At 28.1% G+C, this 144179-nt stretch overlaps 3 protein-coding genes across 10 annotated transcripts in view; 2 read left to right on the top strand and 1 right to left on the bottom strand.

The window, feature by feature from the left end:
- The first annotated feature begins 33481 nt into the window (after positions 1–33481).
- On the top strand, positions 33482–90565 carry LOC107449056 (salivary peroxidase/catechol oxidase). Of its 5 annotated transcripts, none has more exons than XM_016064464.4 (15): positions 33482–33754; positions 59538–59650; positions 65197–65308; positions 66942–67141; positions 69150–69326; positions 71432–71593; positions 72503–72604; positions 77403–77510; positions 79336–79471; positions 80390–80742; positions 82925–83141; positions 84861–85030; positions 85998–86100; positions 90265–90343; positions 90428–90565. In XM_016064464.4, exons 1-14 carry the CDS (start codon positions 33732–33734, stop codon positions 90323–90325), a joined length of 2037 nt encoding a protein of 678 aa, XP_015919950.1. In that variant the 5' UTR covers positions 33482–33731; the 3' UTR covers positions 90326–90343; positions 90428–90565. The 5 variants fall into 5 exon arrangements, with proteins under 5 accessions (XP_015919950.1, XP_015919951.1, XP_015919955.1 ...); XM_016064465.3 differs by lacking the exon at positions 33482–33754 and adding an exon at positions 58344–58485; XM_016064469.4 differs by lacking the exon at positions 33482–33754 and adding an exon at positions 58512–58691.
- A 7901-nt stretch (positions 90566–98466) lies between these two features.
- LOC107449057 (putative sarcosine oxidase) lies at positions 98467–130252 on the top strand. Of its 4 annotated transcripts, none has more exons than XM_071184534.1 (9): positions 98467–98646; positions 107550–107684; positions 110402–110543; positions 112215–112353; positions 114879–115056; positions 119997–120163; positions 122347–122441; positions 122635–122781; positions 127295–130252. In XM_071184534.1, exons 2-9 carry the CDS (start codon positions 107550–107552, stop codon positions 127519–127521), a joined length of 1230 nt encoding a protein of 409 aa, XP_071040635.1. In that variant the 5' UTR covers positions 98467–98646; the 3' UTR covers positions 127522–130252. The 4 variants fall into 4 exon arrangements, with proteins under 4 accessions (XP_071040635.1, XP_071040634.1, XP_071040636.1 ...); XM_071184533.1 differs by lacking the exon at positions 98467–98646 and adding an exon at positions 98650–98789; XM_071184535.1 differs by lacking the exon at positions 98467–98646 and adding an exon at positions 102591–102693.
- Positions 130253–131132: 880 nt separating this feature from the next.
- LOC107449048 (caspase-7-like) overlaps positions 131133–144179 on the bottom strand; it is a gene marked incomplete in the record, with an annotated part of 17103 nt that continues 4056 nt past the window's right edge. The window contains 6 exon segments of the mRNA XM_043040716.2: positions 131133–131591; positions 132844–133066; positions 136756–136897; positions 139998–140161; positions 141491–141638; positions 142429–142546. Coding sequence (XP_042896650.2) covers positions 132861–133066; positions 136756–136897; positions 139998–140161; positions 141491–141638; positions 142429–142546 — 778 coding nt within the window.

Genomic DNA, 144179 nt, shown 5'->3' with positions numbered 1-144179 from the left:
AAGAATTTTCACATTTTGTCCAAGAAAATAGAAAAATAAATTTAATAGAATATATTTAAGGAATTTAAAAACACGTAAGCAACATGGGTGAGTTTTCTTTTCGAATCAGTATTTTTAGTTTTTAGGATTTAAAATAGCAATTGTTAGTTGAAAAGTACAGATTGTTATTTAAAACATGAATTTTCACATAGTTTATTCAAAACGCATTTTTAAATATAAAACTTAGAAAAGGATTACAGAAATATATACTTGCAAAGGAATTATTTCATTTTCTCTACGTAAAAGGCAAATAAGTTTCGAACAAATTGAAATTTCGAAGGAAAAAACAATAACTTTATTCTTATAAACAGTCAAAGTAAGTCAAGTTTCTAATATGTAGCTGCCTTTTTCGGCGCAGTACTGAGCGTCCCCATGATTTTTTTGTTAATAATTCTCGTAGTTCAGATAAAATTGTAATAATAATTATCTATTTAAGTTTTTTTTTCTTATTTCATTGCGTCGTTCACATTTCTAGGAATCTTCGCATTTTCACTCTTCTAACTGTGATAGCGCCTATGCAGCAAAGCAAAAGAAAATATAAGGCTAACTTATGTCCACAAAACCACTGCAGTATAGTTTTTTAATAATTAATTTATTTTTAATACAGCTAAACTATCGCCTAAATTTGCAGTTTAACATATCCCATGTGATTCCCTCTAATCTTAAATATGTCATATATGTAAATCATATACGTTTGCTCTAATAATTCTATTATGAAGATAGAATTATTAGAGCAAACGTTATTTATTCAAAGTGCAACATTAGACTAAAAGCTCCTACAAAAAATCTGATAATTCATAATTTTTGCAGTAATAATTATCATAAAATCGCTCTAATGAAATTAATATTACAGTATAAGTTAACGTATTATATTTTACGGTAAAAATGGATTTTACGAATGGCGTACTCAAAGTGCCGGTACTTCCGATCCGGAATTTTTTATTGTGTAATTATATTACAAATGAAGTCATAAAAATTCAAAATTATTAAATGGCTAAGCTAATATTATCAATAAATTTATTTCTGAATTTATTAATCAGTAAATTCATTTATTTTTTCAGTAATTTTAATTTTATTTAAAATTTCTCATCAAATATAGAAAAATGCTTCAAAATTTACTTCAAAAATAGAAATGAGATTATATAATGCTTCCCAACAGTGAGGAATTACTGCGTAATTATATCACAAATGAAATAAAACGAATCCAAAATTATTAAATAGATAATGATTAATAATTTTGAATTTTGAATTTATTTCTGATCATATCAATAAATTTATTTCTCAATGCCCAATCAATGAATTTAATTATCAATAAATTTATTTCTAAATTTATTAATCAGTAAATTCATTAATATTATCAGTAACTTTAATTTTGCTTAAAATTTCTCATCAAATGTTGAAAAATGCTTCAATATTTACTTCAAAAATAGAAATGAGATTGTATAATGTTTCCCGACAGCGAGGATTGAGTAGGTACTTTTTTTCTGAATCTATTTAAAACAACTATTTCTTCTACTTTCGATGAAAGCATTAAAGGCTAAAAAATACAATTTTCCTGTGAAGATCTGTGAAAGTTTTCAAAAATAGAACACTTTCTATTTCTTGGTTCAGCTTTTCTTTTCCTTTTATGAAACATTCCGCCCGAGGGATGAAAGATCAAGAAAACTTCCCAGCATATTTCTTCGAAAAGTTAAAATGTATTCAGAATGGATCAAAGCACTCATTAAATGAATTTTACGTATCATTATTCCTCTGTGAATTCAAGATATACAAACTCAGATTCTCTAACTCTATCCGTAACTCCAAATGGCCCATATCTTGCGTGCTGTTGTTATTATGAAACTTAGTAGGTCATCGTGCGAAAAAAAATAATTCCTTGATTACGCTGACAGTAATGTTCTAACTTTATTTCGGTTCTGCTATACGCAAATATAAAAGAACACTAAATCATTTTTTTCCAGAAATCTGCAGATAAGAAAATACGTTGTTATTTTACGAGGTAACGTGACCAATTATATTTACTCGTAACTTTTCGAATAATAAGTTAGATTCTTATTTTGTAAGATGAACTTTATTTGTAAAAAGTCGTTTTTTTTTGTTGTTGTTTGAATTAGCACGTTATGAGTTTTATTGCATGATGGTGTGTATTGTTTTTATCACTCATTTCATGATAACAAAAAGTTTGTAGTTCTATTTTACGAATATTTGCACTCAATATTTTTTATGCTACCATCATTATTGTTTTCTATTATAATAAAATACGAAGAAAGATTGCTTCTCCGTGTATGTTTGTTGTACAAATAAGTAAATTCATTGCTATTGAGGCAGTATCACATGTTGTTGCACTAAAATTGACCCTATTTCTGCATTGTTAATTTAAAATATCGACTTGTTTAAATGTGTGCTTAAAATAATAAAAAAATTGAACCAAAATTTTATTAAGTGTAGGTTTATTACCGCCTTGAGGTGTTAAGCATTGGCTTAAGTAGATAAAGTACTTTGTTTTTAACACTAATCTGTTACTTATAAAAAAGTGCTTTTTATGTGTTCTTTGTAGTTTTGGGCTTTTATATATTCATTTGTTTAATGTGTAATAAGTTCGCTAATAATAATTAAAATAGATTTCCGTCAATTTTATAACTGCATCTAAAAACTAATTAACAATACAACGTAAACATTTAACAATTGCAAGCTTTAAATTTAACAGTCAAGGAAATCAGGAACTATTTTTCTTCAAATGTATAGCTTGTCTAAAATAAGAACTCCTCCAGACATTCGTCTGGACCTGTGGCGGTGACCATGGTAACGAGGTATGACTATTTCAAGTAGGGGTGCGCGGGGTCACTGTTTTGGAGTGGTTTCGGTTCGGGTCGGCGAGAGAAAGGGAATCTCTTTCTTCAGTTTATTGTGTTAGTCCTAAAGTGAAGAAACCCTCTTTAAAATGAGCCATTCTTGTTTCCATAGCACAAGACGGCCTCAGACTTTGTAGGGGGAGAAGTTCTTAGCTTAGACAGACTATACATTTTTTCTTTCCATCGTACTCCTTGCAGTCCGTTATTTAGAAATTAAAATTAATTAAAAGTAAGCGTAATGTTTTACCTCAATAGATCATGAAACATTTATACTGCGGCTAATCTAGCTACAACCCGTTTTGAATACGTGTTCGAATCTACATGCGTGGTGTAGACTCAACGTACACCTTAATAAAATGCATGTATCTTAACACCTAAAGTGGCGTTTCGCCAAATTTTCGTATATCTTAACACCAAAAATGGTGTTCCAGTACACCAAGAATGTTTATTTTACACTACATGGAGTAAAAATCTTTTTTTTGTTTTCAGTAGCGCTATAGTAATAATTACAGTAAAATATACACATAATAATTAGTAAAGCTATTTTTACAATACAATATGAAGCAAAAATCAAGAATTTATGATGCATATGCACACTAATTGTTAAAATAAAATTAGTCCGTAAATCAAAAATCCACGCGTAGCATTGAGAGATGAAGCCGGAATAAGCTTAATAGAATGGAAGAATATAGAAATTACACAGGATAAAAACGCTTTATATAGTTCACGGAGATTTAAAAATATAATTATTTTTAATACACAACTAAAATCACTCATACATATTTTAACAGAAAAGTTTGTTTTGTTTGGTATATAGAAGCGTCACGCCCACTCGTTCTTGATTGTAAACAGTTTGCTGTCAACATTCAAATCTTGCCAATATTGATGAAAAAAGAGATGAAAAAAATTCTCATTTGACGAGAATGACCCAAAGTGTGTTATAAGCTTACTCTGTTATATGAGTTTAGATTTAAATTTTTTAATTAAATTTTTTTTTTTAAAATTAAACATTTATATCGCATATGAAAGTTCAATTTTGCTGTTTATCTGAAATAAAGTGTTTATTTAAGCAATATTTTGGGTTAGTAAGCAATATATTCGGAGAGATATTACACCATAGTTTTTACATCGTATGAAAGAAATTATTTAAAAAATATAATTTTCATATCCTATCTGAAATTTCTGCTGAAGTTTCAGTACTTAAAGAGTGCAAAGGAAAATCATTTCTAAATATTCATTGTTATGAAGAAAATGTGACTCTGACTAACTAACTCCCATTCAAAAACAAGCAAAACACTTTGCTATAATAAGATCGAGAAAGCATTCTGATGCAGTTGAGCTAGTTACAGCGCATTATGAGCTCGTGTTCGAACTGTACATGAGTTGTGCAGACTCGCCATATGAAACAAATCATTAAGCATACCTATTCCATCTGAAATTTCCAGCGCAATACCAGTATTAAAAGAGTATAAAGGAAAGTTATTCCTAATTGCTCATTGTGTTGCAGGATAGGTCAATCAGATTTATTAATTCTCATTCAAAAATGCGCATAACACCTCGTTGTAATAGACCGAGAAAATTTAATGCTGCAACTGAACTGGCTGCACCGCGTTTTCAACACGCGATCCAACTCTACATGCGTGGTGTAAACTTGCCGAAGAAACAAATCATTGAATATGCCTATCCTATCTGAAATTTCCTGCTCAGTTCCAGTATTTAAAGAGTGTAAAGGAAAGTTATTCCTAATTACTCATTGTGTTGCAGGAAAGGTCAATCTGATTTACTAACCCCCATTTTGTTTGTTGAAAGAAACAAATATCAAGATCCCACACATCTCTCTGCCATTGTTCTCACTTTCAACATATCCAACGTGATGATTTTTATTACTTAGTCACTTGTGGAAGAACTCCTAGCTCAATGAAATAGATCACGTCAGATTTTTTGACATACATGGCGACTTGAAGAACAATAAAAACTGAGAAATTTCTCAGAGACCAAAATCTTATTGACAATTGAATGCTCCATATAAAGCTCATCAATTTAAGGAGATCAAAAATGTAACCCATTTTTTTTCTCCACACATAACAAATATTTAACAAAAATTAACTGTTTTTCTGAAGGAACATTTAACTACGGAAGTGGAAATTTTAATTAACTAGGTATATTTATTTTTGTTCTCAAAAATACATGATTTGACAAAAGATAACACAGAAAATGACTAAGCAAAGTTGGTGTAAAAGGTAAAAAAAAAATACCGATGAGTTTGCAAAATATTTATATTTTAAAATTTCGATTCTTATTTTTTTTAAATTACTTTTTAAATATAAATTCAGCTTGACACTGGCTAAAATTATTCTAAGTCCTAATAAACAGGCTGTTCTGTAATGAACACCTCTAACATATATTTTTAGAATCAGGGTCAAAAGTGCAGTAAAAATGATTCACACATTAGGGATTTCAAATTTATATCTATATTATTAAATATCTATATTAATATCTATCTTTATTAATATCTATATTATTTATATCTACATTATTTATTTGGTATCTATATTATTTAAAATAAAATGTTATCAAAATTTTTGAATCACTAGTCGGGAAACCGGGATCGATAACAATATCAGTTACATAGTCAAAATAAATTTTGATATTTGTCTAAAAATCATATTTTCTAGTGGAACTAAACTTTTTTTGCCGTTTCAGTCCTGCTTTCATCGATAGTGATTTGTCAGATTTCTTATTGTTATTCCGATATTTTTTATTAACTAATAATTTGTGTTCTCTAAATGTGTTCTCTAATTTGTGTACTTTTTCATTTTGGATTTGATAAGGATTATTAAATTCATAAGCGTGGTCGTCCCAGTAGCAAAATTTCAGCAGTGATCTGTAATACCATAGAAAAAGTCGAAAATTTATCTACAGAACGCATGGTAAAATATTTGTGTTCAAATATTGCACTTGGTACGATTAGAAAGAAAGTATGGTCCAAATTTAACAGAATACGGTAAAATTCTGGCAGTTCTCTAAGGGAACGCCAAAAATATAATTTTTACCGAATCGCAGTGGTTATAACTTTGATAAATTTAACAACAAAATACGGTTTTATAACATGTGATAAAATTTGGAAAATGTAGAATTTCGTAATTTTATCATGATACCTTTAACCGAATGGATGATAGAACAAGACAGAAAAACCATTTATTCGGTTAAATTGACTTTTCACTTTTGTATTTTTTACTAAATGTGTGGTAATCGGAATTGTAACTTTGAAAACCAAACTTTTCGATAAATCGTAACCATATGAACGAAAAAATTACCAAATGTTTTATTTGAATGCCGTGTATTTTGGTTTTATTAACCGAAATCATGTTGGTTTCTTTTATCAGAAATGTTATTACCATACAGTACGGTAATTTTACCTGAATATTTAAGAGAGATTCATTCATCTGGTAATTTTACCAGACGCATATATCTAGATATTTGCACCAAAACTTTTAATTTGCAAACAATTATTTACACAAATTGCACCAAAATCACCGAATGCCCTTTTTTAAGGAGGGGGGCAGTAAACAAGTTCTTGCACTAAAGTTTGAGATAACGAAACATTTTCTAAACAATTTTCCTTATTAAAAACTAATTTTAAAAAGATCTAAATAATTCGTTTCATTAAAATATGAAGTTTTAATATGGATAATTGCTTTGATCAAAAAGATGCAAATTGTTTTTACTTCGTTTAGTTTACAAAATTTTTGAAGGCAAAAAAGGAAATAAATTGGACATGACTTAGTTTATTACATCAATACACTAGTATCACTAGTTCCTAGTGTTTTCAGATACTGTATATAATGTTTATTATGTAACTTCAGTTCTACAGGGACAAGCTAATCATTAAACATCATTGAACAAAATCTAATCAGCTTCAAGAAAGACCATTTATTTGATTCTATAAAATGAATAAATTTCTTTTTTATCTGTTGTCATTGGAAATAAAACTATAAACTTATATGTTGCTGAAGTGTAATTTATTGCTACTTAATTGGGTTTATCAATAAAAAATAATGATTTTGTATCTAGTTATGTAACTTTATTGATAGTTCTCACTAATTAGAATATCTCAGGTCTTGACCTTAATTAGGTTCTTTATAACCAGAGGCAAAGTCTGATATCTGCAAACTAATCCATGTCATATAGAAGAGAATTGTGACAAACGTGATGTGATTATTTTTTCTAATTATTAATAAACTACACTTTTTAATCAAACTTCACTTTTTAATCGTAATTCCCGTCCTCCTTTTTTATTTAAGTGAAATGGTAAAACAATATTTTCAAAGATTAATGTATATTTCTTTTCTTCTTTCTTTAAATACCAGAAATAATTGTCAAATCTATTCTCTATAAAATCCTGATGTAACATTCTGTTCTTTCATATTTCCTTCTATAACGCAAGTTATTTATTCATCTAATTAAAAAAAATATTATTCGCTATTTGGAAATATTATTTTCATTTTTCAAATTAAAAAAGAGAATTGTTTGAAAATTGATTGCCATTCCAATGTATTTTTTTGTAAATGCTTTAATATAAATTATTTAATTCAATGTAAGTTTTCGAACATTGTATTTTTTTGTATTAGTTTAGGTATTATACTTTTGTTTTTGCTTTTTTTTTAAAATTTGTATTATATTTTCTCTCTACCTGGACTTTGAGAAAACCTTTTGGGGTACAGAGAGAGCAACTTAGACATTTGTCATGCTCTCTCGATAGAAAAGGTTTTGCATTTATGACTTTCGGGGCTGGTACCCCTGACGACGTCAGTCTCGGTTGTCATATTTTTCAGCTTTTCATTGTTTTTCTTTACTTATTCCTTTGGTTAAATAATATGATTGTTTTTGTTGTTAGGTTATTCTATAACTACGGACAGACTGTAAGCAAACGCGCATCGTAGTTGCACAAGGTCTTCTAAACAACAACTGAAGTAGTCATGCGCACATTAGTCTAGTTGTACAAATTAAAAAAAATTACTTATTTTACGTTTAAGTATTTTTTTCTTAAAACATTTAATTTTTGCCATAAAATTACTACAGAAAAACATAGTGCTTAATAATGAACATCCTTGATGTATAGTTTTATAATGGTTGATAAAAATAGAATAAGAGTATACACATTATTAAATTTTTAAAGGAGGTCATAAGACATAAATACTATGTGTTCAGTGTGCAAAAAAAACGGACCATCCTGAATAACTTTAAATTTAATAATCAAATCTTCACGTTCTATGACTCAATCTTAATGGTCAAGGGAGTGTCCTCAAATATACTAATCAATAAAACCAGAGAAAAATTTATATTACGAAATCAGACACAAAAACATGCTTTCCTTACATAAACATACATTTTCTTTGAGAGAATTGGATTTTTGATCCCCAAAATATAGGAGATCACCACAATCTGGGAAAATAATGTCACCCTGGTTTGGTCAGAAGAGCGATCCAAAGTTTGGAGCCCTTAATTTCAATTTTAATTTTTGCATATTTTGCCATATATCGAGAACTTTTTTAAACTAATTGAAAAAATTTTGCACACAATTATATAATTCGTTAGTTCAAAGGTAACTCCATTCAGAAAAATAAATTTTAATGAATATTTAATATTTTTTTATTTTAATTCATCATAGTCGAAAAAATTTTGAGTTGTAATGTATACAATTTTTTACATAATTTTAAAGTGGGTAATTCTGCATGTTAAAATACGAAATTTGAATGAAATCGATTGTATAAATCCTGAAAAACAAACAGTAAACGGCACTTCGTTTCTCTCGAATAATATTTTTATTACTAACTATTGCAAAATGAGCCAGTCATTCAGTAGGCGTCATCCGTAAAAAAGATATTTTGAGCCAAGTATCTTAAAAAAATCTCGCACCAGGAGACCATTGCCGTCTGTTAACCAGTTACTCAGCGGCTGCATATTTCAATAGAAGCTGCTGACTCCCATTTTAATGTAATAGATAGTGTTTCTTTTATCTTTTCTTTTACATATTTTTTTCTTTTTAGTCCTCTCTAAGCTATATTAACTCCGCCTTTGATGCAGAAGTAGAGTCTATTTGTACAACTACACTGGTGAACAAAATTAAGAGATGGAAAGCATTTTCACACATTCATTCGCACATGCAAGATACCCGCACACCGCTCCATGTGTTTGACAATGGTTCCGTGAATGCCCAGAGGTACAGGCAGGAGGTCCTAGAGCCCCATGTGCGTCTTTTCAGCGTCGATGTTGGCCCTGAGTTCATTTTCATGGACGAAAATGCGCGACCACATAGGTCTCTCATGGTTGATGAGTATCTGGAAAGTGAGGATATTCAACGAATGGTTTGGCCAGCCAAATCCCTTGACCTGAATCCTATTGTACATGCCTGGGATGCTCTTGGGAGAGCTATTGCGATGCGCCAACCTCCCCCCAGAACCATTCTGTAGTTAAAAATTGCTCTGATGGAAGAATGGGAGGGTCTTCCACAAGTCCTCCTTAACTCCCTTATTAACAGCATGCATACTAGTTGTGCATGCTGTCTGTCTGTCAGGGATGACCATACACCATACTAGAGGCAAGACACACTGTACAAGCCTCACTTTTATTGTCCGCTTTTATCCTTAAGTTCAGACTACATTGGATTTATTGGCAATAGGTCTTGCCAGTGAATGGCACTTTCATTTTTGTTTTGCATACTTTATTATCATGGAATAAGCTATATCCATACCAAATTTCATTTATTTATATTCAGTATTTTTTGTGATATTTGGGAAAACGTCTTCCATGTCTTAATTTTGTCCACCAGTGTACTTTAAAGTAGTTACAAGCTATCCATCACAAATTTAAAAACATACACTTTAGTTTAACGATTCCCAAGCAGCCATCCAAACAATTTGTTCTGCTGAACTCCCATTCACATCTGAGATTCTCCGGTGGCAAGAAATCTGGAGAAATCTCAATTTAAAGGGAATGGATGTCCTTTGGAAGATAAAGCTGTTTCCAAAAAACTTATTTACATCTAATTCTTCGCGGGATATTTAGACTCGTGCAACCATATTGAGAAGGAAAGGCTCTTCCCTTATACTTGATAAATCAAATTACGATGCAGCTGCAAACCTCAGCCTGTTTACAAGACATAAGTGACTCACCCATCTCATCTTCAATACATAAACGCTATATTCTAACTTCCCAACCTTTTACACTTTGGAGAACCCTTTTTGCATGTAATTTTCTTGAAAGAAATTTTTGATCATAGAGCAGAAAAAATGGGAAAAAAAATCTATAAAATTATTAATGCATCTTTATCACAATTCGCCATCTTAATGAGATAATGAATGTTAATGTAAAAAGTACGTTTTTTTCTAAAATATATTCTGTGAATAATAAGCAAATGCAACAATATGTTAATTATAACAAACTAATAAGAAAGTTTTGAATGATTTGGCTGTGATTGTTTTTTATCCTCTATTTTTACGTCTTAAATTGTGGTTGAAATATGCTACCTAATATCATCTTCACCACATCAATTGTTTTTATACTTAGTTTTTATTGCAGCATCCAAAGTGAAGATTTGTTTTAGCATAAATTGGTTGAAACAAATAACATTAGATGTTTACAGCTCTTTTGACAATTTTAGGATATTCTTTTTCGACTTTCAATCCGTAAATGGATTATATCTATTGAACTAAATTTTAGCTTCAACTGAATGTTGTTCGATATATGCTTGAATAATATTTTTTATAGTTTAATTAAAAATAACTAAATCTACGTTTTCTTCAGATTTTAAATTTTGAAAAATGTCGAAAGAAAAAAAAATCAAATGAAAAAAAAATTCTTCTTACACTTTGATTGAGCTCTGATTAAGCAAATAGTGATTACTTGCAGTTACAATGTTTCAGAGAAACCTATGGTTCCACGGAACCCAGGTTGAAGACCTGTGCTTTGCATTATTATCATATTTGGTCATTATTATCATTTCATTGCTATACACATTATTATTTGCTCATTATTTTTTACATTATTATCATTTCAAATAAAGAAATTGTTCTTCTTCAATATTGTATTTTTACACTTTTAGTATAGGTATGCTAAATCTGCTGAACAATTGCTGAATTTCAAAGTGCTTCACAATTAAATAAATAATTAAAAATATGATCAGTGATTAAAAATGGAGTTTACTATTTTTAAATAGGAAAAAATATTCTTATATGAAATCAAAGGACCGAAATAAATTTGAAATCGGTTAAGAAGTTCCAGGCAGCAAAAATAATATTTTTTCGGGACTGTGAAAGTAAAATAGTTCATATTTTAATAATGCTGAATCTAAATCTATATAAGCATAGTTGTAAAGGAATCTGTTTCGTTTTTACATTTAACCTTAATAAAGTTTTTATCAATTGATCGGATCTAGCAATCTTAATACTTAGAAAAATTCAACAAAAATGTTTTAATTAATTTCCCCTAGCGCAGAACAAGTCATCAGTGTTTCATGCTGTTATGAAATACAGCATGAAACACTGATGACTTGTTCTGCGTTAAAGGTAAAATTTTCCAAAACACGGCTTAATTACGAAGAATAATTTTTCAAATTTGCACTAAGTTAGATCGAATAAAAAATTATTTATGATTAAAATTTCTTGAATTTACAAACTCATTTTGTAATTAATTATTGATACATTTTTGAAAATGAATGAAAACAATTTTTTCCCAAACTACTTTTTTTTCTGTATTTTATATTTTGATACAAATATAATTCCGATAATCTAACAGATTATTTTCAGCAATTATTAGATTGTTTTTTTCGTAATTAAAAAAATATCAAAATATACATTTTTGCTCAATTAGAGCGTCAGGAAAAAATATATATAAAAGGGACATAGATGTCCCATCTTCGTCAAATGGTTAACCTACATGGCGCTACATTTTATGAATAATCTGACACTGATAGCCATTTTGAATTAATTATATATGTATGAGTATATTTTTTCATTAACATTTAAAATATATCTCACGTATTTATTCATAAAATTTTCATTTTAATATTTTTGCAGAGCTACATAAATTATTTACATATGCAATGGGAAGAAACTTAAAAAAACCCATTCATTGCGACTGGAATATTTAGTAATGTCATTGAGAGCATATTAAGAAATCACAGAATTAAATAGTATTCATGGTATAAATTTATTTTATCTTTTATATACAGGTTTTGCATAAGAAGTAAAATGGTTTTAAAAATATTGCGGAATTCGAAGCGTATGCTAGTGAACATAATCACTGATTATTCATTAACTTAACTATTCACGTCTTAATCAACGTACATAGAATATAAAAAAGTTCGCTGATAACAAATATAGATCACGTTCAAGACAATATATACTTAGTAACTTTTTACGACTTTGAGCTTTAATAGTGGCAATGTCAACCCACTCGAATAAAAACTTAAATTTATGCACCCCAATCTCCGCAACAAGAAATAATTCGACCCAATTTACATTTAATATCTTCATTTGCATCTAAATTACATTATTAAATTAATGTTTATTTTTTGTGAAACCAATAACAAACTAATAAATTGACGTTTGTGAGAATTTTTTTTCCCTCTAAACATTTTTCTGGTTACTTTACATTTCTGAGGGTTATGTAACGCCAGGAAAGTTTTTTTGTCGCGGACTGTTTACATTCCAGATCAATGACGCGATTGTTAGTCTTTCGATCCATTAGTAAAATGTCGTGCATCAGAATAATCATCACTGCCCCAGATTGTGTCAATCGCTTCCTTTTCTCTGTCACCAAATCTTCGGAGAAACGCATATGGACTGACCACTAAGGTGAATCACGGAAAATCTTTTCTCGAAATTTAAGATTTAACGATAAGGAGTTGTAACTGTAGTCGCATTTTCGCCAAATAAATTGTGGTCAAATTATGAAATATTTAGGCCTAAAGTTTATATTTGAGGGATTAAAAATGTAGTTTTAAATTTTTTTGAAGCATAAATTAAAAAAACTAAACCCAATATTAAAGTTAAGTTATTATTGTGTAGATTCGGAGTTAGATTTAGATTCTGAAGAAAACGAATGTTCAGATAAAAGCTTTTTACTGTTACTTTATGTTCCAAATTTTTGATTTCCGAACTTGAAAACTACTTTTTTATAATATGCGTTTTCAAAAAAAAAATAAATAAATAAATAAAGATTAGTTTTTTAATGAAATTAAAATTTCATTGTATACATACCGATTTTTTGACTGCTATTTTGCATTCAGAATTTGCATTTTTGAACTTAAATACAAAACCTTGTTTATGTTTATTAGCAAATATGCAGATTTTACATTTTCAACCCAATATACAATTAAGTTATTATTTTTGTAGATTCAGAATTTGATTGAGCTTTTCATAAAGATTATGAAGAAACTAAATGTTCAGATATGATTTTTTCGTTGTTGCCTTATGTTCCAAATTTTTTTTTTAATATTACACGTTTTCAAAAGAAAGCTTAAATTTTATTTTTTTGATCAACTTCAAATGTTATTGTTTACATACATATTTGTCTGATACTTCACATTCTCTATTTTGCATTACGGAACTTAAATACTAAAAATTGTTTTATACTTTTTTTGTAAAAGAAAAAAGGTTGAAATTTATTGCAATACTGTATTACTATTTTTAGATTCGTTTCTAGTCACTAAATTAAGCACATCAAAATTTCTAAGATATTTGCATACACGATATAAGTCTGTTTTAATGTACTAACGAATTTTATTATTTTGTTATTTTGCAAAATTGTTTGAAGATATATCTTAGGCATTGCGGGATTTGTTAGATTCGATTGACTTTTGGTACATTTCCTTTTTCGATAAATCGCCAAGAATGGATCTCTTTCACTGTTCAAAAGCGTACAATGTTTCTCGAAGCTCTTTTGCAAAGAAAATCATTCGCCAAAGAAAATAGTTATTCACCAAAAATAAAAAAAAACAAAAAAATCCGAACTTCCAGTGCCTTACACTTGAGACAAAGCTATAATTTTAAGCAATATGTTTTTTTTTCGAATGGCAGGCACTGAACTTTATTCGTTTTGCCTTAGAAGATGCCAGAGGTGTTACTCATTTCGCGTTACCCAGTGGGCACCTGCAAACCAAAGTCACGGAGGTGAGTAACATTGCCCACACCACACTGCCACAAACCCGTTCGCAAGCCACATTCACACATTCATGGGCCACATTCGCACATCACACACTACAGAGGACAACACAAGAGAGAGAAACATCCATGCCCAGAGCGGGATTCGAACCATTGACTTCGCGGTCAGGCGCGCTCACCGCTCGGCCACCTGGCCGGCTTAAGAATATGTATCACCCTGCAATAAAACACTATCTGGGATTTAGAACGGAGAAAAATTTTAAATAATTTAAAATTTATTTAAAGAAAAAAAAACTTTTTTTAATCGCTGATTCGTCAAGAATTTTTCACCTGGTCTGAAATGATCAAAATCGATAAATAATTCTCAATGTTTGCCAGTTTTTATATACTCAGATAATGAAGAGTTGAAGTAATTTTTAAAGGGTTAAAAAATTAGACCACAAATGCTAGTCATTTTAACAAAACTGTAGTTTTTTTTTTTTCATTTTGAAGTTCCGCACCATTTTTATAAATAGCCTTGAATTCGCTGGCTAAAGATACGGTAACTTGACAGTCGTGCAAAACTGTTGCAAAAACAGTTATAAAATAATCATATTATTCGCAAAAAAAACTTATTTTATGTGGCTACAAAATCTTTGGAAAGCAGCCGGGTTTTGGCTTTGCTTTTTTCCTCAACTTGACTGTCAAGTTCTTTCAAAAATGTAAAAATTATATATCTATATGCTTGGTTTTCTTTTGATAACCATTACTACACTATAAAAGATTCCGGGTCAAATTACTGTAAAAAGTATCGATACTCAGGGTGCCAATACTTTTTATCGTTTAATTTTACCGGACAAAAAATCTGATACACTTTCGCTTTTACGGTAATATTTATTGCAAAGTCAGTCACTGAATTCCTGTACTGAAATAAATATTACTGTAAAAATTACGTCATAAAATATTACGGACAAATAACTTTTACGTAAGCTGCACTCAAAGTAATAGCATTTTTTGAAGTAATTTAATCCAAATATTTTTTACAGTGGAGACTATTATTGCTAATAATTAGATAATTATTAATTATTGCTAATAATTTAATAATTATTGCTATAATTGCTAAAGAAATTAGCATACTGGTGAAAATACTAGGTACCATTATTTTTACCGTAAAACCACTGAATCCCTGTGATTAATTAAATATTACTGTAAAAATTACGGCAAAAAATGTTACGATAAAAATGAATTTTAAGTAAGCTGCACTCAAGGTAATAGTATTTTTTACTGTAATTTGATCCAATTTTTTTTACAGTGTAGTCACTTATTGCTAAAGAAACTAGCATAAAGACTGGAATAGAAAAAGAGTCATTGCTTTGGATTCTGTGTCTATACATTAAATAAAGTATTCTGAATTAAAACGCTTTCTAGATGTAAAAAACATTACTCACGACTTACATTAAAATCATAAAAACTATCACAGTTGCTGAAAATAGAGTAGTTCAGTTACAAACTAATAGTGTCGAGTTCAAAAGCACGCTATCTCAAATTCAGTTCTTCAACACCTTATATAATCATTCTTCAAAAAAATAATAATTTGTTTCAACTCAAACAGAATACTCCATTAATTAAATCGATTTTGTGCGTGTGCGTATTTCCTACCGTAATGTGAATACATAATGCTCAAATCAACTCATTCGCCCTTCACATGCAGTTTTGCAATATCGATCAATCGATATTTTTGATCTAGTTTCTCGTTCGAAAATGTCTAGGTGATAATTGCGTAGAAATAATGTCATTTTCTATCCTGTATCCGATTTGAAAGAGGTTTTGTTTTTCATCCAAAAGGAAATAACTTTCACTTCAGCACAAACCTTTAGATCTAAAAGCATGAATATAAAGATTAAAATCGTCAGTTTTAGAGGCTACAATTATCATAATCGGTTCGTATCTGTTGTCTATACAAAGATGAAGAAAAAAACGAAATAAAGGGACAATTTATCAAACGCTCTATGAGGAAGATCTTTTTTATGTGTACCGGAAGTAAATGCTATATAATTTGTACCATACCTTAGGTTGTTTACTTTTTTTTATTATGTATTCTTTTGAGTGTGATATTATCTTTAGGAGTGCGTGTTAAAGGTAATAAAAAATGTGAGTTAAGAGCTGTCATAAAGTATAAACATTGTGTTTAACTTTACAGGATTGTAATAGAAATGGGCTGTAAATTTTTAAAGTGAGATTGTTAAATTCTGATGAAATAAACAAAAGAATGAACCTAGTTCCTCATCCTTTAATTTTCTTGTACTCTTTTATTTATCCTTGAAAGGGGTTAGAAGAGATAGTAGTCATATTTTGGGAATTCTTACTGTTAAGGAATTGAGTAAATCAGAATTCTGAAGAAAAACTTTATTATATAGTTAGTCAATTGCATAAATTTTGTCTGAGGGATGAAAAATAAAATAGCAGCTGAACACTTCCAGATATAAATTGGTACAATTTTGCTACAACCTTAATAAGAACCTTAATGAACAATTACAAGTTTTCCGTTTAAGTTAAACCATAGTAATGTGCAATCAAAATAAAGAATTACGATAATATGGTTAAACCGCTTAAGGTCGTAGCAAATTAGTCGTTATTATGATTCAACAAACCCCAAAATTTCTGCACAGTTTTTTTCGTAGATTCCGTTCTTCTTAGGGGGTCAATGGGAACCAAAAAATCTATAAATTTGAAACAAGGATGAAAAACTTTTTTTAATAACTAAACAGTTAAAGAAAATTTAAAGAATTATGACGTGTTTTTTAAGGAAAGGTCAGAATTTCAGAAAATTGATTCGTACAGGATTTGATTCATTTTCAAAAAATAAAATAATTATGCTCGGAAATAAAGTTTTTTGAAGGTCATGGTGGATTGTAAAAGACTGCGCACAAAATTAAAATTTCCGCTTGTTAGATATTTTTTTTGGCTCTTAAATCTTTGTATATATACTTTAAAATAATAATACAAATAGTTCTTCAGCACATTTAGTTTTTTGCACATTTCATCCAAAATAAATGTATGCGGCTTAACATATTTAAAAATCAAAGAAAACATGGATAAAATTTTTAAATATTTTAAATATATCCTAAAATATATTAAATATTTTAAATAGAAATGCAACTCGTTAAAAGATTCAAATATATTTCAAAAACTTAACTTTTCTTAAGGCCTAAATATTTCTTAGTTATGCGAAGGACATGCAAGCAATGTTATAAGGCTCATATGTGTTATCCAGAAAGCTCACAAAAGGGTCATCAGACTTTACTTAACCTCCCCGGAAAATTCAATGAATTAAAAATTATATTTTAGTTTTAAGTATTGTATTAAATTATTAAAAAATACGTGTTTCTCAGCATATTAAATCACCTTTGATTTATAAACTGGGCATATAAATTATATTTTTAAATTTAATGCTAAAATTAGTTTTTTTAAATGATTTGTTAATTCACAAGTATAACAAAGAAAAAACTTAAATAGAAAACTAAGAAATGATAGAATATTAGAACTCATCGTTTTTTTCTTGCCCTCGAAACATATTTAATTTTAAAAGAGATCAATAAAAACATAATTTTAAAATTTAAAAGCTCTCTAAAATGTAAATTGGCTGTTAATAAACAATTAAATAAGGGAAATTGTTAGTAAAAACTTATAATGGCCGCATGAAAAATAGTTTTCAGCAAAAAACAGTATTCATGCAGGATTTTTGAAATATTTTAATTCATATTTTCCCTGATTTCATGCCTTGGAGAAATCGTTTGCAGTCACTCATTTGTATTATATGTATAAAGAGGGAATAAAAAGAACATAATTTAAGAAAAAATTATTGTAAACCTTTGATAGCGAAAGCTTTATAGTTAGTTATTCACCTTAGAGTCTCAGTTTTTTTTTGTTGTTGTATTCTTTTAAGTGAGGTATTTCTTTAGGCTGCTCACAAAGAGTAACAAAATCTACGAGCTAATAACAGTTATCAAGCTTAAACATTATGTTTTACTTTAAAGTATCATAATAAAATCAGTAATAACTTTTTGAATCGAGATTAATGCATATGGTGGAAGTCAAACAAAGGAACAAGCTTTATGTTTTATCTTTAATCTTATAATGCTCATCTTTGTTTTCGTAGTTTCCTCTTTGTCTTCAAGATAAATGTATAAGTATTCATTATATATACATAAAATTTTGTTTATTGTTAAAATAGTTTGTTTTGTCATAGAATATTGTTCTTTTTTTAATTATTTGCATAGCGTTTTCAAACATATACTCTAAAAAATTCCGGATCAAATTACCTTACAAAGTACCAACACTTTGGGTGCATCGTTTGTAAAATCTATTTTCACCGTAAATTATTATACAATAATTTATACAGTATTTAATTAGAGTGAATCAGGGATTTCACGGTAATTATTACTGTAAAAATTACAGTATGTCAGATTTTATGTTCCGTAACATGTCAGATGTAAAATAGATTTTTTGGTAAATTGTTCCAACTCCTTGAGTTTCGGTACTTTCTACCGGAATTTGATCCGGAATTTTTTACAGTGTACTTAGTGATTATTATTTAGGTCATTCTGCTTAGACCGTTCTGGTGTTACACTGATTATGCTATTTGTTCGATCAATGTTGGTATAGTAAAATTTATATAAGCTTATTACTAGCAGTGCGTTGCTTTCAAGCCAACTTATACAAGTGATCAAACTATCGGAGGATTAGGAATCATTGTTTACATCGCTGATTTCAAAGAAAACGTAACCTGTGATGTTATTGAAAAAAATCAGGAAAACTTTAATGCTGCAGTTGAATTTTCTTCAACGTGTTTTGAACACGTTTTTGATTAAATTGGAATGCACATTCAACATATACTCAAACTAAATCAAATTTTGTGTCTCTAATTTTTGCTGCCTTCTTTCTCAACTGGTGGTCGAAATTTGAACCCAGTTTTATTGAACCAGATTTATTTTTCCAATGTGACGTATACATCAAGTTTCCATATTCGTTCGATAGAAGGGACTTTATGTTAGTCTGAATAAGATAACTTCAATTACAATCACTTTACATAACGATAACTTAGTAAAAATGTTTGTACATCGATTTGTAGACCAGCAGAGGCATTTGGCTAAGAAATTCAACGTATGGATAGATGTTGTTCTTGCTCCTGATGTGCATAAACAGAATTTCAAATCAATCATTTCCAAGAGTAAGATTTGATTTTATAATTCAACGTAAAAGTTCTCAAAAGGCAATGTCATAACTGCAGAGCTTCTAGATAAAACGTATAACACTTTTTAAATATAAAATCGAATGCAAATTCTGTAGATTTGAAATATACATCAAAGTAGAGAAAAAGTAATTCAATTTAACACATTCTGTTTCTACCAAAAAATTTAAAAACTGGTTTGAATTGTGATAAAAGTTGAAAAATATTTTTTAATTGTTACTGGGGAAATGAGGTACTCTCAACTCGAGAAGAAGACCACTAATACACACCAACGTCAGCGCCAGCTGGTTGCTTATAAATAAGATGGCATGTTAATATTTTGGATATTGCTGGCGAAGGTTGAGCTAAATTTTCTCAGCATAAGTTAGAAAGTTAATTAAATACTACGCCGTATAAAGATAAAATATAATGTAGAATAGATAAATATAATTAGTACTTGTCCATGAATCTAGATTTATTATTTGCTTATGTATTTTATTATAATGATTAATTTTGTTTTGCATACCTGGCAACTTTGTTGCATAATTGTTTTGTGTACATTCTACATGGATTCGTGACCGTCTTTGTGTCAAGTAAGAAATAAACCGAACATTTTTTGGAGGAAGAATATAGAAAGCATCACTTAAGAGAATTCATATTTGAGGGGTAGGCTTACTCGATGGAATGAAAAGAACAGTTGCTAGCATAAATAAATACCACAAATGTCATTTTCCAACAGACAATCAGGATCCATACCTACAATAACGTCTCTTGCAGGTATTCTATTGCAATTACTAACAGTTTCACAACAGAAAAATGACATTAGCTTTGAAAAAAATTTAGATTGTACTAACATTGCTCATTAAATTCGCTAATTTTCATAGCAAGACACACACACACAAATATAAAAATAAACGAATAACAAGGAAAAGTAGTTCTGAAGGTGACCGAAGTTATTGCCTTAAGAGTTTTCCAGAGCACTAATTAAGCGCTGTTTCGGAGACGCCGAAATGTTAGGCGGTTGTGTTCGATTCATTGCATCTGCCGAGTTTTAAAAAGTTCACCAAAAATAAGAGACCCAATATTCTTTCATCTCCCATGTATAATAATAATAGATAAATTTTAAATCTTATCTATCAATATTTAAAAAATATCGAAAGTCATTCAATAGTTAAGTTAAAATCGCACAAGTACAGAGTAAAAACTGCCTTTTTGCTAACATTTATTTTAAATCCCGAGTGACCACCCCGACTGCTTTCCTTGTGGGAGGGCATTCTCGTAAATGTGTTCGATTCATTTTTTCTTCAACTTTTTCTTATTATATTAAGAGTGTATGGCACCTGTTTCATTTTACTGTAGGGGTGAATCAGCTATGATTTGAAACCAGAATATTTTTAGAATTTTTTCAAACACTATTTTTGCCAACTGTTTAGTTAGACTGAGAAATAAAGTACGGTCAAAACTACCAGAAAACGTTAAAATGTATAGTGCTTCTGGCTCTATGGGATCACGAAAAATATCGATAATTTCTTCCGAAGCACTTGATTTTGGTTAAATTGACTGTAAAATATGGCTTTATAATATGCAGTTGGTAAAATTTGGTATATGATACCTTAAAGCATGGCACACAAACCATTTATTCGATTCAATTTGCTTTTCAGTTTTGTATTTTTTACTAACTGTGTGGTGATAAGAACTGTACTTTTGAAAACTAGAATTTACGGTAAACACTATGAACGGAAAATTCACAAACTGAATGATTTAAATACATCATATTTTGGCTTTATTAATCAAAATTATGCTTTTTTTTCCCCAGAAGTGTCGTTATCACACAACACGGTAATTTTACTAGAAATTTTTTTGTGTAGTTTCCATCTTTCCGACCTAATTAACTGCACACTCCTTACCATGGAGTTAAAAATATTAATTTTAGTCTTTATCATTAAATTATTTGAGAGCCAAACATTTGTCAACTTTTAAAGCAATATTGTGCTTTTGAAATTATTACTTCTATTTGTGCATCTGTTCCTCCCTTCCTATCAACTATGCACCAAGATATGTAAATTTTTATTAAACACCTCTTTATTCGATACATTCAGTTTTAATTCCACTCTGAATCTTGTCATTTATTCTCATGGTTTTGGTTTTTTTAAAATATATTTTCAATCCAACCTTTCAAACATATTTTTCAAAGATTTTTGCCATGAATTACAGATCTTCAATTTCGCTGGCTAATACAAACAATTGCTTGCGTTTGCTTAAAGGACGGTGATTAAAAATAAGGTGACATATCGTTTTGTTTTAAAGAAGGCTGCATTTAAAGAGATACAATCTTCAACTGTTTCTTCGAATGACTTTGCTTCCTAATGATATATAATATTCTCCTGGTTAATTGCTTACTTTTGATAAGAAAAAAAATTCTTTTTTTTGCAAGTTTATCTACCGCTGTATGTGGTTTTTTATACTATACAAAATACCATTTAGAATTTTGGTTCATTCGTATTTCAAAAATTGGAACAATTACAGAGAGGTCACGCTTTTTCGAAATAAGAGGAAACACAATATATCCTTGCTGAGAAAAATTTTTTTTGAAGATCACAAAGAAATTCCTAAATGTCTGGCAGCAGTTATCAGAATATTTCTACTTCGAAATGAACTTGTAATTCTTCTGAAATTTCACTGGCATTAAATTTTAAATTTTTAAAAATTTTAGTCTTAAGATTATTGTCTTATATCCGAATAAAATCATTTTTTACTATTTCAGACGAAGTGATGCACTGAAAAAAGAGATTGAAATTAATTTTACTTATTATTTTTTCCTATTTTTAAGTTTATATTTAAATTTATCTTATTTTTAAGTTATTTTAATGCGTAAAATAGTACGTAATTTTTTGTCACTATTTGCATGCTTTACCATAGTTACTACACTGTAAAAAATTCCGGATTCAATTACGGTAAAAATGGATGTTATGGGAAATTAGTGGACGTTACAGCACATGTTGCGGAAGAAATAATCTTATATTCCTAATTTTTACAGTAATAATTACTGTGTAAAAGCATTGAATTACTCTAATTAAATAAATATAAGTGTGAAAATTACGGTAAAATATTTTACGATAAAAATGGATTTTATTGTAAAAGGGATTTTACGGATGATGCATCCAAAGTGCCGATAATTTATACCGTAATTTGATTCAAATTTTTTACAGCATCCAAAAAATATTAAAAACAAGAGGAAATTAAAACTTATTTCTTAAAAAGCATCTCGCAAGGTGAATGATTTGAAGTTTTAGGCTAACAAAAGAATAAAACCAAACGTCTTCTTCAAGGCGTTTTAGTCCACAGTGGACCTCGGCTTGTTGGGCAATGTTGTAACGATTTTTTCTGTTCTCAGACATAATGTATCAGATTAAAATTTTCATTTTGGTTAGATCTTTTGTAGCATCTTCAAACCACATCTCTTGTAGATCTTTCTTTGCCTCTTAAATTGATTTGCTTCAAATTTTGGAATTTCTAAGTCCCTTCGTTTAGTGCGTCTGTATGGCTCAGCCCATACCAAGTGCGTATGATTATCACATAAACAGGATTAAAATTGCATAGAAACCTATATCCGTAAATGTCTTCATACGTCGCTAGGGGCAATTCCCTATTTTGAGCTGTTTCTTCACGAGCTTCTGAACAGATCACAATAAAGAAGCGCCCCATGTCGTGTACCACGCATGGGATCCTTTGGCATGGGCTCTAGGCATTAACTACCCTAACTTTCATGAAAGTTAGTTGCAACACTTATGTGATCCCCTGTTATGTATGTTTTCAAACTTGTACAGAGTGCCAAAAAGAAACGGATACTATGAATAATTTTTGACCTTATTGGATCGTCACGCTCTAAGATTCATTCTTAATAGTTCGAGAGGTGTCCTCAAATATGCTAATTAATCAGTACAGACGATATTTTAAGTAGCGAACTACCCTAACTTTCATGGAAGTTAGTTGCAACACTTATGTGATCCCCTGTTATGTATGTTTTTAAACTTGTACAGAGTGCCAAAAAGAAACGGATACTATGAATAATTTTTGATCTTATTGGATCGTCACGCTCTAAGATTCATTCTTAATAGTTCGAGAGGTGTCCTCAAATATGCTAATTAATCAGTACAGACGATATTTTAAGTAGCGAATCAGTCACAAAAACGTACTTTCTCTGAATAAACGTGCCTTTTTTTCCACGGATTCTGATTTCTGACCCCCCAAAATATAGGGGATATCTGCAGTCTGGGAAATATGGTTCCTACAGTTTGGTCAGGAGAACGAGCTAAAGTTCAGGACCCTTAATGTTCTAAGCAAATATTAAAAATTTTACACGCAATTATAAAATTTGTTTTTCCAAACATAATTTCACGCAAAAAATAAATTTAAGTAAATAATTATTAAGAATCTGAAATCGTTGAGAAAAAAGGTATGTTTATTCAGAGAAAGCACGCTTTTGTTTCTGATTCCGTAACTTAAAATATCTTTTGCGCTAATTGATTAGCATGTTTGAGGTCACCCCCTCAAATCATTGAAAATGAGTCCAAGAACGTGAAGATCCGATCATTAGAGCAAAAGTTATTCAGGGTGGTCCGTTTTTTGGGGGGAGGGGCGCATTGACATAAATTTTGACAAAAATTGACCAAATTGTCCTTTAAAAAAATCTAGCTTTAGGAGCAAAGCTAACTCCAGATTTGAAATTCCCATACTCGGATTAGACAATGTCAAGTATTTACCTAAAATTTGTTCCACAGTGTTAAAAATCTTACTATAAGAGATACTACCTAAGGAGATTCGAATTTTTTTTTAAAACTTACTTAAGTTACTTTTATATTCCAAATTAAAATTATTTCAGAACCTAGGTTTTACCCCAAAAATATAAAATATAACTCGTTAGGCCAAATTTTTAATCAAAACGAAGTTTAAGTAACGCTGCTTTAATTAAAAGCAAACCAAGTTTCTTGTTTTAGAAAATATGTAGATTAGAGATAAAAATTGAGAAATGAAGCTAAACTCAAATTTAATGTTTTTTTAAAATAAAAATTATGTGATATTTTATTACTCTAAACTAAAATAACAATGTTAAATTGTCTCTATTAATTTTTTATACTAACTGTTAAATCTTTACTTATATTTGAAAAGCTACAGTTTAAGGTAATGTCCTTTTTTCCAAGTTCTATTCCAAAAAAATAGTTTAATGAATAAAAATAATTGTATTTTTTTTACTTCATTCGGGTCACCATTAAGCAACAAAAAAAAGAACAAAATGTATAAAAATATTTCTCTTCAGAAATTTGCTAAATATTTAGCCTTAATGATTTTATGTGTCTATGCTCAATCATTTTATAGCTTGAGGCGAATTTAAGGCAAGAACTTAATGATTCATAAAAGTCAATCATCAAAAAAGTGGAAAAAAATTCGGTCGTAAAGTCATTTCAGTTGCACTCGCCCATTCTCTTACACTATTGTTTTTTATTTATTTAATTTATTTCGAGGTTCAAAAACAACTTTTTAGCTATTTCGCATTCCCCGGAAAGAATAAGCTTCTTAATAATGAATTATTGTTTCTTAATTTATTTTAAAATAGATAAGGAAGTTATTAAATTTTGAAATTCGATCTCTGTAAGTAAGAACAAATAAAACAACGGATTATATCCGTTCAAATTTAATCCATTGTTTACAGGATATTCTAAAGTATAATTAAAATCCAGATTTTTTTTTTAAACATGGGTTTTACTAAAAAATGATAAATAATTATAAATATTTAAAATAGTTATTTCATTGCTTAGTAAGATTAAATCTTTGCAGAGGTCCTCAGAAACTAGTTTAGAAGAGAAATAATAAATCATCTCCTTGCGCAACATACGTTACATGTTTCGTAAAGACTGAAAGTTGGTCTATTAACTAGTTATTCGAATCATGATTCATAAGCAAGATGATTATAGATACTTAACAAAGAAATTTCTGATGGTACTGAATTCCCTGAAAACTGTTACAAAAGTCAAAAATGCTTCTTTCAACAAAATGATCAACATTTTAAATAAGACAAAAAACGTTGAATGATGTGCTTTGATAATTTTTTCTTTAGTTTCAAAATGACCTGAGTCTATTTTTATTCAAACATATAGTACATTTCAAGTATCAATTTAAGTTTTCTTAAGGTTACACGGTGAAAAAAATCATTCTTGTAAAATCACCGCACTGGATAGTAATAACAGCAAGCACTCCCGCAACAGCCCGTTGTGAGCCAAGGGGGTCATGGAGATTAAGGCTCCACAATTTCGTGACCAGCAGCAGGAGTGTGGCAATGTGGTCAACGTTTCGCACAGGTCGCCTTAATAAAAAATACGTAATTTTAAAACAGATGGCCTTAGTTGGATAGTAATAACATTTCTATTAAGAAAACATAATGTTGGTTAACAGAACCGAAATATACCATTTATAAACCATCCATTTGGTAATATTTTTGTTCATATTATAAAGCTTTGCCGATTTTTAAAATTATAGTTTTATTACCTCGTATTTAGTATAAAATACTAAACCGAATGGTAAATTTATCCGAATAAATGGATTTTATGCCCATGCTTTCAAGTCCCACGATAAAATTATCAAATTTTACCGTATTTACCAAATTTTAACTCATAACATAAAACAATATTTTATTGTACATTTTAGCAAAATCGTTACCAGAGTGAGCCAATAAAAATTAGCAAGCGTTCTTGTGTTCCCATAGAACCGGGAAAATGGTAAATTTTATCATATTCTGAAAGTTTTTGTTATACTTTTTTTCTCAAAGCAGATTATAAACTCAAGAAAACGAATCACGATTTTAAGGTTAAATATTTTATATTTTTAAAGTACGCTAAAGTTTAAAAGATAAGGAACAAAAATATTTTTGCCGACTGCTCAAGAAATAATGAAGCAAATAAAATGAAATTTTAAGTAAAATTAAATCAAAATATAACAAAAACAAGTAATAGCAAAAAGGTAGTGGCTCGAACTGAAAGTTATGAATTAGTGGGAATCTGAGTAATATAGTTTAAAAAAATGTGGAAAAAAAGGCATTTGTTTGGAGTTCTATATGGAACAAAACCACTTGAAGGCAATACAAGGTTTGAAATATACAGCCATGCAGTTTACAAAATAGTTTATATGATGTTGAGGTAATAAATCTATCCCAGTAAGAAGTTTTCTAAGAAAGTGACGAGCTGCAAACGCTCCGAAAAACGCTCTTCCGTAATGATATATAGAATTCAAGTCTAGATATCTGGCAAGACATTCCATCCTCGGACTAGTTTCGTTTTCAATGTATTTCCAAGCATGGAAAAGTAAATTTTTCAAAGTAACGTGTAAAAGTACTTAAAGAAATAAGTTCAGTAATATTTTAAAAAGTACGTTTATTTGTTTATTTTTCAATTTTTAAAAATAGGGAGTAAAAAATACAAGTACTAAGCAAAAAAGTAACAATTTTTAAATACACTAGGAGGAAATCGAAAATTAAAATTAATCTAAATATTTATTAAAAAAGAAAGAACAAAATATAAAATTCTTACTGAAAATGTAAAATTTTTATATTTTGTTACGAATTTTCTTTATTTAATTTGCAAAATAATAAAATGATTGCATTTCCATAAAAGAAACCCTTAGTTGCATTTTAAATGCTAATGATCTAACGAACTATCATGTGATTATATGTTATAAATCGAAAAATAAAAAAAAATTATCTTCACATGCCATGTCAAAATCAAAATAATAATAATAATAATAATAATAGAACTCTCGACCTTATTTGACGACCTTATTTTACATTTATCTTTATCTCGACCTTGTATTAAATTTTATTTAAAGAAAGCATGATCATATGATATTTCATTTTTTTAAATTTGAATGCTAAAAATGCAAAAATAAATTTTGTGATGAAAACTCTTGGGTTTGTAGCATTACATAAATTACTGAAATTTTTCGGAAAGCTTTCGATACGAACATGTAAAGAAAAAAAAGTATTCTAAAAAACAAAAAAATCGAACACATATTTTGCAATGTTTAAACGAATATTTTTTCTTGTACCCCCGCTCCTTGCCACGTAATAGTTTCTGAGGACGACTTCGGTACGATTGACAAAAAAAATTGCTTCACAAGCTTAAACAAAGCATAAAACAAAAGTATTAAAACATTTAAATCTAAATTCGTTTTTTTAATTGTTATTTTAATAACAATTTTGCAAAGAATTATTTATTCTACTTATAAAATAATGCCAGAGTAGTTGCACTGATCAAAAATGTCATTTAGATTTAGGCCTCATAAAAATGTCATTTAGTCACATATGGAGTTACTTTGTATTCAGTTTAAGATAAGGAAAATTCTTTAAATTGTGAATTGTTAGTTTTGTAATATTGCTTATCTTTTTTTAAAAAAAAGATAAAGTGTTTAAAAAACTTCTGTTTTTACTGTTTATAACAGTTTTAATCGAAAAAACAAACTGAACTTATGGACTTACATTTTCTACTAATCTACTACATGATCTACTATATTAATTAACAATCAATCACTTAATCAACTACATTAATCTACTTCAACAATCATGATTATTTCGTAATAATGAAAGAGAAAAATAGCTGAAAAATTTCATTCTAAAAATGTTTAAAATATAAAACTATTTTCTACTAAGTTATTTTAACATCAAATTTTTTTCAAGAAGTTAGAAATAAAAACAATTATAAATTTGCATGGTGTATAGCATCCATACTGAATTTTCTATCAATGTTTTTCGAAATTGTACTAATTCTTACTCCAGTTTTCATAAAATATTAAATAAAATAATAATAACAATAATCGGAAAATATGCCTCATGTTTAGTGACATTTTACGTGCATTAACGTAACCCAAAAAGTTAATGTTATCTTAGCTACTTATGTAATCATAAGAATGACAACGTGTCACAAAACTAACAAAAAATGGCCGCATTGTCGCAAATATTTTGAAATTGTGACGGAAGTATTATTTTAATTGGAAAAGAATAGATAGATTGCTCACAATTTACTCTCTATTGCTCACTATTTACTTTCAGGACGCAGTTGTAAGGACCACAATCTTCAAAATTCATTGAAGTAATTTTATTTTTGAATTTTAAAGAAGTAAGTTATGTTACACTTATATAAATTTTATGAGTCCAATTCCTAAAGCTCAAAATATAGGTACACAAAATATAGGTATAACACTTCCGGCATCTTCCGAGATGAAGAACCTGTTCAGTGCCTGCTGTGAAAAAAATTAGTCGTAGCTGATTTTTTTTACATTAATCATACCCTTTTTAAAAAAAAAAAGAAAAAGTTCAAACTTTGCAAGAATATTTTTCTTTTAATTTCTTGATGTATTTTTCTTTAAGTAAACTATACAACCAAGGTTATGATACTAATAAAACTCAAATATTACTCGAACTTTCAGAGAAATATAGCTGACGAAAGTAATGTAAGCCTGCTATAATTGCAAAAATATTTCGCTTGTCACATTAGTAATTGTGGAGAATTAATTAATAACTTCTAAAAAATTCATCTTTTTGCTTTAAATGGATACACAATCGCTGTTTAGATCATAAATACTCAAGAATGGGGCAATATTATTTTTATTTATGTACATTTTAATACATAATTTCAGAGAAATATAGCTGACAAAAGTAATGTAAGCCTGCTATAATTGCAAAAATATTTCGTTTGTCATATTATTAATTGCGGAGAATTAATTAATAACTACTAAAAAATGCACCTTTTTGCTTTAATTGGATACACAATCACTGTTTAGATCATAAATACTCAAGAATGGGGCAATATTGTTTTTATTTATGTATATTTTAATACATAATTTCAGAGAAATATAGCTGACAAAAGTAATGTAAACCTGCTATAATTGCAAAAATATTTCGTTTGTCACATTATTAATTATGTAAAATTAATTAATAACTGCTAAGTAATTGCACCTTTCTGTTTAAGTTGGATACACAATCACTGTTTAGATCGTAAGTACTCAAGAATGGGGCAATATTTATGTACATTTTAATAGATAACCATACTAAAAATCTACGAATGTTACGTTAGTCACTATTATTGTGTGAGCCTAGACAAGATTCTCTTACCCATGCCTCTTTGATCTTACAACAGTCTTTAACGATAACTATTAAAACACTTTATTTATATATTATTTTCATAAAATGATACTATATTGAAAGACTTCAGAAAAGTCAATAATATTAATGAATAAGTTAATTTTGGAAAACAGGTTTTGTTTTTATTAGTGAAATTGTAAAAACTTACTGTTCTTTAATATTCATTTGTTTCTTGTATTGTTAAATGAGTGACAATATCTAGCAATGACAGAGTTGTGGAACAAATGAATAGTTTAATAATGGTAAAAAATAATTACTCTGCTAAAAAGAACTTTTACTGAATCTTCATTTTTATAAAGGGTATCATTATTTTTAATGCCTCTTTAAATAATCTAAACCAAGGACGGACAAAAATGGCTTTAAATTTTATAAGGTACAATTATTTTTCTTTTTGTTTGAAAAATCTAAATGTTTTTGCTTCAAATAGGATATTTTTCTTTTATAAGATTCAAAATAGGAGATTCATAACAGTTCATTGTTGAAATAAGCAATTTTCTCTGCCGTAAACTTTTTTTTACTTGTCGAGTTGAAGTTGATTGATTTTGAGCACATTGTTTGCTCTGATTCAAAATATGACTCCGAGTTTTTCCATCTACTATATTTTTTAAGATAAATTTTTTTTAATTCTATATTTTTTTAAGAAAAGTAATTTTGTTTGTTGTTTCAGATTGCTTAAGTTGATTCTGAAACTGCTAATTTCTGAAGACAAAAATATTTTTCCATCAGCAAATTCATTAGAGAATCGGCTGAAATTCTGAGTTAAAATATTTACCGTGAAAGCTTGATCTCAATCACCATTATTTACCAAACTCTCTCGAAATATGCTTTTCAGTTTTGTGTATAATTGCGCAGCGTTGTTTATTAACGCTTGATTGGTTACATATATTTTTTATTCCGAAATAAGTATAGGTATTTTACTTGTAAATAAATGAGATCCATAATACTTACAGTAAAGGAAAAAAGAATAAAAATAGTTAATTATAAAAATAAATAGTGTGAGACACAATCTATTATTTTAATGCTTCGTGAATAAAATGGGAGAATAAATGTAAAGGGAATAATTTTGAGTCTGGACCTCATGGGGATACTTATAGAATCTTTAGAGAATTTTATGGGAAATCCATGTTGACACACACGATTTACAAGTTTATGCCTATTTGGGAATAGGCTCGTGAATTCAACCCATACCTATCTACATCGCAAAGCATTGGCGATTCATGTAGGCAATTCATACAGGCCTTGAAAATGAGACAAATTCTTTTTAAAAAATCTGACATACCGCAATTATACAGTAATGAAATAAATATTACTGTAAAAATTATGGTTTAAAATTTTTCAATAAAAATAGATTTCACGAATGCTGTATTCAGGGTGCGATAACTTTATAACCAAATTTTTTCAGGAAATAATTACATTGTACAACACATTCAAAACAAAATTAATGTATAATAATCCCATAAAATAATATATTTATAAAAAAATGGAAATTAAATAGTTGCATTTAGAGAGCTTTGGAATGCGTACGATTAAAACTTAGACCTGTGAAACGTTGTATAAGAAATGAACTCGCTCATTTCTTCGTAAAATTTTTAAAAAAAAATAATAATATTTATAATAATAATAAAAAGTTCAAAAATTGTTTTTATGATTTCTTTTAAGTAATAAGGAAACATATACGTGAATATAAAAACGTGGCTGTTTTTATATTCACGTATTTGTTTCCGTGGATGTTTTTATATTCACGTATTTGTTTCCTGTTGGCACGTATTTGTTACCGTGGATGTTTTTATATTCACGTATTTTTTTCCTGTTGGCACGTATTTGTTTCCGTGGATGTTTTTAGATTCACGTATTCTGTGGAATGTGTACGATGAAATCTTAGACCTGTGAAACGTTGTATAAGAAATGAACTCGCTCATTTCTTCGTAAAATTTTAAAAAAAAATAATAAAAAATAATAATATTTATAAAAAAATGAAAATTAAATAGTTGCATTTAGAGAGCTTTGGAATGCGTACGATTAAAACTTAGACCTGTGAAACGTTGTATAAGAAATGAACTCGCTCATTTCTTCGCAAAATTTTTAAAAAAAATAATAATATTTATAATAATAATAAAAAGTTCAAAAATTATTTTTATGATTTCTTTTAAGTAATAAGGAAACAAATACGTGAATATAAAAACGTGGCGGCTTTTATATTCACGTATTTGTTTCCAGTTGGCACGTATTTGTTTCCGTGGAAGTTTTTATATTCACGTATTCTGAGGAATGTGTACGATGAAATCTTAGACCTGTGAAACGTTGTATAAGAAATGAACTCGCTCATTTCCTCGTAAAGTTTTAAAAAAAAAATAATAAAAAATAATGATAATTAGAATAATAATAAAATGTTCAAGAATTATTTTTATGATTTCTTTTAAGTAATAAGGAAACAAATAAGTGAATATAGAAACGTGGCTGCTTTTGTTCCAATGTATTTTGGTTCCTAAACTAATAACACGAAAAAAAGTACGCTAAGTGTAATACCTACATTGTAAAAATTTCCGGATCAAATCTTTTTGCCGAAATCTTTTTTCTGTAAAATAAGTTTTTTCGGAACATAGTAAAAAACAAAAAAATCAGACATACCGTAGTTTTTACAATAATAATTACAATAAAGTCACTGAATCACTCTAATTAAATAAATATTACTGTGAAACTTACAGTATAATATTTTTCGGCATAAATGGATTTAACGGTAAAATAGATTTTATAATGATGCATCCAAAGTGCAGGTACTTTATACCGTAATTTGATCCTGGATTTTTTAAAGAATATTGTTTAGTCTCCTAACATATAACAAGAGTGAAAGTTTTATGATACATAATATTCACAAGTGAGTATGTGTGACGATGTGCATAAATATTTTATCATATTTAAATCCCGCAACAATCTAAAGTGGGATATGTACAGTGTATAAAAAAACAGTCCTCCCTGAATAACTTTTGATCTAATGATCGGATTTTCACGTTTCAAGACTCAATCTTAATGGTTCGAGGGGGGGAGGGACCTCAAAGGTACTAATTAAGTGCAGACGATAATTAACTTACAAAATTTGAAACAAAAGCGCAATTTCTCTGAATAAATATAACTTTTTTTCGACGAACTCAGTTTTCTAACGCCCGAAATATAAGAGGAAGCTACAATCTGGCAAATATAGTCCCAATAATTTGGCTATTAGAGCACTCCAAAGTTTGGATGTCTTACTGCTAATTTTACCTTTTGCGTATTTCGCTATATCTTGAGAATTTTTTAAACGAGCACACAATTATTTTTATTATTTGCACACAATTATAAAATTCGTTTATCCAACGATAACTTCATGCAAAAAATAACATTTAGTGAATATTTATTTTAATTTTATTTAATAATGATCGAAAAAATTTTGAATTGTAAGGTATACAATTTCTTTTTCGAATTTTTTTCCTGCGAATTTGAATTTCAAAAAAATTACATTTAAAATTCGATTTCTCAAAAACTATTCGACCGATATTGCTCAAATTTTGTATTCTGGCATGTACAAATATTTTCTCTTAAACAAGGGAAAATATTATAACTTATGATTCAACATATTTTTTCGACCATTATTAAGTAAAATAATAAATAATAATAATAAATAATAATAAATATTTACTAAAAATTATTTTTCTAATAGGAACAGTCTTAATTTAGGAACAGTCTTTGGATAGACGAATTTTATAATTAATTGCATTTTCTTTTAATTATTAATATTACATAATAAAATAAAGTTTAAAAATTAATGTTTTTTCTCAAAGTTTCTTTGTATTCTGAAGTACTAAAAAAAAACTTAAACTAATTTGACAAATTTTTACTAAAAGATAGCTGAAATAAATTAAAAATATTCCGCTTTAGAAATATTCACTAAATTTAATTAAAAAAAACTGTAAAGAATAAGAAAGATGAAAGTGAAAGCAAAACTTTCTTTTGTTTACATTCAATCAATCTTTTGTTAGAGGAGAAAACGAACAGAGTTATTGAAAGGTGATGAAAATAGGTAAAGTCGTGGTGCATGACGGTGACGAACTAGTTTCGGAATAAAATGGCTATACTTTCTCCCCAACTCTCTCAAAAACTTTTTTGACACCCGAGTGAGAAGACTTCAATAATTTGTGTGCCAATGTCTTGATAATAACTAGGATACGTGAACTTGTCATATTTGTGTTATTTTACTGTGTGTGTTTGTTTTATTGCCAATTTCAAGGACTATTTTAAAATAAACAATGAATGAATATTTAAGAAAAAAGTAAGTGATATTTTATTTTAATTTTTAAAACATTTATTTTCGCGTATAATTTGACTTTGAACTGAATTTTATGTGTACTCCTCGAATGTAATTTGAAAAAAAAAATTATAAACTAAAATTTAGCTTTTCTGCAAACAATTGTGTAAAAGATACATTTTAAAAATAAATTAATGTAATTATTTGTAATTGAATCATTTTAAAATTTATTCACATTTTAATTTTGATTAAACACTAACTGAGCATTATAAATTTTGTGGATGATATGTATGCTTAACCTTTGTATTAATGTTAAGATTTTAACACAACATGTCATAGTCTTTAAGCGTCTGCATGTTCATTTCATAAATGTCATGAAATGTTCTACAAAATAATTTGCAAACTGTGGAATAGATAAGCATAATCCTCTAAAATATTTTATATTATTGAGTTAAAAATATCATGCATGACATTGGAAATTAATTTTTTTATCTAGTTCTTTATAGAAACTATTATTCGTTTTTCTTAATTTAAAAAATGTTATCATCGTTCATCTTTATATCAAGTTTTTCAAAAAAAATTTATTATAAAAAATGCGCGTATTATAAGAAAAATGCATCGAAACATGGATAAAAAATTCTAGTAAAATTACCATTTCGTAAGGTAATTACATTTCTGGTAAAAAAAATTCATGATTCTGGTGTTAAAAACCTTAATATGCGGTATTTAAATGATTAATTTGGTAATTTTTCCGTTGATATGGTAACGGTTTACCGGAAGAAATTTTGGTTTTCAAATTTATAGTTCCTATTGCCACACATCTAACAAAAAATACAAAACTGAAATATAAATTGAACCAAATAAATAGTTTTTATTGTTATACCGAGCTCTGAAAAATTGCCAAATTTTATCATCTCTACAAATTTTATCACACATTATACAACCATGTTTTATTGTAAATTTTACCAAAATCATTGCCTAAGAGAATCGGTAAAAACTACCAAGATTTTGGTTGTACCTATAGAACTAAAAACACAAAACATTTTACCATATTCTGGAAATTTTTCTTTTTTTTCCTCAGTTCAGCTACAACATAAAAAATATAATCTTTCCTTACAAATGTATTGAAAGTATTGCAAATTTTATACTTATTACGTTTTTGGAAATCATTTCATTTGCAATAGTTTCCCATTACTTTAGATCTTCTTGAAAAAGCACATTTTGTCATCTGACATCTAAAACAGAAATTTGATGTAATGTTATAAAATTTCATTTTTGAAGCTTGATTTGCTTAAACTTTAATCGTTAAATTATTGTTCTCAAAAACATATAATATATTAAGATTTTGAAAAATTCAAATTGACACATTGCTGTAAATATTAATTTTTAAAATTTGTCATTCACTTCATTTAGAATTTGATATTGAAATACATTAAACATGTGAAGTCACCAAAATAAATGATCCCAATTATGTATTATACATAAAATTCATATTATAGCATTTGCATTAATCCATTTCTTAATATATTTCCTTAAGTTTTCTGTCATCCATTTTCTTAAATTCATATTTAATTGAGAGCATATTTTTTTATCAAAAGAGGGATTAAGTTAGAAAAAGGCAGATAAAATAAATAAGTAAGAAAAATTCTTAATTTTAAGTAATGCTTTGAAGAAAAATTCTTTAGGATAAGAGCATGTAATTATAATTAATAATGCATACTTATAATGATTAAATGCATGCAAAAAATAAAATATATTTTAATTAACTTCTTGTTAAAAAATAAATGAAAAAATGCAAACCAGGAGCATTATGTTTGGAGGATTTTACAGAAAAAAAACTAATGAAACAGCATCATATTTGTATCAAAGTTCGATTTACTTAAATTTTGTACCAATAAGTTCTCTAAAACTAAAGGTTAAACTTATTTAGGGCAAAAATACTTGATGTAAAAGCAAAATAAAAAAAGGTTATTTTTTTTGTTCTCTTGAATAAAAAACGTGTGAAAGATTTAGTTATTGAAAATTTTAACATAACATGCAAAAATAATTTTAAGGTGTTAAAATTAAAAAAAAAGACCAAAACAAAATTAAAATGACAACAAACATAAAATAGAAACTTTTCATCTCATGACATGCCTTTTTTATATTCATCACCAGATTAAAGGAGGCATTTAACAAAAGTTCTAGAATTCACAAATTTTGAGTCGGAACAACACTATAAAAATTTTTTTTTCCCTTTCTAACCTTTTCAAACACTCTAAAGTGTGCCGATTTGAGAAAACACACATGGAGAAATGAAATCTGGAATAATTACCGTACTGTTCGGTAATGACATTTCTGTCAAAAAAAAAAAAACATAATTCTGGTTAGCAAGACTAAAATATACGGTATTTAAACCATTCATTCACAAAAAATTCGAAAAAAATACAAACCAGAAAAATAAATTTAACCAAAGAATGTGTTTTGAATCCATGCTCTAAGATATCATGATTAAGTTACAAAATTTTACCACATGCAGCAAATTTTATCGCATATTATAAGACCTTATCGTATTATTAATTTTATCATAATCATTACCAAAGCTTTTCGGTAAAAATTACCAAGCTTTTTGGCGCTTCCATGGAGACAGAAACACGGTCAATTGTATGATATTGTGATAGTTTTCCCCACACTTTTTCCCCAGTTTAAAAAATTTTGACAATAATCAACGTTCATCAACTTTCAATCAACTTTCTTCAACGCTTTATCAAAACACTCTCTTTATACTCAGAGTTGTTAAAAAAGTTTTCTCCATTTTCTACCATTTCTTCGCTTAAAACCCAATGCCCAACATATTGGACAACATTAGGTACAATTTTTCCACTGATAAAATTTTTTTTTTTTGCTTGTATGTTATGCGTTTGACTACATAAAAATATAACTGTATTTACCCTCGCTTTTTGGAATTTTTAATCTTAGCAAAAAATTATAAGAATCTTAAGAAATTTGATCCAAGTAACATTTCGGACAGTTTTGTGGCACATAAATATCTAATTATTTGAGTTTGACGGATTTCGTTTCATGATTCAAATGTGAAGAAAAGTATTATAAAAAAAACCCACAATCTTTTAAAAATGATACAACTTATTTTCCGTGAAAAAATTAAAAATGTTTAAAAAAAATTAACTAAGCTAAATTAATTAAATTTTTTAAATAAAATATTTTATCGCATTTATGAGTTTTCCTTCTTTTTAGCTACATTTTTCTGTGTAAAAATCGTTTTTTCTGCCATTATTTAAAGCCATTATTTCAGGTGGTTTTACACATAAAATGCTTGATTAAGATTTTCTTTTTCAAATATGGCTGAAATACTTGTAAAGAATGTTATAAATATTTTTGACAGTGCTTTTGAATTGCTTCGTAATTTATAAGCATAATTTTCAACGATGCAACGATGCATCGTAATAAACTTTAAATAAAGCTATTTTGAAGAGTAAAAAAAAACAATTTGTCTAATTTCAAATAGCCGTAAAATCCATAAAAATTCATACAAATTGCTCTAAACTATTTAGTTTGAAATATTTAGTTTTCAAATTGAGATATAAATATTTCTATATGCAATGAACAAAAATGACGAAAAAGCAAAACCTAAATAACTTTCATTAGCATGAATGAATTTCTTGATACTAAATTGTTGGAAACTAAAATGCAAGGTGTTCTGTAATGCGTGCTCTCAATGTTTATTATAATTTTTGTCAAAATTGAAATAAATAAAGTGCACATTGAAGTTAGCAAATTGATAATTTTGAGAGACATAAGAAACTGCCTAATACCTAAGACATGCTATTGTGAATGACGGGACAGAAGCATCAAATTCATGTGTTAAAATCATCTGTCTAATTGTATGGAAAAACTTCGAGGAGTTTTAAAAAAAACTTTTTTAAATTTTCTCGTTTTCTGGCAATAAAACTGGTTTTGGTGTATTCAGTCCCTTGTTTCTTCACTTAAATATCAATAACGACACCTAATGTGTCTACTTTTTATTACATTTTTAATAAAAACTAACAAAAATTTATAATGGCTGAAACTAGGGAGCACATTTTACCAATAAAGAATGTTTGTGAACTGATAAAAAAAAGCATGGTCAAAACTGTTAGAATATGATAAAATTTACCACATTTTTGGCTCCATGTGTACACCAAAAAATTCAGTATTTTTCAGCGAATCGCTTTGGTAATGGTTTTGGTAAAATTAACAATAAAATATGGTTTTACAATCTGTGATAAAATTTGGTAATTTTATCATGAAACCATGATATCAAGAACATGACATAAAAACCATTTAGTTGGTTAAATTTACTTTTTAATTTTGCATTTTTTACTAAAAGTTGGGTTATAAGAACTTAATATTGAAAACAAGAATTTACGAATTAACTGTTACCATATAAGCAGAAAAGTTACCAAGTGAATGGTATAAACGTATATTTTTCTATCATAAAACCAGAATTGTGTTGTTTTTTTTATCAGAAATGTCTTTACCAAACAATACGGTAATTTTACCAGAAATTTTTTTCTTAATGCAGGAATATAAGGATATAAGTTTTCTTTCTGTTCTTTAATGCTTTTGTTTAAATCTCGATAACATATTGTTAGTTAATTATTATTAAATTCAATCAAATTCTAAATTAAAAAGAAGTATTAAATTTTCTCACTTGGTTTATGCTTGAAGTTTAATGACGAAATTGTTATAATGATGTACAATTTTATGAACGTGCTATTGCTTTTTACACCTGGTAAAATATAACACGAGAAAGTGTGAGACCTACTTACACTCATAAATTCACCTCACGTAAAAGGTTCGTCTCAAATCAACCAATAAAAAACTATACATGACACTTTTACGGAACTCTTACACAAAACTTATAATTTGAAAAATGCATTAAAATTACAGAACTTTTGTAATATTCACAATTCACAAAAAATTTTCAATATCTAGAAGAAGTTTTTTGTATTATGAGAAAATGTATGTATTAGACGACATAGCTTAAAAGCAATGTATCGTCAGCCCTCATTTAACAAATTATGATTTTTAAAACCTGCAATTATACTTATTTACCGTAAAAAGTTCATCATTTCTTTAATATTTTTGTTATGTTTATGAAGTAATTTGTGTATAAAATGTTAGGGAAGATTATGCTAAGAAAAAAAGCTATAAAAAAATTAATGAAAAGGAGATGCAATTATAAATAACAAATATCACTAGCCTTTCTGGTCGAACTTTTAATATTCTAAATTATTAAAAGCTAAATTCAGGAGCTGAAATGTATATTTGTCTGAAAACTATTCTCAACTTTAGAAGCTCTTTTTCGTTTTCATTTCTACATAATCCATAATTCAGTTTATATCATTCGTTTTTAGAACGAAGAAAAAAAGTGGTAAAATTACCATTCTGTATGGTAATGAAATTTCTGGTAAATAGTAATAATTGTGGTATTAAAAACCAAAATAAAAGATATTTAAGTCATTCATTTAGTAATTTTTTAGTACATAAGGTAACGGTCTACTGGAAATTCTGGCGTTTAAAATTATATTTCTTATTACCACACATTCAATAAAAAGTACAAAACTTAAAAATAAATTTAACTGCATAATTGGTTTTCATACCATACTTTATGATATCATGATAAAATTACCAAATTTTACCACATTCACCAAATTTTATCTCGGGTTATAAAACTGCATTCTATTGTTAATTTTACCAAAATCACAAAAGTGCTTCTTTAAAAATTATCGAGCATTTTGACGTTCCCCCAAAACGGTAAATTTTACCATACTCAGGCAGTTTTAACCATATTTTTTTCTCAGTGAGTTTATGCATATGTTGCCCACAAAGTTTGAATTCCCGCATTATATAGAATGTCTAAGCATTATATAGAATGCCTGAAACTTGTCAGCAATGTATGAATTGATTCTTGCTTCACACATTTCCAAGCTTTCTATAAAATGTCAAATGAGAAAACGGTAATGTATTAAATATGTCTCCGAATCATTTCGAATGTAAAGAAATGTAATTCAAAATGTCATTCAAGCCTATCACGTTGCAACAAATAGGTTGTTTTTAATTTCTTGATTTTTATATGAAAATTTTGTTTTCCTTAATAAGAAAGCAAAATTTTTACGTTTGTTTGTCATTAATTTTTTCAATGACACATTCATTTTTTCAGAATAACATTTGCATTTTTGAAGAATGCACGTCATTCTGTAATAATCTTTTCTTATACTTTGCCTAAATAGCATTTGTCATTCTATAGAACGCCTAGGCATTATGTGCAATGCCTACAGAAAGTAAGTAATAATTTTCATCTTTCATACTTTATCTGAAAACGTCCGGCCTTCTATAGAATAGCGGCTTTTCTTACTTCGCCTGTAACACATGCACCAAAAACCTAATTTTAAACCTAATTAAAACCTGGCTTAAAACCTAATTTTGAGAGTAACTTTGAAAAAGTAATAAAAAGATTTTGATTCCTAAAAGATGGTCTTTATTTGGTTAATGTGCTGACAATTATTAATGAACTTGATTTAAAGTTGGGGTTACGTCAAATGGAGATCAATCATTTTGGTTCCCCAGCCGAAGAAAATGGTAACTGCTGATCTTGAATGTTATTCGCTTATAATTAGCAGTAAAAGTTAAATTTAATAGTGGAGACTGCATTTTACAGTAATACTTTCAGAAAACGGGTGAGGGAAAGTAGTTGTAAAACAACATTAACTCCCAGAATGCTCAGAGATGACACACGAGTGAAAAGATTGCTTCATCAAATATTTGAGAGTTTGCGTTTCATCAAAACTCGCGTCAATTCAATACGAAATGATTGTCAGTAGTAAAAAAATGCGTCTCAATAACTAATGACTCTTTAAAAGTGAGAGTTTTATTTCTAACTGGCTGAATACCGTAGAATACTAATTGAAAACTCCTCCCTACGGAGTAAAAAGAATTTAAATTATCAATAAATCAGTACTAAACAACACTATGAAATCAAGCACAAAGCTGAAAAACATATGCCAGCACAGTTGAAAAAGTTAAAACAATTCCAATTTTTTACCTTTTAAAGGTTACTATCTTTACGTTTTAAAAGCATAATTATGTAAAAAAAGATGAACACGTGTTTTCATATTACTTAAGGAATACTAGTTTAGTGACGTAGTCTGCTTATGCTACCTTGCTCACATTGATCGTTGAATTTATCAAACATAGCAAATAAAAAGTAATTAAATATCTAAGAACGTGCAACGCTTTTGATTAATGAGAGCTATAAACACGAAGCACCATTGTCGCTACCTTTAAAATTATTTACAGTTTCATTTATATCAATGGCGCTAGATCTAACCAATGAAAAAGCTGCATTTTTTAAAATTTTCTCTCCTGAAGGATTTAATTGACGATTTTAGGGTTTAGGATTTTTAGCATCTCTTGGGATTGGAGGGTTCTGGGCGGTTCACAATCGTTCTGGAGTCATAAGAGGGACATGCGCTAGAACTCTTTATTTTATTATAGATATTACAAAAATTCAACAAAACATTATTTTCATTTTATCGACCATTCAAAGAATATTATCCTCTTTCAGAAGAGTAAATCAGCTAATAAAAAATTTACAGACAGGTTTTTTCGCTTCAAATTTATCAAGATTTTTTTTTACGTTTGAGCAGAAAAATATAAGCCTAATTATTCTAACGTACAACATCACTCAAAAAAATGTAATTTTAAAAACTATTAGCAACTTTAAAACTAAACAATTGCAGCAGTAACCCAAATACAAAGAGCATTCACCACCAGTCTATTACGCTTTATTGAGAAGTTTTTTCCATTATTACTTTAGTATCTGAAATATGCAATCATTAGATAAAATGTTGCGTATCAACAATTCAATCTAATGATTTCATTTGAATAATAAACTTAAATGGTATTCAGACTTGTTAGTTCCTACAGTGATATACTCAACCAAGAAGCAGTACCCTTGAGGCATTAATTTACGATTGATTCGGTTCAGTACGATCATTTTTGTTTGATAGAAAGAATTGCAATTATTTTATAATTTGATTGTATTGTTCATAAATGTTTTGAAATTGAGTTAAACGAATGCGTCAAACATTTAGTGCAATTTTTTTGTCATCACTTATTTGAATATAAGTAAAACAATAAGTAATTGTCTGTTATTTTTCGCATGATATAGTTTTTGAGTAATGAATACACTAAGAAAATTTTCAACTAATGAAATATTCGTGATTGATTTCGATATTAAAGCTTTGCTATCTAGAGCTAGGAATCTAATTATCAAATAAATGGTTCAAATACCGTATATTTCGATTTCAGTAACAAAAAATACGTCTTTTTTTAAAACTAGAAACGTCAATGCGGCAATTTAACGAGAATTCATTTCTCCGTCCAAATACGCATAAATTTTTATGGTAATTTGAATTCCACTTATCTGGACTTTTGAAACCATTAAGGAAATGTTAAATTCGATGACTTATTAGGTATTTTATTAGTGTCTTTCATTATTCGATTTTCTGCGTTCTGATAAAAAAAAGTATGAACAAAATTAGCAAAATATGGTAAAATTTACTGTGTTTCTGGCTTTATGAGAATATCAAAAAGCTCGGTTATTTTTACTGATGTGCTTTGATAGTGATTTTGGTAAAAATATCAACAAAATACAATTTCATAACGTGCGATAAGATTTGACAAATGCAGTAAAATTTGCTAATTGTATCATGATACAATAAAGCATGGCATAAAAACCTTTTATTTGATTAAATTTACTTTTCAGTTTTGTATTTTTTACTAAATGTGTGGTAATAAGAAGTATAATTCTGAAAAACTAGAATTTCTGGTATAGTTACTGTGTAAACAGAAAAATTCCCAAATGACAAATTTAAATACCACATATTTTTATTTTATTAAATTCAATTTAAAAGTAATTAACATACGGTATGGTAATTTTGCAAGAATTTCCTTTCACCGTTCTTAATTAAATTAAAACCTCAATCAATTCCTTTCAAACAAAATGTCAATTTGTTATGATTGACCTAATTTTATTCGATCAAATATTATAGATTTGAGTAAATATTTATTTTCCATAAAAGCTTTTCTCAAATATATAATTAAATCATTCTAGTTATAGATCTAAGCAATATCATAATTATAATTTGTGGAAAAATATAAAAGCTTGATACACAAACGTCACTCTCTTATCAAGCAAGTGTCAAAATCAAGGTTATTTCCGATCGCAAGCAGTATGACATGTTTGTAGACAGTTCGGTTTCAAAGTTTCCGGGAATAATTAAGTACCTTTCACTAAGTTGCACTAATTCTTGCTTCCTAGAATCATTAGTGATATACTGGGCGTAAAGCCGGTTAGTTTAAACTGTACTTCCCCAACTTTCATGTGATATATTTAAAAAGACCTTGAATAGTCCTTGTTAAAATCATTAAAATGTGTTTTGAATAATTATTCTCACGATTGTCGCGACGGTACTAAAATAATGTGTTTATTTTCTTGCTTAAATGACTTTGAAACTGGGCTAGCATTTTAATAAATTAAATTTGTTTTCAGAAAGTAAATTTTGCATTATAAACTATTCGAAATATATAAATGCATATTAATTTTGAACTGAATAGTGAATAAATATTATTTTTGCACAAGCAAAATTAATAAATCGAAATTTTGATCTTTATAAATCAATCTTTATTTTGTAATAAATAAACAACCAAAGAAATCTTTGGAACAAAAATTAAGTTTTGAAAATAATTCAATTCTTGAGGAAAAATTTTTTAAATTAAATATATTTCTGAGAAAGGATTAACAGTAAAAAATAGTTCAATTCTTGAAAACATTTTTTAAATAATTCTATTTCTGAAGAAAGAATTAAATATAAGAAATTATTGAATTCACGAGGAAAGTAAAATTTTGATGATAATTTAATTTTTGATTTAAGCTTAGAAAATAGCATAAAATCTCAACAAAAAAAATTTCAATTTCGTCAAAAAAAACTAGTTTGTTTTTTAATTTAAATTTTATTAGAACTAAAAAAATTGATATAAAATTAAATAAAGTTTAAGAAAAATTAAAAATAAGTTTCTCATAAACAATGCGTTTGGGAAAAAAACAGATAGTTTTTAATAAAAATGCAGAAAATTTTAATGGAATCGCTTCAAAACTGTATTTTTAATTTAAATCTATCCTAAAAAGTCAAATTAAGAGCTATCTGTTTTTTTAATAAATAAATTTCATAAATTTGTACCCTAATATTTTACTTAAGTTCAGGAACAAAGAAATCATAAAAATAATTATTATGTGGTTAATCTACGTAACTAAAAATATCTTTTAAAAATAATTTTAAGAACTCAATAATTCGTACTATTGTATAAATATGTTCGTCATTTTGAAATGTTCGTAAAATCATATTTGTAAGAATACAAATCCTTTTGAAAATTTAAAAATTTATGTATAAGTATACTTTATTAATAATTACAATTTATAGATTAAAATTGAAAAAAATCTGCTGGCTCAAAATTATGAATTCTGACGATAAATGATATTAAAATTGCGAGAGTAATGATTTCAGGAAATGTAATTATCCACAACTAAATCTAAGTAATCAATCACTAGAAAACCTTCAATCTGAGAATTATTATTGATGACAAACTAAAGTTTTTCAAAAGAAAGGATTAGTAAAAATAAAAGTGTTTAACGTGGAAAAAAGCTGCATTTGATTTCCATGTTGAAATTAATAAGTATAAAAAATAATCGCAAAAATTATTAGAATAATTAATGAACCGAAAATAAAATTAAGCCGAACTGAAAGCAGGATAAACTTTTGGCTACAATCTTTCAACAGAAAAATAAAAATTAATTTTTGAACGAAAATTTAATGAAAGTAGTTTTAAAATAAAATTAAAACGAAAGCAAATGAATTGAGCAGATCTAATTTAATGTTGAATAATATGTCAATAACTGAATAAAGAATGAAATTTCAAATAAGTCATAATTCAACATTAGTTAAATAAATTTACTTTCTTGATTAAGTAAGGAATAAAGCTAATTTAATTTTAAATGAATTCGAAAACCCCAAAAACTTAAAGGGTATAATTTCTTATTTCAAGCCCTAAATAACAATTTTAAAAATTAATTAAGTATACAAAAAAAGATTTTTTTATTAACTAAACATAATATGTTTTGGAGCATATTAATAATATCGCATCAGAAAGAACTTCAAATATTTAAAAAAAACTACATTTTTCAATAAAAATAATAGTTTTTTTTCTCTAAGTAAACAAAAATAATTTAATTTTGAACAAAATACACAATATCATAATTAGTGTCGAGCTTTATTTTAAACCGCAAATCACAATATAAAAAAAAACTAATTAATTTAAGTAAATAAGCAATTATTAATTAATTGACGAAATACCAATGTCTTAATCGGGGATAAACCTTATCTCAAACCATAAACCACAATTTATAACACTGATAAAATTCTGATAGACATTGATAAGAAAATCAGCTTATCTACTTATTTGTAAAAGTGACGAATTTGCTAAGGTATGCAAGTGCCTTAAAGCAACATTTACAATATGCTATGAACAGGGTGAAGTTTTTAGTACCACTGTGTGAACAGGAAGGATAAGAAAAAAGAGTTTTGTCTTTTATAATCCCTTCTAGTCTTCCGTCTTTGAATAATTTGCAAGTGCTTCCCTCTAAATGTTATTTTGATCAAGGAAAACATTCGGCTTTACATTAAATTAAATATCGATTTTCAGCTTTAGTTCCCACTGGATTAGAGTTAAATCTTTTTTTTTTCATTCTGTAAGACAGTTACTTACGTGTTTTATTTCAATTGTCATCCCATTCCACAAAAATACAATATTTTAAAATCGTTTTTGACCTGTTTTGTTCAACTCATCATTATCCAGGGTCTTCTAGCATAATGATGAATCAATATCTAAACGTGTGTTCTTATCAAACTGTTTAAATTGCTATGAATGAATTGTTTCAGGGCTAACCAATTAATTTTAATTACAATGGATCCTTAACAACTTTTTATGTAATAATCATTTTATCAGCTATTATTGCGCTGGGCCCATGTCCGAGAATTCGTGGATTCGAACCCAGCCGGCCGAAAACTCCCCGTGCAGTAACGTGACTAATGCACGTTAAATCTGCCGAGTCGCAAAAGTCCTCCATGTTCCCATAACAAATCAATACGGGTACTGGATTGGAGATCGATCGTTCTCTGATTCAGGTCAAAATTACGATCTGTGGATGAATGAATGGGTCCACCCTATAAACGGGTGTGATGTATGGTGTGACAGAAGTCGAATTCTTGTCCATAGATGGCGTCACTGGAAAACAAGAACAATCGCACCCCCTCTGCCTAAACACGCATACGTCAACATCAGCTATTATTTGAAGGCCGTATTTACTTTAGTTAGTTAACTTTAACATAAAAGTAACACACTGTTCATAAGTTAAAATTCAATCAGAAGTTAAGGGACCAGAAATGTTGAGTAAATCAGAGGCAGCAATTTTGATATCTACAAATCAAATATATAGATTAATAAATGGACTGATATTTCCGACCAAATTAGAGTATAACTTGCAAAAACTTGCAAATTGTCCTCCAATATGTTAACTATAAATATGATCTTAACATAGTATTGCTTAGAGCAAATAGATCCTTGATTAAAAATTTTAGTACTTATTTTTTGACACATTTCTTTTTTCAGATTAAAAAGTGAACGTCAACTTTTTCAAAAATACCCATTGATGTGAAGAAATATGTACCCAAGATTTTTAAGAGGCAATTTTCAATTCAAACAATGCCACGTTAACAGCATGTACAATTAACATATAGAGTATATTTTGTGAATTTTTTGTAACTTCTTCCAATGAGTAATTCATTTGAAACTTGTTTCATAGTACAAAGAAAGCGCCAAATTTTTTAAAAATACCCATATATGTGAAGAAATAAATACTAAAATTTTTTAAGAAGTTTAGTTTAAACCATACCACATTAAGAGCATATAAATGGTTAACGTAATGGAGGATTGGCTAATTTTTTGGATGGTTAAATTTTTTTTAAAATTTTTTGCGTCGAATAATTCATTTGAAACTTGCTTCAGATTTCAAAGTAGATTCTCAAAGTCGATTCAGATTTTTTTTAAAAATACCAACATGTTTCAAGAAATAAGTACTCAAAATTTTTATGAAGAAATTTTTATTTATTATTATTTATGAAATTTTTATGATTTTTTTACTAGCAATATGAGCATATTTATCGATAACAAAATAGAGGACACTTTGCGACTGTTTCATAATTTTTTTTAATGAGAAATTCATTTCAAACTAATTTCAGATAGAAAGCAATTTTCAAATTTTTCAAAAACACTCATAGTTGTGAAGAAGTAAACACTGAAAATTTTTTAGTCACATAGTTTTTTAGTTCAAACTATGCTATGGATTTTATTTTGAGTATTTTTTAAATTTTTTTTCGATGAGAAAATCATTTTAAACTATTTTCAGATTACAAAGTGAGCGTGAGATCTTTCAAAAATTCCTATACGTCTCAAAAAATAAGTACTTGAAATTAAGAAGCATTTATCTACTCCAATTAATGCAACGTTAAGAGCACATTTATAGTTAACATTATAAAGGATAAATTCATAATTTTTTTATAATTTTTGAAAGGAGAAATTCATTTCAGACTTATATCAGATTACAAGGTGAGCGTCAAATATTTCCAAAATCCTCATATATTACAAAAAATAAGTACTAAAGCATTTGTTTAGTTCAAACCATGCAACGTTTATAGCATATCGATGATTACCTTGCACTACATGCAAATGTATTTCAGTATTTTTCAATTAAAAGCTGAATTTTACTAATGAATACTTAATTTAAAATGTCTCAATGTAGTATTTTTCTGATAACTTTCAATTTCAAAACACTCTCTCATCAATAATTTTTCAATTGATATTGATATAATTAACAGCATTGGAGAAGCGTAATATAAAAACCAATTGATTATTTCTTAATTTATAGATTTTATATTATACTGATGAAAAAATAGAGTGAAAACTGAAAGAATATGGTAAAATTTACCATATTTCAGGCTGTTTAATAACACCTAAAAGCTCGGTAATTTTTACCGTAGCACTTTGTCTGTGATTTTAATAAAATTAACAACAAAATACGATTTTATAATAAAGGATAAAATTTTGGAAATGTTTCATAATTTAGTTAATTTCATTATGATACCTTAAAGTATGGCATAAAAACAATTTATTTGATTAAATTTAAATTTCAGTCTTTTTTTTTCATTTTTTACTAGATGTGTGATAATAAGAACTATAATTTTGAAAACCAGAATTTTCGGTAAGCCGTTACCATATGAACGGAAAAATTACGAAATGAACGGTTATCGTAAAATTTGAACTACTGTAAAATTTGGTTTTCATTACCTGAATTATGGCTTTTTTTTTTACCAGACATGTCATTACCATACAGTACTATAATTTCATCAGATTTTTTTTTTTTTGCATGGCATTATATTACACCGTTTAAAAAAGTAGGCGCAAAAAAGTATTATGCAGTGAAACCTGCCAAGCTGACCATCCTTGTAACAAAGAATATGCATAGTGGAAGAAGTCTAGCTTTCATTGACATAATGCAAACCAGTCCCCCAATATTAGGTGCTGTCCTTGTGCCTGAAGAAAAAACCAACATTTAGGGGCATAACCAGAGGTTATTTAAAAGGGTTCGCACCCTCTTTTCCTCCTAATACTGGGATAGGGAAAGCGTTGGGGTGAAGAAGGTTTTTTAACCTTGGTTTGTTCGGCATTTTTACAATATTGATGAACAGTACTGTACTATTAATTAAGATATTTCTTTGACAATACATTTATATCATCTATGGTAATTAAATCTGCTAATAATTTTTTACATAGAAAGAAATAATAAAATGGCTGTTAGAGAGAAGCAGCTTACCCACAACCATGCATGTAAAGTTGTGACGTACATGAGACAGGTGACGTAATTCCTGTATGTCACTTTTCTTCTTATGCGCCTGCGTTGGATCTTAGTTCAAATGACGCTCTGCTAAATCTGTGCATGTTGCACACCCTATAAGTTGTTTTTATGCTACAGTGTACCACACAGAACAGTTCTTGCGTTAATTACGTATTCGAAGAGCTGGACTTCTCCTTTATAATCTTTTCTTGTAAGTTGACCAACTGTTTAAATTTATCACTATTATCAAGATAATAAAAAGAAATAAAGCTAAAAATGTTGGAAGATAGAAAAGAGCAGCTTTATTCTTTCAGCTAATGAAATCAAGTTACTAATTTTCATCAAGTTTCAAAATTATTAGCAAAGCTCAGTAGCAGATGGCACTGCTGAGTTATAAAACCTGAAAACGATGTTTTCTGCTGTATTTCAAGCCACTCTAGCTTAATGTAATGGATACCAAGTAAACTGTGAATGCTTCTCTTTCGTAATTATTGTCAAGAATCAAGGAATGTTCAGGTAGCTCTAAATTTTTAGGAATCAGACCTCCGTTCTTGCAAATATAGACTTCAAGCAGGAATAATTTATTCAGCAATTGAAGTACCTAGTAGTGATCAGTGATATAGTGGACAATAAATTTGCTTCAATTTGTGTTATACTAAAGATACTAACTTTTTATTACAAACGTGATTCTAAAAATTATTTTAATCGATATCAAAAACCTGTTAGTTGCTTGTAAGAGTGTTCCAAAAATTAATTAACCTCATGGAAGTGATTTAACTGAAATTCTTAGAACATGATATCTAGCTAAATTTCAAGTTAAACTTAAGATGGTTGACAGAATGTCTCACAATTTAATTAATACTTTTGAAAAACATTTATCTACAATCTACCACAAAAAACAACGTTGCAATTTAAACTTCATACCTAAAATCAAGCCTAAATAATCTTAGATATCATGTTCTAAGAATTGCATCTAAATCACTTCAATGAGGTTAATTAATTCCAAAAATTAATTAACCTCATAGAAGTGATTTAACTGCAATTCTTAGAGCATGATATATAAGTTTCAAGAAAAATTTCAATTTAAACTCAAGTTGGTTGACAGAATGTCTCACAATTTGATTAATATCATTAAAAAAATTTACTTTCAATCTACCACAAAGAAAAACGTTGCAATTTAAACTTCATCCCTAAAATCAAGCCTAAAAAATCTTAGATATCATGTTCTAAGAATTGCAGTTAAATCACTTCAATGAGGTTAATTAATTCCAAAAATTAATTAACCTCATTAAAGTGATTTAACTGCAATTCTTAGAGCATGATATCTAAGTTTCAAGCAAAATTTCAAGCTAAACTCAAGATGGTTGACAGAATGTCTCACAATTTGATTAATATCATTAAAAAAATTTATTTACAATCTACCACAAAAAACAACGTTGCAATTTAAACTTCATCCCTAAAATCAAGCCTAAATAATTTAGTGGACGTGCAGAGTAAATGGGTTTTAATCTAGGTCAGTAAACATGGGCGACGAATGCGAAGAAATTGATTCCTATTTCACACGCAAGCCTCTTTTAAGCAGATATCGATATCACAGTAAGGTGCTTAACGCATCATCGACTTCTTAATTTCGCCGATATATGTTATGTTTTCACTTTTCAATCAGTTCTATCTGGACTCGGTCCAATGAACTTCATCTGGAGAATTAGAAAATGAGTTGTTTACTGTAGCAATAAAATAATTTCACTAGCAGTTGGAGTATAAATCAAAATTTACGGAAAAGCCCCTATTATCCACGCAATTGGGTGGCTCGGACGCCACAGATAACAAAGATAGTGGATAATTCGAATGGTAAAAAGTAAGAAAAGTAAGGTGGGAGCTGGAAAATAATTTCAAAATGTGGATTTATGTATTTGTGTATAATTTACAACAGAAGTCTTTGTTCTAAGTCGAAATCACTAAAATAACGAATGGTAAAGAAAATAATTGGTAAACACATATTTCATAAACGTGTTTATGCATAAAATAATTTCTTCGAAAAAATCAATGATAAATCACGTGTAATATAATTTTTGAACCCAATGTAGATAAACCGCACGGCGGATGATCCACACACGTATAATCGGGGCTCTACTGAAATTTGAATAAAATTTTATTTCCCAAAATTTTTTTTCGATTTTTTGTGTTTGGATTCCTTTTTTCTTAATTTCCGCTGCGAGATAATTATTGTTCGAGCAAAAAAAAATTTATTTTTATAGCTGCTTACTTAAAATTGATTAACAAACACAGAGCTTGCTTTGCAGCTCAGAATAATCCACTTTCATCTTTCCAGATATTTTTTTCAAAAACAGTACCAAACATTTAACTTTTATTTTTTTCTTCCTTTTTCGGAAAGTGAAATTTATAATTATTTTACAATAATTGTTATTACATGAATCAGAAACTGTGCATTTTAGCAGAAATATTTTGCTAACAAGTTGAGCAGTTAAACTAGTTTTGCAATAATAATAATAATAATAAAGTCCCCCAGTGGACAGATCGTTAAGACACGGTTCCCAGCAGATCACCGAAGTCAAGCATCACTGACTACGGTCAGTGTGCGGGTGGATGACCACTTGGATCAGTCTGCGTAGGAGAGGGTGTGCGGTATTGGTCCTCGTTAAACTGTGCTACCGTAAAATGCTCGACTTCGCGCGCAGGTCATCGGGCTACCGAAGCGGGGGTGCCATCCCCTCCTCAGAGGATTAAAATTGTGATGGCATGTCTTCGGATCATCCTCCGGGATATTTCCCAGACCGTCGCCAATAGCCCATTGTGCAGCTCTAGTGTGACGTAAATTAGCAACAACAACAACAATAATAATAATAAATTAGTTTAAGAAACGTATTTTTGAAATATTTACAGGAAAAAAAATCAGAATTCCTAATTATGTATTTTTGAAAATGTATATAGAAATGCACAGAAGCTAAATTTGTTACAACGTTTAAAAAATCACAAATCTTAAAATAAATATTGAAAAAATGTTTATCTAATTGCGTGTATATATAAAAAAACATACATCTAATAATAATAAAATGGCCCATCTTGTTTGATTAGTAATACCCTCAGTTTAGCAGCAGAAATAAGTTATAGGTACACTAGTTAGAAATTTTGGAGTGTTTTAAACCATATATGTGATATAGATAAACGAATCTTATAATTGTTTGCAAAATTTTTCAATTTGCTCAAAAAGTTCTCGTGCTATAGCGAAAAGCCCAAAAATTAAATTAACATTAAGGGACCCAAACGATGGAGTGCTCTCCTGACCAAACTATTGGGGCCATATTTCCCAGATTGAGGATACCCCCTATATTTTGGGGTCAGAAATACGAATCTATTAAAAAAAGGGTATGTTTATTCAGTGAAAGGTATGTTTAAATATCGTCTGCGCTTATAATTCAGCATATTTGAGGTTATGCCCACAAGCTATCGAGTCCTAGAACATGAAAATCATTCATTCGATCAAAAGTTATTCAAAATAGTCCGTTTTCTTTTTGGAACACTGTACATATACACCGAAGAGCCATTAAATTATGACCACCCTCCATCTATAACAATTGGCTCGCCCAGGTTTTCATGGTTTCTCGCCCAGGAACAATGCTTTCATGAGGCACATTAGGACCCATAATTCTCATAGGACAATCCCTGACGTCTGTAAGCTACTTGAACATAGTTGCAGACCAGATTCACCCAATCATGGCAACAGTTTTTCCTGCGGGGGATGGTGCTTACCAACAGGATAATGTATCATGTCATAAGGGTCGAATCGTTATGGATTGGTTCAAGGAACATTCTAGTGACTTTCAAATCATGTCTTGGCCCCCAAATTGACTTTAATCCAATAGAACATTTGCGGTCCTACTTCGTGCAGCCACGCTACCCCCTCGCAATGTTAGGGAATTGCAGGACCAGTTGGTGAGCGCTTGGTACCAGATATCTCAGACTACCTATCAGCACCTTGAGGAATCAATGCCATGGCGGGTGCTAGCATGTTATTAGCAGGGTAGTCATAATGTAATGTTGGCTCTTCGGTGTATAACGTTTCAACGTTTCAATGATTTTTCTAGGAATGTAAAGAAGAGGAAAAAAGCTGGAAATATTGTATTGACATGAAAGTGACAGAAGGCAAATTTTATTTTGTGAAGAAGAGGAGTTTCCGTCTATTCATATAAATCTCGATATTAAAATTACTTCTCATCAAGAAAATCTTCATGAACTTAATCTAAGTGCAATGAAATGTTTCAATTGTAGTAGCAGAGAATCATCTGCAATCAATTAACGGAAGCATAGAACGATGTAAACTATTGCAGATATTTAACTGTGATATCACGGGATTAAGTAGGATTAGACATGAATGAAAGAGTAAGAAATAATTCAAGTATATTTTGAAGAATAACTTATAAAAAAGTATCTCATTGAATAGTAGAGTCATTGAACTTTATCACATATTGCAACAGAATTGCGACTTAAAAGTTATCTTTCGAAGTTTAAGACTGAGATAAAAAGTTTATAATTATTGAGTTAAGAGTTTAAGGAAAAGTAAAAAAAGAGTGGTTTTAGATTTTTTTTTTTTTTTTTTGAATTTCTTCGTAAATTAGAAATTAGTTACATTGCAGAGTGATTCTTACATTTTATAAACTGTATTAGCTCTACTAATACTAGTCATATTTGCTCTAGTCGTATTTGTAAGCTGTATAAGCTCTATTTTTTAGATAAAATCCTCTTTTTTCACCTTTTTCTTATTATTTTTATTTCGCATTTTGAAATACCACTTTAAGACATTAATCATATTTGTAAACTTATTATCAACACTATTTATAAGATAAAAACCTCCTTTTTTCACTTTATCTCCTCCTCAACTCTTTTTCCGATAATCCACTTGAAAACTTAAGTCATATTTGCAAACTATACCAGCTCTATTTTTTGGATAAAATCCTCTTTTTTTTCTTCAAATCTGTAAATCAAATTTTTTTTGATTTAGTTACAGAATCTTTGGCAGCTGTTTTCAACAAATAATTATCTGTTGTTAAGAATATTTTAAGAACCAGTTTTGTCAAAGAAATGAGATTACCTCGAAGCTTAAATTTTACACTACTATGATTCTGAAAAATTTAAGGGGGATGCAAAAAGGCAAATATCTTAGGTGTTTGAAAAGTTTTTTTAAAAAAAATTGCGGACTTTTCCATACTTTTTATCCTGATTTTTCCATATATCAAATTCTTCAAAATTAACAAATAATCATCAGTTCTGGTACATTTTATGATCTTAAACAATGTAGGGGTGAAATAATTCTTCGAAAGCTTTTTATTTTTAAATAATGTGGTGGATCTTCCCTTAATATTTGGTAGTTTTTTAGAAGCAGGATATGAAGTCACTGGTTGGGAATAGATAAAATATAATCTAACACTTCTGCACAATGGTTAAAGCTTACTCACACGCTTTTACTTTCAAAAAAATTTAGAGAGAGATTGAGCGATTTCACTTGACATTCCTCACGTTCAAGTATGAATTTTCTGTGCATGCTCTTTGGAGAACCGAGATTGATTTGCAGTAACTGCGCCACGCAGAACATGCGAACATGAACGTGCGTGAGAGACCTCTTTAGAAAAATAAAAGCTTTTTAGATGATAAAATAAAAAAAATTATTGAAAAAAAAGGCTGCACTTCTATTTGTGAAAAACTTTGTTGAAAATTGAGAGTTATTTTTATTATAAACTAATTTTTATCCAAAAGCCTTATAGAAACTCCGAAGAATGATTTGAAAATATAACAAATATTTCAATATTTAATAACAGCCAGTATCTATTTAAGATAAAATTAAAAGTAATCAATTCATATAATAGGATTTTATGAATTGATATGAGTATTTAATTCTCATCCATAAACTAGTTTATGAATATAAACTAGTTTATATCTTATCTAGTTTATATCGTACTATACTTATACATAAATATAAGTATAGTACGTTACAAACAGTTTTGTAACGAAGTTTATACATCATAGATTTTTCTTCAACGCAAATAAATGTTATCAATATTCTTAAAAAAATAGGGATGTTATAAATAATCTTCATTAATTTAATGTAGTTAAATAAATAAGATAAATTTTCATTAATTAAATATAGCTACAATTAATCGATAGTTAATAAAGTTAATCTAAATCTAATAAAATTAATCTATAATTAATATAAAAATAATAAAATTATCCGAAAAATTGCTTAATTTTAATTTTCAAATAAATGTACGGAAATTAATATACTAATGGAATTGACATACTAGGCAGAAATTAGGCACATTTCTTTATTCGTGAAAAAACTTCATTAAAGAATTTATCAATATTTTCATGAAAAACTAACTTATTTTTTAAAAAAGTATTTAGGAATTCGAGGAATGCGTTGAAAACATAATAAATATTTCGATATTCAGTATCCACCAATATTTATTTAAAATAATTTTAAAAGTAGTCAATGAATATTTAATAATCATTGATAAACTAGTTTGTAACAGCTTCAGTACGTCACAAAATGCTTTTTAACATAATATATTCATAGAATTTCCTTGAAAATGAATAAATTTAATCCACATTCTAAAAAAAACTAGGATATTTTAATTAATCTTCATTATTTTAACAAAGATATAATTAGTAAAATCTTTGTTAATTTAATGTAATTTTAATTAAAAATTATCCGAAAAATTACTTAATTTTAATTTTCAATGAAAAGAACATAAAATTGATTTAATAACGGAGTGGCCATATTAAGCAGAAATACAATAAGAATTCATTTAAATAAATAAGGAAAATTACAGATATATTTGTTTTAATTATATAATAGATGCAAATTTTAGTTTTTTGTGCTTAATTCTATTTTTTATTGATTTCTTATGGAATAGGTTACTCTTTCTTTTATGCACTTGAATTTTTATTTTCAAATATACCGTTTTAGAAAACGAACAATACCGGTTGAAATAAACTTTCTTTTGTGGCTATTAACCCAAATGTTTTGACATTGACATAGAGAAAATATTCGAAATGGTGAAGGTTTGATGTAAAGAGTTTCGATAACTTCGTACCATTTTGATAAGAACACACAATAGCTCTTGCTACATTTTTTCTGCTGGTTTCTGAAGGACATTAATTCTTCGTAAATTAAAAACTTATTTTTACGAATAAATGGCCATTAAGAACCGTAAGTGACTCCTATAACTCCATTTAATTCAGGTCACTAGAAAAATTTAATAGCTTAATTTCACCTTTTCTCAGGTTTTTATGATTTCCCTCAGAAGAAAGACCATAGTTTCAAAGTTGTAATAAATTATGCTTAATGGGTAACTCTTATAGTCTATTTCCAAAAAAAAATTATTAAAAAAATTGATGCAATTAGAAAAAACTTTCGAAACAATAGTATATTAATAAATAAGACTGAAATAGGCTTAAAATCTAGTATTCTCAAATGAAGCTAGTAAGTTAACTACAGAGCTCCTTGTTCAGATTATATGTTTTTATTTTAATTTCCAGTACTTATTTCTATTCCTTTCATCAATTCTTTAAAATTATTAATTTTAATAATCAGAATTTTAACAACTATAATTTTATTAAAATTTTTAAGTTAACCATTACTTCAAAAAAATTATTAATCACGCTAAACTTAATTTACCTAAAACTATTGATTTTAATTAATATAATTTCAGTAAAAATATTTATTTTATATAATACGCTAATTAGTTTCTCTAAATTTTTCTCTTATTATTATTAGTATTAGTTTATTAGTATATAATAGTGTCAACTTTTTAAATATGTCATAATATAAACTCTCTTCTCGAATAATTTCTTGAAATTATTAATTTCAATAATCATAATTTCTTTATAGTTATAATTTTATAATTACTAAAATTATAAATTTTTAGGTTCATAACTTCACTAATATATTATTCTATATAATCTAGATGATTATTCTATGTAATCTATATTTAAAGAACAAACTGGTATTATAATAGAAATTTTTTTCGACAGGAATTAATTAAATAAACTCTACGATTAATTAATATAGGAAATCGCATTAGAATAGAATACGATTATTACCTTAATATTACTTAATAAAATAGGCACATTTAGAGCTAAATGTAGCAGTAAATTTAAATTTTTAAATTTTTTTTTATAAATGTTGAAATTTAATTGAATTGAGTTAAAAGATAAATATTGAGATACTTTTTTCATAAAACTACCGAAGCAAATTCTAAAAATAACTTTATTAAAATCACTTCCTGGTAACTTTAACTTTTGGACAATTTTTACTAACTTTTTAATTGAAAAGAATTTATTTTAACTAAGCTAATTATTAAATTTAATTTAAATTTCTAATTTAAAATGAGATTAAAATAAATTAATAAGAATTAAAATGAAAATGAATTTAATTAAAAAGCAAATTTCTTTCAAACTATGCTAATAAAAACTAAAAGTTAATTTTATTCAAGGCACTTTATGACCACTTTAACTTTATTTAAATAAATATTTAATAAATTTTAGCTTATTTTGAACTTAGCGAAATTTAGCATATTTCAAACTTAGCAATTTAATTTAAAATTTATAAAGAGCTAAATTGGAAATTGAAATTTAGCTTCCGATTTAAAATAAAATTGAAATAAATTAATACAAATTGAAATTTAATATAATTAAATTAAAAGCAAAAATAAACTGAATTTCCGTTTCATTAAAACTATGCAAACAAAGACCAAAAATAATTTTATCCAAGACACATTCTGTTCTATAAAATATATTTTCAACTAAATTTACTAAGTTTTAGCACATTTTAAATTAATGAAATTTTATACTAAGTTGGACTTTAAACTAAAATTAAATTCAAAATTTGAAGTTAAAATTACATCTAAATTTAAATTTACATTAGGAATTGAAATTAAGTTTAAAACTCAAAATTAAAATTAAGTTTTAGAGTGAAAATTAAAACTAAAATTAAATTTAAAACTTAAAGTAAATTTAAAATTGGAAAGACATTTAAATTTATAAAAAAAATTTAAATAAAGTAATAAATTTTTTTTTATTTAATTTATTTTAACTTAATTAAAAAGCAAAAGGAAACTAAATTTTTATTCAAGTAATTATCCAAGTAATGTTCTGCTCATGAAAATATATTTTCAACCAACTTCACTAAATTTTAGCATATTTTAAATTAAATACAATATAATTTAACTTTAAAAAAGGATGGGTTCAAAATTGAAATTAAAATCAAAATTTAAACTTAAAATTACATACAAATTTTAAATTAAAATTAAGTTTAAAACTCAAATTTAAAATCAAGTGTAAAACCCAAAATTAATATCAAAATTTAAATTTAAAATAAATTTAAAACTTCAAATAAAGTAAATTTGAAACTGGAATGAAATTTAAATTCAAAAATAAAATTGAAACGAAGTAATAAAAATTGAAATTATGTTTAATTTAATTAAAATCAAAAAGAAACCTAAGTTTCATTTAATTAAAACTACAGACACAAAGACTAACGAAAATTTTACTGCCGGCACGTGTCGCTCATTTTAATTTCATATTCATTTCCATAAATCCATCTGTTTGAATTTTTCCTCGTCTCACTTTCAACATTAAGAAACAACATGTGCTGTAAATAAGTTTGAATCATAATTTTCATTTCTATGTTGTAAGTACGCATTATTATTCAGATTTATTCTAGAAGTTTCGATTGCTCAATATGGATTGCTTTAACAAACTTTTAAGCCCGCATATAAATTCAGTTTGACTTATTTAATTAAATTCTTCGTGATCTTGCGCGTTTTAATTATTTTACGTTTAAATTTATACTTTAAATCTACAATTTGCATGCCTTCCAAATAGCTTGATTTTGTAGTATTTCATACCTTAAATTAATCTCCTTATAAGAACTCTTTGCTTTTAATAAGAACTTATTGCGCATTAAAGAAATTATTGATTATTAAGTTCATTTAAATGTGATTTTAATTTCAACTTTATAGTCATTTTTGTGGTTGATAATGTTGTTTTTAAAACATCATTTGATATTATTCTTATCTTGGAATTACTAAATTTTTTTGAGTACTTCAAATATAATGTATTATAGTTTTAACGTTTCCTAGAAAGAATATGCCTTTCGTAAAAAATTTTGAAGGCTGAAATATATATATATTTAAATTTTTTTTAAATATTTTAAACTTTCTTTATATTATAAATTTCAAATAAATGGTGAATTGAAGGCCAGAATAATGACTATCCTTTCTTCGGTGAAATGAAAATTTATTTAAAATAAGGGTCACCCTGGCCTTAATTAGTTAATAAAATACATTTTTGAAGTAAATGAGAAAAATCAAACTTACAGATTTAATCAACCGTTAAGTTTAGTCGTTGACTATTGTACCAAAATTTCTAACAAGTCACTTAAACTTTCACTTTAAATCTTTAAATCTTCGAATGTGTGACATACATTTGAAAACTGAGTATAAAATTTATTTAGTAGCTTTAAGCGAATATCAAATTAATTTTTACAGAATTAATTTTTGTTAACTATTTTATTTTGTTTCTTTATTTTACATTATTTTCTCTATTTTGGAATTTAATATATATTCTGAAAAAAATAAATTTCTAAATAATTCATATATTTATTTTAATTGCTTGCCAGACTCAAACAGTAAAAATGTTTTTTTAGCCTTTCATTTATTTCTTTATTTATATATTTTTCAGGATTCAAATTGTTATCTTATTTCTATGTTTTTTCTACAAAATTCACTGCCAAAGTACAATATGGAATGTAAGAGGAAAAACTATGTATCAACCACAAAGGCTGCATAGCTCAGGTATGAATTTATATATCATTTATTACAAATACTTAAACAGAGTATTTTTATACTATAGGTACAATGAACTTTGAGAGATGCGATTTCGGCATGTTTTTCAGACCTCTTTTTTTCTAAAACTGTATGAATTATTTTGAAATCCTCATACTGTTGCATGAGGATCAGAAAGCATAATTATATATATATATATATAGAGAGAGAGAGAGAGAGGNTATATATATATATATATATATATATATATATACATTACAAAATTTGAAGAAAATTTTTTAAATTAGCAAATTAAAGAAAAAGCTGCGTTTTTACATAGTTATAATTATAATTTGCTTTAAATTAGCTGGTGTTTAGCACGAAAAGGCTCTCGATATTATATTTCCATATTGTTCTTACTTTTTTATTGCATGTATTCTGTCTACTATCATTTACTTTTATTTAAATTTAATTTACTGACAGAAGGCTTTCAGCATTTTTAGCAGCTTTTGCGACCACACTCACCTAATGGGAAAAAAAGATATTTGTTTTGTTGTCAGCTTTTTGTGTCCCAAATAATTCATTTACTCACAAGTGCACTGTTAGAAATTTCTTGGAAAAATGGTTAAATGACTATTTATTTAATTGTTATTTTACTATATTCAAATAAAACAATCAAATAACCATAAATAAGACGGCAACTGTTAACTATAACAAAAGCCATTCATCAACTGCTTTCAGATAATACGGTTAAACAATCAGAATTTTATCGCACCAACTGAGCCAACCTAATGAAGCCACTTACTTTATTGCAACTACGTACATATTACAGACGAGAGGGCCATAGTTTGTCTAAGCTAAGAACTCCTCCCGCCACAAAGTCTGAGGCCGTCTAGGGCTATGTAAACAAGAATGGGGACATTTTAGGGAGGGTAGCTTCACTCTAGGCCTAACGCAAGAGACCGAAGAAAGAGGTTCATTTTCTCTCGCCGATCAGAGCCGAAACCTCTCCAAAACAGTGACCCCGCACCCCTACATGAAATAGTCATACCTCGTTACCATAGTCACCGCCACAGGTCCAGACGAATGTCTGGGGGAGTTCTTATTTTTGACAAACTATACTTTGTCAGTCAGTCTTATAACTGACAAAACAGGGAGAGGATCGAGTCCCAAAGTAGATACTACAATATTTCCTCCATTCCCTTCACCCCATGAAGAGTTTCCCGTGTCATATACATTCAGGCACATAACGTTCTAAATACCAAAAGATTATTTTTTCTTAAAATAAAGTTTTGAAAAGACAAATATCAGTGTGAAGATTTTAGTATCAATTATTTTCGTCACGTTGAGATTTCGTTATCTTTGTCCTCCATAACAAAATTTTAAACCCAATACTTTCGCTCTCAGTCTCAAAATTTCAAAAATAATGCTTCATCACCAATATCAAGGATTCATTGCAAAATCCTTTATCATCGACATCAAGATTAGATTCCAATATCATATTTTGCTCATCAACATCAGGATTTCAATAGCAATGTCGTAGTCTTCAGTATCAAGATTTCAATATCTTCTTCATCTCTATCTGCATCACGTGAAATCAGTATCAAAATCTCTGTTGTCGGTATCAAAATTGAGTAGAAAGTGAATTTATTTTGAACAAAAAATTAACTCTAGCTTTAAAGTTAATGTAAAACATTATAATCCTTTTGTGCAACAAACTTTTTTTTTTTTGCAGATTATGTTGGCCTATTTGTTCCTACTTTAAATTCAGTCGGACACATAATGTTCTGAATAAAAAAGGATTAATTTTTGTTAAGTTAGAGTTTTAAAAAATACAAATCCAGTACGAAGATTTCAGATTTGATTCTCGTCTTCTCTTTATCAGTATCTTCAAAATTTATTTGTCTTTGTCCTTTATATTAATATTCTAATACCAATTTATTCACCATCTGTATCAATATTTCAAAATCAATACTTCTTCACCAATATCAAGATATTTCAACATCAATATCTTCACCACCAACATCAAGATTTCAATATCAATATTTTAGTCATCATTATCAAGATTCCAATAGCAATGTCTCAGTCCTCAGTATCGAGATCTTGATATCTTTGTCATCACTAACTACATCACGCGAAATCATAATCAAGATCTCTGTAATCGGTATCAAAATTGATTTGAAAGTTAATACATTTTGAACAAACTAAATAACCGTAGATTTGAAGATAATAATTGCAAAGTTATAAAACCCTTTTGTATAACCAAATTTGCTTGCAAATAATGAAAAAAAATAAAGTTAGTTTCAAAGCCGATTATAAAAACTATCTATTTAGAATATTCTATTTCATAGTAATAGCTGCACATGTAGCAATATACGATTACTTCGTGGCCACTGTGCAAATGGAAAGTTAAAGGTTACACATGATTATTGAGATAAGGAGAAAATTGGCTAAAAAAATGAGATTGTTGCGTGTTTTAACAAATCTAAAAGAACAATAAGTTGTAATTCAAAATGGGTCAACCTAGAATTCTTAATTCGAAAACAAAAAACTCATGCTTAATCTTTAAATTCAAAATGATTCTTTAACATCTGCAAATTCATCTTACACTAACGACGATTGTATTCGTAAACAATATGATAACTTATTACATCACAGCAAATCTGAAATTTAGGTACATATTTAAATTTATATATTGCGAACGTGAATTGTTAAAAGGTTTAGGTTAAAACGTGATCACCACCACATTTTGAATATTTTAAATTATAAGAATGATTTTAAAAAACAGTTATAGAAGCTATTTATTATCGATATTATGGTTCATGGAAACTCATGGTCAGAACTTAAATTCAAAATTATTTCTTTTAATCTGAAAACTTATCTTACAATGAGGGTTGTATTCTGAAACAATATAAGTCATTAAATCAAAGCAAATGTGCAATTTACGTGCATATTTAATGCATATATAACAAGCGTGAGTTGTAAAATGCTTTATTTCAAACTTGCACAAAACTATTTTAATTTATATTTAAAAATATTTGATTATAAAACAATTCAGTAAACTATTTTTTAAATATTAGTATAATTTATAAATTCATGTAATATTTTAATAATAATATTAACATATAAATTAATGAACATTTTATAATTATAAGAATGTTTTAAAAAATATTTTAGAGGCAAACAATTATAAAGAATTTTTTTTAAAAAAAAGGAAATACAATTAATCTGCTTAAGGAGAGGATTCTTATGATTCTTGATAATCAATGAAATAAAAGATGGAAATGTTATAACTTTTCATTCTATTTATCAGATTTTAAAATATAAATACATAAGTTTCGAAATTGAAACTGTATCAGTTCATTTCAGAACTTGAACAGCTCTCAGAACCAAGATTGTCAGATTTTGTGATCTTCGTCCTAAGAATTTATTAAATATTCAATTTAATTTTGAAAAATAAATAAAGATTTCATAATGGCTGAAATAATACGGAAACCTTAAATTACAAACACAGACTCAGTTGATTCGTATCGAAACATATGTGTAGCATTTAGAGTTAGCAAAAATGTAACTAGAAACGCTATGATTAGAGTTGGGCAAAAATGCGTAAAGAATGCGTAATAGGATAGTAAATAATAAACAACTTGAATGTGAAAATCAGGTATTTTATCATAATTTTAATTGGGATCGTTTGGTTGGAATATGAAATCATGTTTAACTGCTACAAGCAGTCATGTACTATGTGCGAAATTCCAGATCAAATTACAATAAAAAGTACTGGCTTTCTTAGTGCCGGTACTTTTTGCCGATTATTACCGGAAAATGTCATAGAACAAAAAATTTGACATACCGCAATTCTCACAGAAATAATTGCAGTAAAATCATTGAATCACGGTAGATAAATGTTACCGTAAAAATTACGGTATAATATTTGACGGTGGAATTGATTTTATGGCTGATGCACCGAAAGTGCCGGTACTTTATACCGTAATTTGACCTGGAATTTTTTAAAGTGTAATAGTAATTGCATTGACTCGTCATTGAAATACATAAGTTGCATATTTGATGCCATGAATGCCCAATCTTCTCTGCCTCAGGAGAAATAAGTTACTTCGGAAAATATTCGAAATTCAGTTTTTATTCAGTCATTTATATCATTAGTTCGCTTTTATACTAGAAAAATGTTAACATCCAACAGTGAATGTATTGAAAGCAAACAAATAAAGTAAAAGATGTTCGTTTGCATTATTTTCCTATTATAATCAATGCCATAACTGAATGTCAACAATTATCTGTAAAAGTGAGAAATAATGATAGTTAAATTAAAATATTTTTATACCACGTCTTCACTCTGTAAAATATTCTGGATCAAATTACGGCATAAAGTACCGGCACTTTAAGACCATCATCCGTAAAATCCATTTCACCGTTAAATACTATACCGTAATTTTGCCATCAATATTTATTTATTTAGAATGATTCAGTGATTTTTCGATAATTTTTACTGCAAAAATTATAATACGTAAATCAGATTTTTTGTTCCGTAACATGTTCCAGTAAAAATTGATTTCACGGTAAAGATGTATCGGCACTCTGAGTACAGGTATTTTTAATCGTAGTTTGATTCGGAATTTTTACAGTGTTTCAGTGAATGCTGAATATCGACATTTGACGGAACATAAGGATTAATAAATAATTCATATCGCAAGTCTTAATTTAGACTAAACTTACATTTTGAAAGTACTTAGTGTAATTTCTATCACTGCTTATGTTTAAATTATCATCTCTAATCTCGATTGATTCCTTGTATAAGATTATCGTAATTGCTTACAATCATGACTGCTTGTAATCACGATTACAAGAGTTATTAGTAAAGGTAAATTATGATTACTTGAAATCACGAAAGCAAATTATTATTTAATATGCTGTAAGCAACTATAGCAAATTACAAAATAAGGTAGATTCAGAACGCTTCATATACAAAACCTAACAAAAATAGACTATTTTATTCCAAATTCGTCTCAGATTTTAAAAAAAATCTCTTTTTATAAACTTATATGAAAATTAAAATAACTTTTGTGACGTAAACTACCTATAATAAAGCAAACACCGATTGATTCAGTTGACGAAAATACCTATTTCAATTATTTAGATTTTGTTCTTGTTTAGAAAATTATAACTTAGCTAAAAAATAAGATTGTTACCTATGATTTATGTCTCCAAACTTACACAAACTCAAACTTACAAACTGTTACAAACTTACGATAACAATATGATTTTCATCAAAACCCAGCTCAATTTAAATTTTAACTTTTGTTTAAAAATTTATGTAAAAATAAATGAATTTACGATTAAAATTATAAGAAAATTCTATAATACGCTTTTTCTGAAAAAAATTCTTAAAAAACAATTACCCAAAGATAAAATACCGAAATGAAATGTGTGTTTAATGGATTCTTTTGAAAAATATCAGAAAACAAAATTAGCGGTCAGTTTCTGAAATTAAGCGTCTATTATTTCGTACATATAAAATACCATTATGTAATTGTATATTTTAATTTCTTTGAATATTGTAGAATATCCAAGAAGCCATATTTACCCTAGAGGTAGTGATGAGCTTGCAGAAAATTCATATTATTATCAGCCTGTATATGGGCCTCAGCGTCAGAATGATGCTTGCAGTATGAAGTAAGTATCTCTCTGTAGCCATATATATTTATTTTTTCACTGTTAATATGTTCCCAGCATAGAATTAACATCGAATAATTGCTTGGTATTTTTCAATTAAGAATATTAAATGTAAAAAGAACAACGTTTTATGAGCTGTTTTTAAGAGAACGGTCGTTTTAAGTTAATAAAGCAGAAAATTCATATCGTCTTCCATCAACTTTTAGCATCAGAATATTGCAATATGAAGTTAGTATCTCACTGTAACATTATACAAATATTTCCTTCAAATCACATGTGTGCAATGCATGGAATTTCCGAAACATATTTAAATATTTGCTTGGTTCCTATCGATTTAGAACATATTAAATGTTTAAAAAGAAGGTTTTATAGTTTATTTTTATGAAAACCGTTGTTTTACATGTGTGAAATTTAAATTTCTTATCATTATCAACCACTATCTATTTGCCTCAGCGTCAGAAGGAAGCATGCAGTATAAAGTGAACAGCCATATATTTATATTTTTTCAATTTTAATAAATGCAGAGCATAGAATTACCGAAACACATTCGAATACTTGATTGGTTTCCTTTGACAATAACTGTAAAAAAGGAGGGAAATGTTTTATACGTTATTCTTAAGAAAACCGCCATTTTAAGCTCATAAAACGGATGATTCATATCATTATTTACATGTGTGAAGGCCTCAGCGTCAGAAAGATTGCAGTATGAAATAAATAGCTAAGTGTAGCCATATGTTATTATTTTGTCAATTTCAATAGTTTCAGAACATAGAATTATCGAAACATACTCGAATACCTGTTTGGCTACTTTCGACAATAAATGTAAAATAAAAAGGGTAAATAGTTCTATAGGTTATTTTTAAGAAAACAGCCATTTTAAATTCGTAAAATGGATTATTTACCTGTATATGGGCCTCAGCGTCAGAATGATTGCAGTGTAAAGCATTTTCTGATTTAACCATTTGTTATTACTTTATAAACTTTAATAAGCTCAAAACATAGAACTACCGAAACATATTCGAATACTTGCAAGTTTTACTCGTTTTTTTTCTTTTTTTACTGATTAAAAACCGAAAGCCTCCATTTTAAGTTTATTAAACGAAAATTTTATATCATTATCCACCTTTATAAAAGCCTCAACGTCGGAAAGATAGTAATACATAGTAAATATCTCAGCGTAGCTATATGTAACTATTTTATTAATTTCAATAGGTTTAGAATATAAAATTAAAAAGGAGTTTCTTGTTATTAAAACAGTCGTTTTAGCTGTGAATAAAACTCATAAATAAAAATTAAAAGATAATAAAGTCATTTTTCTTTCTTAAATTAATACATTTTAAAAGACACTTTCAGCCCCCCTAAAAATATGGGCAAGACATAAAGCATACCTAAAGCAATCTCATGACTGTTTGTGAGTTAATGACTTTTTTATGAATCTTATGCTCGAAATTTTAGAATCATTCTAAAAAGTATTTTTCGCCCCCCAAAGATGATATTAAGATTTCGATATTGTTTTCGTATTAATCTAGATTAAATAATAATTTACGAACAATAAGTTAGTAACGCTAGTGATATGTTTTTCAAGATATATAAAATAATATAAAAATATTCTTTTCTTTATTTGATTTTTCAGAGCATCGATATTGGATGAGCGAGCGATCGATGCAACACGAGAATCCATAAGACAGTGTACACAAGACCACGATTCTTGCTATTATGCGAAACACAGTAAATATCGCGCCATCGATGGCAGCTGTAACAATATCAAAAATCCCGAATGGGGAAAATCAGAAGGATGTTTACAAAGAATTTTACCATTTGATTATGCCGATAGTAAGTACATATTTAAGATAATTTTTCCCCTAACAAGACTCTTAAATCCTAAGTACTTTTTAGTATTTCAAAAAGCAACAAATTCTCAAAAATGCAACAATTCGATCAAAACTTTGACTTTCCAAACTATTGCATGAACCTACAAAAATTCAATCTTCTATATGTTATGCTATCATTTCACTTACAAATATTTTGTTTTATTTAGTTAAAAAGCATTATGTTTTATTTAACTTACAACTCGGCGCTGAAATTATTATTTTGAACATAGTTCAAAATGATCGGGGTTTTTTTAATACTTTTTTTTATAACCGACGTTGAGCAGCCGACCCAATTTCCTGGGTTTACGGCTACTAATGTTCAACTCCGTAGCCATGTAGTCTTGAACCCAATCCAGAAGACAAGGGAACTCCTGGATCAAGTATAGGGAGAAATTTTGCCTTCGCGTAGGACTTTTTGATAGAACTAACCCGCATTTGCGTTAGATGGAGAAGAAGACAACGAGAACCTCCCACGGTTAGCCTGACGGCAAAGAGACTCTAACCTATGATCAGTCTGCCACTGAGGATATTTTACGTCAGCACTGTTGTCGGTGCAAGCCGGATGCGGAATTTGTATCGACCAGCCGTTGCTGAGATTCGAAGCCGGTTCACCTCATTGGAAGGAGAACGCTCTATCTCCTGAGCTACCACGGCTCAAAATGATCGTTTAAAAAAATCGAACGTTTAAATAAATGGATGTAGCTCAGAAGGTGTGCATAGGAAAATAAACAAAACTTGATACAACAGCATGTGAAAAAATCAAAACGCGTGTTAAAGAAATTTAATTTAACGGTGTATGAAAAAATAGACGTTTATGAAAATGCGAATTTAAGAAAATAAAGGAGACTTGAAGTAATCCTTGGAATAAATTGACCAATCGTTATTTGCGGGTTTGGCAAAACAATGGATCTAGCTATAAATGCAAGTAAAAGAAACTTGGCATATCAGAAAATGTTGCATACCAAATAAATATGAAAATGCACATAATTTTATTTCATTTTATTTTATATATTTAAACACTTCGGGCAATCATTACTTAAATCACTTACGGATCACCACTTACGGAAAATTATCTCATAAAATAGTTGTAACAATATTTGAAACTGAATCAAATGCTTTGTCTCTCATTTTAAAAAAAAAGAAAGAAACACGCATTTCTAACTATGGTTATTTTCTTTAATTTAAAGCACGAAAAACAACTACATTACCATTTACTACACTGAAGAAAATTCCGGATCAAATTATGGTATTGAATACCGAAACTTTGGGTGCATCATCATGTATAAACGTAAAATCCATTTTAACCATAATTTTAACTGTAACTTTAATTCTTATGTAATCAACCGTAATTTTAATTTTTATGCAATTTTATGTAATTAGGGGGATTTAGTGATTTTGAAGTAATTATTACTGGAAAAAAAATCAGATTTCTTTATTCCCGAAAAAATAGATTTTATAGTAAATACTACTGGCACCCTGAGTGCCGGTACTTTGTACCGTAATTTTTCTCAATTTAAGAGAAATATTTTAATGCATGATGCATGCTTTCTTACTTTTTTTGAAAAGTATTAATTTTATCACACAAAAGGTGTTATGACATGTCTAATGAACAATATAATTAAGTATAAAAGAAACAAAAAGAAAGCAAAAAATGATGAATAGAGGGTGATTTTTTTTATTTATTTTTTTATTTGTGTCCTTTCCGAATTTCGGAATTGGAATTTATGTGTTTTAGTTTATGTGCTTTGAAGCAGTAAGAGTTTTAAATAGCTTCATAAAAAAATTTACAAGTTGTTAAAAACTGGTAAGCTGACATATACCCATTTTTTCCCTACGTTATACCCACATGTAAAGCGTTTTACAGCAACTCAGCATTATGTGTATAGATTTTAATTACTTGTATGGACATGAAAATCTACTGTATGAATCTACTATATCCACTTTATTAATAAATACATTTTTTTCCACAGGAATTTCAAAGCCTAGGGTATCTTGTACTGGAAATCCACTGCCAAATCCTCGATTAGTATCAAATGTCTTTCATCAACAAAAACACTCCAAAAAGGATGATCTTACCACAGCCTTCATGGAGTGGGGACAGATGTTGGCACATGATTTATCTTTGAATGATGTTTTCAAGACTCCAGGTAATGTTTCATTGATTTTTTTTTATTTTTACTGTCATCGCTCACGTGAGCTAATTTCCCGATGTCTCAAAAAGTTACCAAAATTCTTACTAAGCCATTTTTCATATTATATCTTTTCTCATAACTCAAAAAGTTTTTCCAACAGGAGAAAAAGGAATTTCTTCTTATTTAGTTTTCAATAAAGAAAATTAATATTAAATTTTTTTTTAAATTTAATTTGTTTAATTAAAAAATTTTTTAGATATTTTTTACTGAGAAATAAAAAAAGTAATCTTAAGACTAGCAAATAAATCAAAGTTTTGAGGAAGAGAAATGTTTGAGATAAAATTTTTGAGCTGTAGAAAAAGGCAGGCTTAGCAAGTTTTGCGTTTCAACCATATTTTTATTTTTATTTTGTCAAAAAATTAAAAAAAATCTTCAAACTGCTTAATATTATTTTAGCTCAGTAGTTAATACCAGTCTTAAAATTAATACACATATGCATGTAGAAGTGGCATATTTATAAGGGCAAGCATTTAGGAGGATGGAGGCAATTGTAGCGAGTTCAAAAAAGTTTTAAAAAAAAAAGTTGTAATTGACGCAAATGTTAGGTATATGATCATTTTCAATGCAACAAACATACCTTTTTGAATCTAGGAGACAAAAAAAAAAAAAAAAAAAAAAAAAAAAAAAAAAAAAAAAAAAAAAAAAAAAAANAAAAAAAAAAAAAAAAAAGAATTTTTTTGAGAATTGGATATAAAAAAAAGTTTTTTTTCTAAACATTTCCATAAAGTATCTTTATAATATGAAAAAATAAACCTTAAAAAGCTTTTGTTCTTTTAATGTGAATTTATTCTAATTATTTATTATGTGTATTATTATTGTGTTTAACTATTGTGTTTTTTAAAATTTTTTCGTTCCTTTATTGTGAATTCTGTTTAGATTATTAAAATTTGAGAAAGAGTTATAGAACATTTGAATTATTTGCATTATTATTATTTTGCTCATTTAAAAAATGCATTTAATCCATTTTTAATTAAAATATAACACTGCGCACAAGTAAGCTGACCAGCGTCCACCCAAAAAAAAGAAGTAAAAAAAGAGGTAATAAATACTAAACGTATATTTCAAAACTCACTGATTTACATTCTCATTTTAATAACTGAAATCTTTCGCAGAGATTCTCTAACAGAAATATTCTTTTTAAATAATTGGAAATGTAAAGAGGTGAGATTTCAATTGTTCCTTTAGAAATTTGGCTGCAATTTTTTTAGTTTTTGGAGGAGACTGGTATAGTACAAAGCACTGAAATCCATCGTCTTAATAATGTTATTCAAAGGGACAGCTTCATCAAGTGATTAAAGAGATGGCGCTGCATGTTACAGAAATAAATATGGAATAAGACATTAAATACCTACATAGATAATTTTCCTTCCATTATTAAGCCAAAACTGTATTTTATGTACGAAACACTTTTTTTTTTCTAATGAAAGTAAGCAATTTCTTGAATTTCGATTCAATTGCAACGCATCCAAAACTCACTCTGAGATTAAAAACAAAAATATTTTAGTTACATTATGATTAAAAATGAAAATTAAATCAGTAAATTTAAAGTTGCAGAAAGCGACATCTATGTAAAAGTTTTGAAATAAAAACAAATCATGTAATTGGTTTGTGATATTCGAAATATAATAAAGCAAATAACTACGTGGTTTACTTTGGTATTTTACTTGTTAAGAAATTTAATATTTTTATATGAAGGAAGTTTAATTGCTTGTTAGAGCGTCTTTTTCGTAAGTTTTACAAATAAAAATAATTATTTATGTCTTATTCTAAAAATCCAAAACTGTAAAAAAATTAAAATAAATTCCATTTTTTCAATAAACTTAATTTATTGATTGGTAATTAATTTATTGATGTTGGTACATTTTGATATTCAATTGATATTTTTGATAAGCTTTTTTTTTCTTTGTTGATTTATTGAAATAAAATTACGACTGATAAATTTTTAGAGAATACAAGTAATTTTTTTTTTTAACATTAACATTTAATTATTGTGATGAAGTAAATTTTTTTTAAACCTTAATAATGGCAAATTTAACAATGTTTTTTTGTTTCTGCTTTAGAATCAGGGTACAATCTTCCAATCCAATGCTGCAATCCAGGACCAGTCATCAATGACAGGTGTTTTTCATTGCCAGTCCCACCAGGCGATCCCTTTTACCCAAAATATGGAGTGACTTGCATTAGTTTTGCTCGAACTGTACCTTGTCCTGTTTGCAGAGCCGGTAAAGTATTTCTATATTTTTACCATGCCTTTCCCCCCCCCCATATCTCCCAGCCTTTTCAAATTTCATGAAATATTTATTAATTCTCTAATTCTTTTCTCAGTGGGAAAAAAATTTTAATCTTATTATTTAAAGTAGTCGCAGATAAAGGGAAATCAAATTTTATTATTCTAATTTTCTTTCTCTAGCTGTAAACACATTTGCCTAAGAATTCCTATCCAGAATATGTTTGTCACTTGTTCCCACAAAGAGGGGTATACTATTAATTTTAATTAGGCTAGGAAATAATGTAACCACTTATCATGCTAAGAAGCGATACGCGCTATTACTGTCCAAAAATACGTAAAAATGCTGAAATCCCGAAATTTGTTGGATAATTTGGGCCATTGCCTAGGCTTCGCTCTATCCTCTGCATGTCACTGTTCATGTATTATTAAGTTACTGTTGCAGGTTAAAATATTTTTCATGAACATTTCGTTCTCTAGCTGTAAACACATTAGCCTAAGAATTCTTATCCAGAATATGTTTGTCACTTGTTCCCGCAAAGAGGGGTATACTATTAATTTTAATTAGGCTAGGAAATAATGTAACCACTTATCATGCTAAGAAGCGATACGCGCTATTACTGTCCAAAAATACGTAAAAATGCTGAAATCCCGAAATTTGTTGGATAATTTGGGCCATTGCCTGGGCTTTGCTCTATCCTTTGCATGTCACTGTTCATGTGTTATTAAGTTACTGTTGCAGGTTAAAATATTTTTCATGAACATATTCCTGAACGAAAGTTAGTTATCATATTCCCACAAAAGATTCTATTTTTTCATAAAATGCAGTTTTTTTTTAATTAACGGATTTTTATAATTTTTTATTTATTTATTTTAAAATGTAACGATAATTGTCTTTTGGTAGGCCAACGAGTACACTGGAATCAAAACACCGGATACCATGATCTTTCCTTAGTATACGGAAGTACTCCTGATGAAGCTCAAAAACTTCGAAGTGGCGATAGAGGTTAGTAATAATCACATTCTTCAATTATTTGAGCAATAGAAAATTTTTTTGTTGTTTCTAATCCCCAAGAGGTCTATCTTAATTAGACCAATTCCATAAGTCCAAAAATGTCCAGGAAGTCTAAAAACAGATGAGGTTTTGAAAAAACCTCGTCGATCTTAAAATCGATACAGTTTAGAATATGCTCGGGCGAAGCCTGAGCAGTCCTACATTTAGTGCAAAGTCCAAAAGTCTTTTGCCCCTGAACATACGAGAGACACCTCAAGTGACCACTTGAATCAAAGCAAAGCGAAGCAGCAAAGCGAGATAAACAGCAAGATTAAACAGCGAGATTATCAGCAAAGCGAGATAAACAAGTCTGCTGGCTTCTAGGTCCCTCAAAAAGCAAGGCACTTCCAGGTCGTTTTCTGAAATACCAACTATGCGGAGGAGGAACCCTCCAGAGGTCCATAAAAGAATTTTTGCACTCTGCAAAGACCTCGTTGAAAGTGGAAGGTAAATCTGGCTGTAAAGGTTCCAAAGAAGCATCTTTAGCCAGTGAGTCCGCCATCTCGTTACCTTTGATTCCAACGTGTGATTGAATCCATTGGAAGTGTACTCCAAAGTCCGCTGAGAGCCTGGAGAGCATCCCCAAAATTGAAGCCGCAGCCCTGTCTCCAACATTCATCCAGTTGCTAAGGTGTTGGATTGAAGATTTGCTATCCGTCAGTATCCATATATGCTTAAAGTCAGGCTCAGCAATATTCTCAACATGTCTTAGGCCATTTTCAATCGCAATAAGCTCAGATCTGAAAAGCGAGCGAAATTCAGAATTTCTAAATTTGAGACTCATTGTGTACGAAAAATTTTTTTAAGAACATAATACACCAGAATTGTCAAAATTAGTTTAGTTTTTCACTAGTAGAAAAATATATTTAAATAAATTTTCACATTATTTCGATTAGCATTGAAAAATCACAGCCTATCAAAGAGTTAAATGCTTTATTTTCAAACTGCATGTCATTAAATTATGCTTTTCTTATTATTGTTTTGCTCATTTTTAAACGTATGTATATAAGTTATTTTCTGAGAAACATTGCGCATGATTTATTAAAGTTTATAAGAATGTTTATAAAGTAGATTAATTTTGAAGTTAATTTTTTTGGAGAAAATAATTTTTCATGATTTCTGATTATTTATAATTATTATGATAACAATTAAAATGATAATGAATAGCTAATATTAACGAAACAGATGAATCTACTTTAAGAGAGAGAAATTTATCTAATCTTATTTAATATCCTACAACAAAATTAACTCAATATTAAAAATTATTTTCATTGAAGGCAAACATTTTGTAAGCAGATAAATTCTTTTAAACGAATGATAAATGCTCTTGCATAAAGTAAACAATGCTCTGCTTGAGAAAAAAAATGTAGAACCTCAATTATCAGAACCTCCTTTATCCAAATATTAATATTAATAAGACATGGGTAAGTACTAATTTTTTATGGCATTAATTACAAACTTATAGCTGTATAAGTGATTATCTTTTATTTAAAAAAACAAAACTTTTAATATCAAATACAATTCAATCTTAAGAGGGGATGAAAATAATTAAGTAAAGATTTCATTGCTTTTAACATAATTTTCAGTTGATGAGTTAAATCTAATACAAGTTCAGAAATATTTGTTAAAAATTACATATTTAACAAGTTCTTAATATCGCCATTTCCAATTAGGTTATAAAAATAAAATATGTATACGGATTCGTATAGGATATAACTTATAAATCCATGTATTTATTACGGCTACATAACAAACTAAACAAGGCTCTCAACAAATCATTTTTCGTACTATTAAATCTTAGAATAATCTAGATACTTCAGACAACTCATGAGAAAATATTTTGGGAACCTAATTTAATTAAAAAAATTTTTTTAACTAAATTGCTTTTAAAAATCATGTCAATGAAATATTAAAAAAAAAAAAGAAAAGAATTATTAATCCTAACAATTTAACATTTTCAACATCAGTTCAAAAAGTAACTACCAGTTCAATCCTCAAATTGATGCGAATTTTGATGAGTCTGCAAATTAGTGATCCGCATATTGATCTGAGTTTGCAGATGAATAAAATTTTATATAAGTTCAAAAAGTAAACGATTCGTTCATAAGTTCGTACTTTTCAAACTGATACGAGTTGAACTGCTAGTGAAGTTGACAATTGGATTTGTTTTATCCTTGGCACGCAAATAGTAGTATTCTGGTGGCCAAGGTTTTATCTAAATAATGCGAGCTCGTATTCGGTTTGGCCGAAGAATAAATTTGAAATTAAAAATAGTGCTGCCATCTAGACGATAAATTTGTAAAGATTAATAAGTTATTATCCATTTGTTTTGGCGATTTTACTTTTTTTTTTTACACGTTTGAAATAAACTGATTCAAAATTAATTTGGTAATTTCAAAATGTATATATTCCAAGTACTAAATTTTGGTGAATACTAAGAGTAAAATATGAGATGCATTGATACAGACATATATCTGATGCATCAGGGTCGAATTCGAAATGTTTTTTTCTCGACAGGTCACTTTATTATTTTTAAATATTTTATTTTGTTACATAAATATTTTTTCTTACTTTTTAAATGTCAATGCAATTTTATGTGAATTTGATGAGTCTAGATACCTTGGTTTTGTTAAAGAAATCTGCAAGATTTAATTTACATTGTTTCATCCGTCTATTCATTATTAGCGCATTTGCGTATTTTAATTTCACCACACTGTTCCACTACCAAAAGAAGCTGGTTATGCAAGAAAAATATAATATCGTAGTGCAGATGGATTCATAAAGTTTTATAAAGGTTCCAGATAAATGCAAATGAATAAAATCAAGTTCAAAAATGAATAAAATCTACTAACGATACTGTCTTAGATCAGGGCCGGCTTATGCATGTCGCGGCCCCTAGGCAATGCTCGTCTCGGGCCCCCATCCCTATCGTCTTCTAACTTCCTAATATATTTTTTCGTTTGATTCGCAACTAAATCCGAGTTTGAAAAGGTTTTGTGTTTTCTTCAATTGTTCATTAAGCTTATTTTGTTGCTCTTGCCGCTTTTTACGTTTTTCTGAACCACTTTGGTGTTTTTTCTTTACGGGTACCTCCGACATTTTGTTCCTGAAAAAAATAATCTTTCGGTTTAAAACAGAAATGAAATTTTCACCTTAGCAGCTCAAACATATTGAATTTCCTGCTTAATAATAAACACCCAAACTAATAATATTTGATAACGTTGAAATTAAATAAAATATGTAAATAATTGAATAATAAAACGGCACTTCACATTTGTCAAGTCCTGTAACTTCAGTTTACACTACACGGATTTTTACTCGTCGTTTCACCGATTTTCTCGAAGCTCGAAGCACTTCTGCAGTCTTTATAAATAAATATCCAATACTTAGCTCTAAATTCGTAAGTTTTGAAATACAAACTGTAAAACTCTCTTTTCATTCACAGCCGTAAAACTCGCAAACAAATTGCACGAAGTGAAAATTCAACGATTACATTAAAAATGTTTCAATAATGTTGTCTATGACACAATACAACGTATGTATTTAGCGGATCGGGGAATTCCCCATTCCCCAGTCATGCGACGAAAGAACCAGTACTGCCAACCTTATTTTTACATACTTTTTGGTAGCTTGGCCATAGAATATACATACCTATGGTAGGTACCAGAACAGTAAGTGTGCATTTACAATGTTGAATTTTGCGCGTTTTTCAAGCGTGATGTGTTAAAAAAGCTGCTCTTGCTGTATAGTCATCTGATTAGTCGGCGTTAAAATTACCGCTATAAAATTGCTTGCGATTATATTACTGCGTTATATATGAACTAACTACCATAATATTAATATCTAATTTGGAATGCGTTCAGAAATGAAATACGGTCGATGTAATGTACAGAGCAAGACAATCGTCATTGAAATTTCGAATTAAATTTTTACTGTTTAAGAAACATTGTCAATTTTTTTCTCTGTAACACAGGGCCCCTGAACGTGGCGGGGCCCCTAGGCAGTTGCCTACAGTGCCTAATGGATAAAACGGCCCTGTCTTAGATGCTGCTTTGTTTGTGGTTTATTCAAAGAAGGCGTGCGGTCTTGTAGGGCAAAAGTGCTAGTGAATTAAAAAATTACAACAAATGTATTTGACAAAAATATATTAACTAAATGTTCATATTAAAAATAAGTGTAAATATGATGTAGCAATTTTATTAAAAAAAATAACTCGATTTTCAATGTTTATTGATTATAAAAGATTAACCTCTATAATCCTAATATTTCGATTATCTTTAATAGGCTAAATAATTACTTCGGGTGAACAAGATCAGAATACATTTTTATTTTTGATTGAGAAACAATATCTTGAAGATAAAATTTATTTTTCTTAAGCGTTTCTGTAAAATAACTATACCATACGCAAGAAATTAAACGAACTTAAAAAGAGTGAAATTTGTAATCAATTTATGTTTAAGATAAAATTTATTTAACGGTTATTACTTTTTATTTTCTGAAATATTTTTTCTGACAATAAATGTTTTCGGGGATGATTTTTTTTTAAAAAAATTATACAATGAGCAGAATTAATAAAATATTATTTGATTATTGATTAACATAAATTTTACAGATTGTGTAAACTGTACATTACTCTGAGACAAGTAACTCAGAAAAATGTTAATTTAAGTTTATACTAAAATGTTATTAAAAGAGTAATATGCATTAAATGATACTTATTTTGAAATTATCTAACGTTTATTTTTGTTAGGAATGTTGGATGTAGATTATACCCCTAAAGCGGGTCCAATACTCCCATCTGTGCCAATAGAAGACCTATGTGTGTCACCTCCAGGTCAAAGTGCATGTTTCAAAGCAGGTATGGTGTGGTTCATTTATTTATTAGAAAAAGCCAATCATTGAAATATTGTTCTCTGAGATTTCTAACTGTAATAGCAAATGCTTTTGGATAGTTAAATTTTAACTCGTTCTGTTTAAAAAAAAACTAAATTTATTTGTTTTTTATATTATAAAGAAAATTTTAAAATTATAAAACCATGTCTTAATCAAAAAGAGCCGAGAAGATTTATTTTCCTAAAATATAATATAAGGAGGCTTCAGTTTCTGCTAACTGCTCTCACCACTTCCCGAAAATAATGACGCAGCTTCTGTAATCCAGCTTTGCATAAATAGTGGTACTCTTTTCAAAATAAAGTTGTAAAAATATGTAGTATATGCAGTACCTTATATATTTACATAAATTTTGGTATTATTCAGTCTCGGCGGACCTTAAAGAACCTATTACCACAGTACCGATATTAGTATATTAGATTCTCCACAAAAACGGTTGCAGCTATATTACTACAATTAATTAAGCATTATGGCTGTCAGTATGAGTTATTCAATACTTTACGACCCACAAAACGAAATATAACACTACTCTTCCTTCGTGAAATGTATAAACTGTAAAAAAAAAAAAGGTTTAGAAAAATAAAGGAAGAAGCACTAAAATAAAAAATTTGATAATTGAGATACGTAATTCAGAAGACCAATGTGTTTCTTCTCACAGTTGTAGCATGAAAGTGGTCTAATCTGAAAATTTACGTACGCAAAATTATCTGCTGTAAAAGAAATCCTTACAGCAGTATTTTCTTTATTAAATTAAAATCGGTATCCGAAATACAATGAATTTAGTTTTTTTTTAAAACTCGCAATAAAACAGCCAGCTAATCCTTTGCCATAAAATATTCAAGCATCTATCTCACTTGTTTTTTTCACGATGAGAGAGTATAAAAAAGAAAAGGAAATCTGCGCTTTACTGCATAGAATAATTTATATAGAATAAGGTAAAACTTAATCAAGACCATCAAATTAGTAATCAAAATATCACGCCATTTCACGACGAAATGACTGCCGGATCATGGGTCAGAGTCCCTTGGCAGTCAGGCTAACAATGGGAGCTTCTCGTGGTTTTACTCTTCGAATTAGTCCCATCAATAAGTCCTTCACGAAGACAAATTTTTCCTACTACTTGATCCAACAGAACCCTTGTTTTCTGGATTGGATTCAAAATTGCAAGGCTACGCAGTTGAGAATTAGGAGTAGTAAACACAAAAACTTCAGTCGTCTGTTCACCGACAGTTATAAAATAAAAATATATACACACCATTGTAAAATACTTTTTATGCGCATTTAAATTTTTACCTGGCTTTCATTGTAAAATTCACTTTTCCTTACACATGAATTTTTTTTTAAACTTGAAAAAAAAAGAGTCTGTTTGATCTGCCAGTATGGTTTCGTTTATGTCTCCTCTACATTACATTTTATCACCGGTCTTGCAAAGCTCATAAACATAATAGAAGTACGCTTTTTCATCCGCAGCCAGTAGCCTTGTAATTTTGAGTACAATTCAGAAGATAAGGAAACTTTTATGGACAAATCCGTCGATACCGTTACAGATTCGTCTTATTTTGTAAAAATAGCCTGTATTGACTAGGCAGCGAGGAAAGTCACAAACGGTTAGAACGATAGAAATTAAATTTTAACAACCTCTACCACTTAAGGTATTTGCCTTAATACTTCCAGGTAGAATTTTTAAAAACATGCAAAAAAATTTAAAAACAATTTACTCTAGAAAAGTTTTTGAATAAAATAATAGTTACTTTAAGAAATTAGTCTGCTATTGTGAAAATTATCTTTTATAGGTGATACTCGAGTCAATCAGAATCCATTTCTTATTGTTGTTCATACTTATCTGATGAGGCATCACAACTTCATATGCCAAGAATTGAGTGAAGTAAATCCACACTGGGACGACGAGAAACTTTATCAAGAAGGAAGGTAAGTTTTAGATTTATACCATTTGTAATTTGATTAACGTGCTTTTGAGCACGCTCGACCAAAAACCTTTAAGCATAGAGCACGCTCTACCAAAAACCTTTGAGCACAGAGCGAGCTCAAGCAAAAGCTTTTGAGCATAGAGCACGTTTGACAAAAAAAAAAACCTTTGAGCACAGAGCTCATAGAATTTTGTAGAAAATCTCGTTTTTTTCGCTCGTAGAATATAATAGGTATCCTAAAAAGTATGAAAAATAAAATTTGAAAATAACTAAAGGATATAGAAATGAATATATATATATATGCAAAACAGATAACTGTCTTNATATATATATATATATATATATATATATATATATATATATATATATATATATATATATATATATATATATATATATATATATATATATATATATATATATATATATATATATATATATATATATATATATATATATATATATATATATATATATATATATATATATATATATATATATATATATATATATATATATATATATATATATATATATATATATATATATATATATATATATATATATATATATATATATATATATATATATATATATATATATATATATATATATATATATATATATATATATATATATATATATATATATATATATATATATATATATAGGAGTGTATATATATATATATATATATATATATATATATATATATATATATAGAAGCGCTCCTAGTGGTTTACGATTGCATATCTAGCCATGGTTGCTTCATAATTTTCCCTACCTTCCTTTCTTGTTTATGACTGTTTTGCTGTACATTTATTGTGCTGTACTGTACGTGCATGGCGTAAAGTTATTGCATTACTTAGAGAGGAAAATAAATGTATTTTACTCTAAGACTTTCCTTTTTCCTTCATAGGCGTCTCAACATCGCTATAGCTCAATTCATAACATACTCAGCTTATCTTCCAAATGTACTGGGTGAAATTATGCAAAAGGAAGGTATCAATGTTTTACCTGGTGCCAAATATACTAAATACGATCCAGAACTCGAACCTACTATTGCTGATGAATATGCCACGGCTGCCGCTCGATATGGCCATACTTTAATACCTTCTCGCTTGTCTCAAATTGACCCTAAGACTAACGAAGAACATGGTGCTTGGCTGAGAGACTTATACTACAATCCCTTTGGGTTCCGATACGGAATGTATGATGAAACAGCAAAGGGAATGACTGTTGATAGAAAAGAAAAGCATGATGTTTTCCTAGGTATGTAATTCCAAGTTCAAAATTAAGATTTAAAATGCTTGAAACATTATTCTGTTTTTTATGAAAATTAATAATCATATACAGAATGACACTAAAACTCAACAACTGTCAAATGTCTTAAATATGTATCGAACTGAAAAAAATTTAAGCAATTATCTCAAATTTCACAAGATGTTATCTATAATTTTAAAATTAGCACCGCAACTTTACTTCTAGAGGTGGGGTACGGAACAACTAGAAAAATCTTAAATGGAAATGCTTCCATTTTAATGCAGATTTCGATTCTTCAGAAAACAAATGCATCAATTTTACTTTTAGATTTATGCAGTTTAATTTGGAGGTGGTGCTGTAATTAAGAAACATAAAAATGTTGAACAAGTTGTTTAAATTAGAGATATTAAGAAAAATACTCGACGAATTAGAAATTCACACGCTTATTATTTTAAAAATAAAGTTTTATTATATTGACGTCAAAACCTGGTATTTGAAATTAGGGTGGGGAATAATGTGAAAATAATTAATGTTTCTAATTTTTTCTAAACTTATTTTTTTGCAGAAGTTTAAGATTTTTAATACAGATATGAAAATATCTTTGAAACATATTTTTCCCAAAATTTTTTGCTTGCTATATTTTAATTCAAGTAGAACTATTTTGCAGTATTTTTAAGCACGAAAGGATTAAATTGCATGATAACAATGTTAAAATTCAACAATATTATTGTGTTATATATTGCTCGAAAAATGAACTTGCACAATAATATAGCTCAAGTTGAACTATTGTTAATATGATATTTTTGAAAGTTGTATTTCAATTAAAATTTAACTACATTAGAGTTTTGTTAAGAGCAGAAAAGATAAATTTGCATGAAAATATGGTTAAAATTTAGCGTTATTGTTGTGTAATCAATTGCAATGAAAATTTTACTTGTACGGTAATATAGTTAAAATTGAGTTCTATTATTTTGTTCTTAAGTATCAGAAGAATTAATGAAGAATAACACCTTTTAAAGAAAGCAGAAAATTTAAACGATAAAATAGTTACAAACTAATCCATACTTCTAATATAGTATAGGATAAGGAAGCATATGGTTTGGATTAAAGTAATAAACATGAATAACAGGGAAACATTTAAGTAAATAATATTGAGTCTCTATTAGGAAAAAACATAAACAACAATATTTTTATTATCATCCAAGAGCTTTCGTTTCTCTTAAAAACGTGAAGTTAAATTCTATTTCATATTTCTTATAAATAAATAAAATTAACTAATCGTCATTAACTAGAGGTTTTCATTATTCTTGGGGAAAAATTTTATATAATGGTAAAATAGTGAATTTGGAAACTTCAAGTTGCATGGAAGTGACGAATTTGGTTCATGTATGGTATCCAAGTCTAACAATATTGTCTAAGTTAGTTCAAATTAATTTTTATTATCTTTTCTCAAGCTATTATAAACTTATAACGACCGTTTAAAGAAATAATTAATTACAAATTTGGCGATTAATTTGTGAAGTTGGTAATTCCAAGCTACTTCGAAATGACCAACTTGATTCCAGCGGCTTATGTATGGTTTTTAAGTTATTGTCTATGTTATTCAAATAAACCTAAACTACATTTCTACAGCTTTAATTAATAATTTACAAATAAAAATATTTGGTTAATAATAACAAATAAAAGTATTTGGTTATATTATATAAAAAGATTTTTAAAAACTTAGGGGATCTTCTTGGTGACTCCGTTTCGATCGTTCAGCCTAAATTGCACCAATCAAATTCTCGATTTTTTAAAGCCAATATCATAAGTATTGTTTTCATACAATAAAAAATGCAATTGGCTAAATACTAGAAAATGTTTTTCATTACAAAAAAATTTGTATTAAAATATTTTATTTAAGACAAAATTAATTAGTTACAAAAAATGGAGGCGAATGGAATAACTCCACGCTTCTGTCAATTATTTGATCTCTGTGAAAGATCTGTGAACTTTTTAAACTCGGTAACTGTTATAACTGCATAAACGATTTATAGCTCGCTCCACTCATTTCATGTCGCTAAACTCTCCCTATGACAGATTAGCTTAGATTCAACCAGCTAACAAAATCTTCGAATATCTTTTGTACAAAATGCGTATTTAATAGGAATATTTACATTAATTCAATTATTAAATGCCTGCTTTTTTTCAGTTGATGACGTTAGAAACTATTTGTACCGCCGTACTTATTTGAATGAAACTACAGGTCGAGATTTGGCTGCCGTTAGTATCTTAAGAGGTAGAGACCATGGTATACCAGGATACACATACTATTTATCTTATTTTTTCAATATCACTATTCGAAGTTTTGAAGACTTGGAAAAGGTTTTGCCTGCAAAATCTGTGGAATTGTTAGAAGGACTTTATGAGTAAGACACTATTAGCTTATGAATATTTTCAAAATTAAAAAAAAAGAAAACTATAATAACGAATATATAATACTTTATTTTTCCTCAATCATTGTTTAAAATTACCTGCTAAAACTTTGATACAATGTTTTAAAATTCAAATTAAATTTCGTTATAGTTTACTTTTTTTTATTATTAAAATCTGAAAAAATGATGAAACTTCAGAACATACATAATAAAACTCTCTTTGTAAGATGTTTGCAAACATGACACTTTATAACTGAATATATTTTTGTTTGTTTGTTATAATTTCATAACTGTTGGCGCTTTTGCCTTTTTAGGAAGGTTTTTCTCTGTGATAGTGATTAAACAGAAGAAAGCTTTCAAAACCGCTGGAATTCTTTAATTTCATTGGTTATCACTTATTGTCACCAAGAGAATATAGAGTTTCTAAGCAAGTGATTCAATTATTATAAATAATTTCAAACTTAGTTTATTAAACTAAGAGCCATGCAATGAATTTTGTAATATATTTTATAACCGACGTTGAAGTTTACATCTATCAATGCTAATTTCCTTAGCCTTGTAATTTTGAACCAAATCCAGGTGACAAGGGAACTCCTCTATCAAGTATTGGGAAAAATTTTCCTTTGTGGATGATTTTTTGATGGAACTAACCCGCGTTGTATGGAGTGGGAAACCACGAAATTCTCCCACGGTGAGCCTCATGGCAAGGGGACTCTAAACCATCATCCGTCTGCAACTGAGGATATTTTACGTTAGCACTGTGGTCGGTGCATGCTCGGTGTGGAATTCGCATCGATCGGCTGATCAATTTGCTCGGTGTGGGATTCGCATGTACTGAATTGCTCAATTTGCTGCAACTGAAAGATATTGTAAACGAAAATCGTTTAATCGGTAGCTATAATATTTAGAGCATTTAATTTTCTTAAGTGTGGTTCAGTTTTTATTTGTCTTTTGTGGTATCGTAATTGGGGATATTACTTTAATATTATACTCTAACAAAGGCTCCAAAAATATCGTTGGTTAACCTTAAGTAAGTTTTTGTTGTTGTTGTTGTTAATTTACGTCGCACTAGAGCTGCATGATGGGGTATTGGCGACGGTCTGGGGAACACCCCTGAGGAAGATCCGATTACAATTTTGATCCTCTGCAGAGGGGATGGCACCCCGCTTCGGTAGCCCGACGACCTGCACGCGAAGTCGAGCACTTTAAGGTAGAGCAGTTTAACGAGGACCAATACCGCACACCCTCGGTCCCTACGCAGACTGATCCAAGTGATCACCCACCCGCACACTGACCGTAGCCAGTGATGCTTGACTTCGGTGATCTGCTGGAACCGTGTCTTACTTATCAGTTCACTGAGGGACAAGTAAGTGTTTTAATAGACTGTATATTTAAAATACAACCATTAAGTTGAACCTGTTAAACAAAACTTCAAATTAATGATTAAAGTCTGGAAATAAAAATTTAAAAAAAAATAATAAATGGAAACTTATTACAAGCTAAATGTAAAATTAATATGTAAATATGTCTTTCTGTGGCTATGACAAATAAAATATTTCTCAAAACTTTATAATTGATTCGTTCTTAAAAAAATCTTTTATGCTCTATTATTTTATATTATGAAATTTATAATCAAAAAACATAATACATACAATAAAATATTGTAATGAAATAATGCATTTATTTAAAACTTAATTGATCAAATTCTTTCAGATCTCCTCATGATATTGATCTTTATTCTGCTGGATTAGCTGAGTATTACGTGCCAGGAGGTTTTGTTGGCCCAACATTCGGTGCCATTCTAGGACAACAATATAAACGTATCAAATTTGGTGACCGATATTGGTTTGAACATGGAAATGAAGCTGGATCTTTTACGCAAGGTAAAAAATTAGAGAATACAAATAAATAAAAGTTCAATCATAAATTTACCATCTTTGATCGTACCAATTGAAAATTTTCAAATAGAAATTGAAATTCATTCTCGATTTTAAGTTATATCTAAAAAATTATGAGCCAATATGTGCATCTGAAAATTATTATTGACCCAACTTTCGTTTCCACATTTTAAGACAACAATCCAAACATTGATGGCCAATATTGGTTTGAACATGGAAATGAAGCTGGATCTTTTACACCAGGTAAAAAATTAGAAAATACAAATAAATAAAAGTTCAATCATAAGTTTACTATCTTTGATCGTACCAATTGAAAATTTTCAAATTTAAATTGAAATTCATTCTCGATTTTAAGTTACATCTAAAAAATTATGTGCCAACATGTGCATCTGAAAATTATTATTGACCCAACTTTCGATTCCACATTTTAAGACAACAATACAAACATTGATGACCAATATTGATTTGAACAACAAAACGTAGCTGGATCTTCTTACACCAGGTGAAATTTGAGAAGAAATATTTAAAAATCCTGCCATCAATAATTTCAAACTGTGGATATGGCAAGAGGAAAAAAGAACTGAAGACATTAATCATATATCAAAACTTTTTTTCTTTAAAATTTGAAGTTCTTGATTTCAAATTGAATCTTAAAATTGTGTGCAAGGTTGTTTTGCTAGCCCAATATTCAGTTTGTTTTTAGGGCAACAATATAAACGTATCAAATTCGGTGACAAATATTGGTTTGCACATACAAATGAAGCTGGATGTTTTAGCAAGATAAAAATTGAAAAAAAAAATTTATGTATTGTGTTTCTGTATACAAATAAGGGTAAATATTATATTATCGCTTGCATCTTAGTTAATTATGCTATTAAACTAACCTTTTTATATTCATGAAAGTTACCAATGAAATATCCTAATTGATAAAAAAATTTTGTTACAATTTCAGAGCAACTTTTGGAAATAAAGCGATCTTCAATTGCAAGAATATTTTGTGAAACAACTAGGATACGAAAAATTCAAAAGAAAGCATTCAGACCGCCATCAGCAAAGTAAAAATTCAATTGTTCTTCCTTATTCACTTGTTTTAACACAAAACTTATATTCTGTTTCTTTTTCATACGAGAAATATATTTAAAGGAAAAGATTCTAACGTTCCTAAAAAACAAATGATAAATAGTTTCTAAGTATTATTTAATTTGATCGATTTTCTCTTAATTTTAAAAGCGATATATTTCATTATATTAAAAAATTGTTAGGGCCGCCACTGATTTGGGAATTCAACTTTACGTTACGTTTCGTTTTGCTTTGTAAAAACTGTAAGACTTAGAAACTTGAAATTACTAAGGTGTAAAGAAAAGTGTACAGTGATTACGATGAAAGAAAAAAAATAACATTCTATAATTAACTCAAAAGTTTTTAACTGTTAAACTTGTTAAGAAAAGTACCGTACTGGCAGCTCTACAGGTCCCAGGAATACTGAGTTAAAATTTGGCACACTGAAAGGGTCATATTTGATTATAAACTTAACGCAGAGCTTTTATTCTCGAAGTTTCAATTTACTAAAACGTTATGTTGTTCTTGTTGTCGTCCGCCATTAGGGCAGAGGAAGTGCGATTGTTCTTGTTTTCCAGTGGCCAAGAATTCGACTTCTGCCACACCTATACGTCACACACGTTTATACGACGAACCCAGTCATACATCCAGTCATTCATACACAAATCGTAATTTTGACCTAAACTAGAGAACGATCCATCTCCAATTCAGTACCTCCATAGGTATTGATTTGTAATAAGGACATGGAAGACTTTGTGACCCGACATATTTAACGTGCACCAGTCACCATTTACTGTACGGGGAGTCTCGGGCCGACTGGATTTGAACTCTCTTTCTCACAAACGTAAGTTCAGTTCCCTGCCAACCAGGCTACCCCGGTACACTAAAAATAATTTTTTTTTTTTTTTTTTTTGCAAATGTTTGTCACTTTTTTTTTTCTTGGTTTACTTTAACTTTGCCTATCTGTTCAAAATCTGCAAAACTTTAAAATTACGAAAGTGTGTAGAAAAATGTATCAGGAGTTCACTGGAAAAAAAATTGCTATTTAATTATTAGTTCGAGAATTATTAACTGTTCAAAGTGTAGTAAGATAAACCGTAATAGATCTTCTGTCCGCTGAAAGGAAGCTACGGAGTTGACATTTGACATGCTGATAGGACCAATTATAAACTTGAAAAGAGTTTTTTTTTCCCTCGAAATTCCAATCTGTTCAAAATTGCAATTTAGTTTTGCAATTTTGAACTATTAGCAATTTAGTTTTGTTACTATTGCAATATTGTAGTTTTTTTGGAGGGCATTTTTTTCTTTAAATAATAACTATTTATCCAACGTGCTATAAAAGTGTATCCCTTCTGATTTTTATTTCATAAGCTCACGCTTAACTTGATGTGAGATGTAACATAAAAAAGAATAACTAAAAAAAATAAGAGAGATTAAATGTTGCCAGATATAAATTTCTATGTTCATATCGAATACAGATGAGTGAGAAAAACTGTTTTGAACAATGCGTTATATGTTATATGACAAAGGTTATCGTAATATATTGTTAAAAAGCAAAATTACTTCTCATTTATTACTTCTTATTGTGTCGCACATTCTGAATTCCTTAGTTTAAGTTTTTTTCAAGTTGATTACTATTAAAACAAGCTATTCTAGCATTTCGTGTCGATTATTAGCGTATTATTAAAATATACTTAGACAAAATTATAATTATTATATACGTTATAAACAAAATTATCTTTCTTATGAATTTTAAGTAAAAAGACTTTTGTAAAGATGAGGGGGGAAGAACGGTAATTCTGAAAAGCTAATTCTGAGAAAGAAAAAAAAAACTGGCTCACGGACAGGAACTCTACAGCACGGTCCATCTTCACTATGTATTAACTCTCGGCAGAAGCCGATTTTTCCTGTTTTTAATTTTTCAAAACTTAGTAATCCTCAAACTCACTAGATGACAATCCAATCGTAATTTTTGTAAAAAATGACATAAACAGTATTTCCCTCTTCATCTACAATAATGAATGAGAATCAACCACGGGGGTAGGTGAACGAAGTGAACAGGGGGTGGGGCTTACTAGTAAGTTAAAATTATTTCACTTTTACTGACATTTATGTTTACTTAAAATATGCATACCATTTCCCCTGCAATATATGTAGCAAAACCATACGAAAGCTGTTCATAGAATATTTATAAATTGGATGTATTTTACTTGAATTACTTTCTTTTTTGGAGTTTTATAGACCACACGTGAATAATAATTTAAGATCTAATACTAGATTTTAAAAACCAGTGCACAAATATTAAATCACAATAAAATTAATATATATAATGTAATAGCAATAAAACTTATACACTACAACATAGATTACTTTTTACTTAAACCCCACCACATTATTAAAAAAAAAATTTTTTTCCTAGTCTTTCAATTTATTCCATTTTTTAATTTCTACAAATCGTAATTTTTCAATCTTTTTTTTTTCCTAAGTAAAATTTAAGGATTTTAATAATAGTAAAATATTAACTATTTCATATTTATTTATTTATTTTTCAAGGACACATTTTGTCCCAGAATAGACGATTGGGGACGAATTATTGTAGATTTCTCTTTTTACTGTACTCTCATTTATCTTTACGTTGCCGCATTAAACGATTGTATCTGCCCTTCATATTTTAATTAATGAAAAAGTAACATCACTAAAGTTTACTAATGTATTTATATTCTAATTATTCCGTAAAACATCGAAAAAAATGCAATATTTTTGATAATGTATCAATTGTTTTGCTTTGTTTCCCCGAGAAGAGAAGAATGGTGATAAGCAAATTACGGTTACCGCCATTGATCCTTTAATAACTGTAACAGCGGTGGATCATTTTTACTTCCAAACATACGACAATGTCGTATGACAATCGCAAACAATGGGATACTTGCAAGTGTCGTTGTGTGGGTGTCTCGATCCTCAGATCCTCATTGGTTGTTCAAACGTGGGATTTGTTCACGTTAGCAACTGTTTTTACCATTTTATTTCGAGCAAGCCAAGTCCGTCAGAATAAATTCTGTCTGACAGTAAAAATTATCTTAAGTGACACTTTCTATATTTATTCTTACACAAAGATTTCAATTCTTTCACAATATATTAGGAAAGTATTTTACTTAGCACAAAGTGAAGCATGAAGTCATGTAGAACATAAGCGAACTAATTATGCACTGAGGTTGCCAGGTGCACAAGGCAAAAATATATTACGGTTGCAATAAAATACAGAAACAAATAATAAATCTGAGTAACGAGAAATACGTAGACGGGAAAGTATAATGTTTCAACAAATTCAATGGGTGATGCAGTTAATTAACTTCCCGTTAATTAACATTCTAACTTATGTGGAGAAACTTAGTTCAACTTTATGACGCCATTTTGCTTATAAACGATTAGCTGGCGTCATAGGTCACGTGTGTTTCTGTCGTGATCTTCTTCTTCTTGAAGTGCAAGTACCCAGTTAGAAAGAAAAAATATGTTTCTGTGCACGAATTGAAATTGTGCTTCAACGTGTTAAAATAAAAAAAAATACACGTTGAGCTGATTTTTAGTATATGTTTTAGTTAAAAAATTTAGAGACCTTAACAAGTTGAGCATCGCGTCAGCCATCGGTGGCTGACACTGGACTTTCCATTTAGGCTGCGTTAACCACCGGTGGCTGACACTGAAATTACATTTAGGCTGCGTCTGCCACAGCTTGCTGAGACGGACCTTTCACATAGACCGCGAAAAACAGCTGGCTGACAGCGTATAACATGATATAAAACTATAAAATTTACACTCTTTTATGGAATTGCAGAAAATTTATTCAAAATTTACTTAATTATTGTGATTCTTGGTTTAATAAATTCAATTTAGTAGATTTTTATCCACCACTATTTCTACATAATTCGTAGGCTTATATAGTTCACCGCTTTTGTCAGATATGTCGTGATAAACCTTCGAAAAAAATAGCAAAATCCGTCTAATATTTGCAATTTTAGTTTGTAGTTAACTATACTGTTTGGCCAAGCGGACAAGCCATGTAAAATTAGCGTGGCGTTCAACGCGTTAATTATCAATGTAGAATCTATTAAACTATTTTATATACTACAATAATAAAATTGCTGTATTATTTTTATTTTTAGAAATCCTGTTGTTTCTTGCGAGGAGATTCATAGGTTTAACTTTGAGTTATGGAGAGAATAAGTTGCCAAAGTTCTTAAGGTAGATTGTAATATATAAAGTTTTATATAAGAACACATTATATTTTGTTATGATAATCATATTAATTTTGTTTTGTTTTTTCAGGTCCAAATAACTACCACAAGGATCATTTGGAAATTGTTGTGGATTTGTCTATAAATATGTTTTTTTGCACAGTTTACTGAACTTGTAAAATTTATTGTTTGATATTTTTTTATTTAATAAAGAGTTTCATAAAGTCAAGTTTTCTTTGTTTGGGTTGATTTATCAATAAAGGTAATTTTCAAAGATTAAAGTATGGTTAATATTTTACAAGGTAATTTTTAAACGAATTGTATGATTCGAAACGAACTGCATGATTACGTTCAACAGTATTATTAAATCCGATAATTAATTGCCTAGATCTATTCATATAGATTTATTTAATGCTAATCAATGAACTTAAAAGTAATTTGTCAACTAACCTACGAAATTTATGCAAACCAAGCTCGCTTCGCTCGCTACTAACTTAGGTCCATTGCAAATGCACAAAATTCTAAGAATTCAAAACAATCATTCAAATCCATATAGCAACTTTTTTTAAAAAAAAAAATTTGCATCATTTTTAGTAAATACTAATTCATTAAAATAAATTTGAATTTAAATAAAGACTCATTGACCGAAACTCATTTTTCAATGAATAACTAATAACAATATTAAAACAAAAAAATTCGTGATATAAATCAAAAATCGTCAAATAAATTCGTAATACATCAATTCGGTAAAAAAAGCGCTTTCGACAAAATACTAAAATAGAGATCTATCGACAAAGACTACTCACTTCTGCCTGGCTTAATAGTATGATCCAGGCTAAACTCGATCTGCCGTCAAGCTCTGGTATGAGATTGTCGCAGCTGAATTGTTATTTCAGTTTCCGTTTTTAAATGTGTTGAGCCACCGTTCCGTTTTCAGTTCCGTATTCAGTTTCCGTTTTTAAATGTGTTGAGCGCTATGTGTTGAGCCACCTCAACTAGATTTGGCATGTGACATTTTCAGCGACAATCATTAGTCGATTTTCTAGCGTTGCCATTCGGTGAGTTGTAATGAGGCTTTTTTTTTTGTCGTCGTGTAAGAGAAATATATAGAATTTTTTTTTCATATGAAATTGCAATACACTCTATTATCATTTTTTAACGGGTTGCTTTTATAGTCACGAGCATCAAAATTGAACAGTTCGTAAAAGTATCTGAGAATTTTAATGGAGGTAATAAATTACCAAGATCGGTTTAAATAGTTGCTTTTATATTTAAAAACTTACTAGATTTACAATAAATGTTTGAAACGCCGTCCTCTTTCGCAAATACCACAACGAGATCATTTCCCGATTTAGAAAACAGATTTAAGATCTTACAATAAATGATAAAACTGCAGTTGTCCTCGTTCATGTTCGAAATGTCGCAAACCATATTATTTGTGTTGGTTTCCGAAAATTTTAAAACTTTTGCTTATATTTGCATTTGAAAAATAATCCTGTTGCCCGTATCTTGCACTATATACCCACATATAAAGTTATTTAACTTATATCAATCATAAGAATCGGACAGATCAATCTTATTTAAGAAGTTAACTAGAAATATTTGACCTTAGTTATTTCTAAACAGCACAAGTAATCGCTTTAAACAAAATTCATATGGAATTCTGATCAAAGCGATTTCTTGTGCATGTTTCATCTAGTACAAAATGTTGATAATTTTAAACCAAAGAATTAAAAAAACTGATGTTCAAATTAGCAGTGTGTCTTACTTTAAAATTTCACTAGTTCTCACACCTATCACTAGTGTCTCGTATATTATATTTTTTAATTATTACAATTAAAAAAATCTCTCCCTAAACATACAAATATAAGTATAATTAACTCGAAATAAAAAATATTGAGCTATATAGTATAAATACTACTTCTTAAAAAGTACGTTAAAAATATCAAAGTAAAATTTAAATTTGTGACCTTAATCCCAGAGTTAGATTGCGTTTTGCGTAATTGCGCAAAATAATGAAATATGTAGCTCTGAAATTATGTATTATAAATAGCGGACTCCCTTTGCACGCTTTGCTCGCCAATATCCACACGGAGAAAAAAGTTCTCCTAAAATTACGGTAATGCATGATAAGAACATATCTGGCAGAAAAAACCATAATTCTAGCAATAAAACCAAAATATATGGTATTTATAAACTATTCATTTGGTAATTTTCCTCTCAGATGGTGAGGTATTAGCTCCCTTACTCTCATCACTTATCAATCCCTACGATTGCTTTGCAATAATCTTTTTTCCTGATGACTCCAAGTGAATGCTTTAAATGCTCCCAATGAATGCTTTAAATGCTCCCACAATATCTTATTAAATTTCCACTTTAACAGAGTTTGAGTAAGAAAAATTAAAACAAATTATTTTTTCACGGTTACCATAGAAATTTCTTAAACAAACTTCCTTCTTACATTCATTTTTAATTTTTTGAAAACCAGAAAAAAAATTATTTAACTTTTTTCGTGGGAAAAAGATCATTTAGCATTAGGGCAATAAGGTAATTGTGAGCAATATTTTACAATTTTAAATAATTATCTTATTTTTCTCGTTTTTCATGCGTTTTTTTATTATAAATTATGTAACTTATTGAAAAGTAAATATAACTAACTCATTTATCATTTAATAATTGTAAAATAGGGTATCTAAAGATGTGTGTCATATGCGTGATAACGTTATAACAACTGAACATTAATTTTAGATTTTTGTCTTTAATTTTAGATAATAAATAAAATCAAAAACATAAAAATAAAAGCAGAAGAGCAAAATTTTAGAAAAAATTACACACGTCGAAAAAAATTCGTTAAAAATTACCGTACTTGTGTGGGAATGACATTTAAGGTAAAAAAAAAAATATATGCACTATTTAAACCCTTCATTTCTTAATTTTTTCGTTAGTTTGGTAACGGGATTTACATGAAATTCTGGTTTATTAATTATAGTTTTAATTGCAACACGTTTAGTAAAAATACGAAACTTAAAAGTAAACTTCATCAAATAAATGATTTTTACGCCATGGTGAGAGAATAATTCTCTAAGGCAGGGGTTGCCAAACTTTTTTGATCGTCGACCCCTACATAATTTTTCGAAATCTCCATCGACCCCCATAAAAGTAATTTTCTGTTAATTAAAATAAAACTCTATTAGATACTGTGTTTGTACATTTATTTTATGATTTTGAACATTTATTAAAGTAATAGTACATAGTGTAACAATAGTTTTATGAAAAATATATTAATGTTGAAATATAAATACCTTAATATTTATGAAATAATAAGTAATTATAAGTAAGTAGAAATAATAAGTAAAGTAACTACGGATTTATTGCTTCTTAATCAATGACATGGGTGTGCCTGGTGTTTTTTTTTCTGCAAGGTTCGTTATATTGGGTTCAAAATTGGTCAATTTTAATCTTAAATCCCCTCGAAACTCCACATTTAATTTATTTCTGTTCTTAGTTAAGATTGAATTTACGTGACTGAAACCGGCTTCAACCATATAGGAACTTGGAAATGCTATCATAAATGGCTGAGCTATTTCGTAAAGTTTTACATATTTTTGCATTATATTTATATTTGTCCAAAATTTGCTTATTGTTAAATTTTTAAAAAGCGTCTTTGCTTCAAATCCCCATAATAATTCAGCAAGCTCATCTTGCAGGTTGATGTCCACGTTTTCAATTTGAGCAGAAAATGGCACAATAATCCAATCAGGGATGTCAATGTTTTCCAAATCAACAAAACGCAGTTTAAAATCGTCGCTCAATTTTTGAAGATTACCTGTATATATTTCCAAGTCTTCTTCTTTTATTTCTAATTGTCACATATCTGAAAAATACTGATAATCCTTCGACCAATCGACCCTTCCGGTTCGGATCGACCCCCATTCGACCCCCTGGCTCAGATCGACCCCCGCTTATGTTAAATAGACCCCTGGGAGTCTATATAGACCACTTTGGCGACCTCTGCTCTAAGGTATCGAGATAAAATTACCAAATTTTAGCACATTTATTACCAAACAGGATAGTAATAAACCATATTTTATTATTAATTTTACTAAAAGTCCTTAACAAAGCGTTTCAGTAAACATTACCGTGCTTTATGGTGTTCCCATGGAGACAGAATCTCGATAAATTTTACCATATACAGTTAAACCCCGCTATAGTGAACCTTCAAGGGACCGAAATTTAGGTTCACTATAACCTGAAGTTCATTATATCCGTACTGAAAAAAATTTTAACTAATTTTTCCAAACTGCCCACATTATTTAAATAAATGAATCAATTGACCAATGAAAAGAAATACAAAAATGATTAAAAATCAATATGTTGTAACAAAATATGTGTTAACTTTTATTTTTATTACTCTTCGTCTTGTGTACAAAAAATTTAGGGATGGCTTTTACTTAGGGATGGGAAACTGAGATAGAAGAAGCTAACAAGAAAGAATACTTATGCCTACATTCCACTTAATAGATGGTTTTAATAATAGATATGTGTATTTTATGTAGAAACTTCAAAATTACCAAAAAATGAAGAATAAAAATCAGTCGAAGACAGAAAAAAGTTCATAATATCCAATTTCCTCTGTTCTTTTGGTTCACTATATCCACACAAAAATATTATTATATGGGTATAGTAAGGCACGGGAGCGAACATTTCATTCACTATATCCGGAAGTTCACTATAAACCATGTTATGTCAAACCATAACGAGGTTTGACTTTAGTAGTATTGACCATATTTTTTTTTCAATGTGAATAAAAATTGCAGAAAAATACTGTCAGTCATAGAAAAAATATATAATTTATGCTCAAATATACTTATATTTGCGCATAAATTATTATATAGAGTTATATAAGAGTAAAATACTCTTAATTTCATACTGATGATAGCTACAGGTATCAAAGTCTTTTTAATATTCTTTTTATGTCATAGGTCTAACAGATTTTCATTGGTTGAGGCATTATAAAATAAATTCTTTATACATGACTAACTATACATTAAATAATTGCATCTAATCATTCAATCATGTAAATGTAATTTTACCCTACAATCCTTCATTTCATAAATTAATATAAAGATTCAAAAATAAAACATTGCTTCAATTGCCTATTCGAAGGTCATGTTTAAAATAACATTAAGTTCAGATCAAGTTAAGACAAGATTCAAGTTAAGATATCAAAGTCTTTTTAATATTCTCTTTACGTCATAGGTCTAACAGATTTTCATTGGTTGAGGCATTATAAAATAAATTCTTTATACATGACTAACTATACATTAGATAATTGCATCTAATCATTCAAACATGTAAATGTAATTTTACCCTACAATCCTTCATTTCATAAATTAATATAAAGATTCAAAAATAAAACATTGCTTCAATTGCCTATTCGAAGGTCATGTTTAAAATGACATTAAATTCAGATCAAGTTAAGACATTTCAAACTTTTAATAAATATTTCCCTTCTCAAAGCTGAAAATGTCATTTTTATGGAAATTGCCCATGGCATAAAAAATAGCAAGTGGGTAACAGCAGTAAACTAGTGAAGGTTATTATTGCAACTTTATTTTATGAAGCCTTGGTGAGTAAACAGAACAACAACATTTCTGAAATATTGATTATTTGGTGGCAGCATTTAAGCTTTCGTGAAAATTAATTAATTATCTTCATTAAAAATTATCATTTATCCAGAACTATTTTATCTTTTTAAGAAATACAGTTTAGAGTAAATTGAAATAACTTTTGTGCTCTCAAACTGAATATTGTAAGGAAAGAAAATACGTGAAAGAAAAGATGCCTTTATAGGGAATGACCCCCAGCAATGCCGGTGTCATTCTTAATAAATCTTGTTTAATAGCACAAAATGACATTAGGGCAAACCCCTTAGCATTTTGAGCTTTCTTTTAAAAAGTATGAAAGAAAATTACTTCAAATTTCTTACATTTTTAAGATATTCAAATCAGACATTTTTTATTAGTTGTATATAAATACTATTCACTAGAAAATTATGAGAAAGAAAAAATTTGTAAGTTTTTTTCCACCTACGCAGCACACACAAACACACACACAGATACATATATGTTTATATATATATATATATATGTATAATNATATATATAGAGAGAGAGAGAGAGAGAGAGAGAGAGAGAGGTATTTATATATATAGTATATTTAGTACTTGTAAAATCATCATTCAGCACAGTAGTAGTAGTACCTAGTACTAAAATTAATTAAGCATCATTGGCATCAATAACTATATCCAATTTTTTACGCCTCGAGTGAGTACATTTTCTTCTTTAATTTAGCATTTTAATGCAAATAAAGTACAAAAATTTTTTTAATCTGTACCTATTATCAAAATTAATTAATTAAAATTCTCGAAAGAAATTAGTAACGACATTAACATTATTATAATACTTTGGCGAACAATTAAATCGGTATTTATTTTGAAGGCGTTAAAAATAATCCAACTATTATTGCCGCCAGTAACGTTTAATTAAAGTGGTCTTAAATACTTAGATATTACCGTTATAAGTACTAAAGTAAAGAGAACCTATTATACCTAGATGCATAATGTAGGTACTGTGATAGTAATTTTTTTTACCGCCCTCCGAAACTATAATTAAATTTCTTTTCTAAAATTGATTTAATCAGAGCAAAAATTTATGTTCTAAGAATAATACTATACCAAACATAAAGCAAAATTCTTTAACCCTTCCTTTGGGCTACACCTATGAGTGGCAGTAAATCAATGTTGTTAAGCAAATGCTGTATGAAGAGCAAAGATTTTTGTTTCCTATTTTCTTTTTATCTTACCTTTACCAATAAAGATTAATAAATGACAATAATCGTGCAACAGCGTGACTTAAAATGAAAATATACATTTTAATTTCGAAGGCTGAGATCAGGAAAATCCCGTTGCACTAGTTTTTGTAATCAAGATGTCTCGGAAACGACATATTTTGGAAATGAAATTTCTCCTCGAAATGTTCATTTTTGTTGTATTATTTACATTTATAAAAACGTAATCATTTGAATATTGTACTTAATTTTATTTAAATCCATTTTTTTTAAACTTTCATTTCGAGAGAGATTCGGAACCCCTGAAGTGCGTTACTAAGTTACAATAACTCAATATTACTAAGTAAATACATTATTCAAAAAGTAAATGTTTTCTTTCCCCATTTACATTTTTATCTCTTTTTTTAAGTGAGAGAAATGATAAATTATTAATCAAGAATAATATACCTTCGTATTATAATCAGCTCGATCAAGAATAAAAGTTTACATTTTATTTATCAAGGTTTGCGTAATCAAAAAAAACAAACATTAGTCAAGTTTTTGTGATAAATATATCTCGGATATGACATATTTAAAAAACGAAATTTCTTTTAGAAATATCCAATATCATTTTCAATATCATTTATGAATCAATACCTTCATTTCAATACATTTCAATACATCAATACATTTCAATATCATTCAATATCATATATCGTTGCATATTGAAATAACCATTGTAGAACATTATATTTAACTTTTTAATCCATTTTTTTAATCTGTTTTCTTTCTTTCTTTTTATTTCGGGACAGGCGCGGAACACTTGAACATCCGAAATGAGTTACAAATCACACAACTAAATATTGCTTTTAAAAAAAATAAAAGTTGTTTTTTCCTATTTTCATTCTTATCTCTTTTTTTTTAGTAAAAGAAATGATAAATTAATAATCAAGAATAATTAACCTTTGCATTGAAATCAGTTTGGCAAGTAATAAAAGTATGCATTTAAATTATCAAGGTTAATGTCTTTAAAGATAAGTTATGTTTCTCAAGTTTTTGTAATAAAGCCTCCCGGAAATGACATGTTTAAGAAATAAAATTAATTTCTTTTAGAAAATATTCATTATCATTTTCAGTATCATTTACATTCTTGAGCAAGGCGTTTTCGCACACTGAATTAACATTATATTGTAAAATTGTATTGCAGGACTGGATATAGTGACCTTCATAAAAGCGACCTCATTCAAATTCTATCATGGTCGATTTAAGCGCGAGTAATTAGTGTTTTAGGTTTTCTTGCTGACTAAAGGAGAGTCGATTTCGAGTGGTAATTTTCCTTGCACCACTTCTCTTCAATTAGAATATTTATCCGAATTGTGAAAGTTGTCTACAATTCCAAATTGTGAAATTGAGTTCGCTTTCTGCTGAAATCTGATTTCGATATAGAGAGAGAGTTAACATCAAAGCATCCCCAGAAACAAGGTAATTGCTAATTTCATTGATTTTGGCAGCTGTTAAAATATTCGCTTTCCAATTTCAATACAGAAAAGGATTATTTTTCAATTATATTTTGAATCTTCCTTATGCAAATTAAATTGTGGTAACGTTTCGAAAAATCGTGGAAGGTAAGTCTTTTACAAAATACTCTGCAAGCATTTAGAATAACATTTCTTTATCATAATTATTTGCTTATATTATATAGTTGTTACCATAATTTTTTATTATGTTGTGTTTTTATTACTTCTTTTAAATATTTAAAGTAGTTCATTTTAATAATTTAAATAACTTCTTTCTACTTTTTTTCTTTAAAAAAAGGGGAACAAAATTTTTTTTTAATTTTAAATTTAAAATTTTCTTTCAATTAAAATTTTCGTAGAAAATTTCTTTTTATAATTATAGATGGCCTTAAAATTTTTTTATTATTTTAGCTGTTTAGCTGCACGTCGGTGAAAGATCGAATATTTCATTACATTCTTGTACATTCGGACCCTCACCGGTGCATGTCGACAATCACAAATATGCTTTGGTGAATGTCCGAAATATTTATTACATTCGATTTTATATGAATTTATTAGTGGATATAATTACATTTATTCGATATTTTAACCCTACACTGATGTTTTTTTAAGGTAAAGTGCCACTGCCCGATATACATACATTCGATTTGATATGAATTTATTCGTGGATATAATTACATTTATTCGATATTTTAACCCTACACTGATGTTTTTTTAAGGTAAAGTGCCACTACCCGATATACATTTACCCGGTATACCCTACACTGATGTTTTTTTAAGGTTAAGTGCCACTGCCCAGTATATATTTGCCCGAGACTCCAAACACTGATGTTTCTTCTAATCTATCGTCAGTAAGTACTAAAATATAGAATAAATAAAAATTTATCAAATAAATATAATAATATTAACGATTAAATTAATATAAAATTGGATATAACAAATATTTCAGACATTCACCAAAGCGATTATGTGATTGTTGACAATCACCGGGGAGAGTCAGAAATAAGGGTATTTAGCAAATATTTCGGACATACACAAAGCGACTACGTGAATGTTGACATTCACCGGTGAATGTCGACATTTTCGAGACTTCGGTCATTCACCGTAACATATACGTTACAGGGAGATGGAACGCATCTAGACAGACACTCATANATAAAACTATATATTTGAAATTCTAATTGAAAAGACATGTTGTAAATCATATTAAAAATTTTATTTTTAAACTTTAATGATATTTTTTTTCCAAAGCCAAACCGTATATTGACATTCATCATTCGGGCATCAGAAGTTACTATATTTTAACTATATTTTTTTCCAATAACTAACTATATTTTAACTGTATTTTCCCTCCAATGCCGGCCCTCATTTTGACATTCGCCATTCGCGTATCAAAAGGGCATATGAGTTGACCACTCTTTCAGGGATCATCATATTCGGTGTGCTTACTTACAATAAGAAAAACAGACACAGAGGAGAATGAAAGAACATCCATGCTTCTGATCGGGATTCGAACACGAGATCTTTCTGAAATGAGGTCATATCCCTGACCCCCATGCAGGCAGCTGGGCCTTTAACTATATGGCTTAAAGACATTTGTTAACCTAACAACAATAATGGTCAGCTATGTACTCATTTTGACGAAAAAGTTTATAAACTAATTATATAAAAATATTTAATCTTCTGATTTTAAATGTTTCAATTTTTAACAAAATGTGTGATGTCATACTTCCTCTCAGATAGCAATGTTACCGGATAGCAACAAAAATACGACAGTGACGGAGACTCACTTTTGAAGTCACATGTGACCTCTGCGATGTCGATACGTGAGTTTTTGAAGGTTACTATGTCCACCTTTGGGAATGCCAAATTTTGACGTTACCCAGACATCAACACGAGACCACAATGAGACAGATAATTGTTACAGTGAAATCACCGTGCGACAAAGATGTGACATATTCACGTCGCAACTTAGTCACAATGTGACCCTGTTGAGACGTAAATGCCACAATTTTGTCACACTGTGACCCTGTTGAAACGTGAATATGTCATATCTTTGTCACACAGTGACCTATTTGAGGCGTAAATATGTCAAAGTTTCGTCCCACCATGACAAGTAACTGGTCTAACTTTATTGCAACAAGTCGCAAAATATACCCCAACTTTAGAAAGACAAGTCGTGAAATGGTTTCATGTGACTTAAAGTGATAGAAGTTGCAACAAAGTTTCTAGGTGACTTTAGTCCCAGTAAAATATATATGTGACTACCAAGTGAAATGTCACAATAAATAGTCATGGAGACTTTTATAAGATATCACAAAACAGAGTAACATTAAAGTCACATTATGACCTTCTTGGGACGATTCGAAACGATCACAACTGTGAGTGCTGTGACCGTTTTTGACTTTTATGACGTCGTTGTGACAATTTCTGCTATCTGGGTTGGTACACCTTCCTCCCTCTTGTTAAAAATTGTCATAATTTTAAGCACCCTTCTTTCAAGAACTTTTCAATTATAAATAACCCCAATGCATTTCCATTTAATATTATGTAGATACGCAATTTGTTCGAAATAGTATGAAATCAATAGTATACACTATAATTTAGTCTCCTAATATTCAAATAAGAGCCCACGGAGGAAGTTTGAACATGAAATTGAATAACTAAAATTTTAATACTTATGAATAAAATTGTTTCTTGATAGACTAATTTATGATGTTATATTTACAGTGAGTATGAAACAATATTTTATATTTTATTGTAATAGAATTTCGCTTTTTTTTCATTCCATTCATTCCAATATTGACACGGTATGATTATTATATTAAGTTATAAATAAAAAACAAAGAATTAATAAATTATTAAATCTTAACTTAAATTAAAACTACATATCTAAGATAAATGCGAAAAAAAATTTAAATTGAAAATCTCCACAGTTATCTGAAATTCCCTTATATAATTCTGAAACCTAACTGCTATTCCTTATGAGTAATATAACCATATTCAGATAACTATGTTTGCTGTTACCTCTAACAATATTAACTTAAAAATTCTTTTAATGGAAATAAGAAAGGAATTAAAAATATATATATCTATAAAACTATTACTTATAAAACTATGCTTATCTCTCTCTCTGTGTATATATATATATATATATATATATANTATATTTATATATATATATATATATATACACAAATGACTTTGGATTAAAATGCAAGCTCCAAGAATTGAAAAAAAAAATTATTAAATCTAAACTCCTAAAATTGTTCTAGGAAATCTGCAACATCAATAACTGTAGAGCTCAAATCTATTCACTTAATATTCTCAATAATCATAATAATTATCAAAAAATAAATCTGTATAAATGTATTAAATATATTAAATCTTTATAAATATTAATCTAAATAAATCTTTATAAATATATTAAATCTAGATTTTTAAGAATCATTTGATTCATTCCTAAGTATTCTGTTTTTGCTTCATTATTATTCAGAAACCCATGTTTGTAATAATCATTATCTATTTCATCTAAAGAATGTTCTTGGATCCTTAGACAAAAAAACCATCAAATGAAGTTTAAAAAAATTTAGATATTTTTAAGAGTCCTAAGTACGGAAGTTCTTCTTCTCGCTTTACAGCAGCCATTCAAATAATTATACATAATCGTTTTTCTAAGGTTATACTTCGAAAATTTAAGAAAAACTTTTACTATAAGATAAAGATAATATAAAAAAAATACATAACCTTGAAAATTGATAGAATTCCAAGGCCGATTATAATATGTATAATGCTTTTGAAGGCCAATATGCAAATCATATACTTGCTACCTTTTATGTTTTAAAAATCTATCACGTACTGATAAAATGAAAACAGACGTAAAATACCAAAAACAAAACTAGTTGAATAAAATCTTCAGAAGTTAATCGTAGTGGCTTCAGTGTTTAGTTTAGGCTTATCTTTAGTTTAGAACTTAAATATCTGATCATAAGACACGGCAAATGTTAAAAAGGTAAATGCTTAATTATTTGTATGTGACGTAATTTTTTTGATTTACAATATTTCTATAAGTACAAATTTATCTTATGATGAACTTGAATTGGACATAAGTACTTACTTCATTTTTAAGTTCAGTTTGAATATTTGTATGTCTAGAACACCTATTGTTTGCGAAACAAAGTCTACTTTGACAATACAATGACTTCGTTATGTATAATCTTGAATTGTTCGTGGAAATGTTAAAAAAATTTTAAAATATCCGACATTTTTTGTATATTTTAGTTTTTAGAGCAGATTTGACTTCGTCTTTTTTCCTTTTTTTTTGTAATATACAGCTAAAATATTTATTTGCGTAAAAGAATTATGTGTGTAAGTATATACTGCCTAAACATTACTTAATCTCCTTCAATTTCCAAAACTTAGCAGAAGTTTTCCTTTTACACAATGTTTGGAGAACTAAATGAATATTGGTGCTTTTCTTTGTCCAAGTTTATGATGCACCATTTTTCAAGACTTTCATTTACTTACATGTAAAATCAAAAATTTTCATGAATATCACATAAATGATTCTTTATTAACTAAATCTCATACTAATATACTTCCAATATTTCTTCAAACTTTGTACTATATTACCAAAATTTTCCAGAAGTGTACTTAAACCATGTTTATGGATTTTATTTTATTTCTTAACTTCTTGACGCAGAATGTTTATTAAATATATTTTTCATACTTTTTTTCATTATTTGGCATTAAATTAGGACAAAATAAATGAAAAATATAATTTTGGCATTTTAATAATTCATAGTTATGAAATATAGCATGAAACATTGGCGTCTTTCTCTGCATTAAGAATAAAATCTTCCAAACACTGCTCACTTCGAAACAATAATTATGAAAATTTGCACTTATTTACAGGTATTTAGATCAATAAAAATAGTTGTCTATCGTTGAAATTTCTTTAATTTACAAAATCAATTATTGATAAATTTTTTAAGATGAATAAAAAAAAATTTTAAAAAATTTTTTGGTTTTAAGTTTTAATACAAATATTTTTCCGATAATCAAACTGATTTTTTAGTAATTGTTAGAGTGTTTTTTTATCGTTAAAAAAACACCAAAATATGCTAATAGAGCATCAAAAAAATGTATATATATATAAAAGGGAGACTCTTTCGTCTTAGTTTTGCTTCCTAACCCTGCTATTATACTTAATTCATAATTTTCATACTTCATTTTAATTATTTTAGAGGCCTCGTCCCATTTTCACTAACGCTCGTAAGACTTTTTTAAATTCCTTTCGAAAACTAAGCTTGCTTTAATCACTCACTTCAACTTTATAGCATCAATAGCACAAATTACGGGTGAAGCAGCAAAAAATCAAGGCATTAGGGTGCATTTTTCGTAAAAAAATACGAATTCCTTATTTAATTTCTCCTTAACCAATTAAAGAAAGAGTTTAAGAAAAGTAATTTAAGACGCATTGTTAATATTCCAAAATGGTGACTGTAAAAGACTATAATTCTACGTCTAATATAATTATTGTAAAATTAAATTAGGCCGGGTAGAAACTTAAAATAATTTCAACTTTGAAATAAAATAGTTTGAAAATTAATGTTACCTATACATCTTATAATCCTAGCTTATATTATATCTATGTAGACATTATAAAATCTTCGTAGACATCATAAAATAAGCTATACGCTTCGTGAACTTCGCTTGCTACACTTGCTCCAATCACCTCATTCCCATTTTTACCTTTTTACCCAACACCTTTATTTCTTTTATGCTTTATTTTAAAGTACATTAGACAAGTCTGTTTCCTCTCTGCTAGTTCAAGAGATTACCACCTTGCCATGCGAGCAAAACAACTTACTTAAACAAAAAAGCTACGATAGAATTTTAAAAATTTCTCTTGACTGGTTTACAAAAATATTAGCATCAAGTACCCTATTTGAAATAATTCCATATTTTTTTAAGTCAAAGCAAATGCTTTTGCCAAACTTTCTTCCTAAAACAAGCTTTCTTTTGCAAATCGTTCGGGATTGTATGAATTTCATGAAAAAGCTTTAAAACTAAACAATTTTGAAACTAATTCAAGTTCAAACAAAACGAAACTGAAAATTGCCCATCTTGAATTTTAAAAGTACACAAAATTTAAAAGTAAAAAAATCAAATTTCTCCTGAAAGTCACGCAGCTTTTTTTAAAAGTCTTACTTAATATTGACATGAACTAACTCAAAAATGAATGATCGAGTCTATCATATTTTTATATAAGAAACATTTAAAACTTCCTTAAAAATGCGCATAATTTCACGCTTTTTTAAAAAAAAAATATCCGATAGTTTCACCGCTTTAAGAGTGAGAAGCGACGAGAATTCTTTGCTTTTTAGTGCAGAGGTATTGTTCTGCGTTTCACATATTGCCTAAGACAGTAAATAGATATTGTTAACAGTCTTCATCTAAGTTTATTTAAAATGAAAAATGAATTTAAAGGCATTAAATTACTCATCAAAGAATTTTCTAACTTATAATGAAAGTTGGATTGGCTTGTAAGTAAAGACTACATGTTACATTTGTAACTCAATTGCGATTTTTATTCCGTAATTTTCAGAAAACTTATGATGATTTAAACTCAGAACATGTTAATGCGGGCAAGAAATATTTGCTTCAAAAATAATTTCATTCCCTAAATTTTTTAATAGTATTTAAAATAACCAAAATTCATTGCTAATTGTTTTTTTACTTATAGTGTAATATTCTAATGAAGTGAAAAATAAATATTTCTTAATGTAAATTTGAATAACCAATAATCTTATTAAATGTATACCTTAAAAAAACTGTATTAAAAAAGAATAATTGCTGTTACATCAGGTATGGACGACTCGTGACCTTCGAATTATCAATGTAAGGTCACCCACTTTCCAACTAAACATTGATTGTAAAACTGAACAATAATTAAAAAGTCTCTTTCCTGAAAATTTCAATCAACTTAAAAAAAAAAAATCCTATATATTATAACATTAAATTTCTGGACCATAATACCGTTGTGTTTTATCTAAAAATATTGATAATTTGAACTTATTATCGTAAACCTTATATACAATAAGAGCAGAAACATAGTTCAATTTTACCCCTTATTAAGGCTCGCACCATATTATAGTTCAACGTTCTGAAACTATTATTATATTATGTATGAAAATAAATAATGAAATTGATTTACCACAGTGAAGATTAAAAACTAGTTTTTAAATTAATTTGATTAAAGAAGAAAAAATGTGCTGATTTTAAATTACGTTTTAATTCGAAAATATTATACATATACATATTTGAAAACATATACCTTGTCTCTTAATTATTATATTATCTTTTAATATTATTCTTAGCATACTGAGGAATAGTTAGGTTATTATCTGAATTTAGTGTGACCCCCACCAATGCATTTCTCCATTAAAAAAGGATTGGTACCCTAATAATACTTAAACCATGTTCCATATACCACTAGAGTCCGTTAATACGACAATCCGCTATAGCAAGTGGAATGGCCGTTATAACGAGATTTTCTTCATAAATACCATATTTAATTTGAAAATAGCAGTATAAAATATTAAAAGTTCGCAGATAAACTCTACGCATCATTGATGCCACCGAATATTGTTTTCAGTAGCTCTGGATGCTCTGTCAAGAAATGCGTAGTCAACAAAAACGGGCTAATTTTTTTTTTTTTTTTTAAATAACAGTAGAAAATTTTTTACTCTGTAAGGAAAAAGTGTTAACTAAGCAGTTGATCGCCCTCACATGTTTGCTTTACAAACAGAGAGAGTTAAGATTGTAGGAAGGAAATCAGGTGAAATTATTGATACCAAAAATAAATTGTTATCTTCTATTTTGTTCTTTTTGCTCTAGTATTCTTAACTTTAATAGAAAAAAAGCATTTCCCTCTAAAAAGATACATAAAAAAAATAAAAGAAAGTCTTTCCATTGTGGAAGGCTAGTATTTATGAAACATTTTCGCAATTACAGAATTCCATAATACGTCAATCTTGTTATAGCGAGGTTTTATGGTATAAATAAATAAATTATGTAAACAATAATCCATTCATAGATTTCCATAACGTTTTTAGTCAAGAAGTGTATTTTTATATGCAAAATTGTAATTGCGGAAATAAAAGTAAACTACTTCACCATCCATTAATAGCGATATAAATCAAAAACGAGATAAAAATGAGTTCAGGTTTAAAATTATTTATGAGATGGAATAAAAATAAAACTCTTACTAATCAGTATAATTTCACAAAAATTTATCTCATCATTCTTTTGCAAAACAAAAAAAATCGTTTCTCATTAAACCAATTAAAAAAGTGTTTATCATACTAGATAATTGCATATTTGGCATAATAAAAATAAGTATTCCATTATGTTATTTTACTCGCATTCCTATGTAGATATTTAAAAACCAACAATCAAACTTTATTTTCGAAAATTATTCAGAACAAAATTAGAACTATATTTTGGAAGGAAGTCGATCAATCAAGGAAATAATATATAAACAAGTATATTGCCCATAAAATTATTTTTAACCAATACCAGAATTTCTGAATTTAGCTGTTTAGAAGTATGATGTTCAAATACAACTATGTCACAATCTATTTCTTTCCAAAGATAAAACTGTAAGATATAGAACCGATAAAGATATGCGGATTTAAGTTACTGATTAACGTAAAAGAAACTAAATAATTCTTAAAATTTTACATTGATATTCATTTTAAACTTGCCTCAAAAATAAAAGTAATTCTTTTTAAACGAAGTAATCATTTTTTTATTAACTCTTTTTATGTAAAATAAAGCACTATAATTTTTTCTCGCATATAGATGTGCATACACGGTTCTGCAATTGAATATGATTTGTGCATTGTTGGTGCTGGTATGTTTGGCAGCGCTGCGGCTAGACATGCATCCGTTAATCCCACACTAAAAGTTTGTTTGATAGGACCTGAAGAACCTACGGTAAGTAGAATATTCAGTGCGTTTGAATTTTATTAATCACGCATTTAATTTTGTTAATCATGCTTTTATTTTTGTTATTCATGCAGTTAATTTTGCTAAACATGCATTGCAAATTTTAATCATACCTTTTATTCTGTTAATCATGAATTTAATTTTGCTAATCATACATTTAATTTTGTTAATCATGCTTTTAATTTTGTTATTCATGCAGTTAATTTTGTTAAACATGCATTGCAATTTTTAATCATACCTTTTATTCTGTTAATCATGAATTTAATTTTGATAATCACGCATTTAATTTTGTTAATCATGCTTTTATTTTTGTTATTCATGCAGTTAATTTTGCTAAACATGCATTCTAATTTTTAATCATACCTTTTATTGTTAAGCATGAATTTAATTTTGTTAATCATGCATTTTATTTTGTTAATCATGCAGTTAGTTTTGTCAATCATACAGTAAATTTTGTGAATCATGCATTTAATTCTATTAATCATGTCCTTAATTTTATTGATCATGCATTTAGTTTTGTTAATCTTGCATTCAAGTTTAGTAAACATGTATTTCATGCCTAAATATTCTGTACTGAATTTCTTATCAGTTACAAATTGGCATAAGCGATTAAAAGACCTCCTGTCAGAACTCAACTATCAAAAGAGAGTAGATGGAGGAGGGCAATTTTAAATGCGCTTTTAATCATCTTAATTTAATTTTCACACAAAAACTTTTTGCGTGTTATTCATACGTGTACTAATGCACTTCTGCAATCAGCAAGGTAGTGCAGTATTATTCATTTGTCTGTTGTTGTTTTTTCTAAATTTTTAACAATTGTGTTTGTTTTTCTTAAATTACATTCAGAAAACTTTTCACGATCACCCAATCAAAAATTAAATTGAAAAAAAAATTAAAAACAGGCAAATGTGCAGTGCGCAAAATAAAAAGCGGACTACCCTGAATAAAATTTAATTTAATATTTGGATCAATCTTAATGTAATGGGGGTGACCTCAAATATGCTAATTAATTAGTGCAGACAATATTTTAAGTTACAAAATCAGACACAAAAACGTACTTTCTCTGAAGAAACGTACCGTTTTTTCGCCGAATTCTGATTTCTGACCGCAAAAATATGGGGGGTAGCCGCATTTTGAGAAATATGATCCGAATAGTTTCGTCAGGAGAGTGCTCCAAAGTTTGGACTCCATAATGATACTTTTACTTTTTGAGTAGTTCGCCATATCTCGCAGAATTATTAAGCAAATTGAAAAAATTTGCACACAATTGTAAATTTCGTTTATCTAATTAAAATTGAATGCAAAAATAAATTTTAATAAATATTTATTATTTTTTTTAATAAAAGGTGAAAAAAATTTTGACTAGTAAGGTATACAATTTTTCATACTATTTTAAATTATGTAAATTTATATGGCAATATGCGAAATTTGAGCGAAACTGGTTGAATAGTTCCTAAGAAATCGAATTTTAAAAATACCATATATTTAAAATTAGATTTCTCAGGAAGTATTTAACCGATTTCGTTCAAATTGGCAATCTATATTGCCATGTAAAATTACATACTTTGAAATGTTGTGAAACAGTGTATGCTTTACAATTCAAAATTTTGTCGACTATTGTCAAATAAAATGATTGAAAAATATTTATTAAAAATTATTTCTTCACATGGATTTGTCTTTTGATAAGCGAATTTTATAATTGTGCGCAAAATTGTTTTAATTTGCTTAAGAAGATCTCGAGATATGGGGAAATACGGGTTCGAATCCCAGTCGATACGAATTCCGCATCCGGCTTGCACCGACCACAGTGAAATATCCTCAGTGGTAGACGGATCACGGGTTAGAGTCCCCTTGCCGTAAGGCTACCCGTGGGAGGTTCTCTTAGTCTTCCTCTCCATGTAAATGCGGGTTAGTTCCATCGAAAAGTCCTCCACGAAGGCAAATTTCTCCCAATATTCTATCCAGGAGTTTCCTTGTCTTCTTGATTGGTTCAAAACTACAGGGCTACGGAGTAGAACATTAGTAGTTATAAAACCAAAAACTAGGGTCGGCTGATCAACGACGGTTACAAAATATAAAATCAAATCATTAGATTAAAATTATTCAAGGTAGTCCGTTTTTGTCCTTTTTTCTTGGCGCACTGTTTATTGTAGTATATTGAGAAATTTTGAAACGACCGGAAAAGTAAAAGTATATGCTAACCATCAGGGATTTGACATTTGGTTAAAGAAAAATGAGTTATAGAGGAATATTTTCAAAATTTATTCATAACTGTAATAAATAATTATTATGATATTCCGCTGTGTCTGTTACCATCTGTTAACAACACGGCATTCTATTAAATACATGTTCATAGTATAGAATGCCTAAAATCGGCAGGCATCGTATGGCATGATTAATATTTCACACATCGCTTAGGAATTCTGTAGAATAACTAAATGCGCAAAGAATTGAACGATCAATTATTGAACGACACACTGCCCATTGTATAGAATGACTAATAAGAAACTTGCAGGTATTATGTACAATGACTTAGCTATAAATATATTATAATAATTCTCATGTCTCACACCTTGCCTAAGAACACCAAGAATTTTACAGAATGCCGGTATTTCATAATACATTGTAAGTGACACATTTATTATAAATGAAAGTTTCGCATTTATATTGTATTATAAATGAATTAAATTTTTTCATTAATTAAGGAAGAAGAGTTCAAAAATCGTGAAATCTTTGGAGCTCACTACGATGAAGGAAGAATTGTTCACGCAAATGAAACTTGTGAAGCATATCAAACTTTAAATAGAGAGTCCATTAGCAGATTTCGAGAAATCGAGAAATTATCAGGTAATAATTAAGTACAGCAATATAATCGAGTATCAAGAAATTATAAATCGATACAAACTTTGATTGATCACATATATTTGAACACAACGCATATTTAAAAAATAATTTAGCGCACTAAATCTCTAATTAACAACGCGCATTAAAGCAGCTGGCGAAAATCAGTGAGAAAATTATTATAAATGTAAATTATAATTTAATCAACAAAAAGTGCATAAATTTATCAGCACACATATGCACACTACCCACCTGAACTATATATATATATATATATATATANTATATATATATAAAAGCACTGCTAAATGAAAAGTCCGCAAGGGCAATAGCTAAATCGAACCCAAATAAAATCGCTGAATGGTTGGATGAAATCACGAATACGAAAACTTCTATTTTGAGAACAAAATAGTTTAAACTTCCGTCCTCCAGCGAGTATACAACATTATCATTTATATCTAAAATACTCTGCATAATACGGTATGAGGCGTAGGATATAAGACCAGATATTAATATACCCGAATAATTTTTTTAGCCAATTTTGAGTAAATTATCAAATTTCATATTCTTACATGGAATAAGCGAATTGTTTTTTATCTATCGAAATTATTTGAAACCATTGTTCAACTCTAAGTAGTCTGTAATTTTGAACCTAATTTAGAAGACAAGGGAACTCCTGAATAGAGCATTGGAACAAACTTGCCTTCGTAGAGGTCTATTGGATGAAACTAACCCGCATTTGCGTTGCATGGAGAGAAAGAACACGAAAACCTCACACGGTTAGAACGACGGCATGGGAATATTAGCCCACTTTTCGGTATCACTAAGAATATTTTTCGTCAGCACTGTGGTCAGTGTGAGCCAGGAGCATAATTCACTCCAACCGGCCTCCGTTGAGATTCGAACCTGATACCCCTCATTGAGAGGGAGCTCTCTATCTCCTGAGCCATCGCTGCACAATAATCAAAATAATATAATAAGTATGATTAGGATTAGTATTAAAATTGTTTTTTCAGTGCATCATTTGTGGAGTACAATTATGCGGAAATATTTTTAAAATTATGTGCCAAAAATGCATAAAATTTTAAAACCAATGTCGATTGGTTGCAGATTGAAAACAAATTAAACTGGGGGAAAATTTAATTTAAATAAAAAAAATATATACATTTTTCGAATAATGAAACAGGGATATAACAAGTTATTTAATGAAGTCAAGGATACATTGGTAATCGGATTCTTAAAATTGAAAAAGAAGATAAAGGTGAAAGAAAAGGAAAAATAAATTACGAACACAAGTTCAAAGAAATGAAAACATTTCACGGAAAAATGAAAATCATGCGGTTACTTGCAGTTTAAGCGGTTAATTGTAAATACTATGTGGTTTTCCGCATCTTTGCACAACTTGTACAGCCTGAATTTATATGATATTAATAATTTAGTTGCAAATTTCTTTCATTTTGATACTAAAATATTCATGACTCAGTTTTATATCTAATTTTACTTAATGCATTGCTGTATTAATGTTTTATTAAAAACTAAATTTAAGAAAAATTTATTTAGCATTGTTTTTCGCATTTTATAATTTTTTATCAAACGAAGGAAAACTAATTTTTTTAGGAAAATGATATTTAAAATGATATTTGTTATTATTATTTATTCATTGCATTTTCATTCAAGATATCAAATTCTACAACCCATGCGGATCAATGTTAATATTTGACCAACACCATTATGAAACTTGGCATCTTTTGGACAAAAACACACCTGGGTGCACTCAGTGCGTTGATCTATCTTCAAAAGATATTTTCTACAGAAGGTATGTTGTGAGATATTACACTAATAAAAAATTAATGACCTAATTTTAAAAAATATCAATAATATAAACTCCTCTAAAATTTATACGCAATATGTCGTGCAAAAATTACATTTACTTATTCCCAAGATCTTGTAAAACATTGACAAGCTCGTGTTAGTTGAGTCAAAGAGTTTGTGATGAAAAACAGCAATTTAGAGAAAATATTTATAAATATTGTTCTTAGTTAATTTTTCCTATGTCCCCCTTTTAAATTCAGCTCCTTACTTTGACATTGGCTCTACAAGGGTTGACCTAATGGTTGTTTATCATTTCTACAACAGGAACTAGCCGTGGTTTATCCCTTCAATTGAACCACTGAACTCATGAGGATATTTTTTCAATATGAAATTCATTTTTGTGAATTTTTGCTTCAAAATCCAAAGAGTTTTCTCAGACACTCTTATAAACATGCAGGAGAGTTTTGCCATACTGGCTATTTTATTTATTTATTTGACAAATATATTTCCATTTTGGGAGTAGAAAATCTTTGTTAAACCAAATGTTATTGAAAAAATTAACCGTTTGGGTGAAAACCTGTTATTTAATTTTGATTAAACAGTTTGGTTAACCTGTCTGTCATTATTTTCTTTCTCTAGTCGCTATTTTTCCTTTCTACAACAAAGATCTCTGTGCTTATGAAGCTATTTTTTTAAAACTGGAATACATTTTTGAGATCGTACATCCAAATATTCATAGATTCTCCTTGGGATTCAAATGCGGAGAGTTTCCTGGTCATTGTTAAACAGCCACTTTATTTTTGGCAATATATTCCTACACGTTTTCTTTACAGGAATTGGCAAGGAGCTGAATGTTAATGTTCCATTCAAGATGGAAACCTCTAGTAAACTCTGCTTCTTTTCTGACTGTCATAACTTACTTGTACTATTCCCTGTTAACTATTTCTAGAGCAAGAGCGAGTGGTTCTACCCTCTCGGACGAAAACATAATTCCAAACAAACAATGAAAATGTAAAGTTTTTTTCGTCCCACCATCATTGGCACAACAATCCATGGTAGGACTAGGCCTTTCTCCGAAACATTTCACCACTCAGTTCGCTTTACCACCAGATTTTACCATTTCAACACTCTAACTGTTTTGAAAACCGTGGTAAAAGCGTCCAGACATCGAAGTTTTGGATGTCCTCTAGCTCTACTACCAATTGGTTAGGAAATCTTATGTATTGGTAGTATTTAAACAGCAAATATGCAAATTTCCTTTTCTTCAACTTAATAATTTTTTTTTAAACTTCTGAAATACTTAATTATTTTAAGTAATACAGTTAAAAAAATCAATATAAATATAAAATACTTTTTTGTCTTGCCGCTATAGATATATTTTTGATAATTATAATAATAATAATATGCAATTACAAAAAATTCTGCTAAATTATGACTAACTAATATAATTTTAAATTTAAGATATTTAAAATAATAAAAATTGTTTTTAATTACAAATTGTTTAGACTTTCTTATGCTTTGTTTTTGATTTAGCAATGCATGTTCCATAAAACGATTGTAATTCAGAATAATTATTAATTAGTGTGGCAGTTTTATTATTCTTTATACTTTTTCTATATAACCAATGTACAGATAGTTTTTTAAAACGTTTGTATTTACGAATTCATAATAATTATTAATTACCATGATATTTTTTAATGCTTCCAATCAGAATATACAATGTTCAGATTGTTTCTTTAAACGACTGTATTTAAGAAATAATAATTAATTATTATTAAAAGTAGTTTTGCTTTTTCTTTATATTGTATTTAAAACGATAATATTTAAGAACAAATAGAAAATCAGCGAAAGTAGCTTAACCTACGCTGGATAACGCTATAGGACTCCAAAATTTCATTTTCTAAGACTGAACTTCATTTTGTTTATTAACCATTAATAATAATAGTATTTACATGGACATATGAAGTTGATAGTATTATTTTTATTGGACATATTTTTGTTTTTCTTTAAAAAATCTAAGTTCTGAAATTTCTACTAACCCTACATTTACAGACTAAGATTACAAAGCTATTGATAATTATCAAAAAGTGAAGCTAGAGGAAATTAAACGATTAATAGCTTAACAGATATGCAATTTTTTAGAGCATGTAGAAATGGTATTTTCTAATTTTAGAACAATTAAAATAATTTATATCTGTTCATAAAATTTTAAAATTTGTTTTAATTAAATTTGAAAAAAACTATTTTGCTTCGAATGTAAGGTAAAATGATAATGGAATATAGGGTAAAATGGCAAAATACTTCGCCAAACAAATGGTCTTTTTTGTTTAGAACGAATCTACGTTTTAACCGTGAAATATATTCAATAGGAAAATATAAATTTTTGTGCATATTATATTATAATATTTTATTAGTTAGCAAAATATTGAATTCGTGATTTTGAGTTATTCAATATCGAGTAAATTTCTAAGCTTATTTAAATTTCTAATTTATAAATCTGATTTTAGTCCTCGTGTGTTCTCTACTTAGGTTTCCGTTTTTCAAAGTAAAGGAAAATGCATCGATATTTTTTGATGATATGGGATCTGGTTATATTAGTCCGAGGAATATGGTTGCTGCGCAGAAGAAAGTCGCAAAAATGCAAGGATGTCATATAATTGATGACGTTGTCGAAGAAGTTAGAGAGCCAGTTAATGGACTGCACGAGGTAAAAATATTGTAAAACAAATTTAACTTTAAGGGTTAAGAAGGTCTTATAAGTATATTTGTTAGAACAAATGTTTTGAAATTCGACTCCCCTAAATGTTTTGAAATTCGACTCCCCTGAACTGTGAAGCAGGGGCGGATTCAGACATTTTTCCTGGGGGGGGGGTTCATAGACTCAGATCCCCCCCACAATAAATATTTTTATAAAAAAAAATTTTTTAAATATTTTTTTTGAAAAAAAATTGGGGTTTCTAATGCTAGTCTTCTCATTTATTTTTTTCATAATGAACAATACATAAATAATTCAAGTATTCAACATCTTTAAATAATAAATGTAATGCGTTTCTTAGAAATTTCGGCAAATCTGTCAATGATTTTTTCAACATCCAAATCAATTTCTCACTTCAAGTCCTGCTTCTGTGTCACGCTGCCATTTTGCCACCTAAAGATGAAATTCTGCTTCGACAACTTTCACGGAAGCATTTAAGAGATTCTTTAATGTTTACAATGAAACTATGACGAATATAGTTTTAATCTTTTAGATTATGATTCTTGAAACAGTGAAGAACATGTAATTAATTAGATGGAAAAAAAATCGATTTTTCGACCTACTTAGGTGTAAATGCCCCCTTAAATAATTTTTAAAATATTTTATTTCGTTTGTAAACTAATAAAAAAATTATTATTTTTATTTTTTTCAATTTGGGGGGGGGCATGACTCCTATTCTGTTTCGACAACTTTCACGGAAGCATTTAAGAGATTCTTTAATGTTTACAATGAAACTTTGACGAATATCGTTTTAATCTTTTGGATTATGATTCTTGAAACAGTGAAGAACATGTATTTAATTAGATGGAAAAAAATCGATTTTTCGACCTACTTAGGTGTATATGCCCCCTTAAATAATTTTTAAAATATTTTATTTCGTTTGTAAGCCGTTAAAAAAATTATTATTTTTATTTTTTTCAATTTGGAGGGGGGGTCATGACTCCTACGACAACCCCCCTCCACCACGCTGGATCCGCCACTGCTGTGAAGGAGGCTTATTGAATTTTGTCAACACTTTAAATAATGCATTCATGAGTTACAAAGTTATTAAAAATATTTATAACATATGTACAATACCAACACCGATGTACAATACCATGAAAATTATGGAAGTATATTTTCAGTTATGGAAGTATAATTTCATAAGTGCTTTACTTGGTGGGCCTTAGTAAATTCAAATAATGCGTAAGATTTATCACTATCAAAGCTTTTTTTTTAGGTGGAGTATTTCGAAAGATCAGTAAAGGTAGCTAAAATGTGAAATTATTTAATTTGTAACCATGGTTTAAATATTCTTTTCAAATAAAGGTTGGATAAAAGTCATTTACCCACTGAGAGATTATGCCTTTCTACTCTCCAACTTTGATAAAGGCTTAAGCATATTAAAACTACTTCTATTTAATTTAATTTTCTAATAAGCTATAACTATTAAATTCATCAAATTAATATATACCAATAGTTCTAATTCAGAATGAAGTTCTAAATGAAATTGTTTTTTCTTGGGGTTAAAATAATAAAAGCCGTTTAATAGGTATTAGAAGGTGAATAGGGACAATTTAATATGTGCATATTCGCGTAGGCCTTGAGCCTACTTCTTCTTTCAATCGGGCCCTGCAAATTCTTAATTAAAAAATTTTATGAAAAGGGTACTTCATAGAAAAAAATTTTATGAAGCGTAAAATTTTATGAAGTGGGTGCAATATAGAAAAAAATTTTATGAAGAGGGTACTATACAGAAAAAAAATTTATGAAGCGTAAAATTTTATGAAGAGGGTACAATATAGAAAAAAATTTTATGAAGCGTAAAATTTTATGAAGAAGGTACAATATAGAAAAACATTTTATGAAGCGTAAAATTTTATGAAGAGGGTACAATATAGAAAAAAAATTTATGAAGCGTAAAATTTTATGAAGAGGGTACAATATAGAAAAAAATTATGTGTAGTAATTGCACGGAAATTTTTTTTCTTGTCATGCTTTTTGTGACGACAACTAACCATTTTCGCTAAGAAATATGAAGAGCAAATTATTTTTGAGTAGTTAGAAAATATTAGTTTTAAGAATATGTAAATTAATTAATTTTAAGAATGATTTTAAAATTTTGGTGATTTTACCTCATTAATGTTTAATTAAAATTATTCATATCTGCAAGGTTCACTTTTAATAGCAATTGTATCATAGTGAGAGCTATTTTATTTCATATTTGTAAGTACGATTGACGAAAGCAATAAATCAAAAGCATCTTTTTCTTAAAGTAATTGTTTTTAGTTTATTATAGTTTGCATAAGCCAAGTTCAAATATTTACTTATTTATAGACATAAGTATAAAAATTCTGAATTTGTCATTAAAATATTTTTTTGTATTTATTTACATACGTTACGCATTCGCAGTAGAATCTTACCTAAGCCGCAGTTTTAATTTCTTACAAGGAAGTTTCATTTTTAAAAATGCCCATGAAACTTTCAAATTTATCACCATAATCCTTTACGAAAATAGATCTGACTAAAAATCCTCTGACATTATAGTAAGCAGAGTATTTTTAAAAAAAATTCAAATGACACAAACGATAATCAAGATATTTGCAAGAAGCTATATAATAAAAACAAAAGCTGTTTTGAATTAAACTAGATAACAAGAGTTGATCAAGGATAACTATTAGCATGGCTTTCGCATTTAAGTTCCGATTTCTTGTTGTTTTACCTTGAAAATAATAACAATAATAAAAACTTATCATTTTAGACATCAAATATATTTGTAGATTTCTATCTGCCTTTCTGTTTATTCATTTGCATAAAATATTCAAAGTGAGCTAGTTAGAATGTTTTTCTATTGCTTTAGGTCAATGACGTTGCATGTTTATTGACGTAAACACAAAAATGTAAACAAAATCAGAAAAAGGAAGTATTTTTTTAATATATTCAAATATTAAAACGTGTAGTGTTTATGAATTCATACGTTGCCTATCATTATTTGTGTTGTTCATTGTAAAATGTGATAAAACTTTATATGTTTAAAATGCTTTTTTTTTCTTTTGCTTAATTGTTTTACATTCAGTTACATGATTATTTTAGTTATATTTAGTTTCATTACAAACGCGAAGCAAAAGTAAACACCCTGAACAACTTTGGATCGAATGATCGGATTGTAATGTACTAGGACTCAATCTCAATGGTTCGAGGACCTCACCTTAAATATGCTAATTAATTATTGCAGACAATATTTTAAGTTACGAACTCATACACAAATATGTTTACCCACAGGTAATTCTATGAAAAACATAATTCTTAATAAAAATTTGCTCTTTTTATTATTTTATTTAATAATCGTCAAGAAAAATTTTTAAATTGTAAGGTATAAAAATTTTTACATTATCACAAAATTTAAAATTTTAACAAAATCGGCCGAATAGATCGTGAGAATTCAAATTTTAAATATACAACTTTAAAATTTAATAACTCAGAAATTAATTTGAACTCAAAATTTTAACTCAAAATTTTAGCATAATTTGACCAATTATGCTAAAATTTTGTATTTTGCCATTTAAAATTACATTCTTTAAAAATCATGTAATTTTTTTTAATTTTACAATTTAAAATTTTCGACATTATACATAATTTTATATTTCGAAGTATAATAATATATTTCGACATTATACATATATTTACACCCAGTATAAAATAATAAATAAGTAAGTAAAAATAAATAATAAAAATTAAGTGGTACAGACTTTCGACCGCTGTCCTGACCAAACTTTTGAGACCGTATTTTCCAGATTACGTTTACCCTCCATATTTTGAGGGTCAAGCATCCGAATCTGTTAAAAAAAATGTATGCTTATTCCGAGAAAGTACGTTTTTGTGCCTGATTAGATAACTTAAAATATCATCTGCACAAATTAATAACCATATTTAAAGTAAAGCATTGAAATTGAGTTCTAGAACTTGAAAATTCGATCTTTAGATCAATAGTTATATTTTGAGTATCAGGGAGCTCGCTTTGCACCCTGTACAAACAATAAAAAAAAAATAATGCTGACTTAAAACTTGTACATTTCATTCCTGCACATAAGTTTGCAAATACGTTCATGAATGAATATGCTCAGTTTGCAATGATATAATTTAGTACAATTTATGAAAAGAGTCGAAATGGGGGGTCACGATAAACTTCTTAAAATACTTAAATTTTTTGAAATATTCATAGTTTTGAAACTTAGAAAATTGTGAATGAATGTGTCTGTTTAATTTGTTAAATACTTAAATTTAGAGATAAACCCTTTATGTTTTAAGCAACAAAAAGACAAGTCTAGAAAACATCAGTAAGTAACCAAAATTTGCTCATAGCAAAAAAATTTAAATGAAGTAAATAATATTAATTCAAATTTGTAAGAAAAAATATATAATTCACTAAAAATTTAAATTCCGATGGTTCATTCAAATGTACCAACAAATGTACTTCCGATGGTTCATTCAAATGTAACTTAGTAACTATAATTTTATATCTCTAACTATAATTGATAACCATAATTTAAGGGCAAAAGCAAGCTGTGTCTAAAACCACTTACTAACATAGTAATATATTTCAACTGTCAACTTAGTTTAAACATTATTTCAATTCAAATTATTTTCCTCCGAATTTTTAATTAAAAATTTATACAGGGTTATTCATAATTCCCTCCGGGGTTTCGAAGCGTTATAGTAAAAAAACGAAGACGAATATGGCAAAAAAGAACAGATGAAATTATTCCGAAAGTATTCACGTTTTAATTTAAGCAGTTGCCGGTAGATGGCAGTAACATGTACCACTGAAGCCAGTTGTAGTAAATATAAGGTTGTAATAAACAGAGGAAATTATGAATAACCCTGTATTTTATAGTATATTCTGTTTGTTGCAGGTAATAACTGAACACAACATATGTATAAGAGCAAAAAGAATTCTATTGTGTCCAGGAGCTTTCATAAACTTAAAAAAGTTTTACCCGAATAAACCGCTGAAAACTTCTTTGCGTAAAGAAACAGCCACATTTTTGAGCATACCAAAAGAAGAAGCAGTAAGACTAAGGTGAAAATATGTTTTAATAATTTACTTAATTACTTTTATAAATATAGCTAGGATTTCAAAATATTTTTGATTAATTTTAACTACTTTTTTTTCCAATCATATACAGTGTTTTGTGATGATAGCCCTAGATACGGCTTAAAATCCGTGCAAAAACAAATATGTATAGAACGCTGTGAATGCGGTTTCTATCAAATAGGTATTGCATTACAATCCCTCAAGACAAAATGGATTATGATGACTTTAATCCATTCTTTGTTCATTCTGACTTCCACAACGATTGATAAAGATTTGGAAACGTTTTGTCTTCATTTAAATTTTATGGCCTTAGATTTTCCTAATTCATAGACTTCACCTTATCGCGCTACTACAGAACTCAAAAGTAAAAAAACATGCAGTGTGCTCTATAATCGATACCTCATACACTTATTGAATCCTTGTCAAAATGAAATATAAAAAAATTATCTTATTCAAGGCAGCAAATTAGTATTTATGCTGAGAGATATATTATTATAGGCGGCTATTGCAGGATACAAAAGCATATGCTGAGTATTCTGTAAACAAGGTCCATAAATATAGGTTGTCAGAATCCTTTTCAAAAATGAAGGTGGAAAAAAAATGTGCTCATTAAGAGCTGTGAATTAGTATTTATGCTAAATCGATATAATTTGAAGGATCACTTTTGAGGAAGGAGAGTTTAAAACTGTTTGATTTCACGGAAGAACAGAACAGTTGAAAGGCTGTTATTAGAAACACCTTCAAGCTTAAAATCAAACAAAATTTGATGTTTTTTTTAATCATCTGTCTCTTCTTTAAGTACAATTTGTCAGATTTAATTTCGGTAGTGCTTTTGTTTCCTCCTCACTGAAATACTTGCAAATATGTTTGAGTAGGATTTCAAAAATATATATTAAGGGCGTAAATTACAAAACACCTTGCATGTATTATACATTATTTTACATAGTGTGTTACAAAGCTGAACAATTAGTCATATAGCTTGCCAAAACAATCAGCTTTCACGATGCAATGTGAAGTCGCAAAGCAAATGCTTTTGCACTCGCTTTTTGAAAAATCCATCATTCAACTACTATTTGTTGCCAGCTATGCAACAAAGCAAGGGGCTACAAACGGCAATCCTGCTGACGAGGTAAGATTTTACAGGAATCGATTTCCAGAGTGCTACCTGACCGAATTAGTGTTGCATTTGCAAACCTTAGAGAAAACTCGGAAACATTCCAACGTCTGCGTAAACTGTTCTTTGAAGCCTATATATCAGTAGCTTATTTTAGCATTTAAGTTTTTAATAGTCAGGATTCCATATTCTTTACGTCTTTATCGTTTTCACCATGCAAACTGGCTGCTCACGCTTTTCTTTCCGTTCTTATATTGTATGGTTGTTAAAGTTATATCACTCTTTAGAATTGTGATCATTTGATCTGCTTGACCACGAAGGGAGCGACGTAATAGGATACAACATTAATCTGTATAGGTACAGGTTGATCTGTACAGGTATAGGCAACTACAAATAACCCATGTCACCCATAGTTATTTATAAGGTTGCACTGGAGCTACACTTATAAGTTACTGGTAACAGACTATGATTCATGCACGCGCAATAAACTACACTACCACAATTTAGATCAGATGGTAAGCGGTAATATTCAGTTTCTAAAGCTTCTACACCAAGACCCCAAACTAATAGATTAACATGGCCGGATTATATTTGGAGAAGCTCAGAATGTAATTCATCTAAGACCTTAATGTTCAAAAAACCTAAGGAATCCCAGGTAGAAAGAAGACACATCTAGATGGTTGAATAACTTTGTAACAATCGGAGAGATGTCGCTGCGGATAGATAATGCTAGAAAGAATGTATGCTTGAGGCGACGAAGGAAGACCTGCAAGGGGCTGTAGTGCGTGAGTAGAAGATTCTCCTAATCAGATTTATAATATCTAGATACATTTAGTTTAAGAAGTATCAGAGCTCTTGTAAATGAAAAGAGTAATTATTTGTCAGTAGTAGACATTAGATAAAAAAAAATTGAGCAGCACAATAAATGATAAACAGATATTTTTTAGATTATTAACAAGACCGATGCTCTTGTTGGTCGTAAAACATATACTAAATCTTATTATTATAGTGTCTCGGCAGCTTTAATGTTAAATTCAAAAAATATTTTTTTTAGTTCGATGCCAACTGTGATAACCCGTAACGAAGGTCCTAAAAATCAGCCAGATATCATTGGTTCCTATATCTTACCGCCGATTAAATATCCTGATGGTATGCTTTTTCTTTATTGTTACAAAACTTTTTTTATTTTATTTTAGAAGCTGTATAAGAAAATATTGGCATTTGTGCTGTTTTAATTTAATTTTTGCACCAATACTAGCTTGCGAAATTTCTTTTCATTAAAGTGTCACTTACAACCATGAATTTTACAATCGAAATTTGTAAAAATAAAATTTATTTTTAGACAAACACTACTTGAAAATTGGTCACATAGGAGAGATAGTAAACTCAGAATTAACCACATTGGATGAAGTTAAGAAATGGTATCAATCAACTGGCAGTGAAGATACTCTGAGTTTCTTTTCTAGAATGCTTAAGGATTTATTGCCAGGTGGGTATAATGAAATATAATATAAAAAAATATTTTAATAGTTAACTATAAAGTATGTTATCTGTCCATAAATATGTATACAAACAATAATCGAATATGATGTAACAAATACTTCTGGCCGCAGAACATAGGATTGAAAATACCCAGATCTACAGCTACAGTACTACTATGTTGGTAAATTAATCCCGAATTGATTTATCAACTTTATTAAAAAACTATTAAATAAAATAAATAAATATTTGGCTAAAATAAACACGTCAGAATGGGTAGTTAATAGTATATATAACCAGTTCTTAGCAAAATTGCATGAAATATTTTAAAAGCATAGTAAAACTTTATTTTTAGGAAATCAATAATAATAAAAAATACAAAAATATTAATTAATAAAAGGCATCGTACACTTTTAAAATTTTTTCCACATATTAGTAAATATTCTAATTTTTTTTAATTAGTACTTAGTAGAACATCCATCAACATTTACAACACTTATTAAAAGGGGAGAATAAATTAACCAGCTTCTTTTTATAATTTCTGCATCAATGTTCCTCTATTTTTTTATTACTTTTGTTTTTTAGTTCATTTTTCGTTCCATTTCGTACACTAACTTCTAATCTACAATTATGTTATATTGGGTTTAAATCTAACGATTGAGATTGTGCTTTTTAAACTTGTAGGCAATTATGGAGATATCAAAGTTAATAAGCAGACACGACAAAAAAAAAAAAAAAAAAAAAAAAAAAAAAAAAAAAAAANAAAAAAAAAAACAGTTAATAATATTTCTCAATGTTAATAACAATTTCTAAAACTCAACAAATGGCGCTTTGCGCAGTAATGTAAAATCAGTAATTGTAATCAGTTTCCTCCATGACACTGTATCATGAACATCTTCCATGTTTTTGTTATTAAATATATTATGTTATAGGCGTTTATAATGATTTAAAACCCCGTGATCATCGTATTTAACAACCAGAAGCGAACGTTGAGAACCGTATGCTTAGGATCGTTATTTTGGAATAAAACAATGCCGAAGTCAATACCTAAATTTTGGGAGGATAAATTTAAATTGTTTCTTAAAATATTTAAATAAATAGCATGATTTAATATACCATCAATAAATAGTAACTTACCAAGTTTTCATACTGACATACAGCCCCACACAGAGCACATCCACCGTCATGCTTAATTGTTCCAACAGAGTTCTTAGGATTAAGTTTATTTTTTCTTCTCCATACGCCCATTAGAACCAAAGAAGTTAAATTTGTTTTCACGAGCAAATAAGACATTCCTGTAAGTTTGTGGTTTATTTAACATTAATCTTGCAAAGGAAAGCGTAAACTTTGTTTTCCGCAGTAAAAAAACCATGTCCAAACCAAAAAACCTGAGCGTCCATGTAATCCAGCTGCTCTGAAAGCACGTCGAACAGTTTCTGGTATAATTGTAGAAGAAAAACTTCATTTAATTCTGCAGAAACTAACAGCACTCAAACGCGCATTTTTCACAAATTTTGGAACTTTCTGATCCCGTTTCGTTAAAGTAATCAATTTTCGAATGATGTTCGTTGTTTCTTCAGGAGCCATTTTATAAGTAAGTAAAAACGAAGCAAGAAAAAACGAAAACCAAACGATTTTTTCAATGCCACCATAGTGTAGAAAAATAAATAAAAAGTAAGAAAAAAAGTAAATAAAGAAATAAAGCACCAGACGATAAATTTAATTTTAAATGGTAATATTTCAGTGTATGCATGATAACTCGTTGCTGCAATTTCTCTCATTTTTCTCTAAATCATTCAATATTTAAAACAGAAGGTTGGGTTTCAGACAGAATCACGTATACAATAAAAAAAAATGTAGAACTTATATTGGTATCAATTTCCAAGGTATTTCATTTTCAATAGCATAAAAAAAGCAGATATTTTTTGAAATAGCGTAAATACTTATTACAATATTAATAATTACAATAAATCGCTCCAACTGGTAACAAAACCGAATATAAATATATGCTTATTTTGATTTGCTAGCTTTTAAAAACGTTTATTTTAAAAAAAAATTCTTGATCATATCAAAAAAGAAAGAGAAAAAAGTGACAATAGCATACAAGCGGTTTCAGGAAAATGTCAGCTCCTCTTAGTCCCCCATGGTGTTTGATGACTGTATTGAGGGCTAATTATTTACGCTGGCCTCCACTTTATCTCAGGTATTACAGCCAATCTTTGGCTAACAGTTATGAAAGATCCAATTTATCTAAAATAGGTACCTTGCATCTAACATAAATATACAGTCGGACTTCTATTTAACGAACTTCCATTTTACGAATTTCTCTATTTTGCGAGGAACAAAGAACACTTAAGAAATTTCTTCGTAAAATAACTTCCAAATAGCGAAGTGAATTTTTAATTTAACGAACTTTTCCTTGAGATCCACTCTCCCTATTTCCCAAAATATTTCAGAAGATTTCACGCATGTTAACGCATTTTATGGGGGAAATGACCTTGAATTGATTTTTGAAGCCACTTAACTCTTAGAGAAAGCAGAAAATCCCTTTCCTAATTTTGTCTGCATTTCAAACGAAAAACTCAGACAAAATCAAAAGATTTTATCAGTAGCAATTAAACTTATGAACGCATGTGGTAGTGTATGTTTAAAATTACTTTGCAGCTATACATATTACACATAAATTTTGCTTTTTCTAGTTGAAACTGTATTTAGCAAGATAGTGTAACACTGGATAATGTTTTGCTCTATTCTTGCTTTCCATGCAGATTTCTTTTATGGTTAAGATTTATAAAATAAATAGTTAGATGCTAGTTTACAAGACAAAGGTGTATCAATTGCTGTTTTAATCATGTCAAGTTTTTATGAATTTAAAACCTCTTTCGTGTTATTTAAGCATTTTAAAAGTTAATTTTCTATTTAACGAATTTTTCATATAACGAACTCATTAATGGGATTTAGCAACTTTGTTAAATAGAGGTCCAACTGTGTGTATATATATATATATATATATATAATTTGTAGGGAGAATTGGTGAATTTGTGTTTTAGTAATTCATAAATAATAAAGACTAGAAATAAACTAACTCTAAATATTTATTGAAAAGGACAAAACACATTAAAATAAAAACAAGAATAAAAAAAATACCAGAATTTGGAAGAGGGGTTAAGGGTTCCGAATTAAGGGTCCGTACTCGATGGCGGTTCCTAGCGGACTGTCTTATTTCACCGCTGAGGAGCTGCAATAGTGGGGGAAAGAAGAGAGTTCGTCATAAATTCCAATTTATTAAAATATAGATACATTACCCTTGCTACCTTTACTTCTGGAAACTACGGAGAATGCGTAGCAGTTGTAGTCTCTGGTTTAATACAATTATTTTTCTTAAAAAAAGCTTTTTATTTTAAAATTTCTGCCAAACACATGAAACTGAAATTAAATTTCACAAAAAGTTTTAGAAATGCAGAACATGTGGTCAAATTTTGGCTATATCGGTATAAGTCACAATTACACAGCAGTTCAAAGGTCCATTATACCATAATCCAACTTTGAATGAGAGAGCTGTTTGTACAAAACTATATCTTAACTATGAAGCATGATAAAAATTTCAAAAGAAAGTTGCACTCTGTATATTTTGATTATAAAAACAGGTACACTGTTTATGTAAATATCCATAATTTGAGATGAATTAAGGATGCAAAATCATAATAAATTGCTTCGAATTAGTAATAATAAGCTTCTAATTAAGTAAGCAATTAAAAAAAACTATTAAGAAATGTGTAACTACAATTTCTCTGTCATAGAACATCAGTTAAGTACAGCATAGTGCAGAAACAAAATAAGGGCTCCACTTTGAACAGGGTAAATGGCTGACATTGAATTGAGTTTGTGTGTAAAGAGTTAAAGGAAAAATATTTTCATTCCAAAAAGCAAATCTTATTTATATTTATGAACATTTAATTTATTTAAGAGTTATTTTAAGTATTAATTTTCCGTATGCTTTTGAAGAGCATTATAAATATAGCATGAATTAAAATTTAACTCAAAATGTTAGAATTATGTCAAAATGATTAACATTTTTATCTATTGATTTTTTTCCCTTCTAAAAGCTTTGAATAAAAGTAAACAGATAATGCTTGAAAAAGATAGCAAAAAATAAGTAAGCACATTAAATAAAAGTAATTAAGTCACTAAAAATTTAAGTCTTAAAAAAATCAAATTATCTAGCTTATTTTTAAAATTTAAATTTCAGTATAATTTTGAAAACTAAACTTTAAAAAAAAGCTAAGCGATGTTAAGATACATCAGAACAAAATATTTTGAATATAGAAAATGAATGTCAGTTAAACTAGATTTTGAAAAACAAATTTATTTCAAAAATTGAAGGTAATCTATATAATAAACGTTTTCCATTCTGGTTCATAAAATCAAACGAAAATAAACTAAATCCTTAACATATAAATTATTTTTTATTTTCATACATGTAATAGAACAATTGAAAAATATTTCCTATTTTTTTGTAACAGGTTTAAAAGTTGAAAAGATCTTTAATGTTCCATGCGTCACAGCTGACAGTCCTACAGGCTTTCCTTACATAGATCGATTAACACCAACCGTAACTGTGGCAGCTATTGGAAATTCTAGGGGTGCAGCTATGTGTGAAGAAGTTGGTCGATTAGCAGCCCACTTAAGTGTTACCGGAAAATGGGATTCCAAAATCTCAAAATCACTTTTTGAAGTTATCTATGAATGATCAGTCATTTCAAGCATGTTTAAATTATTTTTCATTCAAGAATTGATATTGTATAACTGTATATAATGCAATTTTTTAAAAAAAAAATGGAGAAAAATTAAGAGTTACTTATTATGAAAATAATTTGTAATCTAATTTAGCTCATTGGATTTTGTATAAATCTTTGGAAATATTGAAAATGTTGCAATCTGTATGAATCTTTGGATTATTGTTGAAAATGTGGAAAATGTTGCATTTTGTATGAATCTTAGCATTTGTATGAATTCTAAATGCATATTTTCATGAAGGTTGGTTTTAATATGAATTTTTCAGGGAAATATATTTTCAAGAGACATTTTAGAAAGTTAGTTTTAACTGTACAGGCTGTCTCATAAATTGGGACTTATCTTAAACAGCAATTATGACGTACATACCATGAATTAAGAAAATGCACCAGAGAGATTTATAAAAAATTTCACATTATAATTGTTTTAGTATTTTTAATGATAAAATTACTTTCGGAAACATAATGTAAATACCCTATCAAATCAGAGGTGTACAGTTTAATCTATACCATGTGCTACTTTTTTTTCTTTTTTTAATCTCCATGCTAACAAATGATGCTTATTAATACTTTTAATTTTGCAACCTATGCCATATGGTGAAAAGAATTTCTTTCCCCATCGTTTATCCTTTATATTACCCTTCGATGTAAGGGGTCTTTGACCCTTTGTGCTTGCAGGTCACATCAATAAATTGCACAGATTACGCATCTAAATAATATAGGCATAAAAATTCCATAATATTGAAGAGAATCAGAGCACAGTTTCCTATTTGCTATGGTTTCTAAAATGTGGTGTTGTGCTAATTGTAATAAAATTCTACTAGAATTAATTCATTTTATATACTAATATTATAACAAAATATGATTATATTATATTGTCATAATAAATACAGCTACTGCACTAATGCGAATGAAAAAAAGATATTATGAAAAAATAAACATATTTGAGGCTTGAAACTGTTTTCGCATAGCATCAACAACTTGCAAAATATTAGTACAGTAGAGAACCATTTATCCGGTATCCAGATAACCGGGAAACCAGAAAACCGGGAAAAAGTTTGCTCGAATTTCCCGCCATTTTAAACTAGAACGAAAAAAGCGGAAATTGGACTCATCCTTGTAGTTGAGTAGAGGTAAATGTAAGGAAGGGGAAGATTTTTTTCCCCGTTTACCCAGAGAAACGTCATTTCCTCCGTGACCTTGAAGGCAGGGAAGGGAGGAATGTTTTATTTTTTAATTTAGGCCGTCAATCAAACTCAAGGGTGTGGCATGCTGATTTCGTTTTCTGCTTGATTTACGAGGGGGGTGGGGAAAATGCATTGCATGCATATCAGTGAATAGAAAAAGAAAAGAGAAAAATATATTTATTTGACATCGACTAATAAAAATAAAATCTTTTTCTTTTGAATAAATTCTCATTCTTTGGAAGAGCGGTATCAATTGCAAGTTTTTCTTGGTGTGGAATCACATCTGCTGTAATTAAAAATCTTGTTTTTATCAACAAAAAAAATAAAATAAAAGGAGAATTGTTTATTAATTTAAACATAGGATTATTTTATGAAGCAGATTGCAGTTTTGTTTTTCTGATTCCACTACGTTTGATTTTTTTTCTTTTCGCGATAAATTTCGCACTCAATAAATTAATTCTTTTTATTCATAAATTTTATCATTAGGTTTTTTTTTTTTTTTTAAATTCTGTTGATCTTGCCTTGTTCCGGGTTTTAATATTTATGCTAGTGCCTTTTTTAACTATCGTTTCGGTTCGATAATTTTCAAGTGTTTTTATTTAGATTAATAAGTTTTCCTTTTATTTTATCGTTTCCCACGTATAATTAGGTATGAAATATATTGCGTTATTTAATCATTGGTTTTGCTTAGATTACTTAATTTAGGAATTGTAATTATTTTTAAATAATAAATATGAGAATTTTGTATTTTTTTAACTTGATTTTCTTGTCTAAACTTGCAAATTTTTTTGTTCCTTTAAATGTTATATTTCTACCATTTTTTTTTCTTTTTAAAGTTAAGAGTACCTTTCTTTTTTCTCTTACTTTATGCATTACACTTTTTCCTTGTACTTCGGGTTCGATAAAACATCGATTAACAACACTTTTTGGTCGATCCAGAAAACCGGGAAATTCAGATATCCGGGATAGCGATGGTCCCGAGCATCCCGGATAATTGGTTCTCTACTGTAATTTGAAAATTTCAATCATTTTTTATAAGGATCACCCATAATTTATCCTAATCAGTTATCAGAAATAATCATCCTTCTACAATAACTTTCATTTTTCCTCATCAATTGTTATTTTAATCAGAAGGAGATACTTCACCAAGGCACAAAAATATCATCAGTGGATATATGTTTTAAAGAGTATCTTGTTAGACTACACTTTCATCGAAAAGTATTTACTCACCTCATAATCACATGCTATCTTATGATAATCTTTATAATGGATTTTTTTCCTTCATTTTTATCATTTAAAGCAAATCATATAATAAGTACTGAGAAGTTGTACAGAGTATAATGTATTTCAACCTGATATATATAATATTTTTTTAATTGCAATACTCAACAATTTGAATGCAATTCTTTGACAATGTTCGTATGATAGATCTAGTACCTATCACTAAAATTATTGATTAATAACTGTTTTATACCTAAATAAATATTGCATGTTTAAAATATTGAAGTCTTATTTTTTTTGTAAGTGACTGATAACAGTTTTAATGTCAAATTAAGTGATATATATGGATAAACTGCATATATTGACACATCATTTTTTCAAAACACATTTTTAAAATTTATTAAAAACTAAATAAGGTTACTGACAATATATTTTGTTCATTATAAGTGCTCAGTGTCATATCTTGACTATAAATATGAGTTAATTACTTATTAAAAATCAACAATTTAAAATCTTAAATTGTCTAAAAAGTCAGATAGCAGCTAATTTTATCAATACCTCTGAAAAAATTCATCCAATTGAATATATTTTTCATAGTAAAGATTCATAGTAGTCAATTTAACAATCATTACAAAACTAAAGATTCCTGAAGCCTTTTTTGATGGATATGAAAAATTTTAAAAATACATTTATTTTAACTAGTATTTTAAAATACTGATACTTCATGGATATAAAAGTAATTTATACTTTTAAAATATTATATGATACCTTTAAAAGAGTACTACACAAAAATTTCATATCATATTAAGAAAGTATTAAAAATTTAGGTCTTAGAAGAGGGCAATTAAAATATGTTTTGGCAATTTATTGATATATCAATTTAGAAATATATATTTCTTAACAAAAAAAGTTGAATTGGTAATTTAAAAATAAGTAAATAAATAAAACACTATTCTAAGTAAACATTTTATGTAGAATAGTATAATTTTTGCTTTAGTAGTAAAAAATTTTAATGACGAACATGATTTAAATTATTTATTTACTGAATATTCTGTTAATTTTTTGCATTCTAATTCATGCAAGAAACAAATGAAACTTTGAATGCAAATAAAAGAACTTTGAAATGATACTGTAAAAAATTTAAAATAAATTTCATTAAGTAAAGATACAGAAAAAATAACAATTTATTTAAAAATATATTGCAAATACAACAAATATATGTATTGATAAATATTTAAAACCCTAAAAAAGATGTAAAAACAATTCATTCTTTTGCCATAAAAGAATGTAAAAAGTCAAATTTAGATCTTAAAATAAAACACCCCTTTGCATCTTGATTTTATAATAAAATTAAACATAGAATGATTGAATTCATAACAAATTAATTAATTACATATATAATAATTGAATTCAAAAGATTATAATTAAACAAGAGTATCAATTTACATTTTAAACATTAAGTATCACAAAAATGAACAGCAAGGAAATAAAAATAGATCAGTCAAAAATTTGATGCATTAATAACATGTGTGTGTATCAGATATTTGTTTAAACAACCATTACAACACTTACTATAATGAAAACTATGGATGTTCCCTTATAGGAATTTAACAAAAAACCTAAAAAGAGAAACACAATAAAATCATTTAGAAAGTTTTATGTCATGTTTCCTTTTAAAGTAACACTTTATCATTTTATATGATAATAATTATTATTACAAATTCATTTTAATGCTAAAGCAATGAAGTCAAAACAGAAAAACAATATTCTCTAAAAATAATAGTTGCAATTGTATGACATTTGTTGCTAGTACTACACATTGTAACTATATTTTTATAATTAACCATTTCTACATGTTCTATTTTAGAAATAATTTAAATCTTTTTCCTGCTGGATGTTACAAAAACAGTCATAAATACAATTTGCAACAAAGGAGCAATGATTTCATAAAAATGTAAGCAGACTAGCATTGCTCGCCATTAATACAAATTTATAGAGCTATTTAATCGAATTTGGATTGGAACTTCTCTTTTTAAATTGGATATTGATCAAAATTGAATCATATTTTGATTTAATTGTTATTAAAAGTTTCGTTGAAAATTTGAGGATTCTTAAAAACAAAATCAAATAATTAGGAAGATAAGAAATGTAGTTTAGAAAATTGATTTCAATTTATTTTTACAATTAATTTTATTGCTTTACCAGCTAGATAAGAGAATTATTTTTGTTACTAAATATCACTAGAGAGTGGTATTTAATTTTAAATTTGGCAAAACTAGTTTCAATTTAATTTTTATAGTAGAACAATTCACACTTTAGCATCAATTTTTAATTAATTTGTTCTAGAATTGAAAGTTATTTGCAGTGTACCTGAAAAGTTAAATTGTATATAATTATATTTAATATAATTAGCTTAATTGACCACTTTTTAGAATTAAAAACAATAGAGACAAATGTGAAAGCATTAAATAGGCACAGCTATAATAAAATCATGACACATATCAGTTGAAAGGGGATAGAATTAAAATTTTAATAATTTCTTCTCACATTGCAGTTTATTTTATTTAAAAAAAGCATCAAGCATCAAGTTAAGACAAAATTTTAGCATCAAGTTAAGACAAAATTTGGGCAAAAGTTCCTTAATCTGTAATATTTATATTATTAAAAAACAAGAGAAAAACATATTTATCAGTTATTTGGTTAAAATAAATTAATCAATAACAGTTTCTTTAAAATTTTCTAAAGATTTGTCAGAAAATTATGCAAAAAGTAATACAATGGTTTTGAAACTTGCAATCATTTTTAAGTTATTAAGAATTACAATGTAGAACAATTTTAATTAATTTTCCTAAAAATAATGAAAATACTTACATACATAAAATTTGATTTCATGAAAACTTCAGCACTCTTGTCAAGCAGGATCTAAAGAAGAAATTTTCATCCAAAAAAGGACTGTCAAATAAACGAACCATTTCTGAGTTCACAAATGTCAAAATTGATAGAAAATCTAAAGTTTTACTATGCTTTCTCAGTGCATGACACAGCAATAGTATGAAGTTTGAAAACCTTCGTCCGTTACTAAAAGCATTAGATCCTACAAACATAAATTAAACATTTCACTAAAATAAATCCACAAAAAAGAATAATTTTATTAATGCATATGAAAAAAAAGAATTGAAAATAGCAAGCAATATTCACAACATTAAAACATTATAATTTAATTTGCATGGATGGTGTTTTTAATACAGTTTTAAAAAAAAATCTCATGCTTTTTACCTTCACAACTTCTGGTGAGACAGTTTACAGCTGCTTACTAAAGCTCGTTGATATTTTTAAACATATAATTATTTTTTTCATTTAAGATAATTTCTGAACTCAAATCTGCTACATTTCATAAGATAATGATATCTTTGGTCGTTTGAAGCGAAAATTTGTTTTACTTATTTAGAAATACATTGTTAAAAAGGTGACATGGTTGATATATTTAGAAAGAGCTTGCTTTTTTTGGTACTCCTGATTTGGCTTCTTTTGACTAGAATATTGCAATTTATTCTTGTTGCAATCAGCACACTGTGATTAAGTTAGAGTTAGTATTTAGTTAGGAAAGAAAAAAAAAAGTTTAATTTGCAAATTATTGTTTGGATACAAATTTCAAAGTTACTATATTTTTGAAAATGTAATAATTGTTTCATAAAGAATTTTATTACAATATTAACTTAAAATTTTTATTACCTCTTAAACAACATGTGTCCTATCTTTTCCCATTTATGTTTATATTAAGTAACTAAATGTACTATCTTCACTATTTAGTGTCCTTTAATAATTTACTTCGTTAATTCTTAAAACAACGAGGCATTTGGCCTCAAAATACATTGGGTACGGTAAACCAGAAATATGTGTAGTAAAGAGTCTGCACACTGCTACCTAGTGCGAAAAACACCATCTATATTCTTATTAAAAAAATTAATTGTTAAAAGAGAAGAGAACCTAGTGTAATAATCTATCTTTTGTATCAAGATAAATAAGTTTTTAAGGCATTATTCTTTTAATAAGAAAATATTATTTGACTTTAACAATTTAAAATTAATGACTTTTTAATGAAAAATTTGAGGTTTCGCTATGTTTCAGCCATGCATACTATGGTGAGAAGCTTGAGAATATTCATCTATGTGTAACAACATTGAATCATACAAAAAGATCCTATAACTATGAGACTAAAAGAAAGTCACAAAAGGCAAGCATGTAAACAAACACAAAAAATAAATAAATAAAAATTTGTTAGTCTTATCACAGCATATCATAAAGGATTTAATTTCATATAATCTAACCATAATTTATTCATTCAAAAAGTTAAATTGTTTAAGGAAAGAAAAAAGCATAACGTGATGAGCATTATTTTTTTTTAATCAGGCGAAAGAAAGTTATCTTTTTAAGAAGTTTTTTTTTTAAAGAAACAATTACTTTAATTTAAAAATTGTCTTTAAATGAAACACATTAATTGGCAAGTTTATTTCCAAAAGTAAAAATAAATATTAAGAATATTAAACTCAAACACAAAATATTTCAGAGTGACTTTTAATTACTATGCATTTTATAAATTATTTTAAATGGTACACACAAACAATTAAATTTTAACTTTTCTTAATACTCTTCTTCTAACATGTGCTAAATGAGTTATCTAATTATATCCCATAGCACTACGGACTCAAAGATAAGAAAATGGACTAAAACTAGTTAACCCTTTGAAAAAAATAAGGTAAAAAATAATATTAAACAGACACTAGCATCTGTTTCATAATATTTTTTTCTGACGCTCTAATTACAAGTGAAAATATATTTTGATACATTTGTAATTATAGAAAACAGTCTGATAATTACTAAAAAAATCTGTTAGATTATCGGAAATACAGTAGAGTCCCGGTTATCTGAGTTTCCGCTTTAACCGAGCTATCAAATATTTCAAGGATTTTTTTTTGTTCTAGTTTATTTTTAAAAAAACCGCTGAAAAATAAATCTGAATTTTATCTTCCAAACACTCAGAAAAACAAAATCCAACAACTTGGTCTGATGAAATCATCGTTAATATCGTCAATAATGATAATGAATCTAGCGAAGATGATGAAGACAGTGATTATTAAAATCAACATATAAAAATCTCTCATACAGATGGACTAAAAGCTATCAAATGTACTATTGAATATATAGAACAACAAAAAGAGGCGACACCAGCCTTCCTGTTATCCCTAAAAAAGGCGAAACATTACTACAGAAAAGCGCCAAAGTTACGTAGAATGAAAAACGATTAAGGACTTTGTTTAAGTAAAAACTATTAATTCTTGTAAAGTATGCTTTTTAAATGTTTTTAAGTAAGCTTTTTAATTATAATATGAATTGTATGTGGTATACTCGTATACATTTCGTATTTCTTAAATATATTTCTTATAAATCTTATTATAAATATATTTCTTTCCGTTTTTATACTCTTCGCTTTAACCGAGTTTTTCAGTTATCCGAGTTTGTTGCAGTCCCCATTAACTCGGATAATCGAGATATATATTTATACTAAATTGTCTATTGTGTATATTTTTACTAAATTATTAAATCCAAAAAAAGTAGCTTTAAATTTTTTTTCCATTCATTTTCAAACATTTATGAATAATTGATTTTGTAAATTAAAGGAATTTTAATGATGAATCATTGTTTCTTTTATATCTAAATAACCGCAAATCAGTGCATATTCGAAAACTTAATGATCAAAAGTGATTTGTGTTTGGGAGATTTTACCTTTAATGCAGAAAAAGATGTCGGTGCCTCATGCTGTATTTAATAACCATTAATTATTAAAATGCTAAATACAATATTTTTTACTTATTTCAACCATAATTAATGTAATACAAAATAATTAAAAAAGTAAGAAAACTTTGTTTAGTTAAATTTCTGTATCAAAGGCTCAATAAAATGGGAAAATCAAAAATTATTTTTCAAAACACTTATTCATCTACAAACATGCATGAAATGTATCAGAATATTTAAACATTATCAGTGTTAATTGCTGAAAGACCATGAATAAGATTTCTTAAGATTTAGCTCTTCACAATAAACTAACTTTTAATGGACAGATAAAATTCTTAATAATCAAAAACACGAAAACAAAAACGAAACTTAAACAAAAATACGAAAATAAGAATCAAAGTAAATATAAATAAATAACAGTAAAAATAAATATAAAATGAGAAAATGCATTTAAAATAATTTAAGATTTCCAAATTGATGGTATGGTAAACATCTTTCAAAAAAGAAAGAAAAATCCTAAAATCTTATGAGGAAAAAAACGTTTTTTTTTAAAAGAAAATGGTGGGGAAATTTATCGAATTTTGTTCTGGTTTTTTGATTTTCCGGTTTTTTGATTTCTGGATAACGGGTTCTGTACTGTATCTATATGGGAATCTTTCCTTTCTTTCAAATACAGAGTGCAATCTAACAATATATATTAAAGTTTTGTCTTGCTTGTGACATCTAATGCTATCTAACTTTGAAAAATGTAATGAGTATAGAATCATCTTTCACATATTATTATACATTGTAAGGTGAAAAACAGAGTTTAATTTAAACTCTTAAAACTTGCCAGTTTAAAAGTTTTACATTAAATTGCTAAAACTTTATTTTAAACTATCAGTTAACCAAGATTTAATTGAGCATATTATATAAGCAAATCTTTTCACCACCAACTAATAAATAACAAAAATTATATTTCAGAATTGAAAAAGAGGAAATTAATCTAACCTGAGAATGTAGACAAAGCAATTAGGAAATCTGCAAAGAGAGGAATTCTTTTTGAATAATATTTTTTCCCTTTTAGGAGATCTACTAGACCAGCATCTTCTGACTCCCGAGAAGTATGAACACTGAAATTAGGTTTTTTTGCCTAAATAAAACAAAAAATTATTTATGAAAAATAACTTATTTACTTAATTAAAACGACAAAAAGAAGAACAAAAACTCATATTTATAAAATGTGATAAAAAGAAATGAATACAGATTTTCAGCAATTTTGAAATTAACAGTACAATTTAATGAATAAAATAATAATATGTTAAAAACTAACAATTTCTAGAGTGCTTAAATGCATACTTTTTTTTAGTAAAATACATTTTATAAATAAATATCTGAATAAAATAATAGTAGGAAAATTTACTTTTAGATTTTAACAAGGTTTGTTTTGAACAAGAGCCAACTAGGCATGCATAGTTCAATATGAATTTAATCAATTTTCAGTAATATTTAAGAAAATATAAATAAAAATTACAAACATTAAAAAAATTTTTTTTTAAAAATTAAAAATGCTGAAGCATGTTTAACCCTTTAGTGTTGAATTAAATGAAACAGTTTGTAAAAGAGGATTTCTGTTGAATATTCAGGTCTAACATATTAAGAAATTAGTTTCTTCAGAATTAACATAATAAGAAATTAGTATCTTTCTGTGTGAAAAATAACCACGTTTAACTCCAAACTGAACTCAGATACTATACTCTAAATGTTCAAAAAAAAAAACAAGTTTTTGTGTTTTGTTTATTTGGAATTTTTAATAAAATATTTTCATCATAGTTAACAATTGTAGGCTTTGTTGAGGGTCAAAGAGAAAAATAGGAAATTTTTTATAAAAGTATAGATGTACCATACGACTTTTAAAAAAGGAAAACTAGAAAAAGGACAATTTAAATTACTTAACCGTAATAAAAGCAAATTTTATCGCAAAAGAATAATAAAATAATTATTTTTCAGATTTCAGAATTACTTTATTTAGAAAAGAAAATTTTAACATTTTCCAGCATAATTTTATTAATTCTGGACAACTTAAAATAGTTTAAAATCAATGCATGGGAAAATTTTAATACTACTGATCCATTTAAATAAAAATAACCAGTATCAATTAGTTAATATTCCCTCATTACAATGTATAATTACAATTTGTAGCTGAGTTTAAGATTTCCATAATCAGATAATTTTAAAGTTGGGTTTCAATAATCTAAAAATGAAAACTCAGTGAATATGCCACTTAAAATTTTTGAACAAAAGCAATTTCAGTGGATGATCCTGCAATTCACCATTTAAAATTCTATGATATAATTACTGTATTGTTGATGGGAATCGATAATTTTTAAAATTGGATGAAATAAATGAATCAATAATTGTAAAATTATAAAAGACTTAAACCCCACTAAATTTATTACAGCATTTGACTGAAATGAGTAAGTGTATGACCCCTAAAATCATCACCATAAAAATTTATGAATAATATTATTAATTGAATTTCAGAATTAATTGATTGGAAAGCAGAAAATGTTCTCTTTACTTTATAGATCACTTTATTCTTAATTATTAATTTAATTATTAATTTAATTATTATTTTTAAAGAATAAAGTAAATCTAGATTCACTTAAATCTTTTCACTCAATTAAACAAGCACTTCTATTATTTCTTTTTTCAGAACTGACCAATTTAAAATTTTTCTTTTTTATACATATATACAATTTAATAACCTCCCATGATTCGATAAATACTACACTAATTATCTGAATTTATTATGCTTTTATATATCCTTTTAAAACTGTCTAAGATTTCTCTTATACAAAACACATATTTTTTAGAGATATGAACATGATTTTACATTAAAAGATATTTTTTTCTAAAAAACTGACACATATTTTAAAAAAAATCATCTTTATGCTCTTTATCATACCGTTAGATTTTGTTTCAAAAATTCTGAATTCAAAATTTTGTGTAAAATTAATAATAACTTCTACCTAAAAGAGTCAATTTAATCAATTATAAGAGCTGGTAAAATTTTAAACACACACTACTATCTCTCCTATTTTGAAATCAAAATTACACAAGTTTAAACTTTGCATGATGGAAAAATTTACTATCTTTCTTTCTACCAGCATAACAGTCTTATACAAGTCAGAGCCATCCTAACAAGTCATTTATATTTGGCACAATCAAAACCTAGGTTTCTCCATCTATTAATCTCAATGGTTTTAAGGATTTTCCACAGCATCAATCCGTCTGGTGTTTGGTCTACCCTTTTTTTAGCTGCCAGTAAACTTTCCAAAAGTCAACTTCTTAACTGGGTCACCATCATCTTTTCTACAGATGTGACCCAGCCATCCTATCCAATAAGATTTAATGGCTGAAGTAATGTTTGGTTAATTAAATTTTGAATATAATTCATAATTGTCAATTGAAGCTGCCAAACATCACTTTCTTTAACAGATCTGAAGATGGCTCAGAGTATTGAAAAAATTGGCAGTTTATTATCATCAGATTTATTCAAAAGCCAGCATTGGCTGCCATAAAGTAATAAAAGTTTAATTAGTGAAAATGTACTGTTCTTTTGTAAAATAAAGGATTTCAGATTATGTAATGATAAGTTTTTCGGGCATAATCTCCAGAAGTATACCGCAGAAATTAAACCACAATGTAAAGAGTGTTTTATAATAATTTTGGAACATTATTAATAAATTTTATCTTCTTTGAAAACATTTATACAACAATATGAAGTGGCAGATATTACAGACGTAAAAAAGCAATATGTAAAAAAAAAATCAATATCGAAAATTAAACATTTATTTTTTAAAAAAAAATTTAATAATGAATACAAATTTAATGACTGAATTACATAGAAAATTCTTAGATAGGAGATAACTAACAGTGACTAAACTAAAAAAAAGTTTTTATAAGGCATTTAACTTTTTTTTTACTAATTCTCAATTGCAAAATAATTTTTTTTGAAATAACGATAACAAAATATGAATAAATTCATAACAACTTAACTACTTCATAAAATGTTTTTGTATTTGATTTGAAAAGAAGCTGGAAATTAGTGGAAATAAAATGCCTGTATAAAAAAAAAATATTTACATTAAATAAGTAATTATGGACATAAAATATGGTTATTTTTACAAATATTAAAAAGGATTGTTTTACAATTAAAAATTTTTTATGAGTCAAATAATTTCATTCACCTGGAAAATAAATATTTTTGGCTTCCCAGGTAAAGTAGCGCAGAAAGGTGCCAAAACGCTATTTATATTATAAGACTGATCGGCTGCATAAAGTTCTGCTTGGTTTCCATATGATAAAAAACAACAAACTAAACAGCTAGCTTTCCTATGATCTTTCTCACTAACTAAAATTAAAACAGAAGCAAGAAATAAGAGGGAAGAAAATGCATGCAACTTAAAATAAAAACTTATTTCAAACATCAAGGATATTTTTCGAAAAAATAAAAGAAGTTTTGGTATCAAAAGAGAGAAAAAAAGGAAACAGCTTGGTCTTCAATCTAGACCAAAATAAAAAAATTTAATAGAAACCAAAGTCCTCCTCCCCTCTTACAAGCCATGTTTAGTTTAAAAACTATGCATGAGTGGCAAAAGAAGGCCTTTTATTAATATTAAAACAATAATAATACAAGGACATTAAAAACAATAACCATCATTTATTTTTAGAGTTTTAATAATTTATTTAATTTCTTAGTTTTAAAACGTCCAGAAATAAATGAAAATTAAATAAATAAGCAAACTAAAACTGACCTCTTTTCAGTATTATTCAGTTCAAATATTTAATAATTACAAAATAATTTTCCTGTAGAACTTCAATCTTCAGCATGAATTATTATGAAATACTTTTAATTTCTTAATATAACTAGTAAGTACAAAATTTTCTGATACACCATGACTTTTGACTAATCAATTTTTAATCGCAAATAATTAAAAAAATATGGTAAAAATATTAAAATAACTCAAAAATATAAGCTTTAAGCAGCAATAATAAAATCTAAACCTTCCGACTGAAGGTGTCATTTCATGCATTGCAGGGTGCGCAACCAGATTTTTCAAAAAAAAATTAAACATCCTTTAAGCACTCAAAAAATATTTTTAATCATTTTCCAAAAAAGAAATCATAATTAGGATATGTGCAGTCATAAAAATTATTTCTTTCTAATTAAAGTTATAAATATATGAACATAAAATCAACAAAATGTAAAAACATTTTCAAAAACATTTTCTCGATATTAACGATATCGATCGATATTATTTCGTGAATTATGACGACAATCGACACGACAAAGAAAAAAGCTCCCTTTGAAAGATAGAAAATTAAGCACTTTTTACAAATCCCAATTAAGGGCTTTTAAAAAAGGTAAATCAAAAATAAGCATCTTTAAGTACTTTTTAAAAATACTATGTAACCGGCATTTTATTTCTTCAAGCTTAAAAATAGCTCACAATGATTGATACTCTTTTCATTTCACATCTAAAGATATTAAGCACTCTTCTTAAGAGCACATATTAAACAAAATTTATCTTGATATTTTTAACAGTTGACAATATTTGTGATAAGATTATGGAACTATTGGATTGTATGGCTAAGATAAGATTATGAAAAAGATAAAAATTAATTTAAATTCAAAACCAATTTATATAAAATAACACTAAAAGAAAAATTAAATAAAAACCTTTAGCAATCACTTTACGAATATCTTTTAACGAGTAATCTTCATGCAAAGTAACAACAAAGCCAAGTTCCTTAAAGGTTTGGTGTAGTAAATCTGTATCTAGTTCAGTCTCTTCAATAAAGCTACATCCTAGACTTGAATCGAATCTCTAATGAATGAAATGAAACAAATCTTCAGAATAGTAATATTTTAAACCATAATAAAAGTTTTTAATATTTAATATTAAAAAATTTAAATAGCTTGGATAAATAATTTTTTAAGACTAACTTTTTGCTTTTTAAGCTTTATTTTAAGACCTGCATACATTCTAGTGGAATAAACCAGTAGAGGACAAAAACAATGCTTAAATCTACAAATATAATACATACATTAATAAAGCAAAGGAATCTCCCTGTTACACTGGAGTATTAGTTTCAGCAACAATAAAACACAGAAAACTGGTGAAAAAAATATTACAAATGAGAGACAAGAAAGAAACATACCAAATGAATTAGTACACAAGAATATAAGACAAATAAATATACATCAAGGATTCCATCTGTTTTTGGTAATGAAATAGACAGAAAAAAGCAAAGGGATGAAATAAAGAAAAAACACATAATTATTAGAGCTTGAAAATTATGTTACCTGGCATACTTGTGTTACGAAAATTTACAATCGGGCTTACTCTTTTCGATAAAAAAGTCACAAAAATTTTGAAATAAAACTTATCATACACATTTTGCCAACTCAAGTAAATTCAGCTATATTTTATATTTTTTCAAAAGAACTAAATAAATAAATAAAATGCAGTCATCAAAAAAAATTTAAAAAAAAAGAAGTTTAATATACTTGCATGCCAGGTTACTTTGGTTGGTTGCCAGGTTACATTGATCAGGCTTTACTGCCTGCACTGGTAAAATAGAAAAGTATACCCAAAATTTGATCAGAAAGTGTACCTTATGACTAAATATATGACATTCTCCTCTGTTTTTATAGTCCATAGAATATATTTCATCCTTCCACTGGCCAGAAACAAGGTTATCAGGTTTTCCTCTAAATAAAGATTCAATTTTTCTAAAATACAAGCAAACTACATTAATAAGCAATATGCAAATAAATTATACAAACAAATAATTGAGTTTTCATGAGAATATTTGCAAAATGTATGATTTTTAGAAATATAATTCTTGATTAAATACTTAACCCACTGAACCCCCAAGACTGGGAAGGCATTCATCTTCACTGCCCCTTTTTGTGAAAGCAGGTTGTTTTTTATTATATACTTGCACGTATTTTTATTGTTAGAAAAACGCAAACATGTTCCTTACTTTTCGTTATTCATTTTTGTACATTAGTTGATACAGAAATATATAAAATAAACTAAATTATCTATATTTCATGGGAGCAAATTCTCAATATTCTCCCTACCTTTAGTCCTTCTTTCTTGCTCTGACTTTTTCTTTATTTAAAAAAAGTAAAAGAAAAAAAATAAATAAAATAGTAGAAATAAGGTAATTTTTTAACTCCCCCTTTTTTTCATATAAATTAAGAATGCTTAAAGTGAAAAAAGCACATTACCTTTTTCATGTTTTATATGTTTCTTCCTTATTTAAAATAGAACAGAGCATAGCATAAATATATATATTTCTTAATTAATAAAACATAATAGTTGTTTTGATTGTATTGCCTTTTTAAGTACTAACATAACTGTCTGTTATTTTTCTTTCAGATTAAAAAAAAAAATTATTAGAAAAATGAAAGAAGGATTATGATATTTTAAACATTTTAAAAACTGACTGTTACATTATTCTTGCCCCCTACTGTGTACTATTATATCTAACCAGTTAATTTCTTAAAATATTACTTTAAAAGCAATTTTGAAAGTTTTACCCAATCACGAAATAACATTTAATTTATTTCTCAAGAGTGACACAGGATTAAAGAATAAATATCAATATAAAGAATTTTTATTATAATAAAACATACCTAAATAATGATCAGTGCTCTTATACATACTCTCTTTTTTAATACATTACTTATACATTGAAACCTATGTTAGTTGATCATTTGAGAGCCGATAGTTCACTTAGACAAATAGATAACACATAAAAAGGAATTTTAATTATTTTAGTCAGGTTGCTGATTATTACGATAAAAAAAGACAGGTTATAAAATAAAAACATCAGCTTAATAGGTTTCACAAGGACATTTCCATAACATGATCTTTACAACAACAATTGCCAAGGTGCCAAATGGATTTTAAACTAGTAATTTAAAAAAAACAAGAGGTTTTCCCAAGGGTGACTATGAATTATAACCTTCAAGTTGGTTGCTGTCAGGATTGAATGTCATACCTTAATCACTGCTCAGAGGTGATAGTTATTCTTCAAAAATGTAGATAACTCTATTTAGTATAAAGAAAATTCAGAACTTTATTAAGAAATTGAATTTGGACATAAAGAAAATTTTAAAGTATTATTGTATGTAAAGAAATATATATATATAGATTGCCTCCTCAACTTCTACCCTGACTGCCAGCAACCAACTCCTTTTTTCAAGATATTCGATCTCGCTCTGTTCCAAATCTCATTTTTGGAACTCCCACAAACAATTTCGCTTCCTTAATCTGCTACCTTTTCTTTTTACCTGCTGTCACTAATCATTATTGTCCAAAGGCTAAACTTCGGTAAATGAGAAGAAAATCTTT

The sequence above is a fragment of the Parasteatoda tepidariorum genome, chromosome 8 (genome assembly GCF_043381705.1).
Source record: "Parasteatoda tepidariorum isolate YZ-2023 chromosome 8, CAS_Ptep_4.0, whole genome shotgun sequence".
Classification (NCBI taxonomy): Eukaryota; Metazoa; Arthropoda; class Arachnida; order Araneae; family Theridiidae; genus Parasteatoda; species Parasteatoda tepidariorum.
Note: the sequence above shows the minus strand (reverse complement) of the source record. Positions and strands in the feature narration are given on the sequence as shown.

Bases quoted from the DNA above. Each gene is read 5' to 3' on its own strand.
- LOC107449057 (XM_071184534.1), top strand. From the start codon at position 107,550: ATGTGCATACACGGTTCTGCAATTGAATATGATTTGTGCATTGTTGGT. The intron at 112,354-114,878 runs GTATGTTGTGAG...TTCTCTACTTAG, and splicing joins AAAGATATTTTCTACAGAAG to GTTTCCGTTTTTCAAAGTAA. The intron at 115,057-119,996 runs GTAAAAATATTG...TGTTTGTTGCAG, and splicing joins CAGTTAATGGACTGCACGAG to GTAATAACTGAACACAACAT.
- LOC107449056 (XM_016064464.4), top strand. From the start codon at position 33,732: ATGAATGAATATTTAAGAAAAAA. The intron at 33,755-59,537 runs GTAAGTGATATT...TATATTTTTCAG, and splicing joins AATGAATATTTAAGAAAAAA to GATTCAAATTGTTATCTTAT. The intron at 65,309-66,941 runs GTAAGTATCTCT...TTGATTTTTCAG, and splicing joins AATGATGCTTGCAGTATGAA to AGCATCGATATTGGATGAGC.